At 48.2% G+C, this 134,161-nt stretch overlaps 48 protein-coding genes and 4 non-coding genes across 52 annotated transcripts; 33 read left to right on the forward strand and 19 right to left on the reverse strand.

Annotated features, from left to right (window-relative positions):
* Positions 1–2,228: 2,228 nt before the first annotated feature.
* On the forward strand, positions 2,229–7,941 carry Aspvir_009191 (trifunctional fatty acid synthase subunit FAS2; the record flags this gene model as incomplete). The annotated part of the gene is made up of 3 exons (XM_043272343.1): positions 2,229–2,745; positions 2,826–7,771; positions 7,831–7,941. The coding sequence occupies 3 exons, from the start codon at positions 2,229–2,231 to the stop codon at positions 7,939–7,941; spliced, it is 5,574 nt and encodes a 1,857-aa protein (XP_043128278.1).
* Positions 7,942–8,684: 743 nt separating this feature from the next.
* Aspvir_009192 (tRNA (guanine26-N2)-dimethyltransferase) lies at positions 8,685–10,757 on the reverse strand (the record flags this gene model as incomplete). Its single annotated transcript, XM_043272344.1, has 1 exon — positions 8,685–10,757. One exon carries the CDS (start codon positions 10,755–10,757, stop codon positions 8,685–8,687), a length of 2,073 nt encoding a protein of 690 aa, XP_043128279.1.
* A 536-nt stretch (positions 10,758–11,293) lies between these two features.
* Aspvir_009193 (MCP1 family protein) lies at positions 11,294–12,360 on the reverse strand (the record flags this gene model as incomplete). Its single annotated transcript, XM_043272345.1, has 2 exons — positions 11,294–12,081; positions 12,150–12,360. The coding sequence occupies 2 exons, from the start codon at positions 12,358–12,360 to the stop codon at positions 11,294–11,296; spliced, it is 999 nt and encodes a 332-aa protein (XP_043128280.1).
* A 649-nt stretch (positions 12,361–13,009) lies between these two features.
* Aspvir_009194 (putative C2H2 finger domain protein) lies at positions 13,010–13,843 on the forward strand (the record flags this gene model as incomplete). Its single annotated transcript, XM_043272346.1, has 3 exons — positions 13,010–13,018; positions 13,140–13,166; positions 13,247–13,843. 3 exons carry the CDS (start codon positions 13,010–13,012, stop codon positions 13,841–13,843), a joined length of 633 nt encoding a protein of 210 aa, XP_043128281.1.
* A 479-nt stretch (positions 13,844–14,322) lies between these two features.
* On the reverse strand, positions 14,323–15,682 carry Aspvir_009195 (pyruvate dehydrogenase (acetyl-transferring) subunit E1 beta; the record flags this gene model as incomplete). The annotated part of the gene is made up of 4 exons (XM_043272347.1): positions 14,323–14,794; positions 14,850–15,136; positions 15,202–15,325; positions 15,432–15,682. The coding sequence occupies 4 exons, from the start codon at positions 15,680–15,682 to the stop codon at positions 14,323–14,325; spliced, it is 1,134 nt and encodes a 377-aa protein (XP_043128282.1).
* A 369-nt stretch (positions 15,683–16,051) lies between these two features.
* On the forward strand, positions 16,052–17,980 carry Aspvir_009196 (metallophosphoesterase family protein; the record flags this gene model as incomplete). Its single annotated transcript, XM_043272348.1, has 2 exons — positions 16,052–16,248; positions 16,306–17,980. The coding sequence occupies 2 exons, from the start codon at positions 16,052–16,054 to the stop codon at positions 17,978–17,980; spliced, it is 1,872 nt and encodes a 623-aa protein (XP_043128283.1).
* A 127-nt stretch (positions 17,981–18,107) lies between these two features.
* Aspvir_009197 (enoyl-[acyl-carrier-protein] reductase) lies at positions 18,108–19,448 on the reverse strand (the record flags this gene model as incomplete). The annotated part of the gene is made up of 2 exons (XM_043272349.1): positions 18,108–19,149; positions 19,219–19,448. The coding sequence occupies 2 exons, from the start codon at positions 19,446–19,448 to the stop codon at positions 18,108–18,110; spliced, it is 1,272 nt and encodes a 423-aa protein (XP_043128284.1).
* Positions 19,449–20,101: 653 nt separating this feature from the next.
* On the forward strand, positions 20,102–21,858 carry Aspvir_009198 (glutamyl-tRNA(Gln) amidotransferase subunit HER2; the record flags this gene model as incomplete). Its single annotated transcript, XM_043272350.1, has 4 exons — positions 20,102–20,240; positions 20,318–20,642; positions 20,729–20,904; positions 20,972–21,858. The coding sequence occupies 4 exons, from the start codon at positions 20,102–20,104 to the stop codon at positions 21,856–21,858; spliced, it is 1,527 nt and encodes a 508-aa protein (XP_043128285.1).
* A 372-nt stretch (positions 21,859–22,230) lies between these two features.
* Positions 22,231–24,084, reverse strand: Aspvir_009199 (SPRY domain-containing protein; the record flags this gene model as incomplete). The annotated part of the gene is made up of 1 exon (XM_043272351.1): positions 22,231–24,084. One exon carries the CDS (start codon positions 24,082–24,084, stop codon positions 22,231–22,233), a length of 1,854 nt encoding a protein of 617 aa, XP_043128286.1.
* Positions 24,085–25,101: 1,017 nt separating this feature from the next.
* Positions 25,102–26,709, forward strand: Aspvir_009200 (snoRNA-binding rRNA-processing protein ENP1; the record flags this gene model as incomplete). Its single annotated transcript, XM_043272352.1, has 3 exons — positions 25,102–25,479; positions 25,538–25,779; positions 25,836–26,709. 3 exons carry the CDS (start codon positions 25,102–25,104, stop codon positions 26,707–26,709), a joined length of 1,494 nt encoding a protein of 497 aa, XP_043128287.1.
* Positions 26,710–28,785: 2,076 nt separating this feature from the next.
* Positions 28,786–30,144, forward strand: hacA (transcription factor HAC1; the record flags this gene model as incomplete). Its single annotated transcript, XM_043272353.1, has 2 exons — positions 28,786–28,991; positions 29,049–30,144. 2 exons carry the CDS (start codon positions 28,786–28,788, stop codon positions 30,142–30,144), a joined length of 1,302 nt encoding a protein of 433 aa, XP_043128288.1.
* Positions 30,145–30,605: 461 nt separating this feature from the next.
* Aspvir_009202 (putative SNF7 family protein Fti1/Did2) lies at positions 30,606–31,337 on the forward strand (the record flags this gene model as incomplete). The annotated part of the gene is made up of 2 exons (XM_043272354.1): positions 30,606–30,650; positions 30,753–31,337. 2 exons carry the CDS (start codon positions 30,606–30,608, stop codon positions 31,335–31,337), a joined length of 630 nt encoding a protein of 209 aa, XP_043128289.1.
* Positions 31,338–33,045: 1,708 nt separating this feature from the next.
* Aspvir_009203 (uncharacterized protein) lies at positions 33,046–34,398 on the forward strand (the record flags this gene model as incomplete). Its single annotated transcript, XM_043272355.1, has 1 exon — positions 33,046–34,398. One exon carries the CDS (start codon positions 33,046–33,048, stop codon positions 34,396–34,398), a length of 1,353 nt encoding a protein of 450 aa, XP_043128290.1.
* A 419-nt stretch (positions 34,399–34,817) lies between these two features.
* Positions 34,818–34,889, forward strand: Aspvir_009204. Its single transcript has one exon. It is a non-coding gene; the product is annotated as a tRNA-Arg (tRNA).
* Positions 34,890–35,750: 861 nt separating this feature from the next.
* Aspvir_009205 lies at positions 35,751–35,823 on the forward strand. The gene has a single exon. It is a non-coding gene; the product is annotated as a tRNA-Lys (tRNA).
* Positions 35,824–36,471: 648 nt separating this feature from the next.
* Positions 36,472–41,215, forward strand: Aspvir_009206 (uncharacterized protein; the record flags this gene model as incomplete). The annotated part of the gene is made up of 17 exons (XM_043272356.1): positions 36,472–36,977; positions 37,040–37,564; positions 37,630–37,768; positions 37,839–37,915; positions 37,973–38,043; positions 38,114–38,464; positions 38,627–38,768; positions 38,871–38,943; positions 39,277–39,400; positions 39,456–39,740; positions 39,809–39,995; positions 40,055–40,356; positions 40,406–40,485; positions 40,539–40,570; positions 40,621–40,738; positions 40,797–41,018; positions 41,081–41,215. 17 exons carry the CDS (start codon positions 36,472–36,474, stop codon positions 41,213–41,215), a joined length of 3,369 nt encoding a protein of 1,122 aa, XP_043128291.1.
* Positions 41,216–41,546: 331 nt separating this feature from the next.
* On the reverse strand, positions 41,547–42,490 carry Aspvir_009207 (uncharacterized protein; the record flags this gene model as incomplete). The annotated part of the gene is made up of 2 exons (XM_043272357.1): positions 41,547–42,239; positions 42,332–42,490. The coding sequence occupies 2 exons, from the start codon at positions 42,488–42,490 to the stop codon at positions 41,547–41,549; spliced, it is 852 nt and encodes a 283-aa protein (XP_043128292.1).
* Positions 42,491–43,550: 1,060 nt separating this feature from the next.
* Aspvir_009208 (putative MFS transporter) lies at positions 43,551–44,942 on the forward strand (the record flags this gene model as incomplete). The annotated part of the gene is made up of 6 exons (XM_043272358.1): positions 43,551–43,661; positions 43,742–43,835; positions 43,902–43,987; positions 44,037–44,167; positions 44,261–44,390; positions 44,448–44,942. 6 exons carry the CDS (start codon positions 43,551–43,553, stop codon positions 44,940–44,942), a joined length of 1,047 nt encoding a protein of 348 aa, XP_043128293.1.
* A 583-nt stretch (positions 44,943–45,525) lies between these two features.
* Positions 45,526–47,138, reverse strand: Aspvir_009209 (putative MFS transporter; the record flags this gene model as incomplete). The annotated part of the gene is made up of 4 exons (XM_043272359.1): positions 45,526–45,909; positions 45,972–46,113; positions 46,175–46,669; positions 46,735–47,138. 4 exons carry the CDS (start codon positions 47,136–47,138, stop codon positions 45,526–45,528), a joined length of 1,425 nt encoding a protein of 474 aa, XP_043128294.1.
* A 477-nt stretch (positions 47,139–47,615) lies between these two features.
* Positions 47,616–48,110, forward strand: Aspvir_009210 (uncharacterized protein; the record flags this gene model as incomplete). Its single annotated transcript, XM_043272360.1, has 1 exon — positions 47,616–48,110. The coding sequence occupies one exon, from the start codon at positions 47,616–47,618 to the stop codon at positions 48,108–48,110; it is 495 nt and encodes a 164-aa protein (XP_043128295.1).
* A 409-nt stretch (positions 48,111–48,519) lies between these two features.
* On the reverse strand, positions 48,520–50,312 carry Aspvir_009211 (cytochrome P450; the record flags this gene model as incomplete). The annotated part of the gene is made up of 3 exons (XM_043272361.1): positions 48,520–49,229; positions 49,282–50,118; positions 50,174–50,312. The coding sequence occupies 3 exons, from the start codon at positions 50,310–50,312 to the stop codon at positions 48,520–48,522; spliced, it is 1,686 nt and encodes a 561-aa protein (XP_043128296.1).
* Positions 50,313–51,501: 1,189 nt separating this feature from the next.
* Aspvir_009212 (putative cytochrome b5 reductase) lies at positions 51,502–52,992 on the forward strand (the record flags this gene model as incomplete). Its single annotated transcript, XM_043272362.1, has 2 exons — positions 51,502–51,619; positions 51,689–52,992. 2 exons carry the CDS (start codon positions 51,502–51,504, stop codon positions 52,990–52,992), a joined length of 1,422 nt encoding a protein of 473 aa, XP_043128297.1.
* A 371-nt stretch (positions 52,993–53,363) lies between these two features.
* On the reverse strand, positions 53,364–54,662 carry Aspvir_009213 (uncharacterized protein; the record flags this gene model as incomplete). Its single annotated transcript, XM_043272363.1, has 1 exon — positions 53,364–54,662. The coding sequence occupies one exon, from the start codon at positions 54,660–54,662 to the stop codon at positions 53,364–53,366; it is 1,299 nt and encodes a 432-aa protein (XP_043128298.1).
* A 2,068-nt stretch (positions 54,663–56,730) lies between these two features.
* On the forward strand, positions 56,731–59,435 carry Aspvir_009214 (uncharacterized protein; the record flags this gene model as incomplete). Its single annotated transcript, XM_043272364.1, has 5 exons — positions 56,731–56,887; positions 56,944–57,381; positions 58,458–58,783; positions 58,839–59,264; positions 59,325–59,435. 5 exons carry the CDS (start codon positions 56,731–56,733, stop codon positions 59,433–59,435), a joined length of 1,458 nt encoding a protein of 485 aa, XP_043128299.1.
* Positions 59,436–60,095: 660 nt separating this feature from the next.
* On the reverse strand, positions 60,096–61,672 carry Aspvir_009215 (cytochrome P450; the record flags this gene model as incomplete). The annotated part of the gene is made up of 2 exons (XM_043272365.1): positions 60,096–60,238; positions 60,322–61,672. 2 exons carry the CDS (start codon positions 61,670–61,672, stop codon positions 60,096–60,098), a joined length of 1,494 nt encoding a protein of 497 aa, XP_043128300.1.
* Positions 61,673–62,523: 851 nt separating this feature from the next.
* Aspvir_009216 (uncharacterized protein) lies at positions 62,524–63,811 on the reverse strand (the record flags this gene model as incomplete). Its single annotated transcript, XM_043272366.1, has 2 exons — positions 62,524–63,071; positions 63,166–63,811. 2 exons carry the CDS (start codon positions 63,809–63,811, stop codon positions 62,524–62,526), a joined length of 1,194 nt encoding a protein of 397 aa, XP_043128301.1.
* A 1,521-nt stretch (positions 63,812–65,332) lies between these two features.
* On the forward strand, positions 65,333–67,626 carry Aspvir_009217 (putative C6 transcription factor; the record flags this gene model as incomplete). Its single annotated transcript, XM_043272367.1, has 5 exons — positions 65,333–65,749; positions 65,823–66,188; positions 66,240–66,577; positions 66,635–66,985; positions 67,044–67,626. The coding sequence occupies 5 exons, from the start codon at positions 65,333–65,335 to the stop codon at positions 67,624–67,626; spliced, it is 2,055 nt and encodes a 684-aa protein (XP_043128302.1).
* A 327-nt stretch (positions 67,627–67,953) lies between these two features.
* Positions 67,954–69,931, reverse strand: Aspvir_009218 (IQ calmodulin-binding motif protein; the record flags this gene model as incomplete). Its single annotated transcript, XM_043272368.1, has 5 exons — positions 67,954–68,389; positions 68,453–68,598; positions 68,659–69,549; positions 69,604–69,678; positions 69,770–69,931. 5 exons carry the CDS (start codon positions 69,929–69,931, stop codon positions 67,954–67,956), a joined length of 1,710 nt encoding a protein of 569 aa, XP_043128303.1.
* A 2,147-nt stretch (positions 69,932–72,078) lies between these two features.
* Positions 72,079–73,231, forward strand: Aspvir_009219 (putative endo-1,4-beta-glucanase; the record flags this gene model as incomplete). Its single annotated transcript, XM_043272369.1, has 2 exons — positions 72,079–72,408; positions 72,515–73,231. 2 exons carry the CDS (start codon positions 72,079–72,081, stop codon positions 73,229–73,231), a joined length of 1,047 nt encoding a protein of 348 aa, XP_043128304.1.
* A 1,447-nt stretch (positions 73,232–74,678) lies between these two features.
* On the reverse strand, positions 74,679–75,560 carry Aspvir_009220 (3-hydroxyacyl-CoA dehydrogenase family protein; the record flags this gene model as incomplete). The annotated part of the gene is made up of 1 exon (XM_043272370.1): positions 74,679–75,560. One exon carries the CDS (start codon positions 75,558–75,560, stop codon positions 74,679–74,681), a length of 882 nt encoding a protein of 293 aa, XP_043128305.1.
* A 390-nt stretch (positions 75,561–75,950) lies between these two features.
* On the forward strand, positions 75,951–79,575 carry Aspvir_009221 (C2H2-type zinc finger protein; the record flags this gene model as incomplete). Its single annotated transcript, XM_043272371.1, has 10 exons — positions 75,951–76,083; positions 76,148–76,777; positions 77,157–77,297; positions 77,364–77,956; positions 78,002–78,152; positions 78,200–78,300; positions 78,347–78,594; positions 78,638–79,251; positions 79,297–79,473; positions 79,517–79,575. The coding sequence occupies 10 exons, from the start codon at positions 75,951–75,953 to the stop codon at positions 79,573–79,575; spliced, it is 2,847 nt and encodes a 948-aa protein (XP_043128306.1).
* A 421-nt stretch (positions 79,576–79,996) lies between these two features.
* On the forward strand, positions 79,997–81,856 carry Aspvir_009222 (allantoate permease family MFS transporter; the record flags this gene model as incomplete). The annotated part of the gene is made up of 8 exons (XM_043272372.1): positions 79,997–80,291; positions 80,338–80,453; positions 80,498–80,564; positions 80,614–80,753; positions 80,800–81,082; positions 81,134–81,424; positions 81,491–81,583; positions 81,633–81,856. 8 exons carry the CDS (start codon positions 79,997–79,999, stop codon positions 81,854–81,856), a joined length of 1,509 nt encoding a protein of 502 aa, XP_043128307.1.
* A 700-nt stretch (positions 81,857–82,556) lies between these two features.
* On the forward strand, positions 82,557–83,167 carry Aspvir_009223 (uncharacterized protein; the record flags this gene model as incomplete). The annotated part of the gene is made up of 3 exons (XM_043272373.1): positions 82,557–82,724; positions 82,775–83,007; positions 83,104–83,167. 3 exons carry the CDS (start codon positions 82,557–82,559, stop codon positions 83,165–83,167), a joined length of 465 nt encoding a protein of 154 aa, XP_043128308.1.
* Positions 83,168–84,014: 847 nt separating this feature from the next.
* Aspvir_r0016 lies at positions 84,015–84,134 on the forward strand. Its single transcript, XR_006253206.1, has one exon. It is a non-coding gene; the product is annotated as a 5S ribosomal RNA (ribosomal RNA).
* A 1,104-nt stretch (positions 84,135–85,238) lies between these two features.
* Aspvir_009224 (uncharacterized protein) lies at positions 85,239–86,705 on the forward strand (the record flags this gene model as incomplete). The annotated part of the gene is made up of 1 exon (XM_043272374.1): positions 85,239–86,705. The coding sequence occupies one exon, from the start codon at positions 85,239–85,241 to the stop codon at positions 86,703–86,705; it is 1,467 nt and encodes a 488-aa protein (XP_043128309.1).
* A 677-nt stretch (positions 86,706–87,382) lies between these two features.
* On the forward strand, positions 87,383–87,470 carry Aspvir_009225. Its single transcript has one exon. It is a non-coding gene; the product is annotated as a tRNA-Asp (tRNA).
* A 203-nt stretch (positions 87,471–87,673) lies between these two features.
* On the reverse strand, positions 87,674–88,895 carry Aspvir_009226 (uncharacterized protein; the record flags this gene model as incomplete). Its single annotated transcript, XM_043272375.1, has 2 exons — positions 87,674–88,208; positions 88,258–88,895. 2 exons carry the CDS (start codon positions 88,893–88,895, stop codon positions 87,674–87,676), a joined length of 1,173 nt encoding a protein of 390 aa, XP_043128310.1.
* Positions 88,896–90,165: 1,270 nt separating this feature from the next.
* Aspvir_009227 (uncharacterized protein) lies at positions 90,166–91,425 on the reverse strand (the record flags this gene model as incomplete). The annotated part of the gene is made up of 3 exons (XM_043272376.1): positions 90,166–90,361; positions 90,428–91,194; positions 91,255–91,425. 3 exons carry the CDS (start codon positions 91,423–91,425, stop codon positions 90,166–90,168), a joined length of 1,134 nt encoding a protein of 377 aa, XP_043128311.1.
* A 1,220-nt stretch (positions 91,426–92,645) lies between these two features.
* On the forward strand, positions 92,646–93,483 carry Aspvir_009228 (uncharacterized protein; the record flags this gene model as incomplete). The annotated part of the gene is made up of 2 exons (XM_043272377.1): positions 92,646–93,213; positions 93,263–93,483. The coding sequence occupies 2 exons, from the start codon at positions 92,646–92,648 to the stop codon at positions 93,481–93,483; spliced, it is 789 nt and encodes a 262-aa protein (XP_043128312.1).
* Positions 93,484–93,613: 130 nt separating this feature from the next.
* On the forward strand, positions 93,614–94,096 carry Aspvir_009229 (uncharacterized protein; the record flags this gene model as incomplete). Its single annotated transcript, XM_043272378.1, has 1 exon — positions 93,614–94,096. The coding sequence occupies one exon, from the start codon at positions 93,614–93,616 to the stop codon at positions 94,094–94,096; it is 483 nt and encodes a 160-aa protein (XP_043128313.1).
* A 917-nt stretch (positions 94,097–95,013) lies between these two features.
* On the reverse strand, positions 95,014–97,361 carry Aspvir_009230 (glycosyltransferase family 2 protein; the record flags this gene model as incomplete). Its single annotated transcript, XM_043272379.1, has 3 exons — positions 95,014–96,267; positions 96,324–97,043; positions 97,119–97,361. 3 exons carry the CDS (start codon positions 97,359–97,361, stop codon positions 95,014–95,016), a joined length of 2,217 nt encoding a protein of 738 aa, XP_043128314.1.
* Positions 97,362–98,579: 1,218 nt separating this feature from the next.
* On the forward strand, positions 98,580–99,753 carry Aspvir_009231 (glycoside hydrolase family 12 protein; the record flags this gene model as incomplete). The annotated part of the gene is made up of 4 exons (XM_043272380.1): positions 98,580–98,832; positions 98,885–98,940; positions 99,005–99,423; positions 99,483–99,753. 4 exons carry the CDS (start codon positions 98,580–98,582, stop codon positions 99,751–99,753), a joined length of 999 nt encoding a protein of 332 aa, XP_043128315.1.
* Positions 99,754–100,477: 724 nt separating this feature from the next.
* On the forward strand, positions 100,478–101,135 carry Aspvir_009232 (uncharacterized protein; the record flags this gene model as incomplete). Its single annotated transcript, XM_043272381.1, has 2 exons — positions 100,478–100,724; positions 101,020–101,135. The coding sequence occupies 2 exons, from the start codon at positions 100,478–100,480 to the stop codon at positions 101,133–101,135; spliced, it is 363 nt and encodes a 120-aa protein (XP_043128316.1).
* Positions 101,136–102,743: 1,608 nt separating this feature from the next.
* On the forward strand, positions 102,744–104,766 carry Aspvir_009233 (uncharacterized protein; the record flags this gene model as incomplete). Its single annotated transcript, XM_043272382.1, has 5 exons — positions 102,744–102,884; positions 102,932–103,018; positions 103,067–103,344; positions 103,393–104,008; positions 104,029–104,766. The coding sequence occupies 5 exons, from the start codon at positions 102,744–102,746 to the stop codon at positions 104,764–104,766; spliced, it is 1,860 nt and encodes a 619-aa protein (XP_043128317.1).
* Positions 104,767–105,529: 763 nt separating this feature from the next.
* On the forward strand, positions 105,530–108,079 carry Aspvir_009234 (uncharacterized protein; the record flags this gene model as incomplete). Its single annotated transcript, XM_043272383.1, has 7 exons — positions 105,530–105,533; positions 105,609–105,796; positions 105,865–106,757; positions 106,853–106,922; positions 106,976–107,043; positions 107,105–107,318; positions 107,372–108,079. 7 exons carry the CDS (start codon positions 105,530–105,532, stop codon positions 108,077–108,079), a joined length of 2,145 nt encoding a protein of 714 aa, XP_043128318.1.
* A 514-nt stretch (positions 108,080–108,593) lies between these two features.
* On the forward strand, positions 108,594–110,035 carry Aspvir_009235 (putative carboxylesterase; the record flags this gene model as incomplete). The annotated part of the gene is made up of 2 exons (XM_043272384.1): positions 108,594–109,503; positions 109,800–110,035. 2 exons carry the CDS (start codon positions 108,594–108,596, stop codon positions 110,033–110,035), a joined length of 1,146 nt encoding a protein of 381 aa, XP_043128319.1.
* A 435-nt stretch (positions 110,036–110,470) lies between these two features.
* Aspvir_009236 (uncharacterized protein) lies at positions 110,471–112,339 on the forward strand (the record flags this gene model as incomplete). Its single annotated transcript, XM_043272385.1, has 1 exon — positions 110,471–112,339. One exon carries the CDS (start codon positions 110,471–110,473, stop codon positions 112,337–112,339), a length of 1,869 nt encoding a protein of 622 aa, XP_043128320.1.
* A 429-nt stretch (positions 112,340–112,768) lies between these two features.
* Aspvir_009237 (uncharacterized protein) lies at positions 112,769–113,703 on the reverse strand (the record flags this gene model as incomplete). The annotated part of the gene is made up of 2 exons (XM_043272386.1): positions 112,769–113,631; positions 113,676–113,703. The coding sequence occupies 2 exons, from the start codon at positions 113,701–113,703 to the stop codon at positions 112,769–112,771; spliced, it is 891 nt and encodes a 296-aa protein (XP_043128321.1).
* A 551-nt stretch (positions 113,704–114,254) lies between these two features.
* Positions 114,255–115,805, forward strand: Aspvir_009238 (transferase family protein; the record flags this gene model as incomplete). Its single annotated transcript, XM_043272387.1, has 1 exon — positions 114,255–115,805. One exon carries the CDS (start codon positions 114,255–114,257, stop codon positions 115,803–115,805), a length of 1,551 nt encoding a protein of 516 aa, XP_043128322.1.
* Positions 115,806–117,349: 1,544 nt separating this feature from the next.
* Positions 117,350–118,915, reverse strand: Aspvir_009239 (F-box protein; the record flags this gene model as incomplete). Its single annotated transcript, XM_043272388.1, has 3 exons — positions 117,350–118,499; positions 118,598–118,627; positions 118,686–118,915. The coding sequence occupies 3 exons, from the start codon at positions 118,913–118,915 to the stop codon at positions 117,350–117,352; spliced, it is 1,410 nt and encodes a 469-aa protein (XP_043128323.1).
* Positions 118,916–120,662: 1,747 nt separating this feature from the next.
* Aspvir_009240 (lytic polysaccharide monooxygenase auxiliary activity family 9 protein) lies at positions 120,663–121,541 on the reverse strand (the record flags this gene model as incomplete). The annotated part of the gene is made up of 3 exons (XM_043272389.1): positions 120,663–120,852; positions 120,910–121,153; positions 121,211–121,541. 3 exons carry the CDS (start codon positions 121,539–121,541, stop codon positions 120,663–120,665), a joined length of 765 nt encoding a protein of 254 aa, XP_043128324.1.
* A 1,732-nt stretch (positions 121,542–123,273) lies between these two features.
* Aspvir_009241 (uncharacterized protein) lies at positions 123,274–125,481 on the forward strand (the record flags this gene model as incomplete). The annotated part of the gene is made up of 1 exon (XM_043272390.1): positions 123,274–125,481. The coding sequence occupies one exon, from the start codon at positions 123,274–123,276 to the stop codon at positions 125,479–125,481; it is 2,208 nt and encodes a 735-aa protein (XP_043128325.1).
* Positions 125,482–134,161: the final 8,680 nt, after the last annotated feature.

A 134,161-nucleotide genomic window follows, 5' to 3' on the forward strand; every position in this document is an offset into this window, starting at 1 on the left:
AAAAATCAAAAGGACGACCGGAGGTCTGGTCAATGCTTACCTGTTGTTCCAAAATCTGTCTGCAATGCTGGATGACGCTAGCTTTGATTTCACATTAACTGGATCGTCGTCCAGTAATTGGGAAAAAGTAGAAGAAATTGAAAACCAGGGGAACAATATATCGTGATAAAAGAAGGAATTAAAAGATTTACAGCATGGAGATGAAAGATGAAGGAGCATAAAACAATATACTCCCGTCACTGACAGAGTCAAGAAGGGACGTAGATGCGGGCTGGAAAAAAAAAAAGACTGTAGAGCGACCACAGCTTTGGCGTCCGTATTCAGTATTCAAGAAATTGGAAACGGCCACAAGAAAGATTGACGGAGAGACGCACTAGGTGAGACCTCCCTAGGTACACTCCAACTCGATCCGTACTCTGTAGTAACTTGGAGATTTCCTCTGCTAAGTAATCACTAGTGTTACCTGCAACACGATCCATCATCCAACAAGATCTCCCGAAGTGATAATGCCAGGCATGCAGGCTAGGTCCCTGCACACATCAATACGTTGAACCGGCCGGAAGGAGGAGGGAAAAAGCCGAGATTTTGGGGCTGGTTGAATAGGAAGTGGCCCAATGAGGAATGGCGGGTCATGCAACCTCCCCAAAGGTCCAACGGAAATGGTTGGGTTGAACCCGATAAGGTTGTGACAATACGGGCACTGACATGACGTGACATGAAGGGGACATCAGCCAGGGCGAGACTTGACGGCAAGCCAACTATCTTATGGTAGGTAGTAGTAGCATTCACTACTCCGTAAGACTCACATAACTTATTTATAGGCTATAATGGAGCACTCTATTCAGTGTGATATCATTTTTTACTGTGAGTGAGCCTTTACCTGTGTAGTAAGTAATTCCGGACCTCAGCCATTCTTGAAATAAATCCTCTTCCAAGGTAGTATCATTTGTACCGTGGTTGGGTGCGGTTCGAAATGCTGGAAGCGTACCAGTTAGATACCAGGGACTTATGAATCACCTTACTAATTCTAGGTACCTAGGTAAGGTACTAGATGTAGCGGTAGGGTACAATGTTCATAATCATAATGGTAGACGTCTTTTCCATTGAGATGCTTATACATGTACAGATTACTTTGCAACTTAATAATAGCCCATATATCCACTGAGGACTTCTCTGGCATTGTCCCACCAAACCTAAGGCAATAGGTTGTAGTTCAACAATATCTAAGGAGTACATGGCTGCCTTAAAGTACTACCATTGACGATTTAATTCTAAGCCGTCGAAAGATAGAGAAGGGACGTGTTACTCTAAACTCCGTACCTTAAATGTAGAATTTAGGAAGCTTTATCTACTTTGTCCCAGGCTCCTAGCAGCTTAGCTTAGCTGTGGACTAGTACTAGATAGGTACTGCGTAAATCCATGTAGGCGCGATCCACCCTGCAACCAGCCCGCCCCAACACTCACCAAATACTCACCAGTACTCGGTAATTAATGTCTTTTTCTCATCCACATTATTTTCGAACATCCACTGGGCAGATTTACTGCTAGGAACCTACAGGGTACTCCATACACATTTGTTTCCCCTACCATCTGTAATTTATAAAATTGTGATTCTACCTTTTTATTACGATTTCTTGCGCCTTGACTCTTTTCTGTACTCTATGCAAGCATGTCAAAACTGACAATAAATTATTTCACTGCTACCTAAGTTTTCTGGGTAATTGCATTGAAGTTACTGTACCCCACCATTTATGGTACGGTTCCAAGCTGGGGTGAGTTTCATGTCTCTTACCATCTTTACCGTTCCAATTATTCTAAGGTACCTTAGCTCTTCGTCGCCGACAAAATTTCCATCCGCTCTGTACCTATCTATCAATGTTCAAAATCTAAACAGAGGGACATTGGAGCATGCTTTCTCTGTAGCATCACATTGCCCTTCTTCCTACTTTGCTTTTACCCTTTTCTTTTTGTTTTCTACCCTTGCCAACTTCGGACATTTCACTCCAAGGTTGTTGACTCCTTCATACAAATTACTAGTTATTAATTGAGAGTCCCATTCCTCCGTCGGTCGTCGTCGACGTCGCTTTCTTTTGAAGCATTTGCTCGCAGAGCAACGGCCGTATTACGAACCCATTTCACCTTATTGATCAGTGCTTCCGGCATTTGGTGATCCGCTTCCGCCTATACCTTTCACCTCTCCATCGTAGTTGATACCTACTTGATCAGTCATGCGGCCTGAAATTGAACAAGAACTCGCCCACACCTTACTGGTTGAGCTTCTGGCTTACCAGTTTGCGTCCCCGGTGCGATGGATCGAAACTCAGGATGTCATTCTTGCAGAAAAGCGAACAGAGCGGATTGTGGAAATCGGTCCCGCCGACACCTTGGGGGGAATGGCAAGGAGGACGCTCGCGTCGAAGTATGAAGCGTATGACGCTGCCACTTCGGTGCAACGGCAAATTCTCTGCTACAACAAGGATGCGAAGGAAATTTACTACGACGTTGATCCTGTCGAAGAAGAAGCAGAGGCTCCAGCTGCCTCACCTGCAGCTTCAACCCCTGCTGCCCCAGTTGCAGCTCCAGCTCCTACCGCAGTCGCCCCCACTCCCAGCGCCGGACCAGCAGCAACAGTCGACGATATCCCAGTCACGGCGGTCGATGTGCTCCGGACACTAGTCGCACAAAAGTTGAAGAAGGGCTTATCCGACGTTCCTCTCAGCAAAGCCATCAAAGATCTGGTTGGAGGTACGTTTCAATTCCCTCGTTCTAAACTCGTGACGCAACTGAACTTTTGGAACTCATCATCTCTATTTTCCATTGAACAGGCAAGTCCACGTTACAGAATGAGATACTGGGAGACTTGGGCAAGGAGTTCGGGTCCACGCCGGAGAAACCTGAGGACACACCCTTGGATGAATTGGGTGCCTCGATGCAGGCGACATTCAATGGCCAATTGGGCAAGCAGTCCTCGTCTCTCATTGCTCGTCTAGTCTCGTCAAAAATGCCCGGAGGTTTCAACATTACCGCTGTTCGGAAATATCTGGAAACAAGGTGGGGCCTGGGTCCCGGCAGGCAAGATGGCGTCCTCCTGCTTGCCCTCACAATGGAGCCTCCTTCCCGAATTGGATCGGAGCCGGATGCGAAGGCATATCTCGATGACGTTACCAACAAATATGCCGCCAATGCAGGAATCAATCTCTCTGCTCCTACGGCTGGCAGCGACAGTGGCTCCGGTGCTGGTGGCATGCTCATGGACCCAGCCGCCATCGATGCTTTGACAAAAGATCAACGGGCACTGTTCAAGCAGCAACTGGAGATCATTGCGCGCTACTTGAAGATGGACCTGCGTGCAGGCCAGAAGGCATTCATCGCTTCCCAAGAAACTCAAAATGCGCTGCAAGCACAGCTTGATCTCTGGCAAGCAGAACATGGTGACGTGTACGCGTCTGGTATCGAGCCAGCTTTCGATTCGCTAAAGGCTCGCGTCTATGATTCGTCTTGGAACTGGGCTCGTCAGGATGCGTTGAGCATGTATTACGACATCATCTTTGGAAGGCTCAAGGTTGTCGACCGTGAAATCGTCAGCCAGTGTATCCGCATCATGAACCGCTCCAATCCTCTCCTACTTGATTTTATGCAGTACCACATCGACAATTGTCCTACTGAGCGCGGTGAAACGTATCAACTCGCGAAGGAGCTGGGACAACAACTTATCGAGAATTGCAAGGAGGTTCTCGGAGTCGCCCCCGTTTATAAGGATGTTGCGATCCCCACCGGGCCCCTGACAACAATCGACGCCCGAGGCAGTATTGCGTATAAGGAGGTGCCTCGGGCGAGCGCCAGGAAATTGGAGCATTACGTCAAGCAGATGGCTGAGGGCGGTCCCATCTCTGAATACAGTAACCGGACCAAAGTGCAGAATGACCTCAAGAGTGTCTACAAGCTGATTCGTAAGCAACATCGCATGTCCAAGTCATCTCAGCTTCAGTTCAATGCGCTTTACAAGGAAGTCATTCGCGCTCTCAGCATGAACGAGAACCAAATCATGCCACAGGAGAATGGCCACGCCAAGAAAGCTGGTCGGAACGGTGTCAAGCGCAATGGCAGCCCTAGAGCTGGTAAGGTGGAAACTATACCTTTCCTGCACCTCAAGAAGAAGCATGAGCACGGGTGGGAATACAACAAGAAGCTCACAGGTATCTACTTGGACGTGCTCGAGTCCGCTGCTCGGTCGGGTCTGACCTTCCAAGGCAAGAATGTCCTGATGACCGGTGCTGGTGCTGGCTCTATTGGAGCTGAGGTCCTGCAAGGTCTGATAAGCGGTGGTGCCAAGGTGATTGTAACAACAAGCCGATTCTCCCGGGAAGTCACCGAATACTACCAAGCCATGTATGCTCGTTATGGTGCGCGTGGTTCTCAACTCGTGGTGGTGCCATTCAACCAAGGCAGCAAGCAGGATGTGGAAGCTTTGGTTGACTATATCTACGATACAAAGAAGGGTCTTGGCTGGGACCTGGACTTTGTCGTGCCGTTTGCCGCGATTCCGGAAAATGGCCGGGAAATCGACTCTATCGATTCTAAATCTGAACTTGCCCATCGCATCATGTTGACCAATCTTCTGCGACTCCTGGGTTGCATCAAGACCCAGAAGCAGACCCATGGCTTTGAGACCCGACCAGCACAGGTCATCCTTCCCTTGTCTCCAAACCACGGCACCTTTGGGAACGACGGTCTGTACTCTGAGTCCAAGCTTGCTCTGGAGACGCTCTTCAATCGCTGGTACTCGGAGAATTGGAGTAACTACCTCACCATTTGTGGCGCAGTCATTGGATGGACTCGTGGCACGGGCTTGATGAGCGGCAACAACATGGTCGCTGAAGGTGTGGAGAAACTCGGCGTCCGCACCTTCTCGCAGCAAGAAATGGCATTTAATTTGCTCGGTCTGATGGCGCCAGCGGTTGTCAACCTTTGTCAGCTCGACCCGGTCTGGGCTGACCTCAACGGTGGCCTTCAATTTATCCCCGACCTGAAGGGTCTCATGACCAAGCTCCGGACAGACATTATGGAAACAAGCGATGTTCGCCAAGCGGTTATCAAGGAAACTGCAATCGAAAACAAGGTTGTCAACGGTGAGGAAAGTGAACTCCTATACAAGAAGGTGATCGCAGAGCCTCGTGCAAACATCAAGTTCCAATTCCCCACTTTGCCAGACTGGGAGCAAGAAGTGAAGCCCTTGAACGAGAGCCTCAAGGGCATGGTCAACCTGGACAAAGTTGTTGTCGTTACCGGTTTCGCTGAAGTTGGTCCTTGGGGTAACTCCCGTACCCGTTGGGAAATGGAGGCTTACGGCAAATTCTCGCTTGAGGGCTGCGTTGAGATGGCCTGGATCATGGGCCTCATTAAGCACCATAATGGCCCACTGAAGGGCAAGGCCTACTCAGGTTGGGTCGACGCGAAGACTGGTGATCCAGTTGATGATAAGGATGTCAAGGCCAAGTACGAGAAGCACATTCTGGAACATTCTGGCATTCGACTCATCGAGCCCGAACTCTTCAAGGGCTACGACCCCAAGAAGAAGCAGCTTCTTCAGGAGATCGTCATCCAGGAAGATCTTGAGCCTTTTGAAGCTTCGAAAGAGACTGCGGAGGAATTCAAGCGCGAGCATGGCGAGAAGGTCGAAATCTTTGAGCTTCCGGAGTCCGGAGAATTCACGGTCCGCCTTAAGAAGGGAGCGACCCTTCTCATTCCTAAAGCTTTGCAGTTCGATCGCCTCGTTGCTGGCCAGATTCCCACTGGCTGGGATGCAAAGAGATATGGTATACCCGACGATATCATAGAGCAGGTTGATCCTGTAACTCTGTTTGTACTTGTTTGCACAGCTGAAGCTATGCTATCGGCCGGTGTCACTGATCCTTACGAGTTCTACAAATATGTCCACCTGTCCGAAGTTGGAAACTGTATTGGTTCAGGCATTGGCGGTACCCATGCTTTACGAGGAATGTACAAGGATCGATACCTGGACAAGCCCCTCCAGAAGGACATTCTGCAGGAGTCTTTCATTAACACAATGAGCGCCTGGGTTAACATGTTGCTCCTTTCCTCTACCGGACCAATCAAGACCCCTGTGGGTGCATGCGCTACTGCTGTGGAATCTGTTGACATCGGATACGAAACGATCGTTGAAGGCAAGGCCCGAGTTTGCTTTGTTGGCGGTTTTGATGACTTCCAAGAGGAAGGTTCATACGAATTTGCCAACATGAAAGCCACCAGCAATGCAGAGGATGAGTTTGCTCATGGCCGTACCCCGCGAGAGATGTCCCGACCCACAACTACCACACGTGCTGGTTTCATGGAGTCGCAGGGCTGCGGTATGCAGCTCATTATGAGTGCCCAACTTGCCCTAGACATGGGAGTGCCTATATATGGTATCATTGCCCTGACTACGACGGCAACTGACAAGATTGGCCGCTCTGTTCCCGCCCCCGGCCAAGGTGTTCTGACCACTGCGCGCGAAAACCCGGGCAAATTCCCCTCGCCTTTGCTGGATATCAAGTACCGTCGCCGCCAGTTGGATCTGCGTAGGAAGCAGATTAAAGAATGGCAAGAGTCCGAACTGCTCTATCTTCAAGAAGAGATTGAGGCCATGAAAGCGCAAGGGCTCGCGTCATCTGAACTATCCGATTACATGCAGGAACGTGCCCGGCACATTGAACGGGAGGCTGTGCGGCAAGAGAAGGATGCTCAATTCAGCCTGGGCAACAACTTCTGGAAGCAAGATTCTCGTATAGCGCCTCTGCGTGGTGCGCTTGCTACTTGGGGTCTCACGATCGACGATATCGGTGTTGCTTCGTTCCACGGTACTTCTACGGTTGCCAATGACAAGAATGAGTCCGATGTCATCTGCCAGCAGATGAAACATCTGGGCCGTAAGAAGGGAAATGCCGTTCTTGGTATATTCCAGAAGTACCTTACTGGTCACCCCAAGGGTGCCGCTGGTGCATGGATGTTCAATGGTTGCCTGCAAGTTCTAGACAGCGGTCTGGTACCTGGCAATCGCAATGCAGACAACGTTGACAAGGTCATGGAGAAGTTCGATTACATTGTTTATCCCAGCCGTAGCATCCAAACGGATGGAATCAAAGCGTTCTCCGTCACGTCTTTCGGTTTCGGTCAGAAGGGTGCTCAGGTTATCGGTATTCACCCCAAGTACCTCTACGCGACCCTGGATCGCTCTCAGTTCGAGGTGTACAAGGCGAAGGTTGAGTCTCGCCAAAAGAAGGCGTATCGCTTCTTCCATAATGGTCTGATCAACAACAGCATCTTCGTTGCTAAGAACAAGGCGCCCTATGAAGACAACATCCAGAGCAACGTTTTCCTCAACCCAGACTACCGGGTGGCCGTTGATAAGAAGACATCCGAATTGAAGTTCCCACCCGTGCCTCCAAAGGTCAGCGACAAGGATGCTGAGAGCACCAGACAGATGGTTGAGTCGCTCGCAAAGGCTCATGCCGAAGAGGACTCTAGGATAGGTGTAGACGTGGAGAACATCGACGCTGTCAACATTGAAAATGAAACTTTCATCCAAAGGAACTTCACTGCTAGTGAGCAAGAATACTGTCGCAGGGCACCGTCGCCACAGTCATCATTCGCTGGCAGATGGAGCGCCAAAGAGGCGGTTTTCAAATCGTTGGGCGTGTGCAGCAAGGGCGCCGGTGCGCCTCTGAAAGATATCGAGATCTTGAGTGATACAAGCGGAGCCCCTGTGGTCAACGTAAGTTTATCCCACTCTCATACCGCAGGTTCTTGATCCAAAACTAACATTTTTCCTAGCTCCACGGCGCTGCAGCCGAAGCTGCCAGGCAAGCTGGTGTCAAACAAGTGAGCGTCAGTATCAGTCACAGCGATTCTCAGGCTGTCGCGGTGGCAGTCTCGAAGTTCTAATGTTAATGTTTGCAAGATACGGTGATATTGTTGACCGTCTTGATGAATAGAGTATACTACTATGTTACGGGATATCATATAATTAGATTCTTTCAAGTGATTGGTTCCAGTGATTTGAGACATGTTCTTTTCCTCTCATAGGTACTTAAGAAAGAGATCCATGCTCGATGCATACTGACTGCTTCGCCTTATACTCTCAGCCACGCAACTAATAATGTAACTCACACATATGTGTACAAGACCTAAAACCCTAATGACGATCCCCATTCAACCGATAGTGCAAAGTGGATATCTACAATTGTTAACATATTTTTTTTTCTTTATTTTTTTACTTTTCCAAGTGCTTCTATGCAGTTATTACGCTCCCATATGCTAAATCATGTGTGTTAGGCTGATTCTCGACATCGCGCGCTTTTCAACGCCTGAAGACTTGAACACCCTTCCCGTGACTTTGTGTTCTGGTCGAGGTCATCTCCTTCTAATTGAAAGCCTAGATGTAGGTTTCCGAAAGTAGAGTTACTGAACTAATCGTAGAATGTTCAGTTCAGAGCCGAGTGGATTCCATAGCAGCAGACTTCCAGAAGTACATCGGTTCAAACTGGCGCGGACGATCTTCACATATATGTATGCCGGAAGACATTTTATTTAGCATTATGACAGGACAACAGGGTGCGTTGGCAAATGCTTTCACCCTCATGCTATAGTACAGTGGAAGCGGCTCAGGCAAGATTGGTATTCGTGAATCATCCAGACGCCCGGTTGAGAGGGCCCCAATTTGCCCGAGGATTGATTTGATACCGGACAAGCCGTTTCTTGGAATGAGACGCCTCTCTGCCCAAGGCCTCATCAAAAACGACCTCTAATGTGCTCAGATCTTGCTTAACTGCAGGCGCTGTCTGTAGGGGCTGGGGCCCTTCGGCCTGCAGACGCAGCTCCGCGCCTTGAATGCCTGGAGGGTGTCTATGGCCAGAGCGGTAGATCGCAGCTTCGACTTTCGTCACTAGGTCACTGATATCCTTTCCACTTTCAGCCGCAGACATGAGCTCTTTCCTCAATATCTCGAGTGAGTCTTCTCCTTTATCTTTTCGAGAGTTTTCTCGACTCTTCGCCATGATCGCCGCTCCAGGAGTGCCAGGGCGGATTGCTCCTTCTTTGACAGGGGCTTTTTGTCTCACCCACTCTCTCATGATTTCCCAAATGACGTCCCAGGGTGCATCTGTACGAATGGTATTTGGCTTTGCATGACTGCGCGTTGATCGGTAGCCCAGGGAACGGAGAGCTCCACGGAAAGCATCGGCTGATATAGTTGACGCGTGTAGTACCTTCGCCAGAGAACTGAGAGTGAAATAGAACGGAAACGGATCCCGGACGGCCGGATCCGATCGAGGAATAATGGCCGAATATTCACGGGACGTGGACACTTCCGTGAGCTCCTCCTCGGCTGCAAGGGTGCCCGTCGGGGCAGAACTCGAAATTGTGTCCAGGTCCAAATCCTCTTCAAGAGCTGTGGTTAACATGCCCTCGATGCGCTCAACGGTATGGTAAATATCTCTATCGACACAGGGGAGCATGTCAAGAATCTGCTGGATGAAGTGAGGGTTATGGAGTGGCCCAGCCCACATCGGGCCGCCCACATGAGTTTTGAAGCCACAATGTTCACAATGTGTGCCGGCAGTAGGCCCTTGAGCGAACCCATAGTGATAGTAAGGATTCCCTTTCTTGTCCAATCTTTGTTTCGTCTGCGTCAGAGGCTGCGTTGTCCATGCTCCGCAACCAGAGTCGCAGTTGAAAACTAACATTGTGTTACCTGAGGCAAACTTGACCTCTGCCGGCGATCGATGAACACGAACGAAGACACGTGCATAGAAGTCGATGGACAAGGAGAGAAGCGGCTCGATTGCAAGTCCATATTTCGCGGCCGACGTCGCCAGCCCATGTAGTATAAGGCGCAGTCCACCTTCATGAGAATGCGATCCTTTGATGGGGACGCCTCCGTATAAGGCATATGCCTTTTCTGGGTAACCGTTGGATGCCCATACGCCCGCATCGGTGCAAGTGACACAGAGAAGACCACCGTCTTTGACACCTTGAACAGCAGCATCCATAAACGGAGCCGCGGTACCGTAAGGATCTAGGTCGATGACATCAAACTTGCCCGCGTGAATTCCGCTATTTTGTGTGCCTGGTTGGTTTAACAGGCTGTACATGTACGCACGTGCATCCCCGAGATTGGGTCTAATGAGCTTTCCAAGACCGTTGTATTCGATGTTCGTCTTCATCCGCTGAATCGCAGAGCTTGACAGGTCATTTGCAACCACGCAGGTAGTGAAGGGAATTTCTGAGGCATATCGTAGAGCCCGGAGACCCGTAGCGGAGAGCGCGTCCAAGATTGTGAAGGTCGGAGTCTGCTGATCAGAGGTTGAAACAGAAGCCCCAAGATTTCCATTCGCCGCAGCCGGTTGCTCGACATCTCCGTGAGTTTGTTCCTTGTCCTCTTCGTCTTCCCTCTTGCGCTTTTTCCCCCTGCCGGAGCCGTTCCGTTTCCTCTCGGCTTTCAGCTTCTTGAGGGCCAGCACATGCTCACCATAGGCTTTGATCGCCAGCACACTGAGATCCCGGTTGAATTGCTGGATGGGATTGTAGAAGACAGATTGCAACTGGTCTTCAGGTTTGAGGTCCTTTTTCGTCCCCTTGGAAGCTGCAGCCTGGGTCGGCGGGTTAAGAATGTATGCTCGACCTTCTTTCACAGCCTGGTATTCCTGCCCATCATGCTGCACCAGTCGACTGGCACCAGCGGCTGTTGTTGGATCCTCCATGAGTGAAGATACGGAGTAATAAAATCGGGGGGGAACTATGCCTGAGCGACTGTGGGTCACTGCATATATCGTCGAGGGATGCGAAAAGCCAAGGAACTCGGGTCTTATGTTTCCAACGATAGATCGGAATATTGTCAAGCTTTGAAACCGTTTAAGTGAATTCATCCACATCGGTTTCGGGCTAGCAAGAGTTGAATCAGGACCATTGACAAGCTTGAGGTCCGCAGGCTGGTTGCGGAGACCAGAAGGCTTAAAAAAAAAAAAGGTCAAGAAAATGTATAACGCACGGACCCAACAACCATCAGATAACCGTATAAAAACCAACAATGAACAACATCTGGTGACATCTTCTATGGATTATTTACTTGTCTGTACGGAGGATTTGAGTCTATTATATAGTCTGTATTCGACTACTGTGGCAGTACATGTATTGCAATGTATATGTTGACATATTATTGATTATATTTCCTACTATGGTACACACCTTCCGAGAGCAATCGCCCCAGAATCTGTCAATTATACACAATAACATTAGGTCATAACCAGGCTCCAATGATGGGCACTCGGTCATACATACCATCCCAACTGCTCGCTTCCCAACCGGATCCTTGTCCTCCACGTCCGATAATTCCAAGTGCGCCTGCAAGCCAAACAGATGCTCCTACCACTGCAATGCCATTGACAATCCACCAGATCTTCCTCTGCTTCTTCATTCGCTGCTCACTGTCTGCGTGGCCTAGGTACCCTTCGAGTGAGCCCTTTTTGTGTATTCGTTCCTTTCGGGCGGTCGTGACTCTCCACCCCATCCAATTTGCCCACCCCCCAACGATATGCCATACTCCAACAGCGACAAACATCAAATAGTAAACGTTCCAGAAAACCGGGCTTCGCACAAACCCATGCGCAACGTAGCCAAGGCCGACTCCCGAGCTTCCACCGTCGACCATCAGCGGCACGACGCGGTTGACAAGAACATGAGCACCGAGCAAAGGAACAAGCATATAGCCCAAGCGCGCTTGAATGGTCATACGGGGCCAAAAAGTGAGTGAGTACCGTTGAGACCTTGTCTCGGCGCCGTAAAGTCGTGCCCTACGGGAAGAACGGATGTTCCGTAGGACGATCCCGGAAGTAACATGGGCCAGGATGGGAACGGTAAGAATGGCGTGCTCAAGAGATGGAGACTGGTACAAAGGCCTTGTGAGGAGGAGATAGTTTTCGGCGGCAGGCACGGAGCGGGTCATCAGAGGAATGAGCGAGGTATTGGCAAAGTGCAACGTGAAGAATAAAGTCGGCGGGTATGTGGAATATCTCTGAATGGCGGACACTGCAGGTTTACTTATTAGCTTACACTTGATCGGCAGATGGACCGAAGCATTTTCTCTTCCAACATACACCAAGAATCCCAGTTATGCCCGCGGAGGCCCAGTTTGGGAAGAGACAATCCGCCATGTGCTGGAGCATCTTGGGCCTTATGGAAGAAGCCGCCGTTTTCGATATCACCAAACTCTTCAGAGACTGGAGAGGGATCCAATTCCTGCATGGAAATCAAGGATCGTGTGTCAACATCATCGACCTTGGGCAACGACAGATCTTGAGGCGGCATTGTATATCACGAACGAAATATCTCTCTAGCTAAGAATAAATCAGAGAAATATTGTAATGAATATTAAACAATTTAAAGTTCATCGCATCGTCATTATCATGAGCAAGCCTTAGCCAGCATTGGGAGTGAACGTCTTTAGGTTGTTGTATCTCCTAGGTACAGATGCCTTGCTTTTTTCCTGTTGTAGTCGGACTGCACTATCATTGGCTCGTCGGCTTTTCACCACTCAACCCGAACCAACCTTAGATAGGTAACTATCGAAGCTACCTACCTATTCACTGCTGATGCCTGCCAGGCGATTTGACAAATGATCAAAGATCAAGATAGATACTTCAAGATTAATTTTGACATTTACAGTTGAAGAGGATATCCCCAGTGCATGAATCAGTCAAGGTACCTGGTAGGTTGGAGGACGGCGGTGAGATGTCGGGTACTTTTTCTGTCGGCAGAATAAAGCAATCATAAGATGCTAAGCTATCCATTCATGAGAATCATGACAGACGTCGATGCCTTCCATTACCAATATCTGCCAGTTACTGAATCAACCAGTTGATCGCCTGCGATTCATCTCCTCTCGTAAATCTCGTCAAGAATTTCTCCACAATATTTCTGGTCTTTGACCTGACCTGTTGTATTAGTTCAGACAGCCATGGCACCGGTATGCTTCCTGAAATGCGTCTGCTTCAAACGGTTATCGAGTTACGACCTCGATATCTAGTTTTGCAAACTTGCAATGCGAGGTTACTGATTTCTCACTCCTTCTATTTTGTCTGTACCAGCGAGGGTTCACGAATCCTGCTCCCAAGGTAAATCATGACTTGAAATCTTAGCGCTGTTCAAATCTATTGAGAGACTGCTAAAAATTACCTTTTGCTCACAATTTCAGACTGAATCTGCCCGCTCTGCTTTGAGCTCCTTCACATGTACTCTTTGCAATAAATCTTACTCGCGCCATCCGGAATATGAAGCCCATATCTCTTCCTACGATCACCAACATCGCAAGCGCCTACAAGACCTGAAACAATTGTCGCGAGATCCTAATGCTGCTGAAAAGGCAAGAAGAGCCGAGAGAAAGGCAGATGCAGAGGCGGGACTGAGAGTAATCGGAACGACTCCCGCATCAGGAGCCGGAGGCGCCGTAGGCACCAGTGGGGGAGGCGGGTTTAAGAAAGGAGGATTCAAGAGCTCCTTTACCACGGTCAAAGGGCCAGTATCTGCTACTGTGTCTACGAGGAAAAATGTCCTAGGGGATGACGATGACGATGACGATGACGCCGACCAAGCGCTAGGAGCGGGTGAATCGAGCGAATTTGTCAGGAACAAACCCAGGCAGGATACGGACGCTCAACACGACAATGCAGAGAGCGATACTGACGAGGAGTACACAAACGACGATACGGGGGCCAGTTACTATGATCCTCGAAAACCTACCGACTGCTCGTTACGGTGCCCGGGGGTTCAACATGAGCTTACCATAGCATGAACGATGTTGGTTTGCCACCGATTCGCCATAAAGCAGATGCGAAATGGGCGCTCCTCATGATTATGCTAGCATGTATTTCGGAGTTATGGGCTTCCTCTGTCTGAATGGGGCTATTTTATTCATGTACATAGTTATATTCTCGAGACAGCATTGCTTCCATGACATCTTCGCGCTTCAACCTGAGTTGGATGCGAATTCTGTAAGCATAGATGACGCTTTGGCCTCGCGATCATTCTTGGTCGCCAAGTACTTTTGTTACTGCCGAAGTCCTGTGGATCGAGAGGATTCTAGCACAAAAAAGATGGACAAAAGCTGGGAAATTGAGTAAGTCGATTCTCTAGTGTAGTTGTACAGTTTCGGATAAGGTTAATTTAGATTAAGGAACAATGGAAAGGCTTGCAATAGAGAAAGGGTACTAGACGCATGATTTTGATCCTCCAAATAATGGGAACATCTCCAATTTATCGCATAAAGCCAGTTCACAGTCGTAGAAGCTTGGCAGCCTGTCCAACGATAGTATCCTCTTGAGGGAAGCTCATCTGCTCAAGACCAACAGCGTAAGGTGTAGGAACCTCAGCGCCGGTAACACGAACAGCAGGAGCATTGAGATAGTCAAAGCCATATTCCATGGACAAGGCGAGGATTTCGGACCCGACACCGAACATGGGGAAGCCGGATTCGACGCACATCAGGCGACCGGTCTTCTTGAGCGACTGAATGATTGTCTCAACATCGAGCGGCTTAACGGACCGAAGATTAATAACTTCAGCTTCGACTCCATATTTCTGCTTCAGCTCAGCGGCAGCGTTGAGCGACTGTCCAACGCAGCGGGACAGAGAAACAATGGTCAGATCCTTTCCAGGACGCTCGATCTTGGCCTTTCCAATAGGAAGAACGAAGTCATCCTTCTGAGCAGCCTCGCTCATGGGGAATGCTTGACCATACAAAAGCCTAACCAGATGTTAGCTCAAGTCCGGCAATGTCAAGCGATTCTGGCAGCACATACTCATTTTCAAGGACAACGACAGGGTTGGGGTCACGGATAGCGGCCTTCATCAGGCCCTTGGCGTCCTCAGCGCTCCAAGGAGCCACAACCTTCAATCCAGGAATGCTGCCGTACCAAGCCGAGTAGTCTTGGGAGTGCTGAGCGGCGACACCAGCAGCAAATCCGTTGGGTCCACGGAAAGTAATGTTGCAAGGCTGAATACCTCCAGACATGTAATGTGTCTTGGCGGCGGAGTTGATGATTTGATCAATGGCCTGCATAGCAAAGTTGAAGGTCATAAACTCGCACTGTAGATGCGAATCACCCGTCAGCCTTCCAGGTCTATCCACGAACGGATAAACTTTCGACTTACGATAGGATGCAGTCCAGCGAGAGCGGCGCCAACAGCCAAACCACAAAAGCCCGCCTCTGTGATGGGAGTATCAATAACCCTCTTGGGACCGAAGCGGTCCAATAGACCTCTCGTCACTTTGTATCTGTGGAGATGAGAACAAGGTCAGAAGAGAAGAATCACAGTATAGCACGTCATTGCGATTGATATATGGAGCAAAAGCAAGTAGTTAAGAAAAGGTAATCCCATACGCTCCATTGTACTGCGCAACCTCCTCACCCAGGATAAATGTCTTTGGGTTACTCTCCAGCTCCTCGGCAAGGGCTTCGTTCAATGCGTCTCGGACAGTGACTTCCTTAGTACCGCTTTCCGTCGCATATCCCCGAGCGCGTAGGATCGAGGCCGCACAGGCGGACTTCTGGAAAGTAGAGCGGAATGGTGTAGCGGAAAGTCGAGATGAAAGCAGACGAGCTGCTGGGCGGAAAAGTCGGGGGGCAGCCATTGCCGTCTCAAAGAGTGTAATTCCAGGTGTGAAAAGAAGAATTGACTTCAGATAGCTTCTTCTGCGGATGAAGATGATGATGTGAAGGAGACTTGCGGGAAGAAATCAGCCCCAGTACCTCCTAACTCCGTTTCGGACCTGGCCGTCGATAAAGTTTTTTGGTTTTGGGTGAGAGCTTCGAGACTGTTGGGCTAGCGATGACTAAGCACCGCCCTCACCGGTACCTTCTTCCGTATTATTGTTTATCCATGGTCGTACAAGTATAGATAGCTATCGGGAATAATATAGATACTAAGGTAGCTATCCATTACTATCTCCTTTGGACGGGGAAACGAGCTGCAGCTTATTGATTCCTTCCAAAGTCATTTGATGGTGCGGGACATTGCGCTGACCAGGATGAGATACTTTGGTTACTGGGCTCTTCTCATTTCATCTTCACCCTGCCTAGCTATCCAGCCATCAACTCCAGATGCCATACCAGCACCCATTCGCGATCTCCAATGGGGTCAGCTGAATTTCCTCCACACCACAGATACTCACGGCTGGCTGGCCGGTCATCTACAGGAGTATGGCTTTGCCATCTAATGTGTCATTGTTGATGCTCGCTGATGCAGATCGAAAAGGGCTTCCTATGGAGCAGACTGGGGAGATTATGTTTCTTTCACCACCCGCATGCGGGAAAAGGCACTCGCTGAGGGGAATGATCTGCTGATAATTGACACTGGTGATAGGGTTGAAGGGAACGGGCTTTACGATGCTTCAGAACCCAAGGGCGCCTACATCTCCGACATTCTGCGTCAACAGCAAATTGATGTGATGTCAGCTGGCAATCATGAACTGTACAAGCAGAACACCTCGGAGACTGAATTATTGACTACTGTGCCCAATTTTCGTGATAGCTACCTGGCGTCCAACATTGACGTCGTTCATCCAACTACCGGAGAACTCGTGCCGTTGGCTCCACGCTTTAAGAAGTTCACAACCCAGAAACAGGGCATCCGCATCGTCGCTTTTGGTTTTCTGTTTGATTTCACAAAAAATTACAACAACACAGTCGTTTATACGGTGGAGGATACGATTAAGACAAAGTGGTTCCAAGAAGCCATTCGTGACGAAGAAGTCGATCTTTTCCTCGTGATAGGCCATGTTCCAGTTCGTTCGAAGGAGTACAACGCTATTTTCGAAGAGATCAGAAACGTTCATTGGGATGTGCCAATTCAATTTTTCGGCGGCCATTATCATATCCGTGACTATGCTCGGTACGATTCTAAAGCGTACGGGTTGGCGAGCGGCCGCTTCATGGAAACCATTGGATTTATGTCAATCGACGGTCTGTCCACCAGCAAGAATCGGCTCAAGCCTGCGCAAGCAACTCCCAGCTTCAACCGACGGTACATTGATAACAACCTCTACTCGTTTCACCATCACACTGGTCTTGACCGGGATTCTTTCCCCACAGAGCACGGTCGAAATGTATCACATCTTATTCAGCAGTCCAGGGATGCCCTTCAACTGGATAGGGTCCACGGTTGCGCTCCTCAGGACCTCTGGATGACCCGAGTAAAGTATCCTTCTCAGGACAGTATATATACATGGCTCGAAAAGGAAGTGCTTCCTAATCAAATGAAGGATGACTCTCGCGATGAAAAGCCCGCGTTGGTCATTGTCAACACTGGAGCCATACGCTTCGACATATTTAAGGGTCCGTTTACGCAAGATACGACATTCATCGTCTCGCCCTTTACGAGCGGTTTCCGCTATGTCAAGGACATCCCCTACGAGAAAGCGCAAACGGTAGTGGAAATTTTGAACAAGCAGCCGCAAATTTTGACTGCGCCGAAGGACCACACAAGTTACACACCATGGACTCTTGCGCCGCCGGAGCAATCAATGCATATGCACGACAAGATTGTGGAAAGCGACGATGTGGCTGCTCACTATCTTACTGATCAGAGTCAGCTTCCAATGAGCAGCCCATTCGCGCCCGAGGTTTTTCCGGGCTACACCACTGCAGATGATGGGGGTATAGACGGTGACGACACTGTTCATTCGCCAATATCATTTTACCGTGTTCCAAATTGCATTCAAGCTCTCATTTCTCCAGGGACGTCTGCAGATCCGGAGACAGTGGATCTTGTGTATATTGATTTTATCGAGCCATACGTCGCTCTGGCCGCCAAATTTGCGAGCCTTGATCTCGATTTTGCACGGGACAGTGACGTTTATATGCCCTTCAAGACATTAACTGATCTTATTTTGGACTGGATCAAGAATAACTGGAAATGCGAAGATGCGTGATTCTGTTTCTAGTCCGGTTCAGATCACTGTTTGCGCCAATGGAATCAGTAAATGATCTGATTTACTATAGCCTATTATGATTGCGTACATGCACTTAATATACTTTTTACACCATCATCCCCAGGAATTATTCATCCCCTTCGTATTTTAGCAAGCCTTTGCCTTTGCGGAATCCACTTAGAGTTTCCTGCACACCTGCAGCAAGCTCAGCGCCTTCGGTTTCCCAGGTCCATTTGATGTATTCCACCGGGATATCTTTGAATTTGCCGGCTCGAGTCAACTCCAGCATATCATTAATTGTGTTTTCCTTGAGCTCAGGGTGTTTATCTCCCCATCTGCTCACCCAGAACCCGTCAAAAACAAGGTTCTTGAAGATCAGAAGTCCAGATGGCAAGGCGACTGGCTGTTTTGACATGGCACCATAAGTGACCAGGTGCGAACCTGGAGCAAGGGTCTTCGCCAGGGCAGTGGCACTCTTACCACCCACGCAGTTGAGGGCTAGTCGAATTGGCTCCTTTCCTTGACGGGTGAATTCATTCACCATGTTCTTGAATTCCCCAGATAGCAGCTCGGATTCAGTAACCACTGCATTGGCCCCCAGGTCGTAGAGCTCCTTTTTCAAAGAATCAGTTTCTTCGGGTGTCTTTCTCTCGCGAACAACATTGATGGTTTTGATGCCCCATTCGCGTGCAAGTTGGATTGCAGCTCGTCCAACACCGCTATTTGCTCCGTTCTGGATGAGCCACTCTTCTCCAGCCCGCATCCAATCCCAGTCACAGAGATCTTTGATCATTCGGTAGGCAGTCACCGGATTGACACTAACTGTGCTGACCTGAAGCGGGCTCAGACCTGCTTTGTTTTCAACCTTGATCACCTGCGATTCATCTAATTGTGCGTGGGTGCGCCAGGTGCCTTGTCCTGTCTGCTTCATCACGACCCAGTCGCCTTTGGCAAGATTTTTGACGTTAGAGCCAGTGGCAATGACCTCGAATGCGCCCTCGTTTCCCGCTACGGCAGACGGTTCCACTGTGCCAAGCGTGTTCTGGAAGGGCGGTTTGCTTGGGTATACACCTTGAATCTGATTCACATCGGCCGGGTTCAAAGGCGCCGCTAGAAGGCGGAGAGTGACTTGTGTCCCATGAGGAGGAGAGATCGAGTGCTTATGGAGCCTGGATGAGGGAGGAAGACAAGTCAGGCTACCTCTCTATTTTCCCAGCTTGCATTCTAGGTGCTCTTACCGCAGAACATCCTTCGGTTCACCGTATCGCGAATAGACTAGAGCCTTCGATTGCGTATAGCCATATACTGAGATAAATCTCTTTTGCGCCAGACGCGAGTCAGGTAAAAGGACTTCATGCTGGCCGGATGGCGTTGGAAATCGAAGAGGCGAAGCTCTGCCTCTGAGGCCGAGGGAAACACCGACACTGGAAGATCTGGTAGCTGATCGCACCACAGTACGGGATAGCATAATGAAGTTTGGGGGTGCCGAGCCCTTCTTTGACTGTTAATTGATTTCAAAGATTCAGGTACGGTCAAAGAGCCAGCTTCTGTAGCAATTGTTATAACTGTTGTCGCTGGCGGCGTCGAAGAAAACCGGATGACGTCGTTTCCTAGCCGTCGGGCCGAAGGAGGAAACCTGCGCTTCGGCATAATAATTGATACTCATTCGTGTTTGGGTAGATTGTTGGAAATTGGGATGCTATATAGGAAAGGGTACGGACGGAGACACCATGTCAGGTTCTTTATCACTTGATATTTTCTTGCTGGAGGACCTGGTGTACCTGTTTTGCTGGCGTCCCGTTGTCGAAGGTATATTTACAGGTAGGCATGCGCCGGTGCAAAGCGACTATCTAGAGAGGTAGTAGAACGATCAAATTCGACTTTAGTGAACCATTCCATGGAAGGAATAATAGCTCTCTTAATTCCTCAATCTCCGACAACTACGGAGGGCATCCAATGAAGTGGTGCCGACCAGATTCCGAAACCTCACTGAGATTGCTTAAAACGACCATCCCGACACTTTGCCGAAATATTGTAAACTTCCTACCCACCGTCCAGTTTTCCGAGCCTCTGCCATCGGTGTCCCTGCCACCACCTACCATCACCGCTCAGGATATCTAAATGTCCTTATTGCGGGAAGCTGAGAAATGTATCACTAACCAAAGGTCACATGCCGCTCTCAATGCCTTCATAACAACTGTGCAGCATTCAGGACCATGGCGAGAACAAGTGAGAGATGCAGAACTTAGGAGCGAATCGGGTAAGATCGCAGCAGCTTTTGTCCTGTTCTCTCTGTGGCTCATTCGGGCACTGACGCATGCTTTTCGAGACTAAAAGGGAAATCGAAATCCAAGGTTGACGGTCGCTTGATTGCCTTCAAAGACAATATTTGCACACGCGATTTTCCGACAACATGTGCCTCCGGGATTCTAGCCAAATTCACCAGCCCATTCAATGCGACTGTGGTGGAACAACTGTCGGAAGCCGGCGCTCTAATAGCTGGTAAGACGAACTTGGATGAATTTGGGATGGGTTCTCATTCTCTCAATTCATGGTTCGGCCCTGTCAAAAATCAGCGTCAGTACCAGGAAGGACGAATTCTCTCAGCTGGTGGAAGTTCTGGTGGAAGCGCCGTCTCTGTAGCTACAGATCAGTGTTATGCGTAAGTGTTTTCGCTCCTAAATCAGTCGAACTTCCTTCCTGGGGGGGGGGGGGGGCATGCCTGGTGTGCTGAACAGGGCGTTATAGGGCTCTTGGAACAGACACTGGTGGTTCGGTTCGACTTCCAGCTGCCTACACGGGCACAGTCGGCTTTAAGCCGTCTTATGGATTGGTCTCGAGATGGGGAGTCGTAGCATACGCTAATTCACTGGATACTGTTGGCATCCTGGCCAATAATACCTCCAGGGCTCGCGATGTATTCCGTACGTGTCTCTGTGCTTCCTCTCTCGATATATCCGTTTTCATTGGAATCTAACTGCTCGGACTCAGACATTGTGAATCGGCATGATCCACGCGATCCGACAAGCTTGTCTCCACGCTCTCGGTCTCGCATAGCTTCGCACCTCCAGCAACCCGCTCTGTTGTCTAGAATGGCCTCATCTCCTTTGAGGATCGGCGTTCCTATTGAGTACAACATATCGGAACTCTCTCCATCGGTGCGACGCGCCTGGGCTCTTTCGATAGCTTTTCTGAGAGAACAGGGCCACACAATTCACCATGTCTCACTCCCCACAACAAAACTAGCTCTCTCAGCATATTACGTCCTTGCCCCAGCCGAAGCATCCTCAAACCTCGCCAAATATGACGGCATCAGATATGGTTCCCGCTGCATCGGTCCGGATTCTGGTGGACAGCCTGACAGCTATCTATACGCCAAAACTAGAGGGCACGGATTCGGTCCGGAAGTAAAGAGGCGTATCCTACTCGGCGCCTTCAGTCTTAGCGCCGATGCCATAAACAATTACTTTATTCAAGCGCAGCGCGTCCGTCGACTTGTCCAGCGCGATTTCAATGCTGTTTTTAGAGCAGAGCAACCGATGGCCCCTTCCCGCCAGAAGGTAGATGCTGAGTTGAAATCAAAACAAGCCCAGGTCGACGTCCTGATCTGCCCCACCGCCCCTTCGTGTCCTCCGCAGGTAACGGACCTGGTCGAAACAGATTCCATTTTCTCGTCCCTGAACGCATACACGAATGATGTGTTCACAGTACCTGCAAGCCTGGCTGGTTTACCAGCTGCGTCTGTTCCAGTCAGTGTCGGCTGCCGGGATGAAGGTTCTGGCGATGCAGATCTTGCTGGAATTCAAATCATCGGACAATACGGGGACGATGAGCTTGTTCTCAAAGTGTCGGAGATATTGGAGGGCAAAATTTTTTGATGTAGTCTTGTGTTTCACCTCGATACCCATAATCAATCTCTAGTTGCCAACTACATAGCTCACCCTAGACCCAATTACAGGGGAGGTTCAGTGTAGCAGAGCATGTAATATACATCATATTTGAACACCTTAGAGTTTCAAGACAGAGATTGTAAACCATATCAACTGTACCTGCTCAGGCAATCCATTGTGGAAGTCTTTCTTCGACCCTGAGTATCCATTTGTACACATAGCGGCCTTGCTTACTACGAGCGTCCCTCGTTCGACAAAGCTATGCTTTCTCCAGAGGGACTGAATCCGACATGGCGGGAGACAGATACGGCGCGGAACAAGCGAATCCCAGCCTGATCATGAAGAGAAATGGGCCTTAAGTCATAACATCTCAACGTCCTCTGTCGGGACTGTGTTCTCTAAAGGAGCTGAGGGTGTCGCAGCGTTGGGAGAACGCTCCTGGCCCACGCCAAGAGCATCCTCGGTCATCAAATGGCCTGCGCCCACGTTGGTGACGCCTGCTTCTAATCCATTGGAAATATTTTCGGTGTCTGCAAATTCCGCGCCAGGTACTGAATCCATTCGAGGATCAAACGCTGCCCCGACTCCGCCCTTCAGAACCTCGGAGCCCCCAACGGCACCGGCGTCAGCGCTGTCAACTTCCGCATTGCCGACAACATCACCGTCGACACCACCCCATATGAGCATTGCTTCGACCTCATCAACAATATCGGCCACGACGTCTTCGGCAATCTGCTCATTGAAGCGTTCGCCAATGCCCCGGACAGGTTCGCCATTCTCTGTGTGAGACGGTGGGCCAACCCACCAGGGTCCTTCAAAGCGACATTCCACGGCACCGCCGCCGTAGCAGCTGACAGCAGGGTAGTAGCCAATCATTCCGTCATCGGCGTTCTCTCGCTCACCAATGCCTAAGTTATTGGTTCCGTTTGCAAGTCGGCTGGCCGGTGGAAGGAACGCATATAATTCATTGAATGGAGTACCCATCTTCTCTCCATTTTTGAATATTGTGATGCTCGAACCTGGCAGCGTGCGTAGAGAAGGGTCTTCGCTGTTGAACGGCGATGGCGGACCAAATGTGGGTGTCTCTTTGAGGTTGAACGCATAATCCCGTAGATGTTTTGTGGAAAATACGTTTGACTGCTGCCAGCAGAAATCGGACTTATAATGGAAGGGAATGCGATCCCGAATAAAATTTGTCGATGTGAGAGCCTCTGATGTTGGTGAACTCCCATCTCCATCGACAGTAGGATCATACGTTCCCTCGACTACTTTCTTATGGAGGGACAGTGGTGGAAGCGTGATGAGCATGCCGATAACGTCCCCTTCGCGAATTGATTCACCTTTCGGAAAAAAGTACTCGCAGCGCATTCTGTTGACCACTTCGCCGTTTACATCACGGATTCCGTACCCGTAGCAGTCAACACCCACGTTCGCATCAAGATCAGCCTCCCGTCGTGCAAATCCAAGACGGACGTGACCCTTTGGCGTGCCTTGAGAAGATTCGTTAGCTGAGATAGATTGCGAATTATTAGGAATCCCGTTGATCACGCGCGCCTCGTAATAATATGCGCCCTCGCGCGCACAGACATTAGCACGCGCAGTATGCCATGCGCTGCTGGCTGTTACCGCGCGCGCATCCTCACTGAAAAAGATTGCTGCGGGCGAATCCTCGAAACTGAACCGGGCATGATAAGGGGGAACATCGGTCTGACGGTACTTGATGTGCGGAAAGCTTGGATCGGCTATAGCATAGCTATAACGAAAGCCATTCTTATTTGTGAGTTTGTCAACAACCTCATAGAAGTCCCAGCTCTGACCGAGCACGTCTGATGTTTTGCGGTTCACAAAACTCAGTTGACGAGGCTGTGGCGGTAATAGGTCCGAAGACCTGGGTTCGGCGAGTAATAGGGGTCTGAGAATGCTGATATCGGAGCTCGGAAGCGCGGTGTTCGGGGCAACCGCGGCTTTCTTCTTAGGCGGGATGGATTCCTGGTCGAGACCCTTGGCCTCTCTTTTCTTCCGGCTATCGCGTTTGTTGCGTTTCGATCTTGCGCCATCAGCTTGCACTGATGCATTGCTGGGCGGCGCAGGCGAGGATCGTGCGTTCTGGCCTGTGACTGTACCACTAAAGAAAGGTGCGGTCCCTGGAGGTAAAGTCGGAGAATTGATGTTGGACGAAGGGCCAGACGACCCTACCGGCTGTATAGACGCCATGTGGACGTCAATACTGGTTCACGAGTAAATTGTAACCTGAGATTGGCAACAACAGGCGCACTGTGCGCGGTTCAAGTCAAATAACGCGGCTCAATGCATTATCCGTATGTCTAACTGCGGGCTGCGCGGGACAAGCAGCTGTCGCGAGACCCTTGTTGCGTGGGAGTGAAAGGAGAAGAGTTGAAATATGGCTTGGAGAGACAGCCTATACTTTGCGACGTAGAACTTCGGTAGGAACCTATAAGAGAACATCCGCGCGTTAGACCACTGATAGGCTGCAACGAAAGAGGGAATATTGAATCTTGGCTGACCTTGCAAAGATAAATATCTCCAAAGGGTATTAAGAGCAATTCGAGCCAATGAAGATCTCCGCTCACAGCTCTGCTCCCAATACTTAATGGATTCAGGATCCTGATGTAATCTCCGATTCCGCTCGCAAGGTGTGATAGAACGAGTCTACAACTTCAGGTGCGAATGACCTAAGGCAGATGATAAAGAGGAAGCCGCCTCAGTATGACAGTCTTGATAGACTAAGATAGGTCCTTGTCACCAAGAAGAGATAAAAATCCATCCCTTTAGTGTTCAACAAAGGCGAGATTGAAGAGGAGATATGATCTGAAAGCGGTCAAAATAAAAACTCCGGCAAAAAACGTAGCGCCCAAAGTCATTAATTATTTCAACCTTGCTTCTGTGGAGCGGGGCACGGGGCGGTGGCATCATTGACCATTTAAGGTGAAGTATTTGCAGGCGGTAAGCTTCAATCATCTTGAATCTAACTGCCTAAGGGGAAATTCTCCAACTGTCTGGCAGAAAAAGTCACTAAGTCACATGATCTTGAAATTTACACACATTTTCCCTTGAATGGCATTGATGTGAGAAAAAAAGCGTTCTAGACGTCGCTTTTCAGCTTCACTATACTTCCCTCTTTCGCTTGGATACGAGGTAATTCAGCCTGCTCTTAATGCCCTAGGAGCAACCACTTACATTCCTTTGGATATCGAAAAGTGAAAGCACACCATGCCCAAAGCAACATCCTCTCGAGCTGCAGCAGCAGCCCGCAGGCACAATCCTCTGGCCGAGGATATCATCACCTCGGGCCATCTACGAACCCAATCCAGCAAGAAGAGCAAGCGTCAAGGGCGGCAAGATGAGGATGGTGAAGATGGCGAGCGTTACATTGACGCTAAGATGACGAGGAGGATCTTACAGATTGGGCAAGAACTGGCGGAAGAAGATGCTGCGGAGCACGAAGCTGAAATGGGTGCATCGAATATGGCAACTAATTCAGCATTTGATTTTGAATCGAGATTCGAAGATGATGAAGCTTTATCAGACGACGACGAGAAGTTTCGCGGAGACCAGTGGGGCGATGAAGAAGAGGAGATCGAGGAAGTGGTAGGTGGTCTCTGCTCAAAGAAATATAGCTTTCCTTCGTTTAACAATATCGCCTTAGGAGGTTGATCCAAATGACCTTGATATGTTTAACAAATTTATTCCTGGTGGCGACGAAGATCCTATATTCAACCCTCGAGGAACCGATACGGGTCGAAGCACCAACCTGGCCGATCTCATATTGGAAAAGATCGCAGAGCATGAAGCGAAGCAGTCCGGTAATGGTGGACCCATGATTCAAGGTGGAGGATTGCCCGAAGACGCCGTTCAGATACCCGCAAAAGCTGTTGAAGTTTACGAAAAGTGAGTACATTCGCCTCATCAGTTCGCATGGTCATTGTGCTTATGGTCTCTACCAGAGTCGGCATGATACTGTCTCGCTACAAGTCCGGGCCTCTTCCCAAGCCATTCAAGATTCTCCCCTCTGTTCCCAATTGGCCAACTCTCCTCTCTATTACTCGCCCCGAGTCGTGGACAGCCAATGCTGTTTATGCCGGGACCAGGATTTTCATTTCATCGAAGCCAGCCGTTGCACAGGAGTTCATATCGACAGTGCTGCTTGACCGCGTTCGGGAGGAGATTCACGAAACAAAGAAGTTAAATGTTCACACCTACAACGCTCTGAAGAAAGCGCTGTACAAGCCAGCTTGCTTTTTCAAAGGCCTGCTGTTCCCACTGGTATCAAGTGGTACTTGCACTCTACGGGAGGCACACATCGTCTCTTCTGTCATCGCACGTGTATCTATCCCAGTATTGCACTCTGCGGCTGCTCTACTTCGCATGTGCGACCTGGCCGCGGAACAGTCTCTCAGATCTCTCGAAAGCACCGGTGCGGTGAATGTCTTCATCCGTGTGTTCCTCGAGAAAAAGTACGCGCTTCCATATAAGGTGATTGACGCTCTCGTCTTCCATTTTCTGCGCTTCCGCGCTAGCGACAATGCCGAGGACTCGATGATGACCGATGGACCGTCGGGGGCTGCTACCAAAGCGTATAAGCTTCCTGTTCTTTGGCACCAGTCATTATTGGTCTTTGCCCAACGTTACCGCAATGATATCACTGAAGATCAGCGCGAAGCTCTCCTTGACCTGTTGTTAGTTCGGGGGCACAAGGATATCGGCCCCGAGGTCAGACGGGAATTGTTGGCAGGTAGAGGGCGCGGCGTAGTTGTACCCGACCCAGAAAAGCAGGGCGCTCTTGACGCTGGCGACGACACGATGGATGTCACGTTTTAGGCAAAGACATTGACTCTGATGAACTGTCTTGCCATGTTTTCTGTTCATGAGTTTCTGTGACTGCGATGGGCGTTCGAGGGGTTCATCAAAAAATGATTTTATTGCATATATTCCCGGGGCGCTTGGAATCTTATCATCAACGCTACCATTGCTCTTCCCTAGAGGGTGGTAGTACCGATAAAGGGTAACAAAAATTTTCTCACTACTCTCACAATATCAAATCTGCGTAGGTAATAGAATATGCATTCAGATAGTGGCTTCGCCATCACCTGTCCTCAGCACGTTGAGCAATTCGCGATGGAATGCTCCATGATGCAGCCCCATTAGCATCATGCAAAGTACTATTCCTCATGCTCATCTTGTCCCCTGAATATTCTCATGATTAACTAGAAAAAAAAAAAAAAAAAAAAAAACGTGGGTCTGGAATTCTCATGGCAGCAAGCGTATTAACAATCCTTGGCGCAAGAGAGTGGCCACAGGAATATTTTGCACTACTAATTTCAATTAGTTCTGTAACACTGCATTCATAGCCATCTTGCGATGTACTGGAATAGCTAGTAAGGCTGAGACTGCGATACTGATTCACAGAGGCCAATAGCCCCAAACATTGTACATGCCGTTTGATGATATCCAAGCATGTTGTACTTCGAGCATTGGGCTCCTGGCCTCCCTTGTCACCCTTGCAGCATATTTCTTTAGCATAATCGAGAATTCTGTTGAAGGCATAAAAATTATTTCAGTATCAAGTGTGGAACAGTATCCTCGAATAACGACTACCTTGAATATCCTTTGCTCAAAGTCCAGATAGGAAGAGACTTTATTTACGGAGTACGGAGTACTGGACTTGCAATTCCAAGGCCCCTCATGAAGCAGAATAAGCTAACATTAAAGCACTTAAAACTACGGGATACATAGGTAATCGTCGGAGACAGAATAGTGAATGACAATTCTCTTTCCAAAGTTCGGAGTGCCTACGCTGTAGACACATGGATATCTGATAGTACCATGTAGTATCCAGTAACTAGGTAGATACACCTATCTGGTTCTCTACGGTTCTCCTTTTTGTAGTCTGTCTAGAGAGGTGTGGGGGGTTACTATTGTTATTGAAATCTGGAAAATTGTTCGATATTAATAGCAATGCTCGGGAGTGATCCAGATCCTATTAATCAAGAATGGCTACTCCGTACCTCAATCTATCTAACACTTCCTAATCCACAGTGGGGTCGCCACCAATCTACGGAGTACCCCGTACCATTAACTACCTCACTTACCTGAGTAATTACGACATGTTAATAAGGAGTATCCACTACCGAGCGTTCAAGTTTTGGTAACATAGAGTCATGCTGGTTGGCAATCATCTGAGAAATTCCTAGTACTACATTCAATTAGGCCAGATTATGGAATGTCTACCTGAGGGGTATGTTGAAGTATGTACTCCGTACGGAGGAAAATGCATGATTTCCAGCCAACAGGACTCCTGGCTGGTTGGACTTGGCTGTTTCAGATATTGGGACGTTTGACTTTGAACGGAGGCTTAGAGGGGCTGCATTTCCAGGGATAGCATGAGGGGGCCAGATTTGGTTCACTGTTACGCCGTACATGCCCGCATTACAGCTCCAATACCGTCATTATTGGTGTGTGCTACCCCCCGGTGAGCCCTTTTGAGGTGTGAGATTCGCGTAATTTTTGAAACATTACCCTCGTTATGCTGACGGAGGCAGCTCCGCCCCCTTGCTGACAGAACTGACCACGCTGGCCTTTTAAAGAGTCACCTTTCCCCATCAAAACCGACCACTTTAGCCAACTTCTGAACACTTGTCCTTTTTGGTTCCCTCTGGTCATATCCCACCACATTACCATATCCCACCACATTAGCAGACCTCCGGCGCCTGGCTCCGGGTTTGACCGTTATGCCAACGTGGCTTTTCCTTTCGTAAACTGGGCAAGTGGACGTCGTCATCAGACTCCTTCATCCCATACAAGGCGTGTTCTCTGCATCATCTTTCCTGAGATACTCGCAGAGAGCTGCAAATACCCGTGATCTTGTCTACCAGATCGACCCATCACGCTTACAAAATGGAAGACACCTTCACTTCAGTAGAGTCCTTGCCTGGTACGCCAGCACCGGCTATCCCGCTGCTCACAGTCTCGCCTGCGGATACATCGTTGAACGCGCCAGAGACCAAGGTGCAGGAGACGAAAACCGAAGAGAAGAAGCCACCCAAGAAACGGAAGTCCTGGGGACAGGAGCTACCAATTCCAAAGACCAACTTGCCTCCAAGGTATGTTCTATCGCGTCCGACGAAATCAGTTGGTCGGATGGCTTACACTTCATGAAGGAAACGGGCCAAGACAGAAGATGAAAAGGAACAGCGTCGCATCGAGCGTGTTCTCCGAAACCGTGCGGCGGCACAGACCTCTCGCGAGCGCAAGAGGCTCGAAATGGAGAAGTTGGAGAACGAGAAGATTCAGATGGAACAGCAAAACCAGTTCCTTCTCCAGCGTCTGTCACAGATGGAAGCTGAGAACAATCGATTGAGCCAACAACTCGCCCAGTTGACTGCTGAGGTTCGAGGCTCTCGTAGCAGCACTCCAAAGCCCGGTTCTCCTGCCACAGCATCCCCAACTCTCACACCTACCTTATTCAAGCAAGAGGGTGATGAGCTTCCTCTCGAACGAATTCCATTTCCCACTCCCTCAATCACTGATTACTCGCCAACGCTAAAGCCTTCCAGTCTGGCTGAGTCCTCCGACGTGACACAACATCCTGCAGCGGTGTTGTGCGACCTGCAGTGTCAGTTGGCGGACTCGAAGGACCTGGAAGTGCTCTCCCCCTCTTTGACCTCGGCTCTGGCGTTGAACATGACGCTGCAAATGACATTGCAGCTCCTCTTTCTGACGATGACTTCCGCCGCCTATTCAACGGTGATTCACCCACTGAGCCAGATTCTTCGGTCATTGAAGACGGGTTCTCCTTTGACATTCTCGAGACAGGAGATCTATCAGCATTTCCATTTGATTCTATGGTTAATTTCGACTCCGAGCCTGTCGCCCTCGAAGGCATCGAGCCGGCCCACAGTCTTCCGAATGAGACTTCTTACCAGACTTCTAGCTTGCAACCCAGCCTTGGCGCGTCCACTTCGCGATGCGACGGGCAGGGCATTGCAGCTGGCTGTTCGTGAAAATGTCTCTCGGGGAACTTGGTCCGCCGGTGATGACGCGGGCCGACTGCACTGGGAGTCGTTGTTGACCTTCGCTTGGGCGATAGATCGTTTTGAGCGAACGAGAGGTCGAAGAAGAATTCTCTTCGCGAAATTTGAGCGAGGTGCGCGGCCTGATACTTTGGGCAACCGCCACAGGAGTCCACGGAGTTCATGGAGTTCAAAGCGATTGAGCGAGACGTTGACGTCTCTGCTGATGGGTAAGGAACGATGAAATTTGGGCTGTAATATAGTGTATCTTTTCAATCGAGAGCAACTGGCAACTGAGATGCTGGTCGTTTCGCTGTTTCTCAGAGTAATTCTCTTTTCCAAGTCGTTATGCCGATCGCGCTTCATACGTAGTAGAAATATTAATCATTCTTCTGTAAAGTGTACTTGGTTAGGAATAATAACAACTTGATTTCTTAGTCAAGTCAAGAGGATCTTGTAGATTGTCCTCTACTTCGGAGATGGGGATGATGTTGCCACGCCACTTCGATAGTCGTATCAACGCTATCCCCACCTCTCCTAATCGAGAACCTGAAGTCATGGCTGCATTGTTGCCTCCCGCCTTTCCGCCTCCAACGAAACTGTCCATTCAGCTTCAACTTGGTCACTTTCGCATTCAGGATACTTGTTAGCGATTTCATATCTTCTGACTTTAACAAGTTAATTTGTCATTGCATCCCAGGCAAAATGGTTCGGAAGGACCCTATATTCGAAGCCCGCACCAATGTCAAGGTAAGCTGCCGGAGTTTCCACCTGCGCGAAGCACTCTTATGTGCTACGCTCTCAACTGTTGGGAAATAAACAACCTATATCTGACTAATTCCCCCATTGCAGTTGCACTCGAACCGGCTTAAGAAGGAAGCTGCTCGCGCTGAAGCAACATTCAAGTCAGAAAAGGCAAAGGCGGACAAGGCTATGAAGAATCGCGAGTTTCAAATTGCCCGTATCCACGCCGCTTCTGCCGTACGAGAGAAACGAAGACAAGTAACCCTCAGAGCTGAGGCTGCACGGGCGGATGTCATAATAAATGAACTTAAAGCCGCACAGAGTACTCGCGATACATCCCGAACCCTTGCTCTGGCGTCAAGAGGCCTGGATGCGGCGTCGAAGAGTGTTAATCTTGAAAACCTGGTGTCTCATGCAAATAACTTCTTAGCGCGATCGGAAGATTTCAAAATCGCTAGCAGTGCGATAGAGGATGTTGCTCAAGGTATCTCTATGCAAGAGTATGGTGCCGAGGGCGAGGCCGAAGTTGATCGTCTCATGGAACAGCTTGCAGACGACGCGGGTGTGGACATGCGCTTAGCCTTGGATGCTGATGCAGCTCCCAAGGAAGACGTCAAAGAGCAGAAGCAGGCCGACTCGGAGCTGGAGGACGGCTTGGGAGCGAGACTACGTGCTCTCAGAGCTGCAAGCTGAAAGAAATGCTTGTCTTCCTTTTGTTACCTTCCAGCGCACCCTTGACAGCTGGCTGATTGCTTTACATGTTACAACCGACGACCGAACGTTGCCGTCCGCTTGTAGCATCTGTCAGACTCGATTGCCTGTTTCCTTCCGATGGATATTGACGAAGTTATGCCCCCCTAGTTTTGATTATCCGCCATTCTCGCTCTACATCTAAGTCGTCCTGCATTTGCTGTCACAGTCTCATGTTCCAACTTCTTCTGGGGACCATCTTGTTTGGCGTAGGCTTCGGTGATACTGAATATTGGTTTCGATTTCCCGCTAGTATTTCTTATGTCGTCGCCAAACTCTAGCTTCACCTCTTATCCTGCCTGTACTTCGTTTCCCTAATGTCTCCTGGGATACGGCCCGGTTGCATAGAACCAGCATGACCTTAACTCTCCTTATTGATTAAGGACGTTCAAGAACGTAGGCTGACCTGAAAATAATATCAGCACGCTCAAAGCCCATGCCTCTTGTTGTACAGCTAGCACTCAATCAATGTCCAGATTTAGGATTTTTCTGTGCTTAAGGACTAAAGCGAGTAGCCCAGGAGTATCGATGCGCTAGGGGACTATATAGATTCTACTCGCATCAAAATGAAAGTGGCGCTCATTGTCTCATTCAAAAGACTTGCATTGGCACGATCCGACCTGCGTCTGCGTCTCTCCATGTGGAGAGTACTGAGCAAATATTTCGACCAAAGAAAGGGAAAAGTACTAACTCCAGTGTCGCCAAAATATCCACAAAATTACGGAGTCATGGCTGTCTCCCAGAGTCTGCATGAGCACATTGTCTGGCACAAGGTACTGTCTAGGTATTTTCTGCCTTAGTACGTGGTATCGAGTATATCCGTAAGAGATTATCCATTTTCTAATTCTCCTTACTTAAACGAGATAATAATAATGAATACCTATTCACACAATTGGCCAAGCAGCCACTGAGGCTCTAAGTCGCTTAAGAGAGCCTTGGTGACTTTGTCAATATTCTCCCAATGAGAAGTAAGCGAGCCGATGTGTCTAGGCCCTTTCTAGGTCACTTTTCCTGCGCGATACAACCTTGCTAAAATTGCTAGTACCTATTTGATCCCTAGCGCAGGGCCTTAAACTACGGTTACCTCCTAGACCCTCTCACTAATCATATACCTGGTTAGACTGGTTGGTGGTATCTGTCTGGTTCAGTCACCATCACAACTCTCACAAGTCCTCTTCCTCATTTTCTCAGAACTTTCTCTAGTCTAGTTTCAAGAAATCTCGCTAGTCGGCCAATCGCTGACTGGCCGAACGAGGCAGAAAATGAGCTAACTGTACAGCGTGATCAGCCCGGTTTTTTCATCTTGTCCCCTACGTTGAAGTCCGTCCAATTACCACGCCGAGAAGGTATGCTAGTTTTGACCATGGCCACCCACAGAGGCATAGACCGAGCGGGCTTATGCCACAGCGAGCTAGGAACTCCGTGAGTCCGTAGACAAGGACCCCTTAGCAAAAGGCGAACCTCAATCCGTTGAACCATTTCTTTAGGCAGTGCCCCTCTGTGGCGCAATGTGTTTTCTCCTTAAAAAGAAAACATGAGAAGGGTGGCTTTTCCTTGATCAGATTCTCTATCCTTCTGTTCGACTCTTTTTCTGAGTCCCGCTCCGTCGTTTGACCATCTGGGAGCCCAGTTCCCAAGTACAGCCGAGATAATGGCACCTTCACACTCGTTTCCACTTGTATTTCTGTCCCTCATTTTGCATCAAATTTCTTGCGCCTTCGCTGCCCCCTGGATAGTCACCAAAGTGTATGAGCAAGATGTCTCCACCTATGATTACGGCTACAAGACCACAACAAGGACTCGCATTGATGAAATCACGCCGACAGCATCACCGATGCCTGCTGCCCTTTCAACAAAAACTTATATAACTAGCGACAGTTATGACGATGCTGTAACAATTGTTCAAGTGCTGTATCCATCTGGTGCAGGGATTGAGTCGACCTACAATTACCGTGATTCAAATATCATCACGCAGTACTATGTGAACATGGTATACACAGCCCCAACATCCTGCTCTTCGCAGTGGACCCTGACCACTGCGGTTCCGGTCTATGTTCCCAACGCTATTGAAGACGCTTTGCTTGCGACGTCCATGTCAACGAGCTACTCCGTGGACGATAGCCAACCCTTTCAACCAACCACATATACCAATGCTCTTGCATTCATTGATCCTACACAAGTGCCGGCATCGAGTCTGAGCAGGCTTAGTAACTCCTACAAGCCCTACACCATGTACCAAGAGTACGGGTGCTATGACAGCAGCTCCTCTAGCAGCAGCAGCTCCTCGTACTATGGTGGTAGTGACGGCGGCAACTGGCTCTACGACAGCTCTTATTACGGTGTTATCTCTCCCCTTGGTATTCTGCTTATCTCCCTTCTGGGATGGTTCGGAGTATGGTTCATCATCGGCCTCATCGAGAATTGGTTTCAGTTTCGACGCTTGATGAGGGGTTGGCAGGCTCGCCGAGGATTCCCAATTTCTTGGTGCATGCTCGCTCCTATTGTCTCCTGTCTGCTCCTTCTGTTCTGCCGCAAAGGCTTTCAGGCTCGTACTTCCGAGGAGGCGCAGGTGCTTAAAGAGAAATGGCAGCAAATGGGATCCTGGAGGAAAGTCGGCCTGTGGCTTCGGTGGGGTTTCGGATTCAGTTATCCACCCATGCTGGGTCCTGCTCCAGTCAAGGTTGGAAGGCCGTCCAAGCGGCCTGTTGCTGCCACCGCTCCTCTGCTTATCGAATCCCCGCCACGGAGCGTCATGTCAGATATCCATTCAGATTCGGGAAGCAATCGCGGAGGCAGTGCTGCCCCTGGTCCAGCAATGGCCTATATTCCGACGTCAGGCCAGACGCTGCAAGTTCCAGCTTCATTACCGCCAAACAGACAAGTCCGACAACAGCAAGCCGCCACTCGGCCCATACTTGAAAATCCTTCAACGACTAGCGGTGCTCATCCCGCTGATCATAACATACATGCAACAGAACCGTCTAGTGAGCCCCGGGCATCATAGTCTGACATGTTGACATGCTGTATATTTTCTGGATGGGAAGTGAACGACGAATCTTCTGCTATCTGACAACCATGTTTGGCGAGCTAGACACATGACCCCTGGATCAATAGTCGCTCTCACCTTCCCTTACTGGCGTCTAAAAACAAATGTCCCCTGTCAGGCTGCGACGGTCATTAGGATGTCACGTACAACGATATGTAATATATAATAATATAAGTGGATAGTCGAGGGTGTTGAGGGATGCGTTCTTTCCTGATTTAGAAACGAGGTCAGTGGGAAGCATTACATTATTTCACAGGTCACCTATATAAAGAGAAAGGCTCGAAATCGTTTTATGTACATCCTGTCAAGTCTGGCTGTGTAGGCACGCTAACTTGGATTTCTCCATGATAGGAGGTTTTTGCCACATCCAATCACAGGGCCGGCTGGCCTAATGGTAAGGCGCTTGACTTCGGATCAAGAGATTGCAGGTTCGATCCCTGCGTCGGTCACATTTTTTCTTTTTACTGCTCATTGTCACTGTTTTATTGATTGTACACGGTCGACCACTAGAGTGGGTAGTGACAGTGACATCCTCTGGGGATATAGCAACACCATCTTGGATACAGCGACACCCCCCTTACCTAATCAGGTAAGGGAAGGTCATGTGATCACTGTCAACATGGACTCAGCGGAGTAAAAATAATTTAATTTACTACACAAATTTAATTATAGGATTCATGCTTTTAATTCCTTCTAATTACATAATCTAATCATACTGGATTTCCATTAATTAGAGGCTTCTATCTATTAAGAATTAGATAATGCTTTCATACCAGCTGTGATGCTATTATAATGGCTCCTGCCCACGCAGCCATACCCACCTCCGCCTGTAGATGACCATACCCATAGCCATAGATATCTATAGCCTGCATCTTCCTTGTTAAAGCATTGATATTTAGGCTTTTATAATCTTAAAGATGGGCATTAAGGTTAATAGCAGGCGATTATAAGTCTAGGATTATTAATACTAAGGAAAATGACATCCTTAAGTTAATCGCAATACTAAGCTGTTGCGTAACATAGTAGTCCTGGCACTGAGCCTAAAACACAGATCACATGCCTAGGAGAATCCACTTTTGCGGTGATCACATGACCTCCCCTTACCTGATTGGGTAAGGGGGGTGTCGCTGTATCCAAGATGGTGTTGCTATATTCCCAGAGGGTGTCGCTGTATCACTACCCTTGAGAGTATGTTGACGCACTTTAGGGAGTTATTCATGGAATGTATTAAATGTGGCAATGGGTGTTACTCACTTATCAGCATTCTCTGTCTCCATGAAGCAAAGTATTCATGGTCGAAATATAGCCCAGCCGGGCTAGCTCAATCGGTAGAGCGTGAGACTCTTAATCTCAAGGTTGCGGGTTCGACCCCCGCGTTCGGCTTCTTTTTCAAGCGGCAGAGCCTTCTTTTTGCCGTCTTTTTACTTGTGCTACTCTGACGCAGGAATAAGCACTTTTTGTTATTGCAAGTAATCCATCTTGCGGTACATTGCTCGCCTCTCAGCGTGGCTTTCTGAATGGGTCGCCTTTCCCCCCCCGTTTTGGATGCCGGAAAATCCAGGCACCGGTAAACTATATATTCCCTAATGGAAATTATGATGACTGACCACTTTCGACAATAACAACACATGTACCTGCATTCTATATCCTAGACACGCGCTGTTTGTGAAGGTGGACAAGCACTTGGAACCGCCTTGACAGACTGCCCGTCGCTTGGTAATAATAAGCCTATGGAATTTGGGAATTGCTTGAAATGATCTGAAACAAAGAATCGTGCCTCAGGAAGTAAGATGATGGACGGCACAGCCGATCCATCACAGTCAAACAGAACGCCGCATGGACGACAGGCCGCATGTTTGAATTGCCGAAGAAGCAAAATACGATGCAAGCGCAGCCGCGGGGATATCTGCTGTGACAGATGCAAACACGCAAATCTGGAATGTATCGTACCCAGTCACCATCTTGGTAGACAAAAGGGTGTCAAGAAGTCAGAGTCACCGGACCCTATCCCTATTTCTATTACAATCATAAATGCTTACGTCTGCTTGTAGCAAACGCAAAGGACTAGAAAAAGCATTCCACCAAATAGAGGAGGCGATCAAACGCCCCAAGACTGATGCCGCTCGAAAACTTATTTCAGACCTGCAAGATCTCCTTAGCGGGACACAAGGGCATTCTGCACGGAGTGAGGTCGAGGAGATATCAAATGACCCTGACCGGTCACATAGGAGATCTCCTCCGCAAGGTGCCGCTGCTGGGGACAGTCTAGCCTTGGATGACGCGGAGAATCCATTGCAACTTCTCGCCAGAGCATCTGACCTCCAATTTTCGCCCGCCGAATGCCGTGACGCACTCAGATTGTCCACTCCATCTGTGTCACAATCGTCTCTCAGACCGCATAGTAGCCCCAACGAGGACTTGCCAAATGCCAGGTCTTTTTTCGTCCCAGTCAGGGCGAACCTAGACCTCGGCCCGGACATGGACCCTATCGAACTGGGCCTGATTACTTTGCATGAGGCAGAATTACTTTTTTCTTTGTAAGTCAACCTATTAGACCCAAGCTGTAATCGTGTCAGTGAACTGACCAATTCGACAATAGCTTCTACGAGTATTTGGCCCACACGAGGTGGGGCCTGGATCCGACTGTGCATACTGTGTCGTTCGTACGCTCGCAGTCGGCCTTTCTTTTCACTTCAATGCTGGCTGCAGCTGCCCGGTTTCACCCATCTGCAGCCGCCTTATCCAAAAGACTAACGAGGCACTGTACATCACTGGCTTATAAGGTCATTGCTCAGCGTTATCGATCAGTGGAAATTGTTTTGGCCTTCATGGTAAACGTTCCATGGATGGCCCCAGGGAGCAGTTCTGGCGATGATGACACATGCTCCTATATTGCAATGGCTTTGACTGTTGCGTTGGACCTTTCTCTCAACAAGATAGTGACACCCGCAACTGGCTTTGATAGTACTCTCCAGAACAGGCTTGCGAAGACTGATTGCATTGATGCAAAGAGAGCCTTGCACATGGATGGATTCGAAGCTGTTGATCCGGCCTCGGAATGGGGCCGAAGATTGTTACGTAGACGCGAGAGGACTTGGATCGCGTTATTCGTCCTCGAGCGTGGGTAGGTGCTGAAGCTCATGGTCGAAGATATGCATACGGCGTGTTCGGCTAATCCGTATATTGCAGTGTCTGTTTGGCCCGTGGACGAAGCTATACAGTTCCCCCGACTGCTCTCATCGAGAATTGTGACAGATGGCATATCTCTGATATTGCCGATTCTCGGGATGGGCCGATGAACTCCATGGCAGTTCTCCGGAGGAATCTAGTAAGACAACCCTCGAAATACCTTCATTATGCTTGGTTGCTTGCAGAGAGCTAACATCAGTACACGGCAGGATGAACTTCTGAAAAAAGTAAAATCGCGTTGCGACAGTTGCCGACTTGGGGACATCGGATCTGAAGCTGCTCAGTCGTACGGTCACTCCTGTCGTCTTTTATGGCTCTCGAAGAAAGGCTCATTCGCCTCTAGGATCAAGAAACTCATTGAAGACTTCTATGATCAATGGTACGCGGCTTGGGCTCTTGAGATTGGTGGACCCTGTAAGTTTATTTATAAACCTTGTCCGGATCAGCTTCACATAGCAATTCCGTGCTAATATAACACGGAAAGCCCGCTGCCTTCCGCCGTATGTCGAGATATTGGTAACACACACGCAACTGTCTACATATGGTGGTGTGATCAATCATCCCACTGCACCACTCGAAGTCAAGCGATTTTTTCGCGCCGCTGGCCTCTCTTCTGCGTTGAATGTCATGCGGGCAGCCATTCAAGGAGAGTCGAGGCTAAAGTCCATGCCCAACAATACAGTGATCATGATCGCCTTCGCTGCATGTTCTGCCCTTAGCCTCAGTGTGACGCCCGTGGACAGCAGGTCCAACTTGGCACCAAGCGTGCGACACTTGATTGAGGAAACGGCTGATGTCCTCGAACGGATTGGGGCCATCCCAGCTCACAGAGAAGGTGCGTCTGTCTTGTATGGACGACTGCTACGAGAACTTGTTAGACGTGCTCATATGGGCCTTGTTTCTCAAAAACATACCGAATTAGACACGGTAGAGCCCTTACAGCCCTCTACATTGAGCGATTACTGCCCCATACCTTCAGTGACACAACCACCAATAGATTCCTCTACGCTATGGCCAGAGACGCTACAATTCTCCGCGATGTCTGATCACCAAATTATCGATGCAGTGAACAGGGCTGACTCGGCATTCGGCATGAATATTCCTGACGTCCCACTGGATGATCTGATGAACTGGGATTGGTTCGACTTCGCCAATGCAGCCGACCTGGGTTTCGACCAATAACATCAACATTGCAACCCACAGTAATACTTAGGTACCGATTATCCTGTGCGTTGCAATAGTGTTGAGCGTGATTGTGATGTTGTGGGTCTCGACCTCCTGTCGGCGCCCAGAAGTAGCTCCGATTGCCGGACGGTGCGTCACTTTTCGACTTACATATGAGACACCTTAGTGCTCTCTCGATGCAGAGAATGTTTATTAGAAGATCTCAATACCCTCAATCCACTTTCACTCGATATACGTGATTCGCAGTCTGTTTCTATATTCTGGGTGGCATACTTCGCTTGGTGCTGACGAGGAATGGCGACTTTGCGGGGTTCAGCAAGCATGTCTCCAACGCGGAGAACTTATACTGTTACCCGTCCATGGTTTCAGTTAGGGACATGTTATAAAGCACGTGTGGGACCTGTTCTTCGAACAACAAACATTTGCCATGTACGATATTCAACGGCTACTCCGCAGCAACAGACACTTGCACCCAAGATTGAGCGAGGCGCTTCAAAATTATTCAGAGATGCAGATGAGGCTGTTGCTGACCTCAAAAGCGGTTCTACAATCCTGAGCTCTGGATTTGGCCTTTGCGGTGTCGCAGGTACATATCTTCCCAACAAGAAGATGGGTTCAACAGACAAATTGACACTAATCAGATACGCTTTTATCGGCTATTAATCGTAGAGGAGTTGAAAATCTGCATTCCCTCACAGCAGTTTCGAACAACGCTGGCGCTCCTGGAAGAGGAGGACTTTCTACACTTACTCAAGCTGGACAAGTAGATCGGTTGATCCTATCATATCTGGGGAACAACAAGGCTTTGGAGAAGAAGTATTTGACGGGGAAGATCGCTATTGAGCTGTGTCCCCAAGGAACATTAGCCGAGCGATTACGTGCCGGAGGAGCTGGGATTCCGGCATTCTTCACTCCTACGGGGGCGCGTAAGTCTTCCTCTGCCGAAAGTCTCCATACATTGCATCTGCAGTTCTGACTCTACTTTATTTCGCAGACACGTTACTCCAAGCGGGAGAAATACCCGTCCGGCTAGATGAGTCTGGGAAAGTATTGGAGCGTGGTACACCACGAGAGACGAGGATATTCAATGGCAAAACGTATTTGATGGAGACAGCCCTCACTGGTGATGTGGCTATCCTTCGTGCTTGGAAAGCAGATGAAGCAGGAAACTGTGTTTTCAGGTAAGTTTGTTGTCTGCTCATGCATCACTCGACTTGCTGAACATTGGAACTTCCTCCAGGTATACAACGAAGGCATTTGGTCCGGTCATGGCGAAAGCTGCCACTCTTACTATAGTGGAGGCGGAAAACATTGTCCCGGTCGGGTCCATCGACCCTAATGATGTCGACCTGCCGGGCATTTTTGTGGATAGAGTTGTTCCTGCCACGGCAGAGAAGCATATCGAAATCAAGAAATTACGGACTCGCGAGAATGAGGATGCGGGTAAGTTCTCAAGCGATCCTGCCGTGGTTCAGAGAAACCGCATTGCCCGGAGAGCTGCGAAGGAACTAAAGCAAGGATATTACGTTAATCTGGGTGTTGGTAAGTACCTTGGGCTTCTCGAGCCCCTCAAGCGCTGACACTCGTCCAGGAATTCCCACACTGGCTCCGTCATTTTTACCAGAAGGTATGAAAGTTTGGGTGCAGTCAGAAAATGGTATTCTCGGCATGGTGAGGTAGCCTTCAGACTTGGCCAAACAACATCAACTAATGGTTATGACTAGGGACCGTATCCTACTGAAGACGAAGTGGACCCGTACGTTCTGTCCATTGGACATGTGCGTGCGTGAATTAACCAGCTTGCAGGGACATCATCAACGCTGGGAAAGAGACCGTCACCCTTATGCCAGGCGCAGCTACGTTCGATAGCACTGAATCGTTCGGCATGATTCGGGGCGGACATGTTGATGTATCCATCCTCGGGGTGAGTGAGGAAGAGTATGCTTGTGAAGGGATAGTGTACATGGGCTAATGATAAGCAGGCCCTGCAAGTGAGCGCCAACGGCGATCTAGCGAACTACATGATTCCCGGAAAGATCTTCAAGGGAATGGGAGGAGCTATGGACTTGATCTCCAATCCAGACCAAACTAAGATCGTTGTCGCCACCAGCCATACTGCCAAGGACGGATCACCCAAGGTCGTCGCCGAATGTAGCCTGCCTTTGACAGGCGCCAACTGCGTCAGTACAATCATCACGGAACTGGTAAGTCTATTGACCCATATGCGACCTCAGTCTCTATAGGCCGGCTGACCGTGGCTGTTTAGTGTGTTTTCCAGGTTAATCGAAGTAAAGGGGAGCTTCTGCTGACGGAGCTCGCCCCAGGGGTAGAAGTTGAGGAAGTCCGAAACAAAACAGGGGCGAACTTTGCTGTTGCAGAGCAATTGGAGATCATGGAATGAAATCGCTCAATCCCGACTTTAGGAAATCGCACATGATCGATGCGGGCTGCCATGTGAATAACGCTTCGTGTAGACATCATGTATAGGATATTATTATGAACCATTTTCTAGAATCTTGGACAAGGAAGCGGGTGTAGCCACCATCTCATCCTCCAGTAAGACTTGACAGGGTGACGCGATTTACACGGGATACACAAGGCCGATTCCGAGAAATTGAGCAGCGGCCTTTGCATATAGTCAATGCGAGCGAAGACGTCTCTATATAAAAAATATATACGCCAAGGGTCATCCAAGTCTATCCACAACAACATCATTGACACAGAGCATCTAATCATAGCTTAGAGGTCCTGAGCGGCGCAAAATTTGACCCGGCGCCCTCGCTGATCGATTGGACGATATCATCCACGCTGGCCAATATCCAGGTATTACCCTCGTCACTTGCCAGCCACCGGGCACCTTGCTCAGTTTCGACATCGTGAGCCCACGAACCGTCTTCGATTGCCTTTCGCAGACCAAACACATGCGATGTCACTTGCGGTCCCACACCAGACTGCGCACGCAAGCATGAAATCGCGACAATAGACGTCACGATGCGGCCAGCATTCGCGCCGGTATTCCGCCCAGCGGGATCCGACAATAGGGCACCGTAATGGCTGTTCAGAATGTGAACGGGCAGATCGGGATGCGAATCCGCCAATTTGTTGATAAGCTTGGTTTCAAAGGGCCGGTAGATGGAGTCCCACAAGGCTCGGCCGCGCCTACCAATGTCATTGATATTCCCGGGGTCAGGGGCTCGAGTCGGAGTACGTGATAGTTTCTCGCTGACGGATTCGGGCAAGCTCGCTTTGAAAGCATTGAGGCAGTTGATCGTCCGCGGGATGCCGTTGAAACTGATGCATTTCAGCCCCACCTCCCGCATCAGCTCTGCTGTGGCTACGCTTTCCTCCTCTGTCTGAGCCGATGCAGCTAATTGAAACAAGATCGCAAGGGAATCGGGAGAATTCATGGTCATCGTGGCGGCTGTCTGTTGGTCGAAGATAACAGGATCAGTCAAAGCTACTTCAGGACAATTCGCTGGGGGGTTCATACGGGGCGAGTGAGGAAGGGTTAACGAACCGACAAAGCCAGCCATGACGGTGAAGAGACATTGTTTGCTAGAGCGCTCTGCTGAATCTTTCGGTAGACGGAGCGTATATTGCGAGAGGCAGGGACAGTATTTGGCCGCGCACCCGGGGCGTTGATCAGAGCCTTGAGGCTGCTGGACAGTTTTGACATATTCTCTCAATCTCTTCAATCAGTGCCAATGGGGTAGCGTATGTTGCACAATTGAAGATGACGAGAGATTTTAGTCTTATGAGCGAGGAATGCTCCCAGACATGCCATGATCTTGACATCGGCCATTTGCCCAACCACGATGTTGATGATCGATGCCTCGGCGCCAAAACTGGACTCCGGGCGGTGTCGGTTGAAGTCAGGCAATGCCAGCGGAAGAGTACGTAATTACCAGCGGTAATTTAACAGAGTGAATCAGTATTCCAGCGACCCCAACGCCAAGCTTTCCAGCCCAGAACTAAGCAACCCGAGATCTTAGGCTGGGGAAGAAAATGCGGGGATACAAAGGTCTAGACAGCTACTTTTGGTATCTTCCCATCGGTTGCAGAAATGATGGCCGAAATTGGAGGACTCCTCACGTCTTTCTGCCAATCTTCTTTCGGATACTTAACTCGAACCCCCTGCTACGATATACTGTTCTGATGATCTTGATTGCTTTCATTCTCATGTTCTCTCTACAGTTTGTCCGTACATATGGTCATGGATACGATGAAGCCTAGCCATGAGACATTGGAAGATGTCAAACATGAGTCATTAGATAACATGGCTTTCGATAATGCCTACCAACAAAAGCTGACTCGGAGTATTCTTTTCAAGCTGGACACGAGGTTGGTCCGCATCCGACATCTATGGTCATTAGATAGCTAAAATATCCCCCGATAGGATTCTTCCCGTTCTGGCTCTTCTTTTTCTATGTTCATTTCTTGACAGGTGAGGAAACAGAATATCATTTTCAATTAGTACCAGATTGAATATTGATCCAAAGGCTTCTTTCAGGACAAACGTGGGAAACGCAAAGATTCTTGGTCTCCAACATGATCTAAACATCACTGGCCATCAGTATGACATAGGCCTTACGGTCTTCTATCTCACATATATCTGCAGGTGAGTGTCAATGACTGAAGGTTTCTGACCGTGTTGCTGAGCGTGTGCCGGTAGCGAGCTTCCGAGCAATCTGATAATCAAGAAGGCATCACCGAAGATCTGGTTACCTACCCTCACAATGGTCTGGGGAATTATCACCATGTGTCTGGGCTTCGTGCGTAATTTTGCGGGCTTTGTCGCCGTTCGCGCCATACTCGGAGTAGCAGAGGGAGGACTGTTACCTGGCATGGTATGTGAAGCTTATCCCAGATCCTTCTCTCTCATACCGGCTGGTAGCGTTCCAATGAGCAAGGTCTAAGACTCCGTCAGGTACTCTACCTGTCTTTCTTCTATAAACGTTCCGACTTAGCCCTTCGCATCGGCCTATTCTACACGGCGGCATCATTATCGGGGGCTTTTGGAGGTAAAAACGTAACATCCTTTCAAGAGTGGTGATTGCTGACGTGAAGTCCCTGGTTCTTGATAATAGGGCTCTTGGCTCGAGGATTGGCAGCAATTGGACCACGAGGTGGTCTTGAAGGATGGCGTTGGATTATGATAATTGAGGGTCTATTGGTAAGTTAACTCCGAACAGAATATCCGTGCTATTTCTGATGCCTTCCAGACTTTCGCATGCGGCGCCCTCAGTTACCTCTGTCTTCCCAACAATATAGAGACGGCAACTTTCCTGACAGTCGAGGAACGAAAGTTCGCCCGTGAGAGAATGCGACTGGATAATCCATCTGTACCAGAAGGGTATGTCGACGCTTTTGTCAATTTTTTAACCCAGAAGCGCCTGTCCTACTGAGATCGACTTCAAATTCAATTTGTGCTGACATCGCTCAACAGAACTCTTGAGGCTGAACAGGAGGCCTTCAGGTGGTCCGAGGTTGTCCGAGGTGTACTGGACTTGAGAATGTGGCTGTCAGCAACAGCGTACTTTGCTATCTTGTCTGGGTTATACTCATTTGGTCTTTTTGTCAGTCGACTCCTGACTGCTACCAAACAGATATCTTTGCTCATGACAGAAATCTAGCTACCTACCATCATTAAGGAAAGCGGCTTTGCGGACGACGCGAACAAGGTGCAACTTTGGACTGTTATCCCGTACGCTGTCGCAGCTGTAATCACAGGTGGGCTCTTCGATCGCCAATCAATCCAGGTTCCCTCAGTTGCTGACCGCATGCCTTCTTTTGGACCAGTCGTTGTGGCTCTCATCTCAGACCGGCTGCAGCTTCGCGGTGTTGTCATGCTGTTTACCCTGCCGATTGCGATTGCTGGTTACGGAGCAATTGCCAACATCGAGACCGCCAAAGTCAAGTATGGGATGACCTTCCTCATGGCCACGGGCATATACAGCAGCGTCCCATGTATCCTGGTTTGGAATTCCAACAACTCCGCGGGGCATTACAAAAGGGCCACTACGTCCGCAATGCAGTTGGCCATTGCGAATTGTGGAGGGTTTGTTGCTAGTGAGTTTTCTGTTTCTATTCCCCTGCTCTTGCTTGTTGGAGTCAAGGTCCTGAACTGACATGTGCGTTTTCTATCAGCATTCAACTATCCTGACAAGGATAAGCCAGATTACCATCGAGGTCACACAATAGTTCTCGGCCTGCTTATATTCGCATGGGTCATGTAAGTGCAACAGCTTTGTCTATAGCAATTCAAAGCAGTCCAACTGATCTCGTATTCAGGATCCTGTTGAATGTCTTATACTGCGCTAAAATTAATAGAGACAAGGCGCAGGGCAAATATGCACAGTATATAGGATGTAACGATGATAGGGATCCACAATTCAAGATGGTTCTGTGAAGGAAGTCTATGCCTGCATACTGTATTTAGGAAGACAAGATTTTCAATAATCACAGCTCATCCCCGGAAGATAACCTTTTCACACATGAAATATGAAGATGGTGATGTGACAAAGAGTACTTTGGCAGGACATTGTTGTCAACACCATGATCCCAGGAGGTTCCCGAGAGTTTTCATCTGTACAACCAAAAAGTAAATGCATTGCGGTAGGACGATCTGAGATACCACATGAAACTGCCTAGCTACGTGTTGTAATTCGCAAAAAAACAGTCAGAGTTGGGCTTATGTTCGCAATCAGACATCTAAGCGTTCTCTCCGGGTTGATTCGAAGCCATCCTTTGCGCGCGCTCTCTCCCCGCAAAGCTTATCAGCATACCGATATCATAGACTGCTTTCAGGATACCAGCAAGCGTGAAGGAAGCACCGAAAAGGTTATGATCGGCCAAAACACCGGTGATGAGTGGGCCTAAGCTCTGACTGCAAGTCTTGACGACGTTGATGGCGCCCATGATAGCAGTGCGCTTTTCGGGCGGAAGAGCAGCGGCCAAGAAGGCACTGCGTGGTGCAACATCCATGCTCTGTGAGCAGGCACGGAGGATCAAGAAGGTCAAGGCTGCCGGTAGGGCGGAGGGAACTGGGATGAGCGCCAGACAGATGGCGGACGGCAGATGGGTGAAGACCATGGTCTGTGATATAGTCAGAAAAATGAGGGGCATTGGAAGAATGCAATTGAAGGCGAAGAGCAAACCTTGACATTGCCGATGCGTTTGGCTATGGAGGACGCAACCAGCATTGATGCGGCGGAGATTAGGCTGGTGGTAAAGAAGATTGAGCCGAGTTCTCCCTCAGGCAGAGAGAATTTGCGCTTGAAGAAGTACGTCATCCAGGATCTACGGAGCACGGTCAGTTCGATGCGTATTTTCTTGTCATCTGGGTGCCACTAATACGCACAATGAGGCCAACCCTGAGGCGAACGAGTCCAGACCAAACAAGACGAAGAATGTGACGACTAAAGAAACGAGATCGCTACTGCCGAGGAAAGAGAAGAGTGATTTCTTCTGGTTGTTCTCGTTATTGGGTCTTTCGCCCAGAAGAGGCTGGGTTTCCGGACCATCGGCTGCTCGCTGTTGCTGTTGAGAGGCAGTAGCACCATTCTTATCCTTCTTGGCGGCTTCAACCTCGTGACTGAGGCAGATGGAAAGAAGAAATTTGACTGCACCGATTCCGGCATATGCGAAAAAGACAATCTGGGATGCATGGAGATATTGCCACCCTCTGGTAGTTTGCAGGAGGTTGATGACCCACCCGCACACCATCATTCCGAGGGCGGTGCCTGCGGTGCCGATCAGAGAGTACCAGACGAAGATATCGCTCAGATGCTCTCGGGCAGTAAGATGAGCCAGAGTAGATTCCTCAACAGCTCGAAAAGGACCAATTTCATTACCACTGCGAAATCCAGAATCGTGAACAAGATGAACAGGACATCGTTCCAGAGCCAGGTCAGCACTCACCTGGGACTGATAACGCCGAGCACTGCAGCGGCTAAGAGAATCCAGTAATTGCCAAATAGACCAAAGACAATACCACTGCAGGCCATGAGTGCAGACCCCAAAGCCAGGACTGCTCTGCGGCCCATTGCATCTGCGAAGAGCGTAAGGAAAAAGCTGATTGCGACATCGCCGACCAGAGTCAAGGTCATAAACAAGCCAATGCGGTCATCTGAGATACCCAAGGCAGACAGATATGAAGCTAATATCAGAGTTGAACCTCCATAGGCGAAGAGTCGGATGAAGCGCTGTGCACAGAGAAGCTTGACGTCCAGTGAGGAACGCCATAGTGTCAGAAGGCCCAGTTCGCCGAGGACTTTTCTGTGCAGACCATCAAATCTGCCCGGAACAGAGTGTGTGGATGCCATGTGAGCGGATCGGTCATTCAACTGGTCAGAGTTGGAAAAATTGAATACCTTTCTTTTCTCTCAATCGCCAAGACGGTCGTTTTCCTCATGCCAGACCAGGGGAAAAAAGTAGGCAACCATCGCCGATCGCCCGCTTCCTTTTCTGGTTAAATCGGCCGAGATGGCTTGATCCATCGAGGAAATCGAAACGACAACCGCCGTCTCAATAGGATATCCCTATATTTCACATTTATCTGCATGTAGGTCTGAATGTCTGGTACTCTTCCGCCGTACTCATGTGTACTAAGGATCCAGAAGATCTCAACAATGGAAGGACTCTACGTCACTGAGGAATGACAGTCCGCCATACTTTGAACCAACACGACAATGACCATGGCACGCTAACAAGGCAAAGGATATAAATTGGCAAAGACATAGAGACTGATCACAATGTCTCGATTCAAGCAAATACTATAGCCATACAGTGACACACCAACCATGAGAGATCGTCTGATGATAACGGCCATGGCCACTATGGCTTTCACATCGGCTCAAGCATGCGACATCGTCCCTGCGGTCACGCATACATTCTACGGATTCCCTGACAACGATCCCCCAGGCCCTGCAATCGCCTACGATTGTGGTCGTGGCCTCATAGCCGGCGGGATCGGCACTTTCGACGATCCTCTGACCTTCGCTTCGGCCCCTGGCGAGTTCACTCAGTGCGAAGTCATCTTCGCCCCGTATCTACCCAAGTACATTCGGTTCGAGGATCTTTGCTCTCAATGCGCAGATGAATGGACCAGCTCTGGTATCCATCACATCGATATCTGGACGGGAAGCAACACCACCGACGGAGGCCAGGACCAGATCAACTGCGAAATGAGCCTGACCCCGACGGGCGGCTTGTCGATCGTGCGTAATCCCAGTGCGGATTTGGTTGTTGATGGTATGTTGCCACTTACATTCGCCATCTTTAGCTGTGGCTGGTAACAATGACGACTTTTAGCCACTCCGCTCTTTGTCCCTGGCGGCAACCCATCCTGCAATATTGACCATGTTTTCCCTAATGAGAGTGCTGCGAACTTTTGTTAGGTTCGCATTTGGTTTATTGCCTGCACGATGCGTGGCAAGGCTTGCTGTCGACAGATCATAAGGTGATTGTAAAATGTCACGTTGGTGTTATGTTCTAGAACCTCGAAAAGATTATCGTTCTACAGATGCTGCTCAAACAGATTCTGCGCATTGATTCTTCTTAATCGTACATGGAAGGTGATTCCTACAGACAAAGCGGTGGAAATGGTATTTTGATAAAACGAAACGCTAGTCTACACTACAGAAGCTTGTAATCGAGGAACAAAGCCGCAGTAAATGCCCAAATATTATAGTAGAAACGTCGTCATCACAGCGAAGGCGATGGAGCCGGTTTGTCTGACCTCGGCGGCCATTTGACACGCCTTTCGGCGCGAACGTATAGGTTGGTCGGTCGAATCAGCTGGAACATGGGATCGTACTCAATATGCCCGTCATTCTCCCTGGTAAACTTGTATCGGTACACCAGCTTTGGCAGGAAGACTTTGACTTCTTGCAAAGCAAAGTTGAACCCGATACACATGCGAGGACCAGTGGCGAAGGGAATATAGGCCGTCTTGTGTCTGTTCTTGACTTCCTCTGTGTCCCAGCGGTCAGGATCGAACCGCGCAGGATTGCTCCACACTTCTGGATTGTTGTGAAGATGGTGCAGAGCACCAATGACGACCGAGTCCTGTGGAAGCTTGTAGCCACCAGGAAGAATCAGATCTACTTTGGCCGTTCGCGCAGGCTGGTATGAAGGATTATGCCGACGCTGGGTCTCCTTGATAAACTTGTCCATGAAGGTCAGGCTATCCGTCAAGTCCGCAGTAAGTTTCGTGTCGGCATCAATGCCATTGTCGATTAGTTCTTGCAGCAACCTCTCCTGCACCCCGGGGTACGTGACGAGGCCGTAGATAAGCCATGATAATAATGAACTAGTGGTCGTGAAGCCGGCTCCTGTTGCAACCACCAAAGCCTGCATTAGACTGGTCTTGGGCAGCTTTTCGCCCTTGTTGTCGGTGGCTCGGATAGCGTAGTCTAGAGAAATCAGCCAATGTATTCATCCGAGTTGTAAGAAGCTATTACGTACCAACCATGTTGGATGCTTTCAACGCCGCATCCTGTAGAGGAAGATCTTCAATGCCTCCGCGAGCAGCGTTTTGGATGGACTCATTGACCATATCGATGATACGCCCTCTGGCATTTCTCAACCGTTGCGGGTCACCGAACGGCAACTTGGCATACCAATCACCCCATGCAGTCACTTTCTTATTCAGTTCCAATGACTCCGCGATACGATAGACAAGTTCATGTGGAGGTGCATCAATAGACGAGAAGTGTTTGAAATCAATTCCAAGGACCAACTTGCCAACCGCCTGCGATCCAAGCTTGAGCATGTACTGATAGACGTTCCATGCTTCCTCTTTCTCATCGAGGGCATCAAAGACGTTGAACGCGTCTTCAACCGTTTCCTGCATCATGGGGGCATAATGACGCACGGCCTTGGGGCCAAGTGCCGGTGGCAGGAACTTATGTGCTGTCCTCCACTCTGGAGTGTCGGTATCGCCCAAGAAGACACCAGCTTCCTGATTCTTGATCGGATGCAGAGGGTGCGCTGCATTGATCTTCTTCGTGAAGAAGTCTGTCTCGGAGAAAATGATTGATGAGAGCTGTGGATCATTGGTATGGTATACGGTGCGACCCATGGTGGTTGTCTTGAAGATCGGTCCGTACTGTTCAAAAAGACGCTGGTGATTGCCCAGATGGTCGGGATAGACTTCAAAGAAGTTCCCAATGAATGGAAGGCCCTTGGGGCCTGGTATCTCGCGCACCGGCTTCCCATCGATTGTGATGCTGATGGTATCTTCACTTGCGGCGATTTCGGGTACATCGTGCAGTATAGAATCCTGCGATAGGAATCCAATGCCTGCGAGGGTCAGATTATCTATATTGTGCTCCGGTGGGGTTTAGATAGACCTTACCATTGGGCTCAACGATGGCGAAGTGCGCCGCAATCAGATGCCTTAGGTCTTCATATGTCGTCGTTGACTCAAATTGGATCTGTTTCGCAGTCGCGATGGGCTCACCCAGAAGGTGAAAGAGCTTTGTTGTCGTCGACATCCTGTCGCAAACTGGCGTGCAGACTCCACAGCGAAATGATTTGGAGGAATGGGATGTTATCGGACACGAACCGAAAACTTTGACGGACGGCCATCCTCAATCATTTATAGGGGGTATACGACTTTGCAAGTCTATGCAAAATGGCGCCAGATAAGATGCAACTCGGATAAAAGCCGAACTACAGCAAGAGGAACCAGAGCATCACCGCATAGTGCATCCACCTCATGGATAAGTGCCGTGTACTATGGATTCAACGGAATCGGCGAGTCCGTCTTGACTAGTTCGATGCGCTGATTTCGTCCGCGACAATATCCCAGAAAAGGTTACTATTTAAAAGGTGCCTCGGCTGTTTGGAGCTTTGTGTTGGATTCTAAGATTAAATCCAACTCTAATTGAGCGATCAACATTGAAGTCCCGCCACTAACCAGAGATTTCTGCTTATGCAGACGAGCCATGTACAAGTACAACAGCAGTTCGTACAATGGTGACAGACGTCTAAGGGGCAATTGCAATCATGACAACAGACCAGTCTGCTTCACTTTGACTGGGCTGAGTGGCATCAGGATGATGATGTTGTCCATTTGCTATTTGGAAAATTGCAAGCGATGCACAGCCCGTTCATTCAGTGAGAAGTTGTACCGTGTACAATTCGGTAACCCGACCGAGGCCCAACAAGGATTTCGTTTGCAGCCTGGATTAAGGCGTGCCGAGCCAGAAACAGTCCAGCATTATTCTCAGGATAAACCGTCCATGTTCGGGCCGATCTCAGACAAAAACAAAAGCAAGACTAAAAGTGTGCTTGTGCCGAGGTAAAGATGCCGATTCTAGAAAACTAGTGCGGTGCGCTAGAATTGCAGGGGAAGTTGCGCCGGTGGAGGCAAACGGAAGTGGATACAAGAGATGATTATTAGGGTTTCATTTCCTACTGAATAATTTAGTAGGGGGATCGCTAGTACGGAGTACTCGGTATGCACTAGAGTAGAGCGCGGATACAGGCTGGTTGAGCAAGAATAATGATGAATTTTATCCGTCTTTTCACTGGCCGATGCTTTCGCTCAATGGTTGCTAACGTCGACATGGTTTATAAAATCCGCGAACTGCCTGCTGCCCCCAATCGTCACGACTTAATTATGTTCACTTGAAGCCTTCCCTTTGATTCTTGATGCCGTTAGCAATGTCCGTTCCAGCGATGGCAGATGTCAGCGCCGCCCAGAAAAGCCCTGCTGTTGATTTACCCAAGTACACTTTGAAGGAAGTTGCACTGCATAACCGCAAGGACGACAATTGGATTGTGATTCACGGACAAGGTAAGTCGCATGACGCTCAGGATAGTACAGAATTTGAACAAGAAGCCTTCATTTGCTGAGACTTGACAGTGTACGATGTGACAAAATACCAACAAGATCATCCCGGCGGCGCAGATGTTCTGGTTGAGGTTGCCGGCTCAGATGCGACAGAAGCATTTGAAGACATCGGTCATTCAGAGGATTCGCGCGAGATTTTGCAAGAATTCCTAATCGGAACCCTTCAGGGCGGGAAAGAATATGTCCCTCCGAAGAAAGTCCGCGTCGTCGCTCAGAGCTCCGTTGAGACTCCTTCTTCATCAGCAACCCGATACATAGGAGCGGTCACCAGTCTCCTGGGAGCAGTCGCCTCCTTGATCTATGTCTACCGTCGCGGCTCTCTGCACGCACTTGACACCACGGGGTCACTTCACAGATATCTCTCTCAGCATTTAAGCGGGCTAAGGCTGCCGCAGGGAGGCTTCGCCAATGGATTCATCGCAGCTACTCTGATATGTGCGGCAGCAGGGGGTGTTATCGCACGTCAAGCCGCCAGACTCACCAAGATCGAGTCGGGATTCCTGCGGTATCCGCCGCATATCAAGGCACGCAAGGTGCCCAGGGCTGACCCACACTTGCTTAAAGGGTTTCTTGACCCGAAGGAGTTTCAGCGCCTGCCTTTAATCCAGAAGGATCAGTTATCTTCAAACGTATACCGCTTCGCGTTTGGGTTACCTGATGGCAACGGAGTGATTGGTCTTCCCATCGGTCAGCATGTCGCCATTCGCGCTGTTATCGATGGTGCCACCGTGAGCCGGTCGTATACACCCGTTTCGAACAACCTAGACCGAGGAAGACTGGAGTTAGTCGTGAAATGCTATCCGGACGGCATGCTCAGCGGAAAGTACCTAGCGAACCTGCAAGTGGGTGACGAGGTCGAATTCAGAGGCCCCAATGGAGCGATGCGCTACAAACCAGGGTTCTGCAAGAAGCTAGGAATGGTAGCCGGGGGAACAGGAATCACACCGATGCTCCAGCTGATCCGTGCTATCTGCGAGGACGAACGTGACACGACAGAGATTAGCCTTATCTACGCCAACAGAACCGAGGCAGACATCTTACTGCGGGATGAACTCGAGCAGTTTGCACGCAAATACCCCAAGAATTTCAGGCTGTGGTACATACTTGACACTGCCCCAGAGAATTGGGCGTATGGAAGCGGATTTGTCAACCAGGAGATCCTCAGTGAGCGGCTATTCGCGCCTTCGCCTGACACCAAGGTTCTCCTCTGTGGGCCTCCGGGCATGGTGAGCGCTACCAAGAAGACGCTGGCTGCGATGGGATTCCAGAAGCCAGGAGCAGTTTCGAAGATGACCGACCAGATTTTCTGCTTCTGATCTAGTATTCTCGTCGGCAAGGGGAGGCGTATTGTATCATCAGTGGAATGACCTTGCAATTGTTCATCTCGTGATGCGCCGAAGTAGTCTAGTCGCTTTTCCTTCCAGTACAACAACAAATTAATACAGTGTCTCTGGTAGATCATTGGCCTTGCTTTGCTCATGTTGAAATGAACTGATTACTGCGTTGTGCCAGACTACAGGATGCGGTTCACATGTTCATAACTTCATCTCGGTTGGAGCTGGTGCAAGCATGGCAGTGCCCGTGGAAGGCCGCTGAAAGAACATAATAATTACCGAAAGCACCTGGGAGATTCTCTTCGCAAGGAGATAATAGATGGGTATCATGTGCTATTGCTAGCTGTATCTATTCATAGCTGAAACGCAAAACCAGCAAGTACGAGTAAAAAGGCAACAGCACCACTGACCCCCGTCCCAACAGGCAAGCTTCGGTCGCCCCAACTGCCTTTGACCAGAGTTCCGCCCGCAGCACCGGGGCTATACCTCGAAGTGCGGCGGTCAGGCAGTACCGGTCTCGCAGTAGCATTGAATGGAACCGGCTTGGGTGGAAGATTGTACTGATTGGCAGGAAGGATCCTCACCTCGCCGGTTACATCAACGTAGAGATACGCCGCCTGAAAGAAAGGACGACCGAGGACGATCTCTTCGGTATTCTGCTCAAAGCTGCACCGGCTGCGGTTGTCGGTCAAATTCCCGGGGATCCCAATCAAAATCGAACTAGTGGCACTTGCGACTCGGTTCGGGAACATGTTGATTTCCAGCGTGATGTTGCGGCCGCACCAGTCTCGTGGCAGGATCAGCGAGTCGCTGGTCATATCCAACCGCGCAGGGTACACGATGCTAGGTTCAGACTCGTCCGAGACCGAGAAGGGACCGGACCGTTTCACCTTGGCGTTGATGCTCGTGTTGGTGCCACTCGGGCCGGGATTATACTTCCAGACGCGTAAAATGACGGCGGAGAGGGTCTGCTTGCCGGTCTGCAGAAAGGTACCATTGCTGTTCATGGTCTCTGCGATGGAGATCCAGGATGTCGCGTCGTCGGTGAGACGATTGGCGTCGTAGAATCCACCTAGTGCAAGTGAACCATTCCATTCGCCTTTATGGCCTAGGTTTAAGCCAAAAGGGACTGTCTTTATGGAAGTATCCTCATCGATACCGCTGGTGGTGACTGTCAGGTGAGAGTCGTTGCCCAGGTTGAGTATGTGATGGTCCGGCTGGGATACGGAGAGATTGACATGGTTGCCGTTGACGTCTCCTATGAACTGCGCGTCCATCAAAGCGTATTGTGTTCGGTTCAGCAGCTGGCTCCCATTCTCCCCACCATGATTGTCGCTGTCGCCTTGCCCAACAGATATGGTATACGCATTCACCGTGCCATTCCCACTCGTAACATTGGCACCCCAAGGTGTTGTAACATCGTCAGACAGACCGACCAACGGGACCACCCAACGATCGGGGCTCGTGATCGGGACGGGCGTAGAGGTGGATGGGGGATAATAGATTTCAGTGGCTGGAACGATCACTGTCGTGGTTGCTGTTGGTTCATCATGCGCTGTACTTCGAGCCGGACTTGCGAGGATTTGCACGAGACAGAGCAAAGCAGATTTGGTGGTGAAAGGATCCTGGCTCTTCCAAAAATTTCTCGTCATATTGTCCTTCGAACGAGTCCCAATCGTTTAGAACTCATCAGCACCACTAAGACAGCCAAATAGAAGCGAGAGCGAATAGCAAGTAATAAGATCACAAATGTCTCGATACGCCCATTGTTATAATCGAAGACAGTAAGGACCAACACAGCCTCGAGGCAGACCTAAGGCAGCACTGATCAGTTATAAATGAGTCTAAAACCAACAATGCTCCATGGCCGAGTCCCCTATTATGGATCTCGCGACGGAAGAATCTGCAATGTTGGCCTCCGCTTGGCTGATGATCAGCGTTATGGTGGATAGACGGCCCCAGTTCTAGTTTTGGCATGAACGTGTTTGTCAGTCATATGCCAATGAATTTTGCTCCTGACAATAATAACATTGTAAACACAAACCTACTCTTGTCTTCAATCCTCAAAGCAGTTCTCTTGACATGACTATACATATGCACACAGCCCTGAGTGTGAGCAAGGCTTAGATGGGGCCATCAACAGAGCACATTATTAGGCTACAAGCACATTGACGATCTCTGTTTCATGTTGATTATTACTATAGCAGAAATTTACTAGCAGACTATGAATGATCATCTAAAGTGCTCTGTACTCAGTCAAAATGTGGTTGCTTTCTTGAGACCGATTTTGTAGTCTGCGATATGGGCGACTATAAAGTTATCCACCAACCTGTCATGCTAGGATTTTCCTATATACTTTATGAATACGAAAATGTTAGCTCCATTTGCTTTTCATCCATCACTTGCACTCACATTGGTTTAGTTTGATTTATGATACGCTAGGTCCGTAGAGCTGAAGGAAAACTTGAAGCTTATCAGCACCTCGAAGCGAAAGTCTCTGTACGAGGACTATGCGTTCTTTATGCCTGCTCTTTCTCATGAACCAAATTCGGGCCCCCTTTTTAGTTTCCAAGAGCAAAATCGGAGGCCCTTCACAGACATTTGGCTGTGATGAGCGGGCAAGAGTGCGCATACTCTTGGCTTCAAGTGCTCAACTCCATTCTAATGTTTAGTCGATGTCGAGGCAGAGCAATAGAGACTAGTGAGAATGAGGATGGACCCTGCAGGGCTGAATGAATTTCGCGTGAAAGTGCAACAAATCGCCAGACAACTGAAACGATTATCAATCTCTCGAACAAGGTGTAACAGTAGGATTATAATGTTGTATAGACCTAAAGTAGTCGACACTTGCTTCAGACCCTGGTCGAAAAGAAATTAGACCAGGGCGCCAAGTACCTCCCCCTCACAAATTTCTCAAGGTGATTGAACAGTCACGAGAGACTAGGCATCTCATGGGACTAGCTTGGCGCTTCGCGCTATCAATGATTAATCGCTCGGCAGAACTTGAAATTGCCGAGTCATGCTGTACCTTGATGAGAGTCATCTCTCGTCGTGTGGGGATAGTCACAGATAGATGCGAGATCTATGCCAGGAACAGATAGCACATTCCTCTTTTGTCTTAGGCCGCTGTTCATGTAGATTGATCAAAGCCATCGAATCCAATCGGACACGCATGACGATCTCTTCAGGTTCGTCTTTATCTCTCGAGCGAGCATCAAGCAGGGCCACTCACCCCGCTCATCTTTGATTGTCACTGTAACCCATGGGGCTGGAGGCTCTCACCTCATAGCGAAATGTTGATTGCGCTACGCGAAGTGAGGATGTGACTAGATTGTGATCGTCCTCCGGATGAGAGAATGAAGTGACAGACACAGCATACTGAAACTGGCTCAAACGAGAATTGAAGGCCTATGTAACCCAGTCATGGTCAAGTGGAGCTTTTTTGTTTCAACTTCCATGCAATGCGCCTGGATTCCTCCTGCTACCGAACGTCGCAGGCATTGCTTTGTCGACAGTTTCAATGGGACTGAGACGTGCAACAGTTGAGATGTAACCTGGAGGGAGTTTTCCATCTTCAGCATTCCCGAAATATTCCCATCATGGACTTGGGGAGGGCGAAAGGTATAAGAACAGGGCAATTGCCGGCAACGTTATGCATCAATCCACCAAAGCTCTCAAAAGCATCCAATCGAAGACAAAGGGAAATATCACCTGGCAACGATGATGCTCAGCAAAGTTGTGCTGGGCCTGTGCACTATCAGCCTGGCAGCAGCTCATATGGAAATGAGTTGGCCTTATCCCCTTCGCAGTCGCTTCGACCCACAGGTGCCTGAGGAGGATATCGACTATTCGATGACCAGTCCTCTGGACAGCGATGGTGCCTCACCCCTAACCATAATCAGAATGGACCAGGGCATGTCTAACAGGTGACAGGCTCTAATTTCCCCTGCAAAGGATACCAGACCAATACTCCTTGGTGCGCAACCGCAGAGTATACTGCTGGCCAGACATACAACATGACCCTAAGCGGCTCCGCAACCCATGGTGGTGGCTCTTGCCAGCTCTCTCTGAGCTACGACAACGGCAGCACATTCAAAGTCATTCAGTCCATGGAAGGTGGATGTCCACTCGTGTCGAGGTATAACTTCAAGATACCTGGTGATGTCGCTAACGGCCAAGCCCTGTTTGCCTGGACTTGGTACAATTTGATCGGCAACCGGGAGTTGTACATGAATTGCGCAGATGTGGTTATCAGTGGAGGTACTGGCAGTCCATCCTCTTTTGGGAGTGCTTATCCTGATCTCTTCGTCGCGAATGTTGGTAATGGTTGTTCCACTGTCGAAGGAAAGGAGACGGTCTTTACCGGTCCAGGTAACCAAGTCATTTATGGTGGTACAGTCACTCCATCAAGCCCTGCATTTCCTATTTGCCATTGAAGATGAAAGTATCGCCGGTTCAGGGTCGAGACCAAAGGAACACGCCGTTGTACATAGTTGAGTTTGCTGAATGCGAGGAATCTATACTCATCTGCATACTCTTTGACCAGCTGCATAATAAATTTCCTGTTCTGGGTGTGATTCCGGTCATATCACTTGGCGGCTGGCACCAGTCGTGGTGTCAGAAACGTCACCTCTATTGTTAGTCTCCACTGACCCCCCTGACGACATTAGATTGATGACGGCACAGCTCTCTGATTAGAAGTTCAAGGGGTTTTCTCAACAGAAGATTTATACCAAGCGAAAATCTGATTCGGCGATCCAGAAATCGGCCATCGGCAAGACCAAGCCCCAATGACGTCAATTCTGCCACACTGGTTTTAATACTGCCCTGAACTTTTCCTGTTTCGGCTCAACAAGCAGCTGAATCTAACCCGATAAGGAATGATGCGTAAAACACGTGCGCGAGTCTCGATAAGCGATCTTCCAACATTGGCCAATCAACATCGAATAGGAGCTCCGCCTGCAATTGTCTCCACCACCTGGCGGAGTATGAGAATTGACTCTTCGACCCTTTAGAGGTTGAGCAGCATGATCCAGACCCAGTCTATTGAATTTCCACTCTTTCAGTATCTGCAAGCCAGCCGCTAAAATGTTTATGAGAGAGACGCGTCGACGTCATTTTCTTTTGCGTGATCGATATCCTGTTAACCCGTTCTAGCAATTCGACGTCGCCACTTGGAAGACATATTTGACCAAGATGATGTCCCCAGATATCTGTGACCAATTTGTTGTGACTTCAATCCACCAATCCCAAGACTCTGTGCCCGGTTGCTTACAAGACTAAACTAGAAACATGCCTAACACAACAAGAAAAATTGTCTGTTTTTCAGGTACGCAAGCTCCAGCAATTCAGCACAAGCTTTGGTCCCTGTCGATCCTATGCCTGTGTTTTTTTACTATGACAACGATAGGAGTGCTGATTGGTTGGTAATTTTGTGCTATTCCCAGACTTTGACGGCACCATATTTATGCAAGACACTGGTCATATTCTCTTCGACAATCTGGGATGCGGCACGAAGCGCCGGCAAATGCTGGATGAACAGATCAAAACCGGCGAGCGGTCATTCCGTGAAGTGTCCGAGGAGATGTGGGGATCTCTGCGAGTCCCCTTTGAAGATGGGTTCGAGGTTATGGAGAAGGAACTCGAAATCGACCCTGGATTTCAGGAGTTTCACAAGTTCTGCATTGCGAACGGCATCGATTTCAACGTGATCAGTGCAGGACTGAAACCCATCTTGCGCAGAGTGCTGGACACGTTTTTGGGAGAGCCGGCAGTAAGTCACACCAACGATCCGCTGATTGAATAAAGTCGCTGATCGGCCGGTGAAGTCGTCAATCCGCATCGTTGCAAACGACGCTGATATCAAATCGGACGGTTCGGAATGGAAACCGATCTGGAGACATGACACCGAGCTTGGTCATGACAAGGCCCTTTCGGTCCAGGAAGGTCGCGCCGAGGCCGCCAAGTATTGCATCGATGGCCAAATTCCCCTGATCGTTTTCATTGGCGATGGTGTGTCTGATCTTGCTGCTGCCCGTGAAGCCGATGTTCTCTTCGCGCGCAAGGGCCTTCGCCTCGAGGAGTATTGCCAGGAAAACAACATCTCGTATATTCCTTTTGAGACATTCGCGGACATCAAGCGGGAGATTGAATCGATCATGAAAGAAGACCAGGAAAAGACCAAAGGCGAGGGAACTCCAGCTCGGTTCAACCCACGTGCGAACATGTGGAGAAGGGTTTCCAGCAAGCAATCCGTATGTCTAAAGTCCCCAAACGCTTTTTACTTACTGTCACCTACTAACTATCTCGACCAGGTTCCTCAATTCATCGCCGCCACTCCTTCGAAGGAAGAGAAGATGTTCCTTTGGCCGGAAAATTTCACGGAGTACCGCCCCAGGGAAATTTCGGAGAACGTTCCCGCTTAAGGGTATTATGGGAACTCAATGGAGGAGAGAGACATTGCATAATGCAGGCGTCATGGTAGCAACTTGAGAGAAAAGATCAGAATCATAGATTGGATATCCCCATGATGATTTGTATCTAGGTTTAAATCTTTATATGTAGATATGCTTTTGTACATACCCAGAGAAAACCAGTCTGATGCAATTTTCCTCGCAACACTACTTGTTCAGTAATATATCCTGACCACAAGAGATTATCCAGGTCCAGCAGCTCGCGCATGGCCGTCTGTATCTGAGGTCTGGATTGGAAGCAGCAAAGGAGTCTCTATTTTGGTGCAGTCTCAGGATGTCGAAATTAAACTTCTCAACGTAGGTTCGGAGCACGGCCGGGTGTGCCAGATCGAAAGCCATGGAAGTGATCATAGGTTTCGAGATATCGACCCGCATCGGGGCACATTGTTTTCGGTTGTTGGGCACAATGGAGCAAAGTAGGCACATGGTTAGGACTTGGAACCTTGGGCTGGCTCAACCATTGAAGCTGTCCATTTGGCCACTGACATAGAAAGTTTATTGCTCACTGCGTTTACGCAAATCATCTGGCTTGAAGTAACACTCACTATGCAATGATCCCGGTTCTCGATGAATGAGCACAAAAAGAGAGAGTGATGTATGAAAACCGAATATTTACAGCTTCACAGGCGTGAATTTCAACGTCAGCTTCCGGCCCTTGGGTAATGAAATGAAAGCATAGTCCTGTTCAATGCCTTCATCATCGACGATAGACGTGGTATAGTCGGTGTAAACTGCAGCCATGACAAGTTTGGTCTCTTCAACCGCCAGCAGATTCAGTCAGCTCGCATTCAGGACTATGCTTTTGCGAGGAAAGGAAGAGAACAGAAGGGCTCCGTACCTTGCAATGCAAAATTACTACCCAGACACATTCTCCCACCACTTCCAAACGGCCAAAAGAGTCTCCGCATATCGTGAATTTTTCCTGGTCCTGGTTCTAGCCAGCGCTCTGGTAACCACTCGAAAGGCTGAGGGTAGACCTCGCTGATTCGGTGCAGAGTATATGCGGACGAGCTAACTTTGACTCCACCGGGGATGCGATCGTATCCTTCAATTGCTATACCTTCTGGTGTCAAGGGGGTGACCCTTGGTAACGGAGCAGGCGCAGGCGAATGCAATCGAAGTGTTTCTCTGACAATGGCGTCCAGCAAAGGGAGAGAGTCTATAGCGGCTGGTGTTGGTAGAATTGGGAGGCCCTCATTACTCAACCCCACAAATGGATGTTTCAAAGGTGGCTTTAATGTGAGCAGCTCTTGACGAAGTTCAGCTTGCAGCCGAGGTCGCTTCGAGAGCTCCCACATCATATACACGAAGGTGATCCCTGAGGTCTCGTGTCCAGCAACGAGATGATCGAGAAGTTCTGATGCAAGTGCCAGATCTAGAGGTCGTTCGTCCGGATGCTTCTCCAGACTCTGGCGGAGCTGACTATACACGACCGCGTTTGTGGCCACCGGCACTTCGTTAGGATGCTCATTGCATTGCATTCTGCGGCAGAGCGACAGACACCAGCTCTCGATGGAGCCCATATACCGCTCTTTCAAGCTCAAGTACTTGAACCTCTCATACTCCACGAGCCATTTCTCCCATCCTGGGAGATCGAAAAGAAAAGTCGTGCTATTGGCCGTGCCAAACAGAAACGCAGACGTAAAATCCATCCCCACAGCCTGGAATAGCGGCAAGACATTGATCGCCTCTCCTTTCTCCGCAACCTTTTGCAAAATAGGGAGAAGCCTCTGCGAAAGAATGATTGACGAAATATTGCGCAGATCCACCGACTCCCGCAGATATGACTTGGAGTAGATCTTGCTCAGCATGCGCTTCTGTCGCGCATGAGAATCGTTGGGTAACATGCCCACGAGATTATCTGTAAGAAAATTGACAAATGCATCGCGGTAGAAGGAATGTTTCTCGAATGCACCGGTATAGATAGCATGAAGCCCCCGGAGTGAATTGATGCTCAGCTCATTGGGTCCCAGGCGCACGACAGGCCCATACTTGCGATGAAGGTCGTAGATGGTCAGTACCTCCTGCCCAGACCGGCGCTTCCTTTCAATCCAATAGTCCGAGATAGGTGCTGTGAAATGTGCATTGGGGATCTTTGAAAGAGGTGACAGGAAATATGGCACAATTAGGAATTTATAGAGAAGCAGCACCAACAAAGCGCTGGGCGCCACGATGGTGAGAAGGAACATCTTCGATGTCGTGCATAGAGAAAGGTACCTATGCAGTGGATTTCAATTTAGCAAGGGATCAACTGCATATTTAAGAATGGCCTGTCCCCTCCATTGTGTAACCCTTAATATGCCGATCATCGGTGAGACTGGGAAGCAAGGGACTGTTAGCGTGGCATCACTGCACACAATGTAGACGCTGTCGACACGAGGCTCGATCGCCAAACTCACGTCTGAATGGAGTCATTTGCACGTCTGACTTTCCTATTCGAGGTCTGGTAAGTCGAAATGCACGAGGTAGACTAACCATGCCAAGCGGGTAGAGGGGGAGAAGCAGACAAATGAGGTTGTTGACAAGTCTCAAAATGCAGAAAGAATCACGCGCTAAAGATGTCGGACTGGGATCATGAGTCTTGGACTATTGGTGGTATCGAATGCCATCTGTCTCCACATAAGTATGTGAGTAAGGTATCCTAGGACATTTTTATATCGTTGACCCCGCGAGCTTAATTGCTACTAACAGTGTGTTATCATATTAAGCTGTGCATTATGATAGTATCGTATTACTTAATGCAAGTGAAGAAATCCTCTTGTCTGTAGCAGCTTGCTCGGATATTCGTCAGAGAGTTAACAAGGAAAGAAGAAATGCAGTCTGTTCCATTTCGGAACAACGCCCAAAGGGATAACTCCAAAGCACCATGGCAATGGTATCATGCAACCACCACTATTTTCTTGAGACATGAAGCAAAACTAGTTTGACCAGATACTTATCAGTTCCGTCTGCGAGAGCCCCTTAAACTTCCCCTGTAATCCAGCCTCAGTAATATGCCTGCTGCGCGGATCCAGGATGTCGACTGTATGATTGCTGACGTCTACTCGGCGATGAGGCCGCGCTTCTCCTTACGTCCCATGAAACTGAAATACCAGGTGGGCTCGCCGTGCGAGATGCGGCAGCGCCTGTCATAGGATTCCATCCATTCGTTATGAAACCAATAGTCTTGGTCTTTAAATCCCTCGACCCGAAGATCCTTTGTACGATCCATGCAGTCAAGGCATAGACCATCAAAATAGCTGGAAACCCGCTCGATGGCCTTGTGAACAATGGCGTCCCCGTCAAGCCAGCACACAGAACACGGTCTTCGACGTGATTGATTTACCGAAGTATCATTTGAAGAGAGGGCATGAGAGCGAGTTTTTGACCCGTCATATTGTCGCAACCGGTCAAGCATTTCAGCAACACTTGCTTTAGTGCTGCTCAGGTCCAGCGGCGAGACGCCAATTCGTCGAAGTTCTTTTAGAAAATCAAAAACGGTTTGCTCTTTGCAGGCGCATGTCGCGCTGTCGATAATCTCATTGACGCGCTTGAACAAAGCCTGGTGTAGAATCGTGCGCAAGCGACCTTTCGCAGCATTCAACTGTTCTGCGAGGATACTTTGATCAGCGGGATGACTTTGACCTTGGTCTGACACGATTGGGCAGGATGAACCACATGGCAAAGACTGCTAGACACTTACGGATAATTCGAGGGCGCAGGTGCATCTGCAGATGATGTGTGGGGTTAGACTCCATGATATGCCGCGGCTCATTGTAAGTCATGAATCTAGTCAACTCCTGGAAACCCTCAGCGTAATTGAAGGCGTAGCAAGGAAAGAGTAATTGCGGCGCAAATTCTTCTAAGAACATCTTCTTTCCTCTCTTATCTCTCATCTCCTTGTACCAAGCGACGAACCATCTTTGTAGTTCTTGGAGATCGAAACCGTACTTGTCCCCAGCCATGATAGCGTGCCAGATTTCTTCGACAGAGATAGATTCCTTGGGCAAAGCGTCGGCTGTGGAGTGCAACACACGGAGCCAGAGCTCCATACTTCGAACAGTGTCTTCATTCAGGATGACACTGTCCTCTTTGGGCCCGTGTGCCCAGCGGCCGTCAAACATGGTTCTGAAATACTGACTGCGTCCCAGGAGAATGCCCTTTTGGACCTTGAGGGACGCCGTTCGCACAAGGCCTTTGGCCCCCGCCTCGATAGCATCGTCGTCGGAGCGTTTGTCTTGCCTGATCGCTGGGTCGAACTCGTGAATGCGGATAGTGAAGTCACCGGCGTCCGAAACTTCAATGTTTTCATGCGGCACTTGCGCGCTACTGGACGGGACAGCCATCATCTCTGATTGCAATTGTAAGCCTTTGATGCTCCTTCTATGTCACGCTATCACTCATTGTTGCCGAGGGGGCATTTATGAGCCACAGATCTCCGGCTTCTCTATCGAACTCACCAGAGCAAACAGCAACCTGAAGTCGATTTACAGGTGACCTCTATCAAATCTAGTGGATAGATGGTGTTATGGAGGTTGGTTGACACTTGAAATCGGGTGAAGAGAAGATGTTGTCGAAGAACAAAAGCTTGAAATTGAGTGAAGATAAGAAGTTGTCGAAGATCAGGATCTTCAATCGAGTGAAGAGAACATGTTGGCAAAGACGAAGAGCTTGAAATCGAGTGAAGAGAAGATGTCGAAGATGAAAAGCAAACAAATAGGAGCGTCTGCAAAGTGTTGGTCCATTAATATTCTAGCAGAGCAAACAATATCTGTGGGGCCTGCATCAGTGTGCTTTGTTTGCCATCCCAGCTTGGAATTCAGCAGTGACCTTAAGATTCAAGTGGAATGAAAGGCATAATACTCCAAGTATACCCTGAAGACGGAAGATGGTATGAATGAACATTCATATTAGAAAGATAGTTCAGGTCTTGAGCTCTGTAGGGTGGAAAAAATCTTGCTTGAGAACTGTCAAAACAGTGATCACTGAGAGAAATCTGAGGCCAGAAAGAGATAGATACCACTCCTGACTGGAACCCAGTTTCTTGATCTCTAGATAAACCGCCCATGATACACACAGACTTTTTGTCAAGAGCTTATCTAACTGTATGCTGGACGAAAAGGCCTTGTGTTTTAATCTGACGTCCTGACAGAACCATATGGATATCAGGAGGAGCTGCTACAAGAATCCTGGGTACAGCTCAGACGAGAGCGAGTCCAAAGAGAATAGTGACTGCAGATGCCTTCCTTTTCCCAAGTAGGAGCCAGAAATCTCCAGCAAGAGCTCTCTTGTTGACATATTAGAGGAAGTGGACGATCACGACAGTTGGCAGTACAGTGGTTGACAGGAAACTCAATGATAAATGACTCAAGATATGGGTCAGGCGGGGATCGAACTGGAGCTACTTTTGAGTCACGTGCAACTTCATTAGTAAGATACTCAGCAACACCTCTCTTCCAATTCTCGCCCGAGTCATGGAAGAGTGGACCGCACCAACCTCCACAGGGTCGATGAGTCGATGTCGCTAATTCCGATCCAATAATTTGCACTGAAAAAAGAGAGAAATGATGCAATAAATCTGGGCCAGGCTTGGTGGCATTTCTCAATTCTGTTATTTCTGTGATGGTTGTGTCCATCTTGCAGTTCACATGCACCTATGACCTATCCATACTGATTCAACTATCGTCGTCGCAATAGACGGCGATCATATGGCATAGTATCAAAGACAATGTCGATCTGATTCGAATTATCGTCTATGTACTGTCTAATATGTAGCCGCCACGGTTGACTGGATCACAATCCCAATCGCTCTGGAAACCGCTGGTCAAAATATCGTGGCCAAACATGTTCTGCGTAAGTATCTCGCAACTATGGATTCAACAGACACCAACAGTAGTTCGCAAGAGCCAGTCGATCAGCTCCCAAGTCCCTCAAGCTCCAGCGGGCAACAACTCTCTGTCATAGGACGCAGCAGACTTGCAACGCTTTTGCCTGCGCCTAAGCTTCCCATTCCACGATTGGGCTCCACTGCAATCAGCCGCCAGCGCACACCGCGCGCCTGTGAACTATGTCGTGAGCGCAAAACCAAGTGTGACGGCTCAAAGCCGATTTGCAAACAGTGTCGGGTACTGAAAATTGCCTGTACTTATTCCTGTTCCAAACGCGAAAGACAGCAGCTTGCGATTGAATGTGCCCAAGAGAAGATCAAGATTTACGAATCAGTCCTGCGGCGGATCTACGAGGAATGCCGGAGTGAAGGTCGCACCTCCATCGAGGAGACATTCCATGTTAGTCTCTCTACTTGCCCATATCGCGTACTTTCCTATTGTTCCGTGTCTAGCCGTGCTAAACTCGTGGCAGAAACACTTTCTAGTTTCACCTGAAATATTCTCTTCGTTCCTGAGCTCGCAGTCGCTGTTTGAGCAACAGCCTTCTCCGCCAAATCCAGGACTGTCTTTGCATCGCATGCATATGGCATGGGCGAGGAGGAATGGCAATAGAACGCCGCACTTATGCCAAGAACCACAAATCCGGATCAAGGGCATTCGAGCTTGGACTTCTCTTGTGGACGATGAGGTCGCAAGTCATCTTCTTTCGCTGTATTTTGCGTGGGAAAATCCGACATGGCAAATTGTTGATCCTCATCTGTTTCTCAGGGACCTAGCGAGTGGTTCCAAGAGATTCTGCTCTCCGCTGTTGGTCCATGCCCTTCTCTTTTTTGGCTGCGTAATGTCAATCGCTCCATCGTCGTATGCGTTGGCTGACTTTTTGATGCAGAGCTGCTCCTACAGTTTGGATCGGATAACCGATCGACAAGAGGAAAAGTCACTTAGCAAAAGGCTATACGCTGAGATCCAGCACCTCTGGCAAATCGAGAAGGGCCAGCTGAACCTTCCAATTGCGCAGTCCAGTATCTTGATTGGCCTCCTTTGTTGTACTCTGGGCATCGATAGACTGGGAACGAAATACATTCTTCACGGCGCAGAAGTATGCCACAAACTAGACCTACACTGCAAGTCACCGGCGTATCTCTACAGCAATGTGGACCGGGATGAGCTAGGCCCAATATCCAGATGCCATAAACTGGTCGCTTGGGCCGTATTCGACGTGCAAGCGTGAGATATTCCCGACCTCGTTCAATACCTCTCTAGCTCGGACTAATATGCCTCTAGGCTAGCTGCACAGGTTTATAGGAAGATGCCAGTGTGGGAGCAGCCGCCAGCTGTATGCTTCTCCCTAGACGAGGCGGCAGTACTGGATGAAGGCACCGAGTGGAGCCCCTACCCCTTTAGATTTCCCGTTCAACAACCTTTTTACTACACTGCCGCCTGCTATCGTAGCGCCCTCGTGATGATTGTTCATGAGATTGCTATAGCGGGCATTGAATTTTCGAAAACCGGCATTTCAAGCGACGATTGGCAGTACGCCCGTCAGCTACATCAAAAGTTATGCGATTGGATGGGCAGCCTGCCGGCATGTGCGATGCCCCAATCCAACACAACCCCACATATCCTGTGTTTGCAGTGAGTTCCTCAGCCACATTTCTAATCTCTAAGAAGTGGTACTAATAGCCGCTACTAGCTTGTACTTCCAAGCCACCCTTGTATTTCTAGGCGATATGTTTATTCTATATTCGAAGGCGACACGCAATGATGTATCAAATCTGACATGGTTCGATCCGTGGACTGTGAAGTCTCGAGCCCTGAGCACTGTCGGGTCTCTCATCCTGCGGTACAAACAACATCATGGGTGGAAGTCAATTCCTATTGTGTTCCTTCACTATTTCTGCCTGGCCGGGGTTCATGCAATCTCGCAACTAGAACCTCAGGAGCCGAAATGGAGTCTTATCTTGGAGAGCTGTGTGGTGGGTCTCTGGCATATGAGTCTTGGTTGGGGCAGGCTGTGCACAGCGTTACTCCGGACGATTGAGCTTGTACTCAGGGCGAGCAAACTCGACGAGTCGCTCATACCCACGAAGGTGACCATGATTTTTGAACAACTGGATACCACTCTTTGGTCTGCCACAGATATTTCCTCTCTGTCTGCAGACTATGTCGTACATCATGTTCCAGTTCGAACTAGCGAGTCCGCCGCAGGATCCGAATTCAAGGCCGAAGGGCTAGAAAACCTGATCCGTAGCATGGATCATCTTTCTATGAACTGATCGAGGTCGACGTCATGATCTGGGACTCGCTTTCCATTGCTTCGCGCTTATCTCAGTACAATGGCCGAGTTGGTCTTTGCCGCTATAACCTGCTTCGTTGAGGTTCGTGTCCAGAGCTGCAGATGTCCCGCATGGCATCAACTGCCCGACCTTTCAGAGGGCCCATTTGTGAATGGACTATACAACATATGAAAATGGCCAATTGGAAGGAAATAGTCAGAATTATGCATTCTCATCAAATTGACCACGACCAATGACTAGTTGGCCGGCCAGAGGGAGTCAATCTCCATGGCAGTTCTAACATCAAACGCTTGCTCATTCTGGGTATCATTGATCATCATCTAGCATAGTAGCAGGGTCATCACCGGGGTTTATCGGATCCTGTGAAGCGGACGCCTGGTGGATCTTCATCCTTGCAGGCAAAGTCCGACCGTCCCCCTCCTTATCGTTTACACTCAAGCTTTCTTCATTAACTGTTGCGGATGAACATTCGGCCTGGTCTTTATGGATGGCATTTTCGTCCGACACCTGCGCATTCGTCTCAACATGTCTATCGTTCTGTCGCCAATGAAGGAGTTTGTCTTTTGAATCATCTAGCGTCTCATGCAGGGCTCGCAATTTGTGCTTCGTCCGAACGTATCCCTCCATGCCTGCAAGAATGGTGTACGATTTTGTGATGGAAACATGGGACATATCCACACCTTGATCCTGCAAGGCATGAACGAAGGCGCGAAAATTAGCCGACGGCGGACGGTAATGGCCACTAAAATGTAAGTATTTATTCCTGTCTCATCTGTCGAGAGCGAAGAGAGGAACATTAATTTACCTCAAAGGTGTCAGACTACGTAGCTGACCGTTCCAGATTTTGATCAAACCTGCCGCCGCCACGCGCGCACCCCGTAGAAATGAGGAATGCTGGAAGGCTCCCTTTTCCTTGATACCGATGTACAGACGAAATGAAGTGTCTGCGACCTGCACCACCGTCAGTCATGGATCGCTCTGGGCCCTGATGATAGGAAAAAGTCGTCTCACAAATAACCACATGTCCTTTCTCTTTGCGGGCTTGCGAGCAAAATGGTCGCGCACCACCGATGGTGTGATATGGGCTAATTTGTGGATCCCTTTTGCTTCCTCATAACGTTGGTTGATTTGTCCGCTGGGGCTATCATCCGCTGAGTCTTCATCAGTGGACGACTGACTTGATATGGAAGACGAGCTTGACGCATACGCAACCGGATATCCAGCCTCAGAATGACCTCTAAATCGTGGCGCATCCTCATCAATTGAGACAATACCCTGGAGACTATCCTTGAAGCGTGTACTATCAGTGGACACAAGCTCGTTGTTCCTTGCCCAGCGGAAGAGACCTGCCTGGTCTACCGTAACCAGATAATTCAGCCGCTCGTCTCGGTTGAGATAGCGCACTTGCTGGTGCTCCAGCTTCGCATGGGGACATTCAGGCAAATCTAAATCTTTCCCCTCGCCATGATCAAGCCAGTAGAAGAAATTCTGGGTTGAGGGACAGTTTTTCCAATAATTGTGATACTTGCGTAGGTTGCTGCCATGACGATGCTTGAGATCAACCATTTCGAGAAAGTACCGTTGGTCCATCATCTTGGCCATCTTCTCAGATGGTACTCCGTGGTGGAGTTTGGGAAATGAATGGAGAAATCGCGATCTGGAAGTGGAAGAAGCATGCGCTGGCGCATTTTCGGAGGATGGTCCTGTAGCCGTTGGACTAGCTGTGTGCGGTTTTGAAGAATCGGTCTCGTTCCTGTACTTGCCGTCATCACTGCCGACTTGCATAGCGACGCTGACGACTCTGTCCCATTTTTGATGCACTTGTTTGGAGGCATCTGCGCCTTCGCCCTCTGGTGAAACGGAGGGACGATAGAGCTGGTGCCATCTTGCTTCCTTTAAGGCCTGACAGAATAAGTAAGGAGTCTGGTCAGAATGAGATCCTCAAGAGGGCATTACCTCAGACCATCGCGCAGATGCATTCAGCCCCAGCCCATGTAGTTCACGTCGTGTTCGATATCCGCGATAAGTCCTCTACATCGTCAGGTTAAACATGAATAACACTTGAAAAAATAGCTAGAACAAAAGCTGTTTATGGCAACTAAATAGAAGATGTACTTCGTACCTGAATAAGACGAGCTGCTTTCTCCCGATCCGCTACTGTGACGTCATTGTTCCTGGCGACTTCTGTCCCATCGGTCGCGGTGGGGGGAGGAAGGCCAACACCAGACGTAGCAGCTGGCGCTGCAGAGGGCACCGCAGCGTTGTCTGCTATATTTTCAGCCATGTGAGGGAATCGAGATCATCAAAGGCGAGTTATCTGGGAGAAGACGGGGAAAAGGTATGGAGTAGATCAAGATCTCCAAGGAACTCTGTGGCAGCCAGACGAGGAGTTACTGGTGCCAAGGACGGAGATCATCACGAGCCCAGGCACTCAGGCACTCAGGCTCTCCAGGCAGCCATTCAGAGCACGCTCCACTGGTGTCAGCGCTCGCTTAATGGTCGAAGGTGGTCATACGGCATCATTCTCGCACTCGCACTCACATGGACCTGTTCCTTGCACTGGTGAGTGGTGACTACTGTAAATGGACCGAGTTTGGTGTGAATAGCATTCAGCAAAGCAAAGAAAAGCGTGGCTTGAGAGCACACTTCAAATGAGAGTGAGGTCAAGAGCCTGATGATGGCATCGTACTCAGCGAAATGCGAGAGTCATCTCCAGTATGGCCTGTTCTCATACAGCAACTCCATATTTGCCCACCCGGCCCGTGACAATTACACCGACGCTGTCTATAACAACCCTCCGTCTTTAGAGCGCTCATGTTCTTCCATGACTTCAATTCCATATTACTCGAGGGACGACACCAAACCAGGCCTACCTTCATTTTCCAGCATTTGAAAGTCGTTATTTCGGTCTGCCTCGATTACTCTGACCCAGAAATAAGAAGAAGTGATAGGAAGTGATAGCGCAGAGGCCTCTCCCATGTGGATGTCGGCATACGTGGAATTAAGAACGCTTCATGTCAAGCACATCACATCAGTCCGTATGAGTCTGCCCTTTCCCAGTACGGAACGGAGAAAAAGTGCCGAAAAACCTCGAAAAGCTCGATTGTGCCCCTTGGACTCTGTCTCATTACTTTACGGCACAGACGCTACAGCTATGAACCCGACCTCGGGCGCACACTTCCCTCCGTGACCATCAAGGCATTCCCAAGTATAGGACGTGCGGCAAATCCTTGCGGTCTGCGTGCAGCGTCACATGGGTCATGGCAGTGGCTCTGCGTAGGACTGAGATAATAGGCCCCGGCAACATGATGTCATGGATGAAAGCACTAGCATACTGCCTTGGCTTGCCTGCAGATTGCCTAAAGAGAGTTTCGGATTATGGCCACACTCCGTGAATTAATTCAGTATTGTGCTAGACGGGAACTATCGACATTCTCCCGGGAGTTAGTCTTCTTCGCAGGCTGAACCTCGAGGGGCTTGTGCCTGGTCCGATGACTCTTCCCAGCGTTCAAAATATTATCCACCAGTTGTCACGGCGTAGAAGGGCATCGTCATTTGTGGAATACCACCGAAGTGAGACTATCTATCACGGAGATATGCCAGCCTGAGATGTTTCAATGACGAATTTCATTTAATAGCCTATATTGCGCAATAGCGTCTGATCCCCTCAGAATCCTTGCTCATATGACCCACGGCATCTGTGACAGTGGGATGAAACAGGGGGAGTTTCTTCAGGGTTCCCGGCAAGGGATACCGAATACCCGGGCATGCAATTTGCGGGGTGATCTCAGAATTGGTTGAACCTTTCCTTTCTTGATTCGGACACAACAGGGTATTCTGTGAAGTGTGAAGAGTAAATGCACAAACAGCCAACAGTTGCAAGGATTTCTCTGTGGGGAAATCAGACTAGTCATGCATCATCCTCTATATGCACCTATCTTCGGCACATCAACATCCCTGCCGTTGTCCATGACCTTCGACACTGACCTGGAGTCTTCGTGTCTATCCTGCCATTCTGTCGTTCTTATGGTGCAGTCTGGCCTGGGGCCATCCAAGTTTCCGACGATATATTTTAATTGATATATGGTGCATTATTCACCGGGAATTTTCACTTGCAGCGTTTAGGCCTCGTTTGCATGCTACATCACTGCTGCGCAATTTATCCCGCTCAACGAGGCGCCTAGACGGCCTATTCTACTGGGTGCATGGACTTGATTGTCTTCTGGCACCCAGTATGTCACGGTCCGGTCCTGGAACGGATTAGAATATCCAGTCTCATTTGCTGTAACACCGGCTAAAATGAATGGTTATGATATAAAGCCACTATTCTCATGGCTCACTCAAACGTTCTATTTCTTCGACTGGAAGCAATCTACTTCACTCTCTGTCTATCACTTCTACCGATTGTACAAGCACCTACCACCATTCAGCATGAGACACGTTCAATCCACTCAGCTGCTTGCAGCACTTCTCTTCACCACTCAAGTCGCAGCTCATGGCCATGTTACAAACATCGTGATCAACGGTGTTTCGTACCGTGGATGGGATATTAATTCTGATCCCTACAATTCTAATCCGCCGGTGGTGGTGGCGTGGCAGACCCCCAACACGGCAAATGGCTTCATCTCCCCAGACGCGTATGGAACGAACGATATCATCTGTCACCTCAACGCCACCAACGCGCGCGGGCATGCTGTGGTCGCTGCCGGCGACAAAATATATATTCAATGGACAACTTGGCCGGATTCCCACCATGGACTGGTATGTCTTCTTCGTCCTGGCCGGGCTCCGCTCAATAACGGACCCGTGATGCGAGCTAGGTCAAGATATCTGTCGAACAATTGGTTATGATATTAACACAGTACAGGTGATTGACTACCTGGCTAGCTGCGGTTCGAGCTGCGAGACGGTAGACAAGACGACTCTGGAGTTCTTCAAGATTGATGGTGTTGGATTGGTGGATGACTCAACCCCACCGGGGGTCTGGGGCGACGATCAGTTGATCGCGAATAACAACTCGTGGCTTGTGGAGATCCCCCCGACGATTGCACCGGGCTACTATGTCCTTCGACATGAGCTGATCGCTTTGCATGGAGCTGGAAGTGAAAACGGAGCCCAGAACTACCCCCAATGTTTTAACCTTCAGATTACAGGATCAGGGACGGCGCAACCATCCGGTGTGCAGGGTACAAAGCTCTACTCACCCACGGATCCGGGCATTCTGGTCAATATCTATACCTCGCTTTCGACGTATATAGTTCCGGGCCCGACTCTCATTCCCGGTGCTGTGTCAGTCGTGCAGTCCAGTTCTACCATCACTGCTTCGGGAACGCCTGTGACCGGCTCTGGAAGTGCCCCAACTACCAGCGCGCCGACAACCACAAAGGCAACTACAACACTGTCCACGACAACCACGGCTACGACGACCAAAGCTACGACCACGGCGGCCGGTTCAACTTCTCTTCAATCGGTCTACGGCCAGTGCGGTGGCAGTGGATGGTCTGGGCCCACAGCCTGCTCTACCGGAGCCACATGCAGTTCCTACAACAGCTACTACTCCCAGTGCATTCCAACCGCCTCCTAGGTGAGTCGAGAGCTTTAGGAAATGGTGGGGCCTGTAACACCGTTGTGTACATGGATCTAGGTAGTTTGACGAACAGATAACAAATCAACTATGGAACATGTTTTGTTCTTGATTTCAAGCCTGGTCCACCCATTCTGTAGCGAACCTCCAGTAGCTCCTGTTTTTGGCAGACTGGGGTGAGCTTGCCGGACAACCTTGTATGATTGTCTACACCTTCTAGATCTTCCTGCCTGTTATTGGGGTGGTAGTCGCAGGGGGAAGTACGTCTTTCCATCGAGGATATATAGGTTAATGAGGAAGTGCTGGATGCATGTTTGATTATCCGGTAGAAAGTAGGACGTTTGTACAACGTTAATTTGTCAGCAATTTCGTCGTTCCTGACACTTGGACACGTTGGTTGCGAATAGAGAATTGAGTCTGACGACCCATTCAGCCATCTCTCGCATATGGATAGGACGATGGCATTTTGAGCTGACTCTTTTAGTTCTAGGGATATGGTGCTCTAAAGCAGCTGGATCTTTACACGAAGACACCCTTGATATCCTGGAATACGGCACGCCGCTCCCCCTCAGCGGCAGCAGCTTTAGCCCAGCGACCGGCCTCCTTGTCCAGTTCCCATGGAATGCGCCAGAAGCTGGTTTTTTTACGCCATTGTCAGCCCATCTTTCACACTCCCCAAGCAGGCACTGCCACAGATTTTTGTTCTTGAGGGGTTCTCCGGTTCCTGTCTTCTACCCTCTGTGAATCCAGCCTTGGGTCCAGTAGGTCGCGACTTCAACAACGTACTCTGAATCCGTCGCAAAGACCAGGCTCCGGCACCCTTCTCCATCCCAACTGCGGAATCTGAATGCTCCAATGACGCCCCGAAGCTCAGCACAGTTGCTGGTATGCTTATTGGACTGACCTGTCGGCCCTTTCTCCTCAAGTTGAATCGATATATGGCCAGGCCTGTTAACTGTAGAGGGCTTGAATACAAAGGCACAGCCTCCTTTTGGATGACCAGCGCCATTGTTTAAGCAAGCTCCGTCGGTGAAGATAAGGAATTCAGACGGTTGGTTGGGATTGATATATCCCCTTTTCCGCGGAAGATGATTACGTATTTCGCCCTGGATGATTAATCTCGCCTACTCGAAGGGCAAATATGGAACATATCTCATGCTAGACACAACCGATGGTTGGTTTTACCCGTTCTTGATCTTTGCTATAACAACAGCCCTCTCACCAATTTATAAGCACAGCGACAGTCTGTGAAATTTTGGAAGTTACTTTGATCTCGTCTATGCGCTACTAGCATCCATTTCCTGGTGATATTTGTCTGCATTCGAAGCCTGAATTGAATGATGATGATGACTTTCTTCGAGTAATATAAAAAGCAATAATTGAAGCTGAGTTATCCAAGTTTATGTTGTAGCCAGCTATCAACCAAACTGTGGACAATGCAAATCGTCTATGGAGCGTGGCCATTGCTCCCTTCATACAGCAATCCGCTTCCAGATTTCCGCCCAAGAAGCCCTCGATCCACGTATCTTTCCTTCAACCACTCGATAGGCTTCGTATCCAGCCCTCTCTCCTCCACATAATGCTTCTCAATGTTGTACACCGTATCCAGACCCACCCGATCCATCATCTCACACGGCCCAACCTCAGCATGAAACCAACCCTTGAACAGTTGGTCAATATCTGCCGCCGTTCCCACACCTTCAGCCATAACTAATAGAGATTCTCGCTTGATTGCAGCCCAAATCCGATTGAAGATCAGCCCCGTGGATTCGACCTTGACATGGATGGGGACGAATCCCGCTGCTGAGGCCTGCTCCATTAAAAAGGCAATGACGGATGGATCCGTGTATCCGCAGGTCATGATCTCAAGATAGTTCTGGTCCGGAGGCATGTAGTAGTGTCCGTTACACACGCGGTATTTCCGCGTGACGTGCTGGATCATCTCACTGGACTTATACGAGGAGGAGTTGGTGGCCAGAATACAGTCGGGTGATGTGAGTTGGTCCAGTTGGCCGAATAGTTCAATTTTCAAGGGAAGTATCTCTGGAATCGCTTCGATAACCATCCATGCGTTCTGCACTGCATTCTCCAGAGAGGAGCAGAGTAGTACGTTGCCTTGCTTCGTGCCGAGTTTGGTGGACTGTTCGGGCATGGCGTCGTTGATGTACTTTAATGCCGCGCTGGCGACTTCAGGGGCTTTTTCGTACAGATGAACAGTATGTCCTGCTGCTGCCCACATCATGCATAGTCGACGCCCCAGAACCCCGCCGCCTATCACGGCGACAGGGCGGATGGTTGTATCGGGCTCGATCCATGAGGTTGAGATCATGGTGATAAAGTTGTGGTAGCCTGGCAGGGTTTATTCTGAGACGGAATTAGAGAACAGAGTGCTCTAGCATTGAGAAGGAGCAGACCTCCAACAATTGCTATAAGTACAGAATCAGGCATGCAAGAAATTACGGCCCCATTGGCATCATTGCAGTGATTTAGTTTTGATATAGTACCGCGGACCCCACAACCCCCACGTCCCACATGGCTTACCCCAAATTCACGTGACAATTTACTCTAATCACTTGATTGGCTCGTACCTTGTTCTCGGACATCGTTTAGTGTTGGGGAGGTGGGGTAACGTACATAATGGCCTCCTCTCCCACATATTGGGGCTAATCTGTCCTACAGCATCCAATTCTACCCTTTTCATCGACCCCATTCATCATGAATGATGGCAACTCCGTCTGGGGCTTACTTGCCCACCCGACCATCACCCATTCTTGAGCCAATCCCCCACTACCCCAGCAATGTCGTCCCAGAAGAGCGGGTCACATTACGCATGGCCATCATCTTATCCAATGGTTGTAATTTCAACCATCAACAGCTCAAGTCTGCCAGATCGCAGAGGCTAATGGTGTGGCACAGGGGTTCGCGTAGACCATCAATTCACATTCCCCGCCATGAACATCGCCAACTGCATCATCCACGGCGAAGGGGAAATGTACTCGGTAGAAATAACCCACCGATGCACCTGCCGACGTCTATTGCATGAGGAGCTCGTCCGGATGCTCCCCGGGTTCCTACGCGAAAATGACGTGTATTGGTTCCGCACCAGGAACCCAGAGACAAACATCCAGCATACATGCTTATTCGACGGCGCGGAACTCGAAATGCAGCTCGTGACCTCGCACGTCCCCGAATGTGGCATTTGCTTTGCGCGACGAGCGTTTATTGCCGAGCGGGATGCCTTTGACCGGCAACAGAGCCAGATGCCTCGGGTATCGGCATCGTCGACTTCCCCGCGCGCCCAGAGTCTGAGCTCTGGGTGGACGTTCCGTGAACCGTCGGATACGGAGCGACTACGGGTGAATCGTCATGGTTGGGAGATTATGTTTGTTCTTCATCCTGATGCGCGTGAGGGGGCGGTAACTATCTCGAGGTTGAGGATGGAACTGTGTCGGTTGCTGTCCATTGCTGACCCGAGACGGATCATCTTGACGAGTGGCCCATTCACCTGGGGAGGCGATTTCCAGGAAGACAGTAAGGATTACTACAGTACGTATTTTGTAAATGATTTGATCGTCGAGTCGCGGAGTATGAAGACGCCGAGGGGCAGCGCTCTCATGTACGTACTCGAGGCAGATCAAATAGGACGACCATTATAGCAATCATTTTAACCTATCAAGAATCTTTCAACCTTATAAAAGAAAGAAACCATTCAAGAATGTGCACCGTAAAGCCTTAAAGCCTCCCCACGTACTAGGTTACATCTATTTACTATGCACAGACCGGGTGGACCAGCCAACCCCGCAGCGTCGCCCCCACAGGGTTTGTCCAGAGTTTACCTCTCGTATGTTCGTCCTTGGCGAAAAGAATGAAAGTGACTGGGGTTTAAGAGATCAAAAATCGTAGTTCACCCCATGAGTGCTTCCAGACTCTGAACTTGGACTCTCCCCAACTGACACCCCACCAGCAATGTTGACTGTTGCCGAGAACCCTACCCGTCCCCACCGTTGTGTTTACTGCGGCCTCTGCTTCAAGCGATCAGAACACCTGAAACGCCATGTGAGGAGGCGTACGTCTTGGCCTCTTTTGAACACTGTCAAAGACTTGATGAATTTCTTGCTGACAGTTAATGTAGACACCAAGGAACGGCCTTTCCGTTGTCGAATATGTGGGGAGAGCTTTTCCCGAAAGGAATTGCATGACCGGCACCAACGCACCCGCCATGGCGCGACTTCAAGCATCCCATTACCAGAAATTGTAGAATTAGAGCCATCTGTAGCTACTCATCCGGATACTTACTCGCCAGGGCAGGTTGATCCAGTTCAAGGTGACCCGTCGAGTCAACCACCATTCGCCTCCTTCGTCGAGGAGCCGGCGGAACCACCATTGCACGCTCCTTTAGTGCCAGAGACACAGCGACATGAAAATCTTTATTTGGCGGGGGCTCCAGGTAGTCCTGCATTCCAGGAAAATGCGTATTCTGTGATCTCGGATCGGCGTCGAGACTCTCGACTCCAGACGCCTCTAGGAAGTGAGACTCCTCCGTGGCTGAAATTACCCAGCGGGCTGGAGTTCGCATCGCTTCTCTCAGCATTGAATCGATCTCCATTATCTACGAGTCTTCCGACACCACTACGGCTGTGCACACCGCAGAGTGAGGCGATCTTTGAACATGACCGAAATGAGACGGCCCGCTTGGGGATCGAAAAAGCGCTTGAGGGTTTGAGGGTGCGTTCTGCGGATAGGAATATCGGATTATGCTGATTCAGTCAGAGTATCAATGTCGCAGGGGGCGGGGAATATTCCCATCGCTTCAAGATCCCTGAGATGGATTCTCTCTACCGCTACTGGCACATGTTCTTCGAGATACCCCATAAGAACCTTCCGTTTGCTCATCCGAAGTCAGAAAACTATCAAATACCGGGTATAAACATCCTTTCTGTTTGAGTATATTCCACTAACACAAAGTAGCTATTGCTATTGGTGTTCTCGCCGACGGTGCCATGTACTGTGACGAACCCGAGGTTGGTCAAATGCTGTTCGAGGCCTCCCGTCGCCTTGTCGCTCACCACGTAGGTCCAATGTGTTCTCCTCAATGCACAGACTTATCAATTACAGTTGAACACGCTTTATAACCGCGAAAACAATACTATACCTATCTGGATCTTCACCACGCTCTTGCTGAACTGTGTCTTTGGTCTGCCCGGGGGCAAGTCTAGTGAGAGCGACATTACCCTTGGCAGCCTTGACAGCTTGATAAACCTCGCGCGAGTTATCGAATCGGGCCCGGCAATGGATCTTGTCGATCAGGCATCGACAGTGGAGGAGAAATGGAAGAGTTACATCGAGGGAGAATCTCACCGCAGGTAAGCTATGCGTACCACTAGCCCCGGCGTTGCTGACCTTAAGATCAATTCTTTGCTTCATTGTTGTTAGTGGTTTGTGGTCGGTGGCATACGAGCCGATCGTCAATGTCCTGGACTTTCCATTCAGTCTGATCGAATTCCCCTGGTCGGAGACTTTGTGGAATGCTCGTTCCGCCGTCCAATGGCATGCACTATATCAGAACCCGCGAAGTCGATCGCCTGGCAGCTGGTCAGAGAATGTGGAGGCGCTGCTGTTCGGCAAACCCCAGCCATTAAACGGTCTAGCCTCTCTTTGTCTTGTAGTCGGGCTCCTACTCTACATAGATGGGCTCCGTCGGGAAGCAGTTCTCGACGTCGTCGAGATAAACTCATACCTTCAACATGCTTTAGATCAATGGTTTCAGATCCATGACCGAACGAGCCTGGAGAATCTGGCCCTCAATCATCTCTGTTATCCAGCTGCCTATTATCTGCGCATCTCCCTAGTCCTGGACATTCGGCAGACAATGGATCTCATGCGCAGTAAGCAGTTTGCAGCCATGCGAAAGGTACTCCGTGAGGGCGATTTGGTGCAAGCGGCTGCCTTTGCGCGAGCCGCGATGATTCCGTGGGTGATCAGCCGCCGGAATCAAACGTCCATGGTCGCAATCCCATGCGGTAAGCCATATCCTTTGCGTCATATAAACTATACTGACTTTCCAGGGGTGGTTATCGCCGAGTGGGCTATTGACGTGATGGACAACCAGCCCGAGGATTCGCCTCAACGGGAAGTGCTTCGGGGGTTTGAGAACTCGATTCGCGAATATTGGCCTGTAGCACACTTTGTAACTGCTGTGGATGTCTGGAGGGCAGTTCGGAGAATTATTGCTAATGGACCAGGTATGTCGCTGGTCCTCCGGGTTTGCAATACTAACAGTTGCAGTTACAACGGCTTTAACAAGGAGTATGGACGCATACGAGATGTCTCTAGCATTAGCTTAATTCAAGGGATAAGGATTTCTTTTCAACCAATAGAAAGTGTAGCCTTTATAAATCGAATCACCCTGCATCATGCCATGCTCGGCGAATAATACGAGACTTACTCCGGCACCTGCTGATAAATCGCATCTGAATTCCCTCTCAGCATCAAGAATACCGGTATTTAAACTTCACTACCGACGCCAGCCACGCCACAGCAATACCTGGCAGGCTGGGCCACTGGAATGACACATGGGAAGCGGAATAGCCCCGTCAAGAGCCACCGGGAATCCAGCCCATGGCGGGAATACCCCACAGTCTGGGGTAAAAGTTGGGGTAAGCGATCAACACGGGGAAACTGGAAACCCATCGATATAAGTAGATCTCGACACCCTGCATCTCCTTCTTCCTTTACCATGGTTGTTGCATCTCATGTACTATCACCATGTACACAACCGACACCGATATCGAGAAACCCACCACAATGGGCGTCGAGCATGTGGCCGAAACGCCCGTGTCCGGGTCCGTCAGCGAAAAACACTCCCAGGATGCGGAGCAAATTCCCCACTTCACGCCTGAGCAGGAGAAACGGGTCCTCCGCAAGATGGATCTGCGGTTGATTCCCATGCTGTCTATTTTGTATCTATTGGCCTTTTTGGACCGCGGCAATATTGGGAATGCGAAAATCGAAGGATTGGTTGAGGATCTGGGGCTGACATCGCAGGAATATAGCTGGTGTTGTATGTTTTATCTCTGGAAGTAGGGAGATCTGCTGACGATATCCAGTGACGGTGTTCTTTTTCACGTACTGTGCGTTCGAGATGCCGAGTAATCTACTGCTCAAAAAGTTGCGGCCGTCGAGATGGTTGCCGTTTTTGATGATTGCTTGGGGAATTGTCATGGTATGTTTGCCGCGATTGGGGAAAAGTACCTGCTAATGAAATAGACGTTGATGGGCGTTGTTCACAACTATGCCGGGCTTTTGTCCGCGCGTATCTTCCTCGGTGTTGCTGGTGAGTTTGCAACAATATTGATATGCGATTATTGTACTGACCTGCGCAGAGGCTGGTCTATACCCTGGCACCGCCTACTACATCACCATGTGGTATCCCCGTGAAAAAGCCCAATATCGACAGGCTCTCTTCTTCAGCTCGGCCAGTATCGCCGGTGCCTTCTCGGGACTTCTCGCTTACGCGATTAGTGTATGTCTCTTTGCCCTTTGCAATGGCAAAAGCTGATGGAGAATAGAAAATGGACGGTGTGGGCGGGTATGCCGGCTGGCGGTGGATTTTCATCCTGGAGGGACTCCTCACCGTTGCGGTCGCCCTTGTCGCCCCCTTTGCGATTCATGACTTCCCCGAGACCGCCACCTTTCTGACCGAGGAAGAGCGCCGATGGGTGATTCACAAACTGCGGTCTCAATCCGGACGAGACACCACGCAAGACGGGACAGTCCATGAGGAATCGCGCTTCTGCGTACGCTACGTGATTGATGCGTTGACGGATTGGCAGATCTATGTCGCTTTGTTTAGTATGTTTCCACCTCTGCGTTGCTCGACGACTCGGTAGACTAACTGATCAGTGTACTGGGGGATCACCACCCCTCTCTATGGTATCTCGTACTTTTTGCCGTCCATCATCAAGGACTTGGGGTACAAGTCTTCAACGGCGCAGTTGCTCACGGTGCCGATCTACATCGCGGCGGCCATTGTGGCTGTCGGTGCGGCCTGGCTGTCGGATCGTCGCAAGCAGCGATCTCCGTTCATTCTCTTCTTCATGTCGCTAATTGCCATCGGCTTCATCATTGTCATTGCCTCCACCGGTCGGGGAGTACCAGGGGTTGTCTACTTTGGTGTTTTCGTCGCTGTCATCGGTAAGTTTTCCCCCTCGGAAAAAGCAACCAGTCTGACAAGGCTAGGTATCTATCCTGCTTTCCCAGGAAACGTCACCTGGCTCAGCGTCAACCTGGGCGGCGACTACAAGCGTGCGGCCGGAATGGCCATCCATATCGGGTTGGGTAATATGGCCGGCGGTACGTTTCTTGTCGATGCTTTATAAATGAAAAATACTAATGTTTGCAGCCATGGCATCCAACTTTTACCGCGCGCAGGACGCACCCAGGTATATTCTGGGCCACTCATTGGAGCTGGGGTTTGCGGTGGTCGGAATCATTGCAGTGGTGATTCTGCGGTTGTCGTATCAGCGCATCAACAAGAAACGGGATCAGATGGATATCTCGGGCTATGATAATGCTCAGTTGGCCAGGATGGGCGATCGGTCGCCTCTGTTCAGATATATGCTGTGATGGCTGACGAGGACATTGGTAGAGTCACTATGTGATAATGGGCAATGAGAATTTGTTACGACTCACGAGCGATGTAACCAAATCAACTACCTAAAAAGGAGTTCGGATTTAAGCGAGATGAATTTTGTCGAGTGATGATTGGTTGGATGAGAGACCCTGCGGACCCTGTACTAAGCTATTCTCCTCGAAGCTTTCTACCAAAAAGGCATAGTTTCAGGCACCAGAGGCACTAGTTGTCTTAGGACATATTTAGCTGCGCTCTAAACGGCCACAGCTGAGTCCAGGCTCGTTTCTGTCCTTGGCAGTGCAGATTCAGATTGCACAGGAATTGATTGAATGAGGATGAAAGAGTTTTTATCGCAATCCTGTCTGTAGTCAGATTCAGTGTTTGGCAGTGACTAAAAGGATTAATCATATCCAGTCCTTCCCAGGGTCCCCTAGATAAATGTGTACAGTATCTGTGTGAATCAGGTCTGCGCTATATGAAGATTAGCTAGCCTCCTTAATCAAGGGGCTCTGGAACTGGAAGCTAAGCTAAGATAGTACTCTAAACTAAGTCAAAAGCATAGTAACAACCATAGCTGATTCGCTGTGTCTCACATGGCCTAAGGCGCTCTTCCTTTTCTTAAATGAGGCTCTCATACCCACATTCAACTTCTTAAATCTGTCTACTTACTACCCCTCAACAATTTACACCATCATGGCGGGCACCGCCTCCCTCCGCGGAAGAGACTGGATTCACTTTGGCCTGCGCATCCTCTTCTGCGCATCCGCGATTGCTCTTCTGGCCGTCACAGCACGCCTAGCAACAGGATGGGGAGGAGACAATGAAGAACCGCCGATTGTGCTTCCCTTTTTTCTAGCAACAGTGCGCCACACACTTTTTTTCCTTTTGGGCAAAATCTAACCTGACTGCAGGCTTCTCTGGCTATCGTCACAGACATCCTCGCTCTATTCTTGCTTTTCCGGTATATAGGTTTCATCACGGCGATGGCCATCCTCGACATCCTCATCATCATCCTCTGCGCTATTGGGGCTGCCTCCCTTACAACGGGGGACTTTGCTTTCTACTGGGGTCTTTTCTACCATGATTACCCGTCAGTGTTGGAGCAGGCGGAGGTTATCGTCTTTGCGTTGAATATTCTTGTTGCGTAAGTGTTCCTATCGCTGCGTATGGATTGAGACTGATGAGGTGGTTGCAGATGGGAGCGGATTCTTTCGATCATTTTGTGCTCTGTTTCTCGTAGGGGGCGGTTGGTGGATGAGGGTGATAAGGAGGTGCCGATGCAGGCGCAGCACTGCTACCAATAGTGTGCTTCTGGATGTCCCTTAATACTGCATACTGCATTTAATGAGAATACTGGCAACTTCTGAAAGATTCGTCTCATCATCTTAAACTTGATTTACAACGATGTCCCCTCCGCCATGACCTGTGGCACCGCCAACCGCCGTCCCTGTTCATCGCAGACCTTGACAACCCTCGGCGTAATCACCATCCCCTGTCTTCCGGGGTAATCCCCGACGAACTCAAACGTACAGGGCTGTGCAAACAACCACCGACCCACACGAGGCGTCATCGGGCAATCGTGGGCTCCAGGTTCCTCCTAGTTATTGTGACGTAGATGCAGAAGCTTTGTTGTTGATGGGATCATGGGTACCTGTGCGTCAAGACTCGGGTACGCCTACTACAACTTTTGGACCGAAATGACGACTACTGTTACTTTCAGAGTGGACATGCCTAGCATGGCGCCTAGTTTTCCCAATCGGAAGCTTTGATATTCATCGACTTCTAGGCTTCGTCAAGGTATTGCTTTTATAACATATATCTACCATACCGGCTAAGTAACGGGAGAAGCACAAGGACAAGGACAAGGCCTAGCCACGCTACCCCGTTTCCCCTCCTGGCGTGATATTGTCTCCAGCGATCTTTCGACGGACCCAGGATTGTAAACCCACGTATTTCCCCGCCTGCTATTGTCTCTGACGCTGCATCTGCTGGGAGATCTCCAGCATAGGGGGCGTAAGACCCAGCGTCCAATCTATACTGACGATCCGTGAATGAGAAACGAAACAAGACATGTTCAGCTTCCAGAGTAGATGATTTAGCCATTTGTAGTGCACCGATCTCCTTATCATATTCAGTTCCTGTAGTTCAAACACATACGACCATAGGGTGTGGAAAACAGGGCTTCCCGTCCGCTCAGCCGTACTTAAGCCACACGCCGGCCGGTTAGTAGTTGGGTGGGTGACCACCAGCGAATCCCGGCTGTCGTATGTTTTTGTCTTTTTGTTATATTTCTTAATGGCCTTGACGGAAGTGATGAAGATGGCACCTTGTAGATGAAGTTCAGTCTAGTCCCCTAAAGAGTCGCGGGGCCAGAAACAAGGTCCAGCACGTGATGGGTTAACCCTAACGCATCAAGCATCAAGACTTGACAGAGAAGATACATTGGCGTAGCCAGATGAAGGTGGTTATAGATGGGCAGTAGTTGCTTTTGTGTTTATACTTGCTAGTAAAGTTTCTCCTTGCCGTGTCCTGTCAAATGCTGCGAATAGAGGACTCAGATTCAGGACATTAGTCCGTAATCAAATAGGATTAGGAGTGAACTTGACCTACCTAAGTCTAGTGGCTCATTCCGTAGAAACTATCTTAGTTTAAGTACCTACTAGCCATAGGCAAGTTATAGCATCCTTCTACTACTTCGCTACTAACTTGACTAATTAATTTTAATTTCCAGGGGGTGAGCCTTGGACGAATTATCAAAGTCCTATAACAACGGATATCTGAGGACTTAATCATCTGTGAGTGCCTGCTATTCCTACTTTTGCTTTGTGTATGCTATTTTGCATGGCAAATTTTATGCTTGACTAATGCTAAAAGAAAGGACTAAACTGATAAATATGATCTGTAATCCCAGTTGTAGCTCCTGCACCTTTGTTTAGGATAGTCGAGATAGGGGGTAAGGTACCGACTACCGACTAAAGTTTGGACTAATTATAGTGGCGGTTTTACAATGGACTGAATGTACAAAACCGGCCATAACAAATTTTCTCTTGCGCGTCACGTAACGCGTGTTTATTGATCACATCAATAGTTACTTATGGGCGCAGGGGTCAACAAGAACATAAACAACACTCGATGGAGCAGAACAACAATTCTAATGTCTCGCAATAGACATATGCTCGCATTGATATACAATCCCCCTGAATCATCCTGGTATCAAACCTGCAGTCCGATTGCCACCCTTGTTCAATGAGGATTCTCTTCACGAAGGAATTGCCTCTCGATTGCATACCTTGAGAACCCCACCAATCCGAGTCCAACGAAACAAGAACAGAGTATTTCGACACAAAAGACGAGAAGATCAGAGCGGAAAGCAAGATGCGCGTGAGCAGTGAACAACTGGTTGAACAGGCACGCCGTAGGGACGCAGAGTTCCCCCCAACTCCATGGCGGTGGATCGACGGACCAGGGCCCTGGTCCTGTATACTCTGGCAATCATCTAACCGAGTAGACATGGATGAGATGGCCAGGGGGTGGAAGCTTGTAGACGCAGTCTGGGACTACGATGTATGGGGATATCCGCCCGCGTGCACGCGCTTATCAGACGCGGTTGTCTTCAAGCTTCTCCTCAAGAAAATTGCCAAGGTTCGCGCTGAAAGCTGGCCGTTTGACTTCAACAGCAGAGGTCAAATGAGGTTCGAGCGCGAACCGCAGGGTCCAGCGGTGTGGATTGAGCGCAAGGGCCGATACTACTATCCCGAAATTGGAGGGCGATATGTCCTGGGCGGGGAAATAGCAAGAATGATGGATTCTTGGTTCATTGAGCCACCGTCGTATGATACCAGGAGGGATTCGATCTACTTTGGGCGTGTCGAGGTGCCCAGCTGGGCAAAGGACCAAGGCGCCATCATCATCTCGTCGCGGGGTGTTACGGGTCTAACGTTCGATGATGAGGACCGCGTCTCCTGGGATGGCATGTCGGGGACTCCGGTTATTTGGACCAAGGAAGTGAGCCTTGAATGCCCTACCAGCCTTACGCGACCCACTGTTTTCACTGAGGTGGTAACCGAAAGCGGCCAAGATGCGATCCTGGTCGCTTATGGTCCAGATGAGGAACCGGAAGACGCTCAAGACTCCACAGAGATGAAAAAGGAGGAGGTCAAGAGGGAGGCCGTGAAAAAAGAGCTCGTGAAAAAAGAGGTCGTAAAAAAAGAGGTCGTGAAGAAAGAAAGAATTGCCATCAAGTCAGAGGTGGTATGTGGAAGCCAGAGACTTCACCCTCCACGTACGCTCAAGAGGAAACCAGAGTCCCAGGTCAACGGTCGCAGCAAACGTGGCAAAGCCATGTCAAGTGCCTTAAAACAAGAGAACATTCCGATCAAGTCAGAGGCGGTAAATGGAACCTCCGAACTTGACCTTAAGAGGGAACCTGCCGCCAAACCACCTAGCACCACGCCTCAGCAACAGTCTTCAGCACACAACAAGACTCGCCGTATACCCAAGAGGGAACCAGAGCCCCACATTGTCACCGGTCACAACAAACGTGGCAGATCCAGGTCAAGTGTCTTGACCCAGGGCAGCAACACTGAATCATGGGTGGAAATGGCTCGCACGATGATCCGCCAGGCAGCCTCTGCGAACAGGGAACACCAGGCGCTGATGCGAAGTATTCGTGAGGACATCAAATCTCTTCAAGCCAGAGTCGATGCTTTAAAGGCGTCAGCGCCGCTGCCTAGAGCTCTAGAGGATGTCCGGAAACTCATGGCTGAGCACGAAGACGACGTGCTGGGGACAGAGCAGATCGAGAGAACGATTCAAACCATCCTGCAGAAGCTCCCTTCTTGATTTCCAAGAAATATCCCTCCAGTCCATGAGTATGTTGAGAGCAGGCGCGAGTATGTCAGCTTCTTGACCTAGTACTCTGAAGAGGCCTGGATGAGGACGATCAGCCACAGTTCAAATATATGCACAAAGCCCATCAACGGACCAAAGGAAGTATGAATTTGACACATACTGAAGAATGGCCAAATAGTACTGTATTCTAGTGTATTGTATTCCTGTTATTTGCAGTTCGGCAGATAGCAATAACCTGGAAAGGAGAGACAACTCGAACGTTGATTAGGAGACTGATGCAAATGAGCAAACAAAAGACTGGGAGTTAGCAAAGAGGAAGAAGCAAGTACATAGCTTAGTCATGCTGTTTACTGTCTGCCAGTGATTCGTTCGGACACAGCCAGCACAAATCTATTTAGTTAGTACGAGACGGCGACGTGATAGACCACTTTAGACACGTAGGACGCATTCTCATCATTAGTATCCATGACACATTTAACCTCCTCATTAGACATGGTGTGTTGGCCAGCATTTTCCAAGTGGTGATGGTTGAGGAGAAACAGGTAAAGAGGTAGAACCTTGATCCGATTTTTCAGAGAGTTGGTGTTTTGGTAGACCTGACTCATTGTAAGGTATACAGAAGAGCAATTAAGCTCATATGAGTAAATAAGGCCAAATCGTCCAACAAATCCTCGATGGTCTAACGGTCATGATTTCCGCTTGTCACTCCAAGGAGAACGAGCGCGGGAGACCAGGGTTCGACTCCCTGTCGGGGAGATTTGTTTTCCCCCCTTCATATGTGATCGTGATCTTTTCCCCTCCTTTTTTTACCTTGGAGAGAGTCATGCCTATGTTCTGATCCCTTAATCTTTTATTTTTGTGTTTCCAAGGGGGTATTGCATCTTCCATCAAGGATTTGTTCGGTTGAATGCGTAAAGGCAATGTGCATGGATATATCTCGCTTACTCCGGTATATAAATCTACAGATAAACCGCGTTCCAGATCTCCGACAACCTTCCATCCCATGTTGTGAAATCGTCTACTCGCACCAGCGAATATCCTGAATCTTCCAAGTGACGCCCATTCCTCGCCTCCCATCGCCTCCCAGCAGCGGAAAAGTCGTCAAACCAGCTGTCTTGCAGCCCAATCTCGAGTTTCTCCCACTGTCGGGAAGACGCCAGCTCCGACCAGGGACGAATCCAGGCTTCATCCAGCTCTTCTGGAACGGTTCCAGCTCGCGGGGTGCAGCTTTTGTTCAAAATATGGATAACCAAGCGCAAGCGCCTGACGCCAACGTACGCTAATCGTAACGTCCGGAAGAGTGTTTGGTATGTCTCCCACTCGTGGTCGGTCATTGCTGACGGTGTAGTTGCCTTTGCGACGTGCAGAATGTCTAGCGAAGCGATGCGCGATAAATGTGACGGCGCTATCATTTTCGGTAATCGACATAACTTGACCGATGAGGAAATGAGGAATGTATTTGTGCTGTAGAGAAGTGGAAGTGCTTCTAGGTATCTGGCCCACAGTCAGCTCGATTCGCCGGATTGTAGAACATTTCGCTCACGCTCTTCGACACACTCGCAGCCACGCCACGCCTTTCAGCTTGTGCCGCGATAACTGTCGTCGTCCAATCCGCTTCGGATCCTCGAGATCATTCATACGGCACATGTCTCCAGGGTTTGGATGGTCCTCTTCATCGCAAACCCGGTGCCACCAGCGCCATTGGTCTGGCGGTCGCTTATCTCTCTGACGGTAGCCCGGCACATAGCCAAAATCGTATTCGAGGTGGACCGACCGGCCACCAAAGAGCTCAATGTATATTCGTTGGCGAATCTCCTGGGGTAGACGCGAGAAGAATAGACTCCGGTCCTGGGGAAGCGTGCTGTTATCGTTCAAGTCCAGAAAATTGGTAGTTGACGTATTGATGGCTGTGAGGGTGTTGCTCCTGCTCCGGATGGTCGCAAGCTCTTGATTGGGAGGAGTCAATGGTCTTCGAGGCGGAGGAAGAGGCATTGCCTTGAAATCGCGACTGTTGCCATTTTGCTTGCAGGTTTCATGATAGATCCCTACCCGAGCCAGGATCGTTCGCGGGTCTGGCTGTGAAGGGTCCTCTTCCGGTTGGTCTTTCTGTCGATCTTTGCCCTTCCCTTTCTCTTTCTCCTTATCCTTATTGCGAAAGCGCTGGAAGAATTGAAAGGTCATGGTGGAGGTGGAGGCGGAACGGGTGGGCTGATGCGGTTGTTGAATGCTGATTTAATTAGACTGAAAACAGAGACCTCGGGGATGTTTCACACAATAAATGTAGGGCGCAACCGGTGATTATTCGAGTAACATGGCGGGATGTTTCTTCGACCGACCGTGCAATGGGAGGTGGATCAATGTTTTAATTGACGAGGATCAGGCACCTATCCAGATAAACAAGAAGAGATAATAACGCATGAACCTATGATGGATAACAGTGTGCAATAATAATGAAATCATGGTGTGATGTCTGCAAATCTGGATCAACAGGGGCAGTGTCGGACTGTGGAGCTGCCAATTTGCACCACGTAAATAGGTAGCCCGCCATGTCAACAAATGAAACCAATAACAACGGTCTCGATGGAGTCTCAAAGTGTCTCCTACGCCAATTAGAAAAATTTTCACATGACAGTACCTTGGGCTGTCAGCTATGGTCTAGGAACGGTCATTCCGTCGTCCCGGTCATTAGCCGTGAATCTACTTCTGAGTCTTGACTCGCATCGTGCCATTACCAGGCTCCCTTTAGGCTTTGACCAGAGTCCAGCTGCCCAACTTCATTAAAGACTTCCAGAATGACATCCATTGGCAATGATGTCATTTCTCGTATCTTAGGTTTCCAGTGGACTGGAAGATTTCCCTTCTCCTGTTATCCTCGTCCCGACTTCCGAGTCCCAACCAGCTGGTTCAGCAACAATGTGCACGCCACTAAGCAGCAGGCGTCGTCTATTTTCTGCGTCTGCTTGACTACCTGCTTCTGACAGGCGGACAATTAATGCCATGAACTCCGGATCGGCGAATTCGGACCTGCTATAAAACAGGACCCTATTGATGGTGAACCTAGATACGCTAGAACACTACCCACAGCAGAATCTAAAGGCCCCCGTTGGGCTCGCATAGCTGCTGAAAAATGCAGATCCTTGAGCTACGCTTCTGGCCGCCGACGAGCCAAATATGCCCGACTTCGTTCATTTGGATCGGGTCGTCCGTACACCATGGTCCAAAAGTCTTCGTCACGAGGAATAGATCTGCATTTGAAGACTCTTCAGAGCTGGCTACATACTCTTTATAGGACGGAGTCTAGGCCGCAAACGTGAGGGAAGATCAATGCCGCTCTTGAGAGATCAGGAGCTTCACAGTCGATTCGTTTATGTAACGGGAGATAGACGCAGTACGGATTTCCTCGACGAACGTATGACGGGCAGCAACCCATGTGACATAACCTCCGTCTCCTTCAGACAATTGCGAGCAAAAATTGCCCAAATTCGTTCATCTGAGCAGGGTCGCACGTGCGCCATGGCCCAAACGCCTTCATGACGAGGAATGAATCGGCCTTGGCCTCCTCTCCTCCAAGATACTCCTTATAGGCCTGGGTGTAAGCCGCAAACGTCAAGAAAATCTTGTGTCGGTCCTGGGAGACCAGGAGAAGGCTATGAATGGGAAGCATATCAGTATATATTCTCAAAACCCGGCAAGACTCTCTCTCCATAACTTACTGGTTGTTGAATGCCGGGAGGCTGTGGGATGATTCTTTCAACCATCCCAACAGCTCGAACCCCTCCTGCATGATGATTGCTGCCGTCCTCTTATATCGCATCATTTTCTTGACCTCAACAATAGAAAGCGGGGCCAGCGTCTTGCTGACCCGCAAAACCCCATCGGTGACAGTGTTATAACCCCCCTTTCCAAAGAACGGGGTGAAAGATATCCTATTCAGGACGCACTCGATCGGGAGGCCGGTCACCAGCCCTGTGAGGCATTGTAAAAAGACGACCAGCGCGGCGTTCGGGGTCGCTTCATCTTTCGCATCTGGAAGATCCTTCAGTTTTCGAGCGGCTTCTTCCCCCCCTGGTCTCGACGTGGTGTCTGACCGACAACGCAGACGTTTCGAGGCCGGGGGACTAATTTCTGCCCGATCCCTGTCATGTATCTCTTCTATGGTCATCGTCTGCTCCGACGCCTTACGTTCCTGCAATTTGTTGATTTGTACACGCATGGCGGACTCCCAATGGTGCTTAAATGGATCTTCCATGGCGTCCCGACACGTACGAGGAATCTTGACATTGTGCGCGCGTAGACCCCTTGGAATCGCAACGTATCCAAAGCCAATTATATTGCGATCGTATCTGAAAATCGATAGGAAGGCGTATCTGAATGCAGACATCATATCCATGTCTTCTTCACCTTCGTCTCCTTCTGGGATATCGCTCACTTTATCAAAAACCCATTTGGGAAGCCCGAATAGTTCCCGAACGCCTGGAATCTTGCACGACCCTTAAGCTTAGGACGTAATACGCAGCATCACGAATTGCTTTTGCGTCACCTGGGAGGCTGATTTGAACGTCTCCTGGGGCAAAGTGTTGATCGTCATCTTATCGAGCTTTGCTCGAGCAACCAAATCTTCCCACTCCTCCATGGTCTCTGGGATATTGAAATCTGGGATATCCCGGGGTTGTGTCCTAGCCCTGGACTTGGAAGATGATGACTTAGACATTCTGGCAAGATTAACCTGATTCAGATGAAGAATGATAAAAACAAAAGAAAGTATCAGGGAGAAGTCCTTGAAGAGACATCCAAATCTTCTTGAATAGAGAATCCGAAATCGAACGGTCAAGAGTGATGTCTAGGTAAGTGGCAGTCTATCCGGAGTGAATATGACGGTCTGTCAGGAGTGAATTAGAATATTCATCTCCGTAGACTATGAGTACTGGACATCAGGTACTTACGATAGCCTTTTATTCTCTCGCCAGGTGGGCCCGGAAAGAGAGCAAATAAAAATGCTGCTGATTGAAGGATTATAGCGGTGCTTCTACCTGCTACCAGACAAAGACTTTTAAAGCAATCAGAGTATAACGTGGTAGTGTTGATAAGTCAATATACCCCTAGCAACTAGGTATCCTACCAATGGCCGTGAATGGGGATGTTGACGCGAAAAACAGTACGAGACCTCAGCTTCAAAGCAGGAGAGGGGCCCCCCTGTCATTAGATCAGATGAACATGGGTTACGCAGAGGACCTATTCGAGCAACCTACACTCACAGATATAAGCAAAAGTCCAGATGAACTTGCGACGTCAGGATAGATTTTGTAGTATTTGGCGCCCAGTATTGAATAGCACTACCCCAGCACTCTTTGAGCGCCCACGTCTAGGGTCAAAAGTCCCACCTGAACTCTTCGTTTCCATTCCAAGTCTTTGGCAATATAGACTACAGCAATTCGATTAAAATATGTCCTGAATGAGATTTCATCTATGCAATAAGGTTCAATTGCGTGCCGCATTGGTTTCTATTCCTTCTGACTTGGTCTCATCAGAATCGACCATTCTTAAACATGAACATCAAGCGACGCCACTCGTTTATCATCAGCCGCTGCTCTGAGTCTCATCTGTCTGTACTTTTATTTGTCAAGGGTTCCTTGGCCGGTTTCGACAAAAGTCAAAGGCCAAGCGACTTCTCACGATGAAGTTGCTCCATTTCAGACGATAACATTGTCTCCGATGAAAACAGACCAAAATTACCTGTCGCAGAGCCTACCTTCTTACGGACGCGTCGTCCGACTCGATATCCGATCCTGTCAATGACACCGCTTCCCACAGAAATGCCTCGGAAATTGCCAAAAGTGCAGGCAGACTTTCCCGCAGCAACAGCTTCTCAAAAGGCGCAAGTTCGCAATCAACGGCAAAAGGCAGCAAAAGACGCCTTCGTCCGATGCTGGAATGCTTTACAAGTCTCGCACCTGGATGGCTGATGAGGTTACGCCGCTTTCTGGGACAACGCACAACTGGTTTGGTGGATGGGGAGCCAACCTCGTCGATAGCCTTGATACCATATGGATCATGGGACTCCACGAGGAGTTCGAGGAAGCCGTGTCGGCAGTCGTCCAGATCAATTTTGAGACCAACTCTCTCAGCCAGATCAATACCTTTGAGACCAATATCCGATACCTGGGTGGTCTGCTGGCGGCCTACGATTTGAGTCGTGACAAACGCCTGCTAAAGAAAGTCATCGAGGGTGGCGAAATGCTCTACGCCGCGTTCGACACGCCTAATTGCATGTCCATTACCCGGTGGGACTTTCAAAGAGCGGCTCGCGGTGAGGAACAGGTAGCGGCTGAGGGTGTACTGGTAGCAGAGATCGGATCCTTCACGCCGGAATTCACCCGGCTCTCGCAAATCACCGGCGACCCGAAGTGGTTTGATGCGATCCACCGCATGATGGAGATTTTCTACCGCCAGCAGGACCTAACGAAACTGCCAGAAATGTGGCCTGTGGACGTTAAAGCGCGTGAAGAAGATTTCACCCAGGACACGACAATATTCACTGGGCGCTATAGCAGATTCAGTCTACGAGTACCTCCCTAAAATGCATGCGCTCATCGGTGGTGTTCTTCCCATGTACAAAAGCAGGTATCGCGACGCGATAGATACTGCCATTCGATACAATCTCTTCAGTCCAATGACCCCTGACGAGGCTGATATCCTGGTTGCCGGCGCTGCGCGTATTGTGCGCGAAGCCGATCAGCCAAGCCGTGTCACTCTGGAGCCCAAGGGCTAGCATTTAATCTGTTTTGCTGGGGGAATGAGGCATTGGACGGATGCCTGATGCAGAATGATACATATGTCGATCTGGGCCAGAAGCTGACCGATGGCTGCGTCTGGACGTACAAAACCTGCCATGAGGGATTATGCCAGAAGACTTTCACGTGTCACCTTGCGCATCCCAAGCTTCATGTCCCTGGGATGAAGCGCAATGGCAAAGAGAGGTGACGAGTAAGGCAAAGGATCCCCAAACCCAAACTGCTGCGGACATCATCCACGAGCAGCGCCTTCCAAAGGGGTTTGCTGCAATCGCAGACCGGCGGTATATCCTGCGGCCGGAGGCTATCGAGTCCGCCTTCATATTGTACCGGATCACCGGACGAGAAGATCTGCTCGATGCCGGCTGGACGATGTTCGAGGCAATTCAGAAAGCTACGGAGACTGATCTTGCCAACGCAGCTTTATCAGGCATCACCGTTCCCCAGCCACCTCAGACTGATTCGATGGAGAGCTTCTGGACGGGGGAGACGCTCAAGTACTTCTTCCTTCTCTTCAGCAGCCCCGATCTGATCAGCCTCGATGAATATGTATTCAACACCGAGGCGCATCCCTTGAAGGGGATGAAATAAACTCTGTTTTGGTTATGTTCCCTTGTTCACGTTGAGTGTGATACCTGTATATATTTATCTACATATCAGGACGAACTAAAGTGTCTGTATCCCGGATATACACAAACGTGACGAGAGTCAGCTAGAGATCTTGGTTTACTTTCTCTCAGAAGTCTCTGATTTGCTAGATTCATTTACAAGCCTGGCAACGTCCTCAAGTCGTCACATAGACCTACAGAGGGCTGCCACTGTCACGTGGTCTTCATGAGCACAAGCTACAGAGTCCTAAACAACGCAACAAGGCACTCTCCGCTCAAATTCAATTTCAGACCTAGCATTTAACCAAGATCCTACATCGCCTGCAAGGAAGCATCCTCATTATTATCATCCACTCCGTAGGCTCTACCCACGTCGCAGCCTGAAACAGATCAGGGGTCCGCTCCTCATCTGGTAAGGCGGACAAGCAAAAGTAAAACATGGGTACTTCGTATATTAAGTTCTTATGATCATCGCCGCCGGTAGTAGCGATCTGCGAACTCAACTTTAAATTACTCAAATGGATTGCGTATGTCAACTCATTAGACCGATATTTATAATTATCCCTCTTCTCCTTGCTTGAGTGGCATTGTTGTTCCCTGCGCCCTAGCTGGATGTAAGGTACGCAGGCTGTACATACTCCGTATGGTTTGCAGGGTAGTGTGCCTCGGTAGAATTTACGCGTTTGAGCATGTATCATTAATTACTAAATACTGTCTGATTAGTCTCAGATTCATCAATATTCGCATATTCCCATATAATAGAATTATAGACGTCGTATTTGGAATTCATTATTTGAGTAAATGCTGAGGTGCGGTAGAGCAATGTCTAGAACAATGCAAAGCCCAACGCCGATCCAGCCATCAAATGCATCACAGAGACCACGATACATTTACATCATTTTAGAAAAAGAATGAGTACACAAAGACCAAAATTGTAGCAGCCGTTGCCACTGTATACTCCAGCTCGAACCAGGCCGCCTGACCACCGAACGCAATCTTCTTGCTCCGGGGAGTCGGATGCGCAACTCCCGTCTTGGGGTCTCGGATCAACAGATCCTCACGGTCGGGCATGACCGGTGGGTCGACGGCGTAAGCGACTGGAGTCCAGAGGGAAGTGCAGATGAAAAGGAATGTCAGCGGGGGCCAGAAGGCGTGTGTGATCAAGCAGAGAATGACATCTCGGAAGCTGTTCTGCTGCGCGAAGCAGCGATACGACGAGATGACGACCGCGACGAGCGTGACATATACAAAGGCAAGGTGAAAGAAGGCCATGTAGTTGAGCAGAATCACGCGCAGACGAACGAACATGATCTTTCTCCGTTTCGGATCACGCTCTTCGAGTGCCGAGCTGAGCGAGCCGGTCGGCTTGAAGGCCTGTGTTTGGCCACCAAGCCATTTAGGGAGGATGAATGAGCGGACAATACAAAGGGCAATGTAGGGTGACATCCAGAGCTGGTAGCGGGAGCCTCTTTGTCCGGTGTGGTAGCCGGCGGGGATGAAGAGGGCAAACTCGCAGATTCGGTTGGAAATGGTCGAGGCGAAGCAGGCCCAGATGAGCCAACGGAGTTGCTCCTGAGTAGCGTAGGCAACAAGCTGCTTGCCCCACAGAAGAATAATGGGGATGGCGAAAATCGAGGCAGTGAGAAGGAGGGTGTACAAGCTGAGTGTTGCGTAGAGGAATCCCGAAAAGCGCTGAGCAGCTGTCATCTGTCGAACGCTGTCACCCCACAGACAGAATTTGAGCTTCACAGCGGTGTCGACGGTTCCGATCGCCCATCGCGTACGCTGCTTGAGATGTCCGCCAAAGTCTTCCGGCACGGTACCAAACTGAAGAGGTTCATGGATGTACGCAGTCTTCCATCCCTTTCCGAGCATCAATGTGGAGGTTGCGACGTCTTCAGCCAACGAGCCGAGAGGGAAGTTGCCGATCTCGTCCAGGGCCTCGCGTCGAACGACGTAACCGGAACCAGTGCACCAAGCGACACCCATCGCATCCTTGATTGGCTCAATCACATGCACGAAGAAATCCAGACTCTGTGCGAGAGGATCAGATGGAGGGGTGTTGTAGAAGAGCTGCGGCGGGCATGCAAGGGCCATCTTGGGATCGACAAGGAGATGAGGAAGGACGGCACGCAGCCAGTCTTGCTCGGGGATCTGTGAAGCTAGTTAGGAGACGGCTTGAGTCAAGATGAAACGCCAGTGGAAATTACCATATCAGCATCCAGCGCCGCCATGAATTGGCCGGCGCCTCCAGGCAAATAATGCACCTGGCCAAGGCCATAATTGAGGTTGCCCGCCTTGAAGTGGTGTGGTTTGCCAGGAATCTTCTCTCTCGCCATGTAGATGAGATTGGGATGAGTAATGGCGAGCTGGCGGACGGAAGCCTCCAGGGTGGCTGACTTGCCGTCATCAAGGACAATGACCCTGAACCTGTCGGGGGGGTAGTCCTGATCGCACGCTCCACGGACGGTATCCAGCACGACCTCGTCCTGTTCTCCACAGCAGGTGACGAAAACATCCACGGTAGGAACATCATTTCCGGTCAGTCGCAGCTTGGGTCGGCCTCTTTTCTTCAGTGCCATCATAGTCCAGCAGTTGTGCATCAAGGAGGGGATCGCAACAGTGATCTCGATAGCTACGAAAACCCATGCTCCGGCGTAAGTGTATCCAGCTGCATTCTGTGCTAGAATAATACAGGCGATGCGAAGCCCGAGGTAGAAGATGTAGAGACCTGTGTTGGCTAGCGTGAGGAAGGGAACAAGGCTGAAGACCCATCGCTTCCATCCTCTCCAGATATCGGCATCATCACGCTTGTGAAGGCGAGCGATCGACCCGGACTGGACCCAATCTTTTGCAAACAACGGTGACGCGGAGGCGTTGAAGAGAGGAGCAAGACTCTGATGACTTTGAAGCAGCTGATTGTTTTGATACTGGTGACCGAGATATTCGTTAGTTTTGTGTGCATAAAGACAAGTAGTGGCAGGAAAGAGCGGGACTGTAATTACCGGAGATGGTGACGTCGAACGAGAGTCAAACGATTCTGGACAGAGAGACGACCGAGCCGTTGCAAAATGATATCCGGGCGACGCATAGTCCTCCAGAGGAATCTCACCGGCCCCAATAGGCGTCTGAGCTCCCGGTGGAAGCTGATCTAGCGAGTCGAAACTACTGTGATTTTGGTGGCCTCGACGGTGGACTTGAAGCCCGACCTTCTCTTCTTGATATTCCTGGCCATAGCGCCCGCTCATTTTGGCCTTGAGTGCGGCAAAATAGGTGACAATAAGTGCTTAACAGTCGGATCGGAATGTGTCAAACTGTTCGAAGTATGAAGGGGAAAAGCGAGATATTCTGGCTGGAATTTAAAGAACTACCCCCGAGTAATTAAACGAGTGTGATAAGCTCAGAGAACTTTGGAATACAAGGGAAGTAGGATTAGAGGTGGATGGACAGATTCAACGAGAGACGAGGCAGGAAGATGGGCGAGGGTGAGAGGTGCCTGTTCCTCGTCCGGCGTCTTCCATAGGTACTTATTTCTTATCACTACGGAGGACTACGCCAGAGTCCCTCTCTGGTGTGTTGTGAATTTWTTATTATTATTATTATTATTATTTAACAATAGTCCAGTACTAACCAAGGCCAAAGTAACCAGAGCATGCGACCTACCGCAAAGATCTGCCCCCAATAATTTAGTGCTCATTTACCAGTTGCCTTGGCTTATTTTAATTACTTATTATGAATGGCTGAGGCCCTGAAACTAGTGTGATATGGATGGATCGATAAGAGTATTCCTTGGTACTGTTTGCGCACTAGCCTGTGATAAGCTAATATAAATAGATCCCACTTTAGAAGGGTTTTCCGCTTGCGTCATCCTTGTTGTTCTGCTTGATACAGGTAAGGCATGCTATTCAAAACCCTTCCATGGTCGACTCCCTCAACAGTACCAAGAACGTCTCAGCTAGAAGATAACTAAAGAGGAAATTTCCCCTGCCAACCTTGCCGGAAATGCTTCTCGGCGACATCCAGGCCAATACATTTCCAGTATTCTTGAAGATTCCTTGGTTGCACTGCCCTTTTACCTAATAAGGTATCTTAAATTTCAAGGATCCGTACCTCGTTACAGCCACTAGACCAGTTTCACAACCAATCAGCTCCACTCTTTATCAGGGTCCATCCTGGTCGAGCGTATCATGATTCATGCGTATGATTAGTCTGTTTTAGTCCCTGATCATCCACTCCAAAAATCAAACTATGAAAACAATTCAATTTTTTTTTCCCTGTAAGTTACACCTTCCTTACATCTATGGATACCCAAGGTAAATGTTTGCTGATAACAGCCGTCTCCCCACTGGACCAAAGCACCCTATGAGCCACTGACCGTATCCGCTTCCAATACATCTCATCTCACCTTCCATGACTTTCCCCCCTCTACATCTCTGAATTCACAGAGTCTTCTCATCAAACCTATCATGGTGCTTCGATGGGTTGTTAATGCCGGCCTTTTGGCCATCCCCATCGGAGGCACTGTAGGTGCTCTGATGGGAATCGATGCGCACCGACATGCGACAGGACAAGCGCCTCTTTTCAGCGGCGGCGGCGGCGGTTCATCGGGCTCCGGTTCTGGTGGCAGCGGTAGCACTACTCATAATGGAGTGAACAACACACTGTACTGCCAGGAATCATACGGAATCACACCCGACACAAAAGGACAAGGCTTCACATGTAAGTTGCCGAGAGTTCCTATCGACTTTCGAATGACTGACCGTTACCGCAGTAAATCCCAATCAATGGGGCGTGACCGGCGATACAGTCGGAGCATTATGCATGAACGTAAGTGTTGAGTCTCGTGTTTTTACCAGCTTGCTGGCAGGTTTGTTGACAAGTATCGAATAAGGTCACAACCTTCGACAACGGGACATACGCGACCAAGAACACAGCACCAGAGTTCTCTGTCACATGGCAATTCGACCCCGGTCCGTCGACCCAACCGGTCCACGCCTTCTCGAACGTGATGATTGACGATGGCTTGCCCGTCTCTCTTGAGAAAATTCAGCATTTGAATGTCGATTTCCACTGGACGTACGGAGTAGGCAACACACCCGCTGCGGCGACCGACGAGGCAGAACTGACTAGCGCGTCTGTCAATACGAACGTCGCTATCGATATGTTCATGGGTCCCAACGAAAAGGCAAAGGAGAGTACCGATTATACTCATGAAGTGATGGTCTGGTTTGGGAAGTTCGGGTCCGCCGCGCACGTCATAGGACAAGAGGCTGGCATAGTTGCGACCAAAGTGTTAAATGGAACTACCTTGTGAGTAAATTATTCGATGACCGTTGGGTACCTTTTCTCTGACACGCTTTTGCTTGCAGTAACCTATATTCAGGCCAGAACGGCAAGCAGCAGTGGGTTCTGACGTGGCTTACGAGCGACTCTCCGAACGATCCTCAGGCGAAGGGGAAGACTACGGAAACGTTCACCGGTGATCTCTTGCCTCTGATCGCCGATCTATATACCATGACTGGGGAGGCTTACCCGTCCAAATCCGACTACATGGGTATCTTCCAATTCGGTACCGAGGCCTTCTCATCAAGTACAAATGTCACATTTTGGGTACCGCAATTCTCAGCAGATATGCAATGAGGGAGAACGAGGAGGTAAATATATATATTTTTGTTCATTAGCATTTGGGAGTTTTGAGGCAATCGGATCGAACATAGATAATGAAGCATTGGCATATAATCAGTACAAAGGACGACGGCACAGGTAAGGACCAAGCTGAGCTGCGTATACTGTTTACAAACATATGGACTATGCAAATTATTGGAAGCATTGCGTACGATGCGCAGAATCGCCATTACTGGGACTCTGAACTCTTGATGTTCGCATCCGCGATTTTTTCCGCAAGCATAGCTTAAGTCGATGTCAAAGGTGGATCTGTCTGGTTGGAGGTACCCACAACTAACACTGTGGGGACTGCTGATGACCAGGCGGCAGAAACGAAAACGCACTGGCATCCACCACATGTAGTCCACACATCCATATATCCGCGCCTGCGGAGCGACAACAACCATCTCATCCTCCGCAGTGCCCGTCTCGCACGTGCAAGCGGCATACAACAAAGCCATAACCCTATTCCGGATGAACCCAGAATTTCCTCGTCAGTCTGGACCTCGACACCAGGATAGTGCTCCTCTCCGATTATCACAGGAGCTGGGCTGACTGGAATGAGCCTGCTGAGAGGATCACTTCGTTCTTTGCAAAGAGCGCAAATATATTGCCGAGGGCTCCTCGTAGTTGAACGCCGGCGGCCTTTGCGCCGCTGGAAACGATCTCCTTCGCTAGCGTATTGGTGTAAATAGTCAGTATGAAAGGATTGATTGCACAATTGATTTTAGAGTTGGTGGCGGACGTGCTGTATTGCGGTCTCGTCAGCGACCCAAGATCGAAGTCCGTGGTCTCGTTGGCCCTTATCGCTTCCGTTCCTCGCTCCATTTACGAGGAAATGGCATTGCAATGTTGGCGCGGGATACCGGCAGTTGCCCGCTTGTTGAATCGTACGCAGCAGCGTCGTAGGCGGCGGACGCTTAGCGGCTCGTGGTTCAATATTGGAGGTGTGAATTGGACTTTGTCCTTGTAGTTGTGGTACAGAAGGAATGCGTAATGGTAATTGCTATTATTGACGGCAGTTGCCCATTATTCGTGGGCTCGCGCATTGGTCTGCGAATTAGTTGTCACTGTGTGACTGTTCAAGCCACTAAATGGGCAAACACAGTTGATGGATCATAAATTCAGCGCCGACCTGCAGATATGCTCCGTCAGTTCCGTCACCATTAGGCAAGTGCCTTGCTGACTTACGAAGTACGAACCCCAGGTAATTTACCCTTTGCTGATTTTATGAAATCGCAGCAAGTGACTCCAGCTCATATGCCCTCGACCAGACAACCTTGAAAGAGGGCTGCGCCAGTCTGCAGGCCACGACACTGCCGCCCCGGCCCGCCCGTATCACCGCCGACTACGCATAATCAGGCTTTGTCTCCATTGAACAAACCTCTAGGGCTCGTTGGTGATGCTTTTTGGTGCTGCTGTGGATAATCTGTAGTGCGTAGGCAATTTAAACCCTGAGGCCAATGGCTTGGAGCGCCAAAGTGTAACAAGAGCTGATCGAGATAATAGCGTCTAGATGTGTCAATTGATAGTACCTTACCCATGCAAGGGGGAGAACGCACGGTGCTCTTTGTGCTACCAAACCTGTCCGAGTGTACGCGGCCGGGTAGGTGATCACAGGCAGACAAGGATAATGCTTGAGAGTCGAGACCGTACTAATTTGTAGGATGTGCAGGTCTGAGCTAAGTTGTTAGATGCCTCCATGCTCTCCATGCTTTTAGTCCACGTTTTGGGACCTTCTCAGACATCTTGTAGAGCAAGCACGCCCTTATTCAGGAATGTTTCAGTAAGTGTTCGAGATAAAACAATGAAACCTGGCCCATCTAAATTCGACTATCGATGCCCCATTGTCTCAAGTCTGTAATCGATTTTTTTTGTTTCATGGCCAGTCACGGTTACGTGTTTGGGGGTCCCCATAACGGGTATCCGCAGAACCCACACTTGGCTGTTTCAAGGAGAGACAGGGCTGAGGACTTTCGAGATTCAATCTATAAAATTCGAGTACCCTCTAGTATCGAGAAATCATCACTGATTCGTCTATCTTCAGTCGGGAGGGGAAAAGTCACAATAGTATGCCAGGAGTCGGCGCCGAATAGCGATGAGTCGAAAACAGAGTGGTATCAGAGCCTGTGATTGGTCAGATTAACATACCATCACGTGCTAGTCCGCGTCCGCTGAAATCGACGCCGTTTCGAATCTCAGTGAGCACACTTTTTTTTCTCACTTGCACTTTTGCTCCAATCCAGGACAGAATAGTTCTGTGCGACTACGTTGGGCCTAGGATTTCACATTGCTCATTCTGCCATGCACAGTACATTATCCCGACCACTTCGTCTCTGTCTGAAAAGGTCAAAGGATGAAAACCGATCAAAGCAACAACCTCATCAGCGTGGACATCATGAGCCAGATGCCGTCGAAAAGTGTCCGTGCTGCAACAAACTGCAAGAAAATCTTGTTTGTCCTGCACAACATCGATAGGAACGTCTTAATCAGGCTCTAATATCAATTGATTGACTTCTGCAAGATGACGCGTTATCCGCCTCGACCTAGCCTAAGATGGAGAAATATCCGTTGGCTCCCCTTCGCTTATCAGTCTATGGTGGAATATCTCCTCCTTAGCACTCGACTAACGTCATCACTACTGTCGATGCGGTAAGGCTTGTTTTGATTTAATATAATATGGGCGCTCTGCTTTGTTCTCTGGTCGAATCATAGCCAGACAAGCATAAGCATGCTCAGCGAGTTGATGCTTGTTTCTACTGCGATCCCAGCAGCAACCTTTGAACCGGTCAATCACTGCAAACTGCGGCAGAACGTGCCATTCAGGCGCTATGTTGCATGAAATCGGGGATAACCAGCCCGGACTACATCAGCTGCTGAAGCGCGATGTATGGTGCGGTTGCCCTATATAAAACCCCTTAATTACGGTCTCTTCGAATATCCAGACCACTGAATTCAAGGTCAAGATGAAGGTCGCCGGATTCCTCTGGCTGAGCCTTCTCGGCGCCTCTGTCGCAACTGGCGAGACCCATGGAATAGTGAAAAGAAGCACTGTGAGCGAGATATTGACTGATATTGAAAATGCTGCGACCTGCGCTGCTTGTGAGGTGAGTACGACAGCGAAAGCTTATGTACCCGTCGCTAACCCGTACAGTCGTTGTTGGTTGTCCTACAGACTCTGGCCCATCTTGGCAATGATGACTTTGTGGATGTGATAACCCAAGTCTGTATTCTGGCTGGGGTAAGCAATCTTCTCTTAGACAATTGAGCCAATATTTATCGCGAACAGGTAGAAGACTCGGACGTTTGCGAGGGTGCCATCGCTCGCGAAGGCCCTATATTGGCGCATGATCTTCGCAATATGGACATACCCTCGACTACTGCCGTCCTCTTTTGCACCACAATCTTCGGCCTCTGTGATTATCCGGCTGTCACAGAGTATACGGTTGACTTTCCTTCGGCCAAACCGACAAACGCATCTCGCTCATCGCCCAGTGGGGAAACACCTATTCAGGTCGTGCACATCAGTGATATCCATGTTGACCTATCTTATGAAACCGGCGCCAGGTAACCCGCCCGCCTTCGCAGGATACTTTCAATTGCTCATATTACTAGTTATAACTGCACGAAAAACATCTGCTGCCGTCCTTACACAACATCTGATGCACCCGGCAATACCAGGTATCCTGCAGGAGAGTTTGGCGATCACAGCTGTGACACTCCGCTTAGTCTGGAGGAGAGCATGTATGAGGCTATACAGGAGCTGGTTCCCACCGCAGCATTCACCATCTTCACTGGTGACGTTGTAGAAGGCGCCGTGTGGCTGGTCAATGAGACTGAAGTTACCAACGACCTCAACGATGCCTACAACACCCGGATGCCATCATACCTCAGTCTCGTTTACGGAGTGGTCGGTAATCATGACGCAGCGCCTGTCAATTCCTTTCCTCCAGCTGACATCGACACAACAATTTCAAGCCAATGGGCGTACGATACTCTTGCGTCCGACTGGACGCAGTGGATAGGGTCAACGGCTGCCACCACGGCCAAAGACTACGGCGCGTATTCCGTGAAGTACGCGGCTGGAAATCTGCGCATAATCTCCTTCAACACCAATCTGTATTACAAGGAGAACTTCTGGCTGTACGAAAAGACCATGGAGACCGATCCAAGCGGACAGCTTGCCTGGCTCATAAGTGAGCTCGATGCTGCGGAGACCGCCGGCGAGCGAGTCTGGCTGCTCGGCCACAGCCCATGGGTTCCGGCGATGCCTTTCACGATGCATCAAACTACTTCAATCAGATTGTCCAGCGGTATGACGCGACCATCGCCGCTTTGTTCTACGGTCACACTCACAAAGATGAGTTCGAGATTGCCTACTCCAACTACACAGACCAGAGTGCGCAGTCTGCGACGATGATGTCGTATATTGCTCCCGCGTTGACTCCGACATCCGGGAACCCGACCTTTCGCGTCTACTCGGTCGACCCGGTCACCTTTGGCGTGCTGGATTACACCGTGTACATTGCCAACATGTCCAGTTCGACGTACCAGAGCAAGCCTACCTGGCAGAAATACTACTCCATCAAGGAGGCATACGGCTCTCTTCTGAGCCCCCCTGTCATCGATAGCACGAGCGAGCTGACTCCTGCTTTCTGGCATAATGTCACTGCATTGTTCGAGAGCGATGATAGCGTGTTCCAGGATTATATCGCCCGTAAGAACAGAGGGTGGGATGTCTCCAGCTGCACTGGCGATTGCAAGACATCGGAGATTTGCCAGCTGCGAGCGGCCGAGGCGCAGTACAATTGCGTTGAAATCACCCCCGGTATCAATTTCAAGCGCAGAAAACGAGACGATACGAGCAGCAGCACAAAGACGGAGAGTGCATGTGGCGGGTCGGTTTTTGGGGCTGTGTTTGCGGACTTCGAGGAGAGCGTAACGGTATTCAAGACTGCTGCGGGGGAGAAGCTGGGATCGGCTTTTTGAACACTACAGTCAATTCGACGGCTGTTTAGTTACATTGAGTACAAGAGGGAGCCTCAGCTATGATTTTGGCATCATCTTATCTAGACATATCTGTATCGTAGGTGAAAATTTGGGGTCGAGATTGGAGTTTTTCCCTACCGAGTAAACGCTTCCTCAACTGCCTCTAAGAGTAGCGAGATAAACTCCTTGTAATTCACCCTGATAAAGAACGACAGTCGCAAACTCTCGCCAATTAGCCCCTTCTGGGCTTTGTAGCAGAGAATGCGCATCATCCTGCTATGACTGCTATGAAGCTGAATCAATGAACAAGAGGAGAGTGGTCACATGCAGATGCAAGATGGTAGTTGGAAAATTTCTGTAACTATGGCTCCTCTACTGGTATCATCAAAGGGCAACTTACTCTGGTAAGGCTTGAAGCTGACCAGAGAGTACGTACATAGGCAAATGAGGCAGGTTAACTTATCTTGAGCAGGGCTGGAACCACGTGATCATCCACCAGGGGAGTGTATGCCTAAGGCAGCAGATCACCTGCCCCCACGCGACATCATGTGACTGACATCACTGTCTACGTCTACAGGCTGCAGCAAGCCATGCAGAAACTCTACTTATCAGTAATTGAAAATAAGAAGGTCGGTTCCTCGTCATTTAAAGGCTATACCATGATTTGCTACTGCGGCTGCTGATTGGTTATCATTACAGTGTTGATACCTTGTGATGCATATTCATTATTTTAACCACATCAGTCTCCTGGTTTCCCCTTGAAATGGGTCGAATACATAGTTTAATCAGGAGACACCGTCCGCGAATACGATTTCTTACCCTCCACTATGCCTATTTTACAGGTACCTGTCTGATCAGCTCCTTCATTCTCTGGGGCGCTGCGCACCCCTTCGGTAGTCTCCGTTACATTGATGCCCTGTATCTCGCCGTCAGTGCTATGACGCTGGCAGGCCTCAACACAGTGAATCTGTCGACCCTGAGCACCTTTCAACAGCTCTGGCTATTTTTCTTAATCATACTCGGCTCCGCGGTAAGCTCAAGACACTTACTCCCTATTGCACCAGCCAGTGCGAGAGTGTCAGCCAACCCCTGTTGTAGATATGGGTGTCCATCGCCGTCCTCTTGACACGCAGGCGCGCATTCGAACAGCGGTTTGGCGACATCATCCGAGAGCAACGCCTGCAGAGAAGGAGTACGCGTGAGTCCCTGCAAGCAGGCCCCAGCCTTTCCCTGTCGCGGTCGTTTCGCCGACGAGGGACTACCTCGGACCGTCGAAATTTGCAATCTGTGCCAGCTGGTAGCACCCAGGCACCTGACCGCAATGTTGTGTCCCGTCAACCTTCCAGCTACTCACCCAGACAGCCAGGTGGTGGAGTTGCTGATCTGCCTGTAGCGACGGCTGCGGGAGTCGAACAACGGCAACCATCTAGAGAGAGCGCGGAGGAGAAACCTAGTCTCTTGAATTGGAAGCCTTCAGTCAACTCTACCCCTGGCTCTGCGAACCCCAGTAATCGCGAGGAGGAGCAACCTACTCACTTGGAGCGGAAGTCTTCGGTCAACTTGACTCCTAGCTCTGCAAACCTCAATAATCGTGAAGAGTACTCTCGCCTTGCCTTCGCGTCTGATGTTCAACCTCCTCGCGAACGGTCATCGAGCACGTATCCTCGACCGCGTCTTCTCCCGCCCTATACCAACTACAGACAGCCGTCTGAGTTGTCAGATCGTGGGCCCAGGCGCGGAGAGGACCTAGCCTCCTCCGGTCATGAAACTTTGGCGTTCCTACGCCACGTCGGACGAAATTCTACGTTTCCTACGCTGACCGAGGAGGAACGCGACAAACTCGGCGGTGTGGAATACCGAGCCGTGTGCCTGCTGACCATCATTGTGCCCATTTACTTTGTGGCCTGGCAGTTTCTTGGAGGGCTGGCAGTGGGGGCTTATGTGGCCCGTAACAAAAGCACAGTGGCGGAGACGAATGGCCTGGCTCCATGGTGATTACCCCGATTTATCTCTGTGCCCTTTTCCCTGAAGGATTATGTCGTCTGCTTTTTTTCTGTTCCGAGCTCGAATTGATTGCTTTCTTCAGGTGGGCCGGTTTCTTTTTTGCGATTTCCGCGTTCAACAACTCCGGCATGAGTGTTGTGGACGCCAACATGGTGAGGCCAGGATAGTCCATCCGGATCATTAATACACTGACCTCAGTCGGCAGGTACCCTTTCGATCATCAACGTTCATGCTCATCACCATGGGCCTATTGATCCTGGCGGGCAATACCTGGTACAGCCACTTCTCGGAATCTCAAACCCTACCGTGATCCCATACTCATGAACACTTCCAGCTACCCGATATTTCTACGATGGATCCTGTACGCAATGTTCCGCCTCCTGCCCAAACACCCCTACTTCCAAGAGTCCCGTGACACTCTGCGTTTCCTGTTGGATCATCCCCGTCGATGCTACACCAATCTCTTTCCTTCACCACATACCTGGTGGTTGCTCTTCTCGGTGGTCCTACTCAACGGGATTGACTGGGTGGCGTTCGAGGTTCTAAATGTAAGTTCTGAGTGCCCACGCCAAGAGCAAAGAATTATACTAAAACCAGGGAGATTGACAATCCCGCGGTCAACACGATTCCGCTCGGCTCCCGAGTCCTCGACGGACTTTTCCAGGCCCTCTGTGTGCGCAGCGGCGGCTTCTATCTCGTCAACATTTCCGCCCTTCAGCTGGGTATGCAGGTCATATACGTGATTATGATGTACATTTCCGTGTATCCCGTGGTCATCACCATGCGCAACTCCAACGTCTACGAGGAGCGCAGCCTGGGGATCTACGCTGATGATATGCCATCGGAGTCGCAGGATCCGGACGGCCAGGAGAAAAACCTACCGGGGAAGACGCCCTCCGGTCGGCTTTACTTTATTCAACATCAGCTGCGGGCGCAACTGGCCTATGACCTCTGGTGGATTGCCCTGGCCGTCATCATTATCTGTATCGTGGAGGCGGGTAGTTTTACCCGCGACCCGGTGACATATTCCGCCTTTAACATTATCTTTGAGACCGTCAGTGCATACGGCACCGTCGGAATTAGCACGGGCCTGCCTGATCAGATGTATAGTTTTTCCGGAGGCTGGCATACCCTGAGCAAGCTGGTCCTCTGCGCGGTGATGCTGCGTGGCCGGCACCGTGGATTGCCTGTCGCGATCGACAAGGCTATTCTGTTGCCCGGGGAGCACCTTATCCAGGCGGAACAGGAAGACGCGCACATCCGCTTTGAAAGGACGATGAGTCGAAGTCGAAGTCGGACCATGGCATAATACCCGAAGGAGCTTTTTATAAGCCGAGTTGCTATCTGATTTTGTACTTTGCAACACTGGTGGGAGTGACTGATCACTTCGCCATATTACTTCTGACCCTCGAAGAGTTTGATAATCTCATGGTACGGAAGCACAGAGTGTCGTTCTAGAATATTGCCATTGATTCTCCTAGGAGGCCCTTGTATTCAGGAATACAATCTTCCTCGGCAATTGATGATGGATGGAAACCGTATTGATGTTCGGGGGGTACTGCAGATCACCCGATTGTGAGTCATTTTACGATTGCCCAGTCGTCATTGGCGAGAATACGAAGTATGCTGGATCTACTCCGTACTATATAAAGCTTCGGCCAATTTAAGTTAGTTGCATCCGAGACATTGGTGGCTGGTGCTTATATATAGCAAAGTCAACCCCCACTGGACGGTGGAGGCTGCCCGCTCAACATACCGGGGTATCTCCACTCATAGTAAAAGTCCACTACCTGTTGGACAGTAGCTGCAGCCATCCTACCTCAATGACCAACCTATCCGTTTTCCTGCGCTATCTGCGCCTCAAACTTCTAGTCTCCTTCTACCGGCTCATCGTCAAAATGCTCGCCTCACCCCCGAGACCTCGCCCTGACACTGTACTGAGAATCCCGTCACGCGATAAAGGCCGCACTATCAAAGCCCATATTTACAAGCCCTCGGAGAAGTACGCAGGCAGCAGGGGCCCGCACCCAGTCCTGGTTAACTTTTACGGCTCTGGCTTCGCAATTCCCCTCTATGGCGCCGACGACGGTTTCTGTCGGTTCATCGCCACGACCACCGGCTACATCGTCCTCGACGTCGAGTATCGACTCGCACCGGAGCATCCGTTTCCAGCAGCGGTCCATGACGTCGAGGACGCGGTCAAATACGTGCTTGACCGGCCAGAAGAGTACCGGACCTCACAAGTCTCCGTGTCCGGGTTCTCATCAGGCGGCACCCTCGCGCTCGTCGCCCCGACACTGTTTCCTCCTGACACCTTCCAGTCCGTCATTTCGTTCTACCCGGCGACGGATCTTGCCAGGGACCCGAGCATGAGGAAGCCCCCAGCCCTGAATGCGAAGCCGCGCTCGGCGTTCTGGACTCGGATCTTCCGGGAGGCATACATAGGCAATATGAATCCGCAGGATCCGAGGATCTCGCCAGCGTATGCCGATACGTCCAAGTATCCGGCCAATATGCTCGTTGTAGCAGCGGAGATGGACTCGTCGGCGCTCGAGGCGGAGGACTTGGCGAAGAGAGCCGAGACGGAAGGCGTAGCAAGCGGTAGGAATGTGGTTATTCGGAGGATGAAAGAGTGCGGTCATGCATTTGATAAGAAGGACAAGGATGCGGCTTGCGTTCAAGCTCGAGATGAGGCGTATGGACTTGCTGTGGATATGTTGATGAAGGTTGCAGGTGAGAGCGGTTGAAAGACACGGTTCTATATTGCACTAGGATTTCCGTCCGTGCCAGGACTGAACATCCAACCCATTAGTGTATGTAGTAACACAGAATCAGGTTATAGTTTTGCATATCAGTATCAACCGTTACGCTGTTCTTAGTGACAGGTGTCCATCTCGTATCTCAAGAAGGTCGTTAGCGAGTAAATCACTCATTACTTGCAAAGACCGCCATAACGGCACACCTATCTTGCTTATCTTTGTTGCCTCAGACCCTCGAGCACCAGTAATCTTCACTGACTGAAAGTATAGAAGTCAGCCTTGCCAACAACCTGAAGAAATGCAGCCCCCGGCTAAGAAGAGACTGCCAGAGAAGATCACCAGTCATTGCAGCAGCGTGGTACTGGCATGACTGGATTGCGATGAGCTATGACCAACTGCAGGGTGTGACAGTCAGTCATCTCATTGAATGCCTTGGTTCAGTGTATTCGACAAAGGCTACTTCCGGCAAGCTGGGTGATAGTTCTACCGAGGGTGTCGTGGAGTAGCAGTGTTGTTGTACCATATAATGTAAATGATTCTTATTTAGGAATACTGTACTGACAGACCTTGAAGATGATGGATATCCATCAATGGATAATGACAGATTGCAGGACTGTTCTAGATTAGTGAAGCGACTGTGTCTTAGTATTCATTCACTTTACTCTCACCCTTTGCTAATATTAGCCTGAAGCACTTCCCTTTAGGGAATTATTAGAGTAGTGAATGAATAAATAACTACCTCGCGTAATTTCGCCTCACTTTGTCTCTACCCTCTCACATAAAAATTTGTATCAACACAAAAGACCTCACTCCAGAATCTTACACTCATATTTCTGACTATCCTTCAGCATTTCATTATGACAGCTAACCTGGCTTCATGTATTAGAAACATCAGAATTCTGCTCCGCCGCCTCTTGACCAGCAGAGTGGGAGGTGCAGCCATGTCACTCCTTGACCTCCCCCTTGATGTGCTGTACGAGATAGCTTCTCACCTTTATGACTGGGATCTGAATGCTCTCATCCGCACCTGTTCTCCTCTCTACACGGTCTTCAACTTCGAACTTTACCGACGGGACCCTAAACGAGGACAAAGTAGAGCATTGTTCTGGGCCGTTCAGCATAATGTGATCGGCACACTATGGAAATCTCTCGAAGCTGGCGCACCAACACCATGGCCAGCACTACTTTGCCGGGCCGCTGAGTACGACTCACTGCTTGCAATGAAGACCCTTCTTTTGCAGGACGGTGCTGATATCAAGGCTGTGGAACACTTTGAGGGAATTCCACTTTTGGTGAAGGCTGTGATCAGTCGCTCACCCAAAGTCCTGCGGTTTCTTCTGGCCAGACACGGGGTGGATCGGAACGTCAAGAACGACGAAGGACAAACACCCCTTGCATATGCTGCCTATGAGTGCTTCAACGACATTGTTAAGATTCTGCTGAAGTGTCCCGATGTGGATGTGAATTGCCCAGACAACAGGGGCTGCACGCCACTCCATCTAGCAGCGGAAAGGAGCCATGTGTTCGTTGTCAGAACGCTGCTCTCGAATCCCTCGGTCGATGTTAGTGTGAGGGATAATATTCATCACAGGACGGCTCTGTCAGCTGCAGTGGAGGCTCTTCACCAGGAGATAGCCTGGAAGCCCGAGAGGGTCAAATTGAAGCATCGGCGGACAATACAAGCACTCCTTGAGCACCCCGCGACATCTGTGAACTATGATACGGACCCGGATCTCCTGCAGCTGTATCGGTTCAGTGCTCAGTACGGATACGAAGAGATCTTCAAATTGCTATGGTCAAAAGGGGCGGGACAGCTCCCGGGAGAACTTGATCGCTCTGGGATCTTATTCTTTGTTGCAGAACACGGCCAAGCAGGGATTATGAAGATGTTGTTTGCCAATGGTTTTGAGCCGGAGGCACGAACTTATACGGGCCGGACAACGCTCTCAATTGCCGCAGAACACAAACAGATTGAGGTCATCCGACTACTTCTCTCGACTGGCAAGGTTGACGTGAATTCCAAGGATCGAGGCGGACGAACGCCACTGTGGTGGGCTATGACACATGGGTGGAGAAAAACCGGGACGGATGAGACTGTGAAGCTTCTAATCGCCCATGATGCTACGATTCCGACCATCCGAGGGAAAAAGGTGCTGCAAAAGTCACTGTGCAACGCTCTTGAGAATGGCGGTTGTTTTCTATCAGGAATTCTCCTTGACCAAAGCCAGCCCATCAGCAGTGGGAAAAGACAAACGCTGCTCTCCGCCGTCGCCAAATCTGGAGACATTTCACTAGCGAAGACTGTACTCGAAAAGGCACAAATTGATCCTAACGATAGGGATTCAGACGGTTTAACAGTATTGGACCGGGCAGTTGTTAATGGTGACATCACCCTTGTCGATCTGCTATTAGTTCTCGATGGGATTGATCTGAACTCCAGAAACTGGAACGGCGACACTGCGCTAGCAATTGCGATGAAAGAGGTCAGCGACTGTTTATCAAACTCTCTCCGATTCCCGGACAGGAAGCCCTTTGAAACTTGCATAGAGAGATTTCTCCGCCATAAAGATGTTACCACAGCATCACTGGACCCATATTGGCTCATCGATTTTATTGTTGCTTATCTCAACGCTTTTGGAGATCAGAAACTCATAAAGCTTCTCATCCTCAAGGATGACCGTCTCGTCGCCGGTTCCAGGGTGCAGGAAGATGATGCAGAAACACTACTCGAATGGGCTCAACAGAACCAGCACAGGACCATTGTTCGAGCGCTGCGGGAAAAGGAAAAGCGGATGTGGATGACGAACTGAAGTTGGCTAGGGGTGCATGGCTAGCACTTGCCTCAAGGTCTCCGTATCGCTTGTGTACCGTCGCTTGCCGCGACGGCTCCTACATTTCCAACGCGGAGGGGATATCGAGGTGTTTTAGGGTTCGCAGGTGATGGCGTCCGTTCCCGAGGATGTCCAATCCATTTTGTTCCTGAACATCAACTGACTGACTTGAAACATGCGAGCTCGGCCTCGGATCGGTGACAACTTAGAGAAGAAGTCCTTTTTGGATGTTCATCATGCGTCTAGTGTGTAAATAGCATCCTTGCAGCTGCCATCTCTTTAGTATCAAAATGGATCAAGATCGAGTCTTATACTATCGCTTTCGCCCTCCCTACATTGAGTGGAACCTGTAATTGACTCATAGACTACTACAGTAAATGCATAACCAGGTCTAACATGACACCGCGGTCAAAGAATTGGCACATCCTTCGCACCACCGGTCGACGACGTGCTGACCGTCACATCCTTCCAGGCCTCCATCTCCTCCCGAGTCTTCTTCATCTCCGCCTCCAACAACGGGATTGTCTCCGGTCCCAGAAGTAATCTCCCCGGCAGTTGCCTCTCATCCTGCCCAACAAGCACATCAAAGAGCGCCTTGGCGCAAGCATCCGCCTCCGAGAACGACTCCCGAACCGCCGGATGCTTCATATACGCCAACAACCGATTCAGCGGACCGTCAGGTGTATCATACGCCGGATGCCTGGGGACAAACTTTCCATTGCTCCCCAAATTGGTCTTGATGCCGCCCGGCGCAACAATCAAGAACCGAATCCGCCAGTCGGGATGCGTTTCCTTAGCAAAGGCCTCCGTGAACCCACCCAAGGCGAATTTCCCAGCCTGGTAAAACGCACTGCCGGGAAACGCCATGTACCCTCCAATCGAGGAGATCTGCACGATGGTCCCGCCCGCTCCGGCCGGGTTGACCTCGCGGAAGATGCGCACGGCCTCCTGGGAGATGAGAGCAGGGCCCCAGAAGAGGGTGTCGAGTTCGAGGCGCGCGTCGGACTCGGGGATGGCTTCTGTATCGCCCATGAGGGCGTAGCCGGCATTGTTAATGACCACGTCGAGGCGGCCGAATTTGGCCACGGTGGCGGACAGGGTTTCGTGGATGGCTGCTTTTGATGTGACGTCCAGGCTGAGCTTGAGCACATTGGGTCCATCGGGAAGGTAGGAGAGGGTGTCCACGTTGCGAGCTGTGGCCACGAGCCGATGGCCGGCGCTGTGGATGAGGCTTGCAAGGGATTTTCCCAGGCCGGAGGAGCAGCCGGTGACTGTGATGTTAGTTGATGGCTGTTGTATAGGGAAGGTTACGTACTGAACCAGACGGTTGATGAGTCAAGCATATTGATGATTTTAACTATGGGTCTATCGAATGCTATTACTATTATTATTGCACCGGTGAAGCGGACGGTTGTTGCATATATACCCCACGATCCACAGTAAGACTCGAGACGGGGTTAGCGGATATAGACGGACACGTCAACGAATGGCACGGCTTACAGCTGTAAGCAACTGATGGCGTGGCTAAGATAGGAGTGTTCCATCCATAGAGAAGACTATCAGACCGCATTGTCCACCACAGGACCCCACTCTCAGGCGTGCCATTATCCATCCTCGTCCAATAACCGCCGGTATCAACAATGGACACGTATAAGACTTTGAATAGCACTAAGAGTGATTCTTGTCGATGTTATTGGTTTGATATTTTTGTAAGAAGCTTAAGCTATGCAGGCAAATGACCAGGGTTTGGTTGGACTGTTTGTATGCATGACTCATTCTGGCTCATCTTGACAGTTTTCTAGTGCTCGAGTCAGAAGCATGATTCGTCACGTATTGTTTATATATACCTTATCCAGGTAATTCAGGAACTCCACGAATCATCAATTAGGAAAAGATGGAATTGTACAAAACTCGACTTTTTCCTCATCATCTCCCTTCTTCACCAATCACTACTCCTTTATCCGTCCTCGATCCTACCGTCGCGCGCTTTGCTCCAACAGGCGCAATTTGGCTATTCGATAGTTTCCCCGAGAACGTCCCAGAAAGGGAATTCATCGATCGTCTCCAATGCTCCTTTGTGCAAACAATATCGGATTACCCCCAGTGGGCCGGTCAGCTGCAATGGGCTGCAGTTCGAGAGAACGGCCTTCACAGCGAGCGCTTCAACCGGCCCATGGTCGTCTACGGGACGCCTGACGACCCTGGAGTTGAGTGGCGTGTCATCAAACGAGACGACATATCGGTCGAATCGCTAGTCCCTCCAGCCATGGAACGAGCGAGCGTGGGGACTTGGAACGGGGATAATTTCACCCAGAGAGATTTCCTGAGTGAAAGCCCATTGGCATTGCATGATCTGCGTGAATACCAGGGATTACCTGGTATGCAGGTGCAAATCACCTTATTGAAAGACAGCGCATACGCAATTGCAATCCGAATGGCTCATGTCCTGGCCGATGCTCAGACTTTGATGGTATTTGTGCATCAGTGGGCGGCTGCAAGTAGAGCTGCGTTTGGTTCAGAATATACAGAATCATTGATGGGCGCTCCAGTCTTTAATCCAGTACTCTTAGACTCCCATGCCGCCGGGGATATTGATGGCTCAGCGCCGGATCCGGGACTGATTGCGACAGCGCGTGAACTGCCACTGCACCGGTTCGACTGGTGGAAGACGGACGATCCGGGATATCCGAAGCTAATGGTGCCCAATACGCTGAACTCGATGCCTTCGCCTGAGCTGCTGGACGGCATCGAAGTCTCTCCGTCGACATCTGCTCCATGGACGACGTGGGACCTGTCCAGGCCGATCTGCTATACACAAATCCATTTCTCAGGGGAACAGCTAGCAGATATCAAACGCAAAGCGCTAGCGGAAGGCCGAGGGGATATCTCTCGACTCGACGCATTGCTAGCCCACCTCTGGATCTCTATCAACCGCGCCAGGAGTCTCGCCAATTGCCCCGACTCCGTCTTTATGGATCTCTCTATCGGCGCTCGAACACGCGTCTCGCCTCCTCTCGCCGACACGTTCCTCGGATCACCGCTCTTCCTCACTCACGTAGGCACCTCAGCAAAGGCCCTTTGCGCTGCATCCATCGGAACCATTGCCAGCCGAATCCGGCAGACAGTGGCCCTATTTACGCCGGAGAAGCTTGGCGCAATGCTCCACGATGCCGCATACGAGGTCTCACCGCAGCGGCTGTGGCAGGCATTCTTGGGGTCCCGGCATGTCCTTGTGACCTCCTGGCTGCGACTGAAAGTGTACGAAGTGGACTTTGTGGGCGATAGAAGCCGTCCGCGGTATGTGCATGCCGTTTTGCCCAAGCTGGATGGGGAGGTGCAGGTTATGGAGTCGGGGGTTGATGATAAGGGGATGGATGTGGCATTGTATCTGGAGGAAGAGGTCATGGAGAGGTTCCTGGCTGACCAAAGGCAGTTCACGGCGTAGTATCTTGGTATACCTGACACTAATATCAATCTGAAAATTCAGAATATACAGCTCAGATCTCCTTAGTCCAACTTCCTTTACCCCATGGAGCCATTTGAAGCAATCATCACCTCTAGAGCCGGGGGTCTTTACACCTAATGTCAGTATTCTGCCTCACCAGGAGCACGGAGATCAATACCTCTTAGTCAGCGTTTCAAATGAAGTGCTGACGAGCTTTCCACTGCGAGGTCCAACAACAGAGAACAGATACAGCTGGGAGATTGGCTACCATGCCCAATTCATGTATGTCACTGTGAGCTCTACGCAATTCAATTGCCTTCTCAAACTCCTTCCACAGCCACGGCCTCGTCTTAATCACTATCAGTCCCGCTTCGGGTAGGCGGAGGATCCCAGATTAAATACTGTGCAGTATCAACTATCTCTCTTCATGTCAGATTCTCTAGGAAGGAGGTAGGCGGAGTACAAAGTATGCCATGAAAGAGGGAAAGAAAGCCCATTCAGCTATCAGAATCCTAATAGCAATGGCATAGCTGTAAGAATTACTATATCCACTACATATGTACATTCTTAATATGGCCATGGCTCTATCGGCGAGCATGGAAATTCGAGATATTATAACAAATCTCCCGAGGACGGTCATATAATCTTTCCCACAGTCCCACTCACCATCCTCGCCCATTTTTTGAAAACCTTCCAGCCCCGCGTCACATAAAGCAACCTTCATCCCCCCAACATCCTGAAGCCAAGGACATGGGTTTTTTCCAACCACAATTGTAGGTCCGCAATAGGTGAGCTATAGTCGTAGGGATATCTCGGATGTGACAACTATGGTTGGTGCTTTTACTTCGTATTGAGTCACGGTTCTGAGGAGAAACGAGGAACAAGATATCAATCATGATTCATGCATGAGACATGTTAAATATAAAATATCATTGGTTGGCTGCTAAAAGCGCTTGGGGAAGATCGGCGGGTCGGGCCGGCCAAGCGGAACCAGATCACCAAGCTATATCTTCTAATGTGCTGGAGATACAGGGTGCGTATTTTGAATTTCCAGTCATAAATACAGCTAACACAGTGATTAGAAGAAGTACGGATATCCTACATGCAAATATCTCTTGATCCGGCTTAAGGCTACAAAGTCGATGTCCAAGGCATCCTCCGAGGAACGGATTCTCTCTACCAGCTACCGTTGGTTCATGCACGACAGAGGGTTCCACAATAGCCAGGGACCAGTTATTACATGAGCAGCACGTTGACGAAAGGCAAATGATTAGGAAAGGCCCGTTTTTCGCGCTTCAAACCAGAAGCCGCAGATCACACTCCCTACATAGGTTCTCCACGATCCCTACAGTTCTGGCTTGATCTCGCGACAGCCGGATGATGCTGGATCCATCATTCAATCGATACAGTCCTTTGGCAGACGGATTTGTCCAATGTCACACATACACATCCCTGCCGATCGCAACGTACCGCAGAGGCGACATCTCTTCCCTGTCTTCTCGTAGCCCTAGATGGTACGAAAACAGTTCATGAACAAGTGAAATTCAGGACTTCTCTTGCTCCCTGTCCAGTTCCCGGTCTTTCTGGAACAGCCGTTCTTTTTCCTCCTCACTCATATTGTGGAGATGGTACGGCTCATGCCACGGCTTTTCAAGATCGGACAAGAAAGCCGCCAGATCTGGCCAGGGAAGATGAAGGGTATGGAGATTGGGCAGACGAGGAAGGACATTTGTCTTCAGGACGTCAAATTCGTCTCGATTATGGATTGGAATGATGAGTTCCTCTAATGCTGTACACCGGGCGACAAAGTGTGTCAGCAGTTCCCGCGACTTGTTGAGCATCTCCTTAGAATTGTCCCAGGCCACGGGCCCTGAGTAGCAGAGTCGACGCCATGCGTATCCAGTCTTGTCCAATGGAACCGAATAGATGGGCTCGCCCACAAATTCAGGCATGTGGAATTCATGCAAGTATTCATTTGCAAATTCGGGACTATCCGGTTGTAGTGTGGTGCCGTAATCCAGTACATCGAGGGCGTCTAATCTCAGAGGTGATTGGATCTCCTGCAGGAGCTGGACAAGGCGTAGAATATCCGGGCCGAATCGCTCCACTGAGATCCTTCTGAGGTTGGTCGCATGTTGAAAAAGGGTCGGGTCTATAGGCTTGTAGGGAACAACCGGGCTCTGGAAGGGAAAGTAGTGCATATTATCGAGCCGTAAGGAAGTGAGATGAGACAAGTCCGTCAAGTCATCGAGATAACCCGCCATATCAAAACGCGGGTTACTCCATGGCATCGTGCCGATTCCCAGGTGTAGGCTTTTAAGCTGAAGAGCCGGCTGCTCAAGTTGCTGTCGTCGCGAGCGAAAGTCGGAGATGAGCCTGCAAAGGAAGTCGTTGTCCAGTCCGGCTTCGGGAACGAAGCTGAGCCCTAGATCCCTTAGCCCTGGGGATGCAAGCAGGACTTTGACCACATCAGAGGTTTGGTCCCTCCATTCACGTTCTCCCAGGCGATGAAGCGCGAGTGACTGAAGGTTCTTAAACTCGGGTAGTCTCCATCTGAAATTACAGCGTGGATTTGGGTGGTGATAGAGCAGGATGGTCTCCAGATGTTGGAGGCTTTGAAGTTCATGCAGAACACTGTTGCTTTCCAGGCCATCGAGCGCTTGATCCAGGAGGCCGACCCAGTACCCACAGAGTCTAGTAGTCCATGCTTTTAGTAAATGTGGTCATTCATCACCGCTGTACGGAGTAGTGTGCATGGAAATTCCTTGGCGGGGGTTTCGTGTCGAACCTACTTAAATGATCGTAATCCAGATTCCAGGCATCTGTCGTAAAGATGTAGCCAACAGCTGAAGGAGCTCCTTAGTATTACTAACATCGCACAGATCACTCAAGAACTCGATATGATATGCTTGTGTTGGTGCTAAATGACCCGAGTTGACCATCCGGCGCCATTTCGCGATGGTGGGGCCATCGATAACAACCTGCTTGTAAAGGAGGGGCAAGCAGATGGCGTGAAGTCGCTTGGAGACGCATGACAGCACCGCCAGCGTTGCGGGACTAAGTTGAGCGGCGATAGCGCAAACAATCTCTTCTGGTAGTCTGGTCAGCATGGTAGACAGGAGATGGTTGCGTCGATATAAAATTGTGGTCCAGAAGGGTCAAAGCGGTCCAGGCTGATTGCCAAGCGCACTACTACTGGTGGAATTTAATTTACTCGTCAGCAAGGTCTCAAATCTGCTAGGGTTCGGGGTATTTCCCTACTGTAGGTAAGTTAGGTTGCATCTATCCAGATTGCTTGGATAGCCGAGTCTGTAAACGGCTTAGACTTCATAAATGGTGGCCACGAAGACGCTAATCTGGCAATACTTTGACCTAACAGTAGCCAAGATGTCTTGGCTTTAAGGGGCTTTTGTAGATCTGCAAATTCGGTAGGTAGGATGCCTTTATCCGGCTCTTTTTCCCCTCGATATCACTATGAATCAAATGTTCATACCGACATGATCCATGGAGCATCCGAAATTCATAAAGGTAAGGTTTTACTTCAGGAGCGTTTCACTCAAGGTACATTTCAAATTCTCGACATGGTTTGTCGAACAAGCTAAAAGCGTATGGGCTAGTATTCACAGAGAGATGTGTGTATTCCGAAGGCTGAAAAGGATTCGTTTGTCTCGACATGGTTTAACATCCTGGATATTGTCATACATCCAACCACTAAGCCAAAAAGGCGTCCAGACAACCATCTCTAGCTAGTAGGGATAGTAGTAGTAGAGGCAACACAGCAGGGACACAACAGATATTATATAATCCGGACTAGGGAACTTCGAATAGTCACCAACATAAGTCATCCGGAGCTGATCAAAATTGCATCCACCGCGGCTTTTGCTGGCAAGTAGACTACTGGATCGATGGAATGCACTTAGAGGTATCCTAACCACAAGGTGGCTACTTTCCATTGCCCCAGTGCCCTCGCACTTATTCTTGCATCGATCATCTGGTCGCGCCACGGTCGTTCACATAGGTCTGCCCTGATTATCACTCAACTTGGCTGATTGGACGAAACCAGCCCTGCATGCTAAGCTGACTGGGACCGTGCAGATCTACCCCAGCAACCGTACGAGTGCGACATCTGTCAGCGGGGTTTCTCCAGGCAGTACATTCATCATGCATCACAGCAATAGATAAGTTGGGACACTAGACCCCACGGCCAACCTTCCAGAGACCTTCTCCAGTGTCATCAGCCCATTATCGCGGTCGAGTTTCCCGCGCCTATCGGACATATGCTATAGCAAAGCTTAAATGCGACGAGGCCAAGCCATGTGTCCGCTGTGTGTATCCCCTGCGAATCCATCCAGGATTAGTGAACTCTACAGCACCCAGGAAAGATGCCTCTAAAGGTTAGTAATCCAACTCCTGCTAGGTCACAGGGGAAGGATTGCTTCCTTACTATAGATTCAGAGGACCCTCTAGGGCTTCTACTCCCTGGGCAAACGTCACATCGAGGTTGTAGAACGCAGGATATACTCAATTTCTCTTCCGACAGAAGTCTGGATCTGACCTGATCAAGGATAGCGCACTCGAAATACGTTCTCTGGGTCCCGATTACGTGCACAACTTTCAAATAGATAAGGACCGACTGATTTAAATTGCAAGTGGATGATCGATAAATACATCACCAGCAGAATCGAAGCAGACACTGTCCATCCATGGCCTCCGCTCCACACCCCTTCCATGAGAGGAATACTCTCGCATCAGCAGGCTGTCGCCCATTCAGTTCTGGGCAACACACTGGCTGGTGATCTGCACCACAGTCAGAGTAGAGGAGGACGCAGCAGAGCTCACAGCAACGGACGCGGTGCCTCAGCTGACTCCCTTCCACACGTCATCCCCAATAGGCGTGTCCAGAATATCCGTCTCTACCTTGTCCGCAGAGTCTGTCCAGAGGTTGAGACCGTTGAAAAGCGTCATGCTGTCGTTGTAAATACCGGGAATCTGGTACGTCAGGCTCGAGGCCCCGCTGCCGGAGCCGGTGACCTTGACTTGGGCGCAGCTGTGCCGGTCACGTTAGAAAGCTTGTTTAGGCGGGGAAGTCATGATCCAAGCTCACCTGTAGAAGAACTCGGCCTCGTTGCTTTGCGCGCCATGAAGACCCACATGTTCAGCACGAACGAGATACTCACCGGCGGGAGTCGCTTCGGGGATCTGGAACTCAAACTCCGACATGCCGTAGGTGCACCAGGCACCCTTGGTGAGGTCGCCACTCTCATCACACAGGGTCTTTTCCCAGATCTTGAACCATTCGCCATCGCCTTCATACTCCTGGACATTTCCAGTTGGCGCCTTGGACATATCTGTGGGGAAAGTCTCGTTAGCATCAATATGATATCCGCAGGAAAGGGCAACCGTACAAACTTGGCCTGGTCCGGGATGCGCAATCGTGCCGTCGTAGAAGAGCTTCATCGCGATCGTATCGCCGGCCGCGACCTCTGCAACCTCGGTCTTGGCGGCGTTGCTGAACGAGCCCAGGTTACAGCGGAAATCGCTGTCACTGGGGGTCAGATTGTCGTAAGTGGAGGTCCACTTGGTGGGCATGTAGCATTCACTCCGAGTCGTCTGCCGAATGTACTGCCAGTCCTGCGACTCCTCGCCGTTCAGCACGAGTTTGCTGAAGATGTAGTGCGCAGTAGCAGGGCGAGCCAGCGCCGCCGTCAGGGCAACTACCGTGGGAATGTACTTCATTGCGATTCACAGTGGTCAACTCTAGCGAAGGAAGCTTGAAATGAGAGAGATTATATATGTGCGCCGGGCAACCTGTCCGAGTAATTATCTCCGAGCTCCGTGGCCTCTTTTCTATCCTGCTCTGACGCCCCACCAGTCTATAACCCAGACCAGCGGGCTGTTTCAAAATGGACGATTGTCGCGGCTATATGAACCATCCCACTTTCTCAATCGGTCTCACTAATAACCACCTCGAGAATGTCTAGTCTATGCATCGGCCTTGGGCAGACATCAGTTCACTCAGATATGGAAATAGACAAGACAAAGAGGGTTGTCGAACGACAAAGCTCAGTTTCAGTGAACTTGGACCGAGTTCGGTCTAGATGCCCTCGCCAGCATCAATCACTAGCTGTTTCATATATCTGACTATCGCCGATGCGCTGCGTGGCCGTCTTCCGTCCTACTTGATAAGCCTGGGTTGACCGACCCCTGTCCGATATGACGGGGGAGATGTGTTCTAGGCTGAACATCGAGTTACGCGTAGAGTTCAGGCAAGACCATCAGATCCCTTGTTCTCCTTAGGCAGAATGAGGGTGCGCATAATCGTTGCAACTGAGATTCCTCCTGCTCGAGAAGCATGGATGTCAGGTATCCCGCGTTTCCTACTTGCAAGTTGATGGCTACCTACACACAATTGCCTCAACAAATCGGAATCCGGCAGCTAGGTTAGATATATCAGGCAGAGTGCGGTTGAGGGCGAATCCTGAATCAGAGCATCACCATCAAAGCAAAATAAAAGAGACAAAAAACATACGACAGCTGGGATTCGCTGGTGGTTCACCCACCCAACTACTAACCAGCCAGCATGTGGCTTAAACACAGTCAAAAGGTTGGTGGGTGCTGCTGTCACATAACGCTGCTTTTAGTCACGCAACCCTGGGTGAGCTTAGGTGAGTGCAGAATAGACAGGGTGAGTGGTCACCCGCAAGCACCCGAGGTCACCCAGACTTAACTAATTAAATTCTCTTTGACCCTCACAGGTCTTTCTTTCAATGTTTCATTGGCTATACCTTGTTTCTTGGCGGAGCACAGCCATGATGATCATTTTAGGCAGCAATCAACAGTGTGCAGCTCAGACTCTGCACTAGACCTACTTAGAGAACTTTTTTCCTTGATACATTGTGACTGCTAAGGGCTTATCATCGGGCCGTCAGAGGAGGCAGATAGAGGCCTTAGTAAGAAAGGGTAAGGATGCAGATGCAAGAGTATGAATCAAAGAGGGTCCTAAGAACCAAGTTAAGGCATAATTATTAAACTCTATACCAAGTTTTATTTAAAGAGTCGTCCATTTAATAACCTTGCCACTTTAGCTTTTGCCCAACAGACAAGTTATACAAGCACAACGGATAATCTATCCGCCGCCCAAGGCAGCCTCATTGTGGCTGTGCACGACCAGACCTTCAAACAGGGGGCGGGTGGAACTTCAGGAATGGGTTTAAAGAATTAGACAAGGTCAAACAGGACGGGGAGTTTATTTACCAGTACGGATACAGCTGGACCTATCATACAAGCCTGATCGCACACAGCCACAGTTACACTCTTGCCATCACAGCTCTTCCTTCCACCTGCGCTGGAGGCGCGTCAGCTCATCAACTTGGGTGACTAATACACAGGATACCGCAGGTGACACTAGCGAAAGGACTCCTTAACCACATTCATCTTCACACAGCTTATCAGCTTATGCAAGAAGCTGATGGATAGCAGCAGTTCGCCAGACTACAAAGCTCTCTTCTTGCGGGAAGTAGCATTACGAAGAAGGGTGGAGGAGCAACGGGAACTGGAAAGGAGGAGGCGCGAACAAGCAGAGGACCGCCAAAGGCAGGCAGAAGAGGGCCAGAGACAAGAGAGAGAGCGCAACCAACAAACTACCTTTGAAGAGTTCATTCGATCCTGCCACAGTCTTCTCTCCCGACCATTGAGAGTTGAAGCCCCTTCTCGCTCCACAACGGGAACGATTCCACCACCCACTGGCAAGTACTGTCCGACACGCCTTCGTTTCTGGGCGGACTGCCCAGTTAGACAACAGGAAATCTACAACTCTGTTTTGAGGTATCTGCAGTCAGATGTGGTGGCGCCCCGACTTTTTTCACCCATTGTTGAGCTGGAAGGTCTGGGTCGACGATTCGCTCGCCGGCCAATTAGCAGTGAACAAGATCTTGAGAGCTATGAGCGATTTGCAGTGGAGGACCATGTTCATGACATAATCACAGAGTTATGCAAGCTGCCGGACGCTCGAGAAGAATTCCAGCTGGGTAATGGTATTCAGTTCGATAATCATGCCAATGCGCTGGATGCAGTTGAGGGTGAATCAGCAACCGGCCAGCCATCGACTTCACGGCCCTCGAGACCTGACCAATTTTGCATCCATAGAACTGACGGCAATACCACTACCTTACTGACAACAGTTGAATACAAACCACCTCATAAGCTCTCTGTGGAAAACCTCCGTGCGGGACTCCGGCCGATGAACTTTTGGGATGAAGTGGTCCAACCTGAAACTATCCCCACAGACAAGAAGGAAAAATTAAAGTATAATGCAGAGCGACTGGCAGGGTCTGTGCTAGTCCAGGAGTACCATGTGATGATTCAAGAAGGGCTTGAATATTCCTACGTAACCAACGGCCTCGCGCTAGTCCTACTTCGCGTGCCTTATGATGATCCAAGTACACTTGATTTCTATTTGTGCGAGCCCAACATGGATGTTTGTGCGGACGATGACTCTACTTTCCAACAACCGAGAACAGCCATTGGAAGAGTCCTCTGTATCTGCTTAATGAGTTTTTCATCGACCCCCCGCAGCCAGGAGTGGAGAAATGCTGCACAAGCAAAGTTACATGTTTGGAAGACGAACTTTGAATATACACGATCTCAAATCCCAGAGGAGGAGCTGCGGCAGACGCCTCCGCGGTCTGAGTATACCAGTTCTGAATATACAGGCTCCGAATATCTGCCGTCGTCCTCCCCCGTACGAACCTCCCCAGGCAGAGGTCGCCGAGTGCCTACCCGATCCCAGGTCAATTGTGCTCCGCCAGATACAGCGCGTCGATCAGAATTAATGGATTCTTCAGACTCTGATTCTCAAGCTGCTCCGGGACGGAAGCGAGGGTTCAGCGAGGTTACCTCGTCTCCCCCTATCCAGCGATTGACGCGCCAAAATCATACTCAAAATTGCCAAGATTATGGGTCTCGTCAACATGCAAATATGTTCTGCACGCAGCGGTGTCTGCTTGGTCTACAGCAGGGTGGCCTATTAGATGATCGCTGCCCGAACTTGAAGTTCCATCAGCAGGGAGGACACGGCAACCGACACCTTATCAACGCAGAGCGCCTGGTGCAGCTAATCAAACTGCAATTGGACACGAATATCGATTGCAATTGCACACCTATGGGGAGATGTGGTGCGTACGGCGCCCCTTTCAAAGTCACTTGTGCTGCTTATGGGTACACTGTTGTTGGGAAGGGAACAACCTCTCAACTTTGGAAAGAAGTCTCCCGCGAAGCAGAAATTTACCGTGTTCTACGACGTGCACAGGGATCGGCAGTTCCAGTCTTCGTAGGAGCTATTGATTTGGCCAAGATTTACTTCCTACATGGGGCCGGTGAGATTCGTCACATGCTGCTCTTAGGTTGGGGGGGTGAAATTACTACTGCACTCGAAAATGGCTCCGCGCTGCGACGCGAGATATCCAAATCAGTGAAGGAAATTCGCTCTTTAGGTGTTTTGCATCAGGACCTTCGGCCTGATAATGTCTTGTGGAACGCTGAGCTAGAGCGGGCCCTAATCATTGACTTTCATCATTCCATGTTGGTGCGTCGGCCACCTGCAAAACAGACAAGATCCCTAAAGAGACCGCCATACGGTGCAGATATGTGTGAAGCAAAGAGGCTCCATGTACGTTAATGGAATGCAAAGCGCGCGGAGGACTGTCTGGCATGGACTCATCACAGTTATATAAAGCAGGTAGTATTTGTATGATTTTAGGTCCTACATGCCTTTTCTATTTGTGGTCTATATATGCGATATTTTAAGATACTACAATCTCTGCTTATATACTAACATATATATGCCTTTGTTGGCACCTTAAGGATATTATTACAATGTGTACAAGGGAAGAGATAATAAAAGTAATACTATAGTTAGTATAAGTGCCTTAAGAGATGATAATTAAGTAAAGCAGTCTAACTTATATTTCCTGCTTAGTGTCTGCTCCTAGTCCCTAACAAACATATAGGATTCTCACTCATTTAAATATGCTGTTAAGCACTTCCAGAGGCTCGTATCCGCAACAACAAATTCATTTCAGTAACCATCGCAAGTTATCTAGACAATGCCCGCCGCTTGGGGCCCACGCATGAGAAATACTGGCTTTTGTCCTTGGTAGACTCTCCAGGCCCTGTTTCATCCTCTCCCAGGAATGACGAAATCTTCTTGAAATCTTCTTGATTTTTCAGTCGATAGATGCGATTGAACACATCTTGGTCACTGAATGATTGTATTGTAGTCCTGTAGAGAATTGAGATTCACTAAAGAAATGCCTGGTAAATACTACTGCGCGAGAAATCAAGGTCATTTTGGTCATTGAAACCATGCCCAGCGATGAATGCTTTTGCGAAGGACTCTTTCAGGAATAGCTGAATATTATCATAGGTGTGTGGGAGTCCGGGATAGATAAGGAGTATTAATAGAGGAATAGAAGATATAAAAGCCTAATTAATAATGTAAGTTATATTGAAGTCATCATCCATAAAAGTATTCTGACTACTTAGATTAGGATGGTATAGCGGAAAATTAGTGCACTTAAACTAGCTATTATTTTCAGCTAATAAAGGTACCCAGTCAGTCAGGGAAACCTGACTAGAGCATAGTCAAGATGATTTTCTGTGCTCTCATTCTTCAATCCAACAGTAACATAATCATTCCAGCAACCAGTAGCAATTCTGTAGTCCTTGTAACTTCCATATTCTTGCGGGACAGGTACTGGAGTACACATCTCAAACATAAGGCAAAGTTAATACTGCAATTTCTCGCTATCGGCACCTGAGCTTGGAGGAGACAGTGGCGCATTTTATCTACAGTGAATAATTATCATGTTATCTACTTTCCACTTCCTGGCAGAACTACAGGTGTACGGTTGCATTCCAGTGATACTCGAGAGGTGGCCATGAGTCAATTTTAATTGCAATCGCATGTTTTTAGTTAGATCGGTTACCATAGACCACGAGCAAGGGAGCATTTGCTTCCAAGGCAGAGCAGACTACATAATGGATCTAGGGATATTCAACCTTAACATCCAAAAAGATGAAACTAATAGGAACAAGTCAGCTGGAGGCGGAGCAGTTGCTTCCCATTTGATGAACCAATGACTCAGCAGGCCCACAAAGCGCCACTAACTTGCTTGTGGATATGGCAACCCAAGATATTACATATATATATCTTGCCTTCGCTCGCCTCTAAAAACACTTATTATTCCACATCTGCATGATACTACTATTTCTTTATCTTTCTCTTTCCCTATTAATAAAGAATATTCTATACATTATAACTCCTACTTCTATATCTTTACAGCGACCAGCGTTCAGGTGAATCAGGTCATATTAATTACTAAGCTATGGATGATGCTATTTATCTATACTAAACAGCTTTTAACTAACTTCTTTATGAGAGCTTTAGACTTTAGTTATCTTATCTTAATACTACTAAAACTACACCCCTACTTCTATTTAAGTATATTAATTTTAAAAGGCTTCTAAAGTAAACCCCTGTAATGGATTCAGCATAGTTTCTATGCTGCTGTGTAACAGAGTTAGTATAGTTTCTGTGCTACTATTCCTTAATTCTATTATGCTTATAGATGTCTGTGTTTAGTATACTGCTTTTAGTTACCTATATTCATATCTTGTGATGCTTAAGTACTACTACAAGCATATTATATTATTAATAAGGATATATATAGACCCCCTTATCTGATAGGTTAGAAAGATAAGGATTAGTCTTATTATTAACTAATCTATTATTCTACTATACTATTTTAGTCTAATACTTTATCCCTTATTATTTCTAAGGCTTATCTAGTTAATAGGCTTATCTACCCTATCTAGTAGATTATCCTTATAATTTCTAATCCTTCCTTTTTAACTACCTAAGTATTAGTCATAATACCTACTAATCTTAATTTATTAGAGATTACTATTCCTATAGCCATGCTAGCTAAATAATAGGGATCTATTAGTACTATACTAATTAAGACTAGTAATACCTCTACCCCTTCTAATTAATTTAGGAAGTTAAATAATAATAGAATTTAGTAACTTATATAATATATTACTAAGCTTAAATAGAATTAAGAAATTAGGAAAAATACTAAGTTTATTAAGTATAAACTAATTACTTACTAAAATAGTACCTATATCCTATCTAAAGATAAATAAGAGGTTAAGTTTAAGAACCTTCTTACTTTTACTATAAAGTACTCCTTCTAGAAGAGGGAAGAATAGATCTAGAATATAGAATATATATTTTAAGAAGCCCTAAAGAAGTATAGACCTAATAAATTTAAAATTATTATTATAATCTTATAAATAGAATTAATCTATAGGCAGAGATAATATAGTAAAGTTAGGGAGATATTAATAGAAGATTACTAAAATACTAAGTATTCCTAGTAGATCTTTAAGGAATAGATAATTAACCTAATTTAGGATACTATAACTATTAAATTAAAAGTAATTATATAATTATATAATACTAATTAATACTCTAATAAAGACCCTTAAGAATTTTATATCTATTTAGATATATTAGAATAGCATTTCCCTTAATAAAGTAAAAAGTAATAAGTACTAAACTTCTTTAATTATCTTATAATAGAGTTATAGACCTATATATAAGAGCACTTATCTAACCTATCTAATACTAGGAATAAAATAATCTCTTAAGTATTAAAATACTAGACCTTACTCTAATAAGGATAAAAATAAAAGAAGAAGGACTCTAGGAAGCCCTAGGAAAAAAAGTCCTAGGAAGATAATTTATTAAAATATTTCTATCCTAATAATAATAGTAGTTTAAAGTCTTAATAAAACTACCTTAATAATAATAGTAAACCCTTAAAGTACTATAAGTATAGTAGTAAAGAGTACCTAGCTAATTAATATACTAAGAAGACTACTAAAGTCTAACTACTTACTATAGAAAATAATAAGAGGTTAGAGTAAAACCTATATCTTTAACCTCTTATCTAGAAGTAGAAATAATTTATTATTTTAATATTCTAATATAACTAGGTAATAGCCTCAGAATATATATAGACTTAGATAGTTATACTAAAGTTAATATTATTAGTATTACTTTTATAAAATTATAGAAATTATAATAAGCAAAGCTAACTACCCCTATTATTAGGGCTATTAATGTTGGAAAAGGAGCTATGGTATAGTTAATCCTTAGTTATACCTATGGGTCTACCTACTATGGTACATCCTTACCATGGTTGACCTTTGACTATAACCATGGATCAATCAACCATGGATCATCTAGGGTCAACCATGGACCCATGAATCATGGATCACTATATCTATAACCATGGGTCTATTAATCATGGATTGTTATAAGTCTATAATCTCACTATGATATTAAGTAGTAAAGAACTATCTAAACATTAAATAATCTAGACTAGGAGGAATCATCTATAAATGCACCCTTGATATCCCCTCTATAGTTAGTTAAAATTAATAAGGAATTAAGAAATCAATTCTCCTTCTACTATCTTATTCTATTCTATTATACCTACCTAAGCCATTAATTCCCCTTATACTAGTGATTTTCCTTTGTTATTTATATATATATAACTCACTAGTATTCCTTATCTTTTTCACAGGTTATGAGCCTGGCCTTGCTCTAAGGCTATTCTTTATACTAAGTCTAACTTAGTAACCTATGCTATTAATTATATATTAATTAATATCCTTCTATACTTATATACTAAGTATAGAAATATATTATTTAATAAAACTTATCCTGAGCCTATAGAAGCTATATTTAATATGGCATCTATTAATAAGATTAGCTTACTAAAGTGTGATATCAACAGCAGGCATATGGCTTTAGAGAAGCCATATCAGATATGCAACAATATCTAGTAATTATTATTACTATTTATATAGTTAGTTAGACCTTATATTCATTCTTAGCTTAGGTTAAAATATAAAAGAAGACTAGAATCCCTTAAAGTTAATAAAATATATATAGGGTAGCCACTAGCCTACCCCCTACCTTTATACTCTTTAAAGACTCTATATCCTTTATAATTATAAATATCTTATCTAGTAGTATATCTAGATTAAGTAAATATATAATACTTAATTCCTAGGAAGGTTTAAAACCCCTTATAAAGGATTAATCTAAATTATAATAGCCTTAGTCTACTAACCCTTAGGAATACTATTAATAATTTAATTTTAATAAAATCCCTTATATTAATTATCCCTAATTTAATAGAAAATACCTTAGATTAATAGTTTTCAACCTTCTTGGACTGATTAAGATACTTAAGAGAGTAATAATTTATTATTAGGATATTCTTATTAACTCTTTTCTATAGTAATATTATAAGTTATAGATATTATAGACTATTAGAGTCTTTTAAAATAATAATAGATATAGAATTAATAACTTAACCTTAAAGAAAGATAAATTAGAAGTTATTAAAGTTATTTTAATAAGTTTAAATTAATATTAATAATTATTAATCTAACTTCTACTCTTAATTAGATATTATTCTTTACTTAATAAAATAGATAATATTAAATCTATATCTTCTAATATAAAGACCCCTTAAACCTAAGCTACTAATTATAGTAATAGCTTTAAGATAGAATATATTTAACTCTAATAGTAGTTTACTCTTATTACCTAGGGTATAAATAAAGCTATCTAGGCTAAACTAATCTAGCCATATAATTATTTAGTTAAACTTCTCTAGGAGTAGTATAACTATCTAGGTTATATCTATCTAGATAGGGCTATAGAAGCTATAAATACTACTTTTAATCCTAACTCTCTCTCTACTATTATCCCTAAGATACTTAAGCTATATTAAAAGATTTCTAATCTTAAACTAATTTCTATATATAATAATAAATATAGTAAGGATACTATAGTAAAGTAGCTATAGTAAGTTAATAAATACTTTTAGAATAAGTAAACTCTTACTTAGAAGGAAGCTACTAAACTTAAAAAGATTATAATAGTTAAGTATTATCTTATAGGCTAGGCTAAAGAATATTAGGATACTTATAAATAAAAGATTAAATATAATCTAATTATAATAATTATTATCTTAGATACTTTTAAATAGTGGATTTAAGATAATTTTAGAGAGATTAGAGAAGAGAATAAATATTAGAAAAAGTATAAGAGATATACTTAAAAAAATTAAACTATATAATCTTATATTACTTCCCTAATTAAAGCTACTAAATATATTAAATCTAGAATTCTAGATAATATATTAATCTAAAAGTTTATTACTAATTTAAAGCTAGTTCTATATACTTACTAGGTAGAAGATTATAATAAATTAACTACTTTTAATAAGATAGTTTATTATTTTACTAAGTATAAATAGGGAGTAGCTCTATATACTTAAGTATAGCTTTAATTCTTTAGTAAGATTAATAATTACTAGATAGATCTAATAGATATTAATTTAAATACTATTACTACATCTCCTAATTAACTAAAGAAGGGGATATATAAATAAAAGATATAGTATTAAATTAATTAAGCTTATTTTAATTATAGATAGAAGGGCTATAATATTTAAGCTTATACTATACTAAACTAATTATAATTTAATTATAAGAAGTAGTTAAGAAATATAATAGATTACTAGATATAGAAGTACTAGTTAGTTAACTATTATAGGCTTCTAAAGTTAAGAAATATAAAGTATTTAATAATCTTAAACTACTAAAAGATTTTAATAATTTTAATAATAATAGTAATAAGAAAAATTAACTACTATAAAAAGAATTATTTAATATAATAAAAGTAGATTTAGAATAAGAAGATTATAATAGTATTAATACTTATTTAAATACCCTTAGATCTAATATTCTTTATTTCTCTACTATACTTAAAGCTTCTTAAATAGTAGTCTATCTCTAAGTACTATTAGATTATAGCTCTAGTTATATATTTATATTAAAATATCTAGCTAATTTATTACCTTCTTTATAGTTTTAGTTCTAATAAATAACTAATTAACTATAGATTTATCTACTAAATAGTAGATTTATATATATATTAAGTTAAGTTTAAATCCTATTTAAGTTAGATAATTAATACTATATTATTACTTCTTAAGTCCTTAAAATAATAGAGTATAATATTATCTTAGATTAAAATTAGCTAAAATACTTTAATCCTAATATTAATTAGGTTATAGGATAGATAGTTATTAAAGGATATAGAATAAAATATACTACTATCTATCCTATTAATCTAAGAACTTAAATTAAGATTAATATAGAAATATCTCTTAATCTTATCTCTACTAAATAGCTTTAATATACTCTTTAGAAGGGTTAATAGGAAGCTTAGTTATATATTATTTAGGAATAAAAAAAGAGTAAAGAAGTATTAACTAATTTATAATTAGGGTGGTTATTTTCATGGGTTGGGCCGGGTTCCCCTATCTTTAGAACCCAACCCACCAGGTTCAGGTTCTAGATTTCTAGGGCCTAAACCCAGCCCATAACCCGCAGGTTCTAGGGTAGTGAACCCAAATAGAACCTAAAGAGCCTAAAAATCACTCTCCACCTACCTAATCTAGTTAGTATGTATTTAATTTTTCAATATCATACTAGTATCTAGTATATATATATATATATAATATGATTATATATATAAATATAGCATATTAGTATAGAATCTAATGTATTCTAATTACTAGGTATTATAATTAAAACCCATTTTTAGAACCTAAACCCTAGATGGGTTCTAATTCTAGAACCCAACTAGCCCATGGGCCCTAGAACCTGAACCCAAACCCGGCCCATGGTGGGTTCAGGCCGGTTTGGGTTCAGGTTCTTGGGTTGGGTTTAACCACTCTATTTATAATAGTTAAGCCCTCTTCTAGCCTAGTATAAAGATATATTTAAAGAAGAGTTAGTTATAGAAATATCTCTAGTTTAATTATTAAAATATTATATTAATATAAGAGATTTATTATTAATAAATATTAACTTTTACCCTTAGTTACTAGAGAAGTTTAGTAAGATAAAAAAGTAAGTTAAAGAGCTTTAAAAAAAATAATTATTTATTTATTAGCTAGTGCTTAGGGCATTTCTATTATAATTATTCTAAAGTTAGATAGAAAGTAGTAATTCTATATTAATTATTACTTACTTAATAACTATAAAGAATACCTATCTACTACTAAGAATTTAAGAACTTCTAAATTAAGTAGGTTAAGTTAAGTATTTTTTAAAGCTTAATCTTCTCTCTAGATATTAGTAATTATAAATAAGTAAATTATTAATTCTAAAGATAGCTTTTAATATATTATTTAGTAAGTTTAAGTAGTTAGTAATATTATTTAGGCTTTATAATACTCCTATATTATTCTAGATAATAATAAATAGTATTATATAAGACCTTAACTTTATAGTAGTTTACCTTAATAATATCTTAATCTTCTTAAACTTAGAAGAGAAATATTAAAAGTATATTTAATAGATACTTAACTAACTCTATAAATATTAGTTATATATAAAACTTTCTAAGTATATATTTACTAAGAGAGAAATATAGTTTTATAGTTATATTATTAGTAATAAATTAGTTTAATTAATACCTATAAAGATTAAGGTTATAAAGATATAGTTAAAACTAATAAATATTTATAAAGTTTAATAATTCTTAGAATTAGCTATATATTATTATTAATTTATATATAAGTTTATAAGAATTATAGCTCCTCTTTATAAACTCTTAAAAAAATTAGATACTTTACTTTATAAAAAGAAGTTTTAACCTATAGTCTAGAATACTTAATATTAGTAAGTATTTATAATACTTAAGAATTTAATAATTTATATACCTATTCTTAGGATTACTAATCCCTCCCTACTATATTAAATTAAGACTAATATATCTAAATAGGCTCTTAGTATAATACTATTATAATAAGATAAAAAGAGATAGTAGTATCCTATAGTATTTAATAGGTAAAAGCTTAATAATACTAAAAGAAATTATTCTATATATAAGAAAGAACTTCTTATAATTAAGAAAGTACTCTAATAATAAGACTACTATATTAATAATAATTAGCCTATTATAATTATAATAGATTATAAAAGCCTTTAATATCTTACCTATATAAAGATATATTTAAAACATCTTATATATTAGATTAAAGAGTTTTAAATATATAATCTAGTTATTAAGTATTATAAGGGAACTAAGGTAGTTATCCCTAATATAATAAGTTATTAACTAGACTTTATTAAGGAAGGTCTAGTGAATTAAGCATAAATACCTACTTTTAGTCTATCTATAATATAGTTATAGTAGA

This window comes from Aspergillus viridinutans (genome assembly GCF_018404265.1).
Source record: "Aspergillus viridinutans IFM 47045 DNA, scaffold_8, whole genome shotgun sequence".
Lineage (NCBI taxonomy): Eukaryota > Fungi > Ascomycota > Eurotiomycetes > Eurotiales > Aspergillaceae > Aspergillus > Aspergillus viridinutans.